The sequence below is a fragment of the Carcharhinus amblyrhynchos genome, chromosome 7 (assembly GCF_965287045.1).
Source record: "Carcharhinus amblyrhynchos chromosome 7, sCarAmb.v2.hapA, whole genome shotgun sequence".
NCBI classification, from domain to species: Eukaryota; Metazoa; Chordata; class Chondrichthyes; order Carcharhiniformes; family Carcharhinidae; genus Carcharhinus; species Carcharhinus amblyrhynchos.
This window is the reverse complement of record NC_137330.1, coordinates 72,959,164-73,103,342: the sequence shown is the minus strand read 5'-3', so window position 1 is coordinate 73,103,342 and position 144,179 is coordinate 72,959,164.

Below are 144,179 nucleotides of genomic sequence, written 5' to 3'. Positions count from 1 at the left end.
TTTTTTAGTGAAGCTTAGAAATTGTACGTGTCACACACAGAAGCCTGTCGAAAAACACACTGACACTATCAATCCTGCTTCTTTCCATTCCACACCATTGTCTCTTTATTCCACCATTTTCCTGCATGGGAAATCTTGATTGATTTGGTTTTAAAAGCAGAGAGACAAGTAAGTTTGAGGGCCAAGCAAAGTGTTTGGGTCCCTCACATAAACACAGACAGAGATTAATTATTCTTGGGTCAAACTGAATTATTTGACTTTCAGAACTGCACACACCTCCTTCCAGATGAAGAGGGTAGGATGTATTTTTTTTCTGGCCAAAATAACTTGGATGATGCTGAGTCATTCTGTTTCATTTCTGCAGTCCAACACAAGTGCCATCCTTGAATGGGTGAAGAAACAATGAAGCTACTTCTGCTTGAAGGCACGTACAATCTTTGCCCGGCTTGACGAGTGACAGACTCGACTTACCAATTTTGAGTTACTTTTACTCACCCTCTGCTTTTTCGCTCACCAAAAGGCTCACAGTGAATCAGAAGGAAAGGCAGGCTAGTAACTGCCTAATTTTGGCTTGTATTTCACCTTCAAGAGGATCATCAGTCAGCAGTGTAATTATAGCTGCGAATCATCAAAATATGACATCTACGTTGACATTGTGATCGTTTTATTACATTCGGCCCAGAGTAAACATTGCAAAATGAAAATACTGATATATCTCCCAGTGACAAAGCCATTGCTAAAATAAATATTAATTTATTATCTGGGACAAAAATCACAGCTTGCACAGAATTTTAGGTAAGGGGGAAAATGTCTGTTCATCAAAGCTGATAGTTATAAGAAGTGCAACAAACACATTTTCCTCGGATGTTTGTGAGTATTGAATCACAGCAACGCCAGGTAGGTATCTATTAATGGTATCGTTGTTCAGGAAACACACTGGAAGCCCAAAGGTTGAAATACAGTGTAACTTGCATCAAAAGAAAATTAACTAAGTAATCAAATTAAAAACATAGAAACTTGCCAAATATGCAGTAACAAAAATATACAAACAAATACAGCAAACAGCAGGGAAATGGTGGATGGGAAATTACAATTATATTCAATTTATAACCACAGTCCCATCATTACAGGCATTATTGAATACAGAGATTTCATGATCTTAGTACTTCATTGAAAACCTGAACCATGGAGTTACATTGGTACCTCTCTGTTCTATATCTAACTGTGTTGAAATTAGCCAAACCTCTGAGTTTCCTTTATTGCTCTGCCTATGGTGGTGCTATGACTAGTTCTGAATATGGATAGATTGCATAACAGATTTTCCAAACTTAGTGCAAATATTAATTCCTTGTTTGTAGAGTTTCAAGATGAGATGCATCCAAGAATATTGAAGGAAGTGAGAGTGGAAATCGCAGAGGCACTGGTCATCATTACTCAGTCTTTCTTAGACTCAGGAGGTGCCAGAGGACTGAACAATTACAAATAATACACCTTTGTTGAAAAGGAGGTTTAAAGGTAAGTCCAGTAACTACCAACCAGCTTAATCTCAATAATTGAGAAGGTTTTAGAAATGATAATTTGGGACATAAGTAGTAATCATTTAGGAAAACTTGGGTTATTTCAGCGCGGATTTGTTCAGGACAAATCATGTTTAGCAACCTGCAAAAAATTTTGGCTGAGGTAACAAAGAAGGTTGATGAGAGTAATGCTATTGATGTGGTGTACATGGACTTCCAGAAGGCATTTGATGGGCTGCTGCACGTGAGACTTGTGATCAAAATTTGAGCTCATGAAATAAACGGATATTGGCAACCTGGATACAACATTGGCTGAGTGATAGTAAACAGAGAATAGAGGTTAATGTATAATGGATTTTTTTGGACTGGAGGAGGGTTTGTGGTGTTCTGTAAGTGTTGGGATCCTCATTATTGCTGATATATATTAATAAACTGGACCTCGGTGTATATGGTGTAATTTCAGAACTTGTGGGTGATATGAAACTTGCAAGCATTGTGCACTGTGACTGCAGAATTTCTAAAGGACATAGACAGGTTAGTGGATTTGCTGGACAAGCAGCAGATGGAATTTAATGCAGAGAATAGTGAAATGATTTATTCTAGTCAGGAGAATACAGAGAGACAATATAAAGTGAAGGGTACAATTCTAAAGGGGATTCAGGAGCAGAGGACCAGGCTTTATATGTGCATAAATCATTGAAGGTGTCAGGACAGGTTGAGAACTCAGCTAATAAAGCAGACAGAATCCTAGGATTTATTAATAGGATGATATAGCCTAAAAGCATGGAAATTATGTTAAATTTGTATAGAACACTTGTTCAGCCTCATAGGAGTATTGTGACCAGTACTGTGCACTACACTAGAGGAAAGATATGAAGGTGGAATTTTCTGGTCTTGCACGCTGCACTGCCGTGCTAGTCAAGTCTCCATTCATAGCAGCAGGACCAGATAATCCTGGTCACGTGTGACGTCAAAGAATTCTGGCCATGGTAATTGGCAAAAGAAGCATTGGCAACATGAGGAAACTCTTTCTCAAGCAGTGTATGGTTAGGAATGCACTACCTGAAAGTGGTGGATGCGGTATCAGTTGAGACATTCAAGAGGGAATTGGAAGGAAGAATAGAAAAGACAGCAGCATCAGGTCAATTGCTCTGCCATGCAGCCCATCGCATCTGACATAGATGTGATGGGTTGCATAGCCTCCTGCACTTTGCAGATTCTGCGACTTTCTTTTGCTGCTTGTTAACTGGGGAGTTTGACTCCTATGTGGTGGGAAGTCCATTAATGGGAGCCATTGATTGGACATATAGGCTACACAGCATTATTGTACTGACATTCGGTGCATTCATACCAAATTCTTCTCTCTACTTTCATTAGTAAAATGATAAATCCATTTGTTTAAAACAATAGATTGGGGATATGTCTTTTTATCCTATGTAATTAAAGTTATTGATATGTTGTGATTGAAAGTCTAATTGAGTGTTATTGCAGCATATTGAAGTATTTTCATGAATTGCATGAGTTTGTGCACAATTGCACAAATAGAGGTGATTTTAACCCACACGGCTAGTAAAGTCTGGGGAGCCATGCAATTAAAATCACTGTTGAAAATCTTCCATTCCTTCTTTCCCATCACTATTTTAACTGAACTCAATTCCAAGTTGGCTGAGGGCCCATATGACTCAGTTGAGAGCCTCATTAATAAATGAAAATCAAAGTCCTATAATGTCATTAGGATCCCAATTATATTCTCACCACTACCATGGTCACACCATTCATTAAAAAATTTCAGAGAGAAGTGGAGGCCAAGAAGACTTATTAGTATTTGTGGACTTCCCAAGTTCATGGTTAAAGCAAAGCATGGTTAGTCCTGCAACAATAATCACCATTTAATTCGGGCTTGAGTGAATTTAAATAATAAGCTTTGATATACATAGTCTTACAGTATTGTTTTTGCACAATTGTTTATAGTATTGCATTTAATGGAGAGTAATTATCACAACTTTTTCCTTCATGAGGTCCCATTTAAATTAATTCAAGTCATGACATCGTGTGTAGTTGCGACAATGGTGAACTATCCCTCCTTACACATCTTGACATGTCTTTGCCTATTAACCACTCCAAGCTCATACAAAGCCTTTCCATTATTCTCCAGCAAGATGGAACTACAAGTTCCATTCATTTCCATCTAAATATTCAAAGCCAGAGGATCACTTGAAATGGCATCTCCTCCTGCCACACAGTTTCCTCTGGTGTTGCCAAAGGATCTACCCTTGTGCCCTATCCTAATTCTAATATTGGTAACATCATCCAAAAAACAGCAGCAGTTTTCACATATATCAGATTGCTTGCCTAATATCCAGTTTGGGAAGAACAAACATTTCCTCCAACTAAATATTGACAAGATACATAAAACAAATTCTGTTCACTAGCTGCTGACTCAGTCCCATTCCCTTGCAATGGTCTGATGCTGAATTAGACCGCTTGCAACTTTGTTATCATAGTTGACCATAAGATGAGCTTGTAAGCATATGCCACACTGTCCCTAAGATCTCCACCTCTGTAAAATTGTCTGTTTCCACCTTACCTCAGCTTATCTGCTGCTGAAACCCTCATCCATGCTTTTATTTTCTGTAAATGGGAGACTTCCAGTATTGCAGCCATTAAGGGGAGGCAGTGGCAGAATAGTATTGTCATTGGACTAATAATCCAGAAGCTGGGTTACACTTAGTGGACCTGAGTTTGAATTGCACTGTGACAGATCATGGAATTTACAGTCAATAAAAATCTGGGATTAACGTCTAATGATGACCATGAAACCATTGTCAATTGTCATAAAAACTTGTTGCAATGTCCTTTAGGGAAGGAAATCTGTAATCTTTAACTGGTCTGACCTACTCGTGACTCCAGACCCACAGCAATATTGTTGACTCCTAATTGCTCTCTGAAATGGCTAAGCAAATCATTCAGTTGTAGAAAACCACAACCAAATCTGTAAGAAATGAAACTAGATGGACCATTCAGCATTAACCTATACACCAGAATCTGCCTTGTATGATTCTACAATCCACTATCCACATTTCTTGGCTGTTTGGCAACCAATTAGTTGCCACTGGGGCTTTTATTTCTTTAAAGGACAGCATAGTACAAGCCCTTCGGCCCTCAATGTTGTGCCAAGCTTTGTCCGAAACCAAGATCAAGCTTTCCCATTCCCTATCATTCTGGTGTACTCCATGTGCCTATCCAATAACCACTTGAAAGTTCCTAAAGTGTCCAAATCTGAACAGGAGCTGCTGGCCGATTGGAGGGTTGGCAGCAGCCAGCTGGGACTGCACCTGGCTGAGACTTGGCATGGAAGCAGGCCTCACTTCCAGCCAGACAAACATGGTTCAATGCACCAGGACCAGTCAAATAAGCATTAGCAAGGAAGTTGCTTCTTGGTTAGTAGAGGAAGGGGGCAGTCACAGGAGTGGCCTTTACTATTGAGGTGGCGGACAGTGGGGGGAGGTGCTGGTGGAAGGGGATGCGGGGGCCTCCATGTACCACAGAGTGCCTGAGTTGAAGGACTACCATTCTACACTGAGTCTGAAGGTAGTTCACCAGGTAAAAGATCAGCAGTGGCAGAAAGAAGTTCTTAATTGTCTACTTAAATGGTTCAGTTGTCTTGAATGGTCCTCCAATTTTCTGAGGCTGGTAAAATGCTGCAGTGGTGGGAATATAAAGAGTACTCTACTTCCAGCTTTCCTTCTCAATTTTACTATCTGAACATCTCTCAAACCATCCATAGGTGGTAAAATCCAGCTCCTTATAACCCCCCTCCTCCCATTCCCTACTCTGTGTCAATGTAAGGTCATTCAAAACTCTACTGCTTGCATCCTTAATGCCTGTTCTCACTGACTTAGAATTGCCCCCGGTAAACAGCATCTCAATTTTAAAATCCTCATCTTTGTATTCAAGTCTTTTAATACCCTTGCTCCCTGCGCTTTCACACCTGCTCCCAATCTCTGCATTCTCCTCCACCCCAAAACCATCCAAGGTATTAACGTTCTTTTAATTCTGTCCACTTGAATGCCTCTGACTTAAGTTGCTCCACATTTGGTGGCCAAGTTCTGAAATTCCCTTCCTAAATCTCTCTGCCTCTTCTCTTCCCCTTTTAAGATACTCCTTGGCCAAGCTTTAGGTCATTTGCCCTTAAGGTCGTTGTGTGGTTCAGTGTCAAATTTTATTTGGTAATGCTCTTGTGAAGTGGCTTGGAATATTTTATGATGTGAAAGGTGGTATAAGTGTAAGCTTTGCTGTCATTATTGATCAGTCTTTCCTGAGCCACCATAAGGATAAATCAACTTCTGACTGTTCAAAAAGCACTTGAACTTTCTGGTAGGAACAGGTTCCATTCTCATACTGTTTGGCTATATTCCATTATGCATAAGTTCATGACTGCTGAGGCTATCTATTGAAGTGTTTACTCCATTCATTAATCTTCTGGCCTTCATCTCTGCTTTAACATGTTACGTGGTGTTTAAGGACAGTTAGCTTCAGCAGTTCTTCAGTGCTATCTTTTACTGTTTGAGATGCACACTTAGCAACTGCCCACATATTTCAATGATTGATTTTCATGGTTCAGCTCAGTTTGTTTATATAGAAAAGAAACACGAACCATTTCTATGCTAAAACAAAGCTTGCTAGGATATTTGGTCCATTTTGAAGGACTTTAAAATATTCCACTAATATGTTTTGAACTTGTGTTCTTGGGACAACAAGAACAGAACTCTGGACCTCTCTTTTCAATCCTTCCTTCTCTCTACATATATTATTTGCACCTTACATGGGAGCTGTGCTTCTGGTGCATTATGCCAGTCAATTGATGGTTCTGAATCTGGCAAGGTCAGTGGTGGATGGGAGTTTCAACTCACTAGTGTTAGTCTTGCAAATGATACTTCAAGTGCTTGGGTCCCACAAGTCTAGCCTGTATTTAATTTCTTGTAGTTCAGACACTAAGAAAAAACTTGAAAAAAACTGTTTGAATGCAAATTCACACATACAACTTGCATTTAGGTGGTCGACAGCGACAGTAATGGCTGTCTGCGTGGAGGTCCACACATTCAACATTTGACCTGCTGTCTTAAAAAGAGGAAAGGTACTTAAGTTTTGGTATAATTAAGAACTTGCTCCCTGTTGGAGACAGACTAGATCAACGCTGAAAACTTGCCTCATCTGGCAGCTCTTAAGATGGATGTCCTATCATTGCGGAAAAAGAAAATGATGTGGGACAGTCTCAAACAAGGGGGATTGGAGTCTTGCCAGCTCTGCTGAAGACATGAAAGATGTGTCTGCAATTCCCAGGCTGCTATTGTCTGTGCACATACAGAACAGAGTGAGAGTCTTGCCTTTTCTTAGCAGTTTGTTATTCAAATAATTTCCAGGCAAGATGGTTTATGAATTTTAGAACTCCTCTCAGTAAGCTTAACAGTGTGGGATATCTTTTGGTTAAATCTGAAAACATGATTGTTCCTAGGAAATTCTATTTAGGTATTGGTGCAAACATTTAGTTGTGGGGATAGGATAATACTAACACCAGACCTTTCAACTACTCTGGGAATGTAAAGTTTGATACCTTGCTGGCATTCTGCCTGTCCTCAATTCAAAATAGGGGTGGATTCCCATCAAAAGGCTCAGCCAAGTCACTTAACAGTACATAAAGCAAGTCTACACACTGGGCTAACTCAACCTCATCATTGTAAAATTTGAGCAGTTGACTTTGTTTTTAATTTGAGACACTTCTCTAAGCTGAAAGATCAATCAGTTCAGGATTGTTCTGAAATAAATAAGTAAGCAGGGGGCTGGAAACTTATAGATAAATGAAATACGACAAAATCAGCCAAAGGATCATTTATTTGGACAGTACCAGCCTCTGAAAAGATAATGTATCAACTGGGCTAGAAGAGCCAGGGGATCTTATTAGAAGCTGAAAAAGCAATTTAGAACAAAGGAAATGTCTGCAACAAAAAAACTATTTCATAATCCTTGATAAATTCCTGTTTTAATATGTTAATGTCAGAATTAAATGGAATAATAAACAGATTTGTTAAATCTGTGGATTCAAAGTTTTGAATTAAACAACTTATAAATGAAGTAAGAAAGCATTCCAATTGACAGCTGTTATAAAAATCTCTCTTTTCTCATAGAATCCCGACAGTATAGAAGGAGGCCATCCGGCCCATTGAGCCTGTACCAACTGCAATCCCATCCATGCCGTATTCCCACAACACCACACATTTACCCTCCAAGTTCCCCTGACACTGAGGTCAATTTAGCATGGCCAATCAATCTGACCTGCATATCTTAGGACTGTGGGAGAAAACCAGAGCATCCAGAGGAAACCCACACAGACACGGGGAGAATGTGCAAACTCCACATTGACAGTGACCCAAGGCTGGAATTGAACCTGGGTCTCTGGTGCTGTGAGGCGGAAGTGCCAACCACTGTGCCACTGTGCCTTTATATCAAAAAAAATTTGGGGCAGAATTTTCTGCCCCCACTAGCGGTGGGAATCATAGCTGGCACAGGCAGAAAATACAGAATGATGACAAAGTTCTGTTTCCTGCTGGTGGGAAACCAATTTGCAATTTTGTTCCTGATTTTGATAGGATGTTAAAGGCAGGTTAACTCTTCTGTCAGGAACAACATTTGCATTCACTTGCATCTCATGAATGCTCTTTGAAAGGCCACCTCGCTGGAATTACGTTTTCCCTCAAAATTAAATGTCCCGCTAGTAGATAATTAAAATGATCTCTTTCCCAACTGTATATAAATGGTGTGCACTTGGCGGGCTTCACTTCATCAACAACTTTGAGGTATAGAGACACTGCAATGGCACTGCCAGATTGCAGGGCTTCACAGAAGCTGCGTCAAGGCTGGTGCCCTTGAGGCAATGGAAGACAAGAAGGAAGGGGGAAGATGGGGGTATGACTGAGGGTGAGGTAGTGGAACAGGAAGGAAAGGGGAGGATGGAGATATCGTGGAAGGGGGTGGTCCAGGAATCACAGTCCTTTGAACCCTGGAGTGAAAATTCGCTGGCCACGGCAGCTTTCCAGAGGCATAAACGTTACTGAACACATTAAAGCCCTCATATTAGTGTGACAGGAGCTCAGCTATGTGGCTCCAGTAGGGCGGCCCTGAATGAATGTCTGTGTGGCTGCTGTTTAAATATAGTGCCAAGAACTTTGTCCTCCATGAGGTAATGGCGGTGGCCCAATCATTGCCTGCCCTGCCACAAGATTTGATGAACTCTTGGCTGAAACATAATTATTCAGCTGAAAAATAAGAGATCTGGTGTGAGAATAAGAATGTAAGAACTAGCAGCAGGAGTAGACCATCTGGCCCCTTGTGTCTGCTGCGCCATTTGATAAGATCATGGCTGATCTTTTTGTGGACTCAGCTCCATTTACCCACCCACTCACCATAAACCTTAATTCCTTTACTGTTCAAAAATATCATCTACCCTTGCCTTAAAAACATTCAATGAGGTAGCCTCAACTGCTTCACTGGGCAGGGAATTCTACAGATTCACAACCCTTTGTGTGAAGAAGTTCCTCCTCAATTCAGTCCTAAATCTGCTTCCCCTTATTTTGAGGCTATGCTCCCTAGTTCAAATTTCACCTACCAGTGGAAACAATTTCCCTGTTTCTATCTTATCTATTCCCTTCATAATCTTACATACTTCTATAAGACCTACCATCATTCCGAATTCTAATGGAATTAGACCAGTCTACTCAGTCTCTCCTCATAAGTAAACCCTCTCAACTCCAGAATCAACCTATTGAATCTCCTCTGCAACCCCTCCAGTGCCAGTATATCCTTTCTTAAGTAAGGAGACCAAAACTGTACAGAGTACTCCAGGTGTAGCCTCACCAACAACTTATACAGCTGCAACATAACCTCACTTTTTAACCTCCATCCCTCTAGCAATGAAAGACAAAATTCCATTTGCCTTCTTAATTACCTGCTGCACCTGCAAACCAACTCCTTGTGATTCTCGCACAAGGATACTCAGGTCCCTCTGCACAGCAGCAAGCTGCAACTTTTTACCATGTGAATAATAGTTCATTTTGCTGTTATTCCTTTTAAAATGGATGATCTCACATTTACTGACATCGTACTCCACCTGCCAGACCCTTGCCCACACACTTAGACTATCTATATCCCTTTGCAGACTTTTAGCATTCTCTGCACACTTTGCTCTGCCACACATCTTAGTGTCAATTGTGAATTTTGACACACTACACTTGGTCCCCAAATCCAAATCATCTGTGTAAATTGTACACAATTGCAGTCGCAGCACTGAATCCATCTTGTTGCCCAGCAGGATTCACACCAATGTCCCATTCACTATCACACTTAGTCACCAGAACTGAAAACATTACTCTTTGCTTATTGAAGGGGATGAAGCCACAGAATAAGTTTGAAAAAAACTGAAGTGAGTCTCAAAATGGCTAAATAGCTGCTTGTGCCAATTTATAAAACGGAGATGGGCTGTCTGGATCACAGCTCACCAAAGACAGTGGGGAGGTGACGTTACTGAAAAAATTCCAAGTCCTGAATGAGCATGAAAATGGGAGAGAATTGCACTGATTTTTTGGGTGAGCTCCACCACAATCATAAACACTTAGAAAAAGAAGCCATTAGGGGGCAGGGCAAAGCCTAATCTTGCTGATGAAGGAGGCTACTGAGCTCTAGAGGCACCATTGCACCTAGGTATCCCAATGCACTCAATGCACACAATGTACACAGTATACTGAGAGATCTCCTGTCAGTGCCCCCCACTTCCCTGGATATCTCCACCACCCGCACCCCGCCCCCCCCCAACCATGATTTCCATCCCATCTAATCAATCCCTTCCCGATCACCACCCTGGCCGAAGCCCATCCCCCGATTGCAGAGTTCCTCCCTTCCTTCCCCTACGAATCTCCCCACTGTCCTCTTCAGGCCACGACTCTTGGGCCCTATCCCCTAAACTCCCACCCTAGTGGGCAGTTCCAGGATACCAGGCTGGCACTGCACAAGGGGCTCTGTCCAGTCCTGCCCCCATCTACCCAAAGGGCTTCAATGGCCTCCGGTCCCACTGGCGAGACCATCATGTCATGGTGCCCACCAATGGGGACCATGCGTGATCATCACTGGTGAGGACCTTGAAGCAGGTAAGGGCAATTGAGTCCAGATAATAGTGTCCAGAACTTGCTAGTTATATTTAAATGAAGTTAAGAGCGTTGCAATTGGTTTTGCACCCTTTATAGGCACAAATCCAATTTCATCAACAAAACAGGGCCAGAACATCACGAAAGACGAAAAACCAGGTACCCATCAGATTTTTCGTCTCTCATCCAACATTACTGGCTCACCGTGCTAATTGATCAATGGGACAAACTGATAAGATCGCCCCCCGTAACACTGTGAGTGTAAATTTCCATTTCCTGAACTATTCAGACATAGGGCGGGATTTTTTGGCTGCGCTTGCCCCCAAAATCGGAAAATCCTGCCCAAGGACAATGGAGCTTTGCATGGTCCAACCCCAATCCCCGCCCTTGCTACAATTCCTATAGTGAATGGGATTGGAAAATTCCCCCCACAATCTAATAATTCAGATGGATGAGGACCAAGCTGTTAATCTCTATCACTTTTATATGCCTCTGCTGGGTATACATATAGCATGAGATACGTAAGTTAGAGTGGGTACCCCATTCCATCACGGTATAGTGTAGTGGGCAAGCACTGAAATTGGCAACTTGCATGCTATATTCAAATGGCTAACCAGGGATCAATTCAGCTTGTAAACAAGCAACTTGACCCAAATAGTACATAGCTACAGCTTAATGCAGTTGGCATGGGCAGGTAGGTGGGAGTGAGCAGACATTTCTGAAAATAAATTATTACAAAGGACAGAAAGGAAGGGGGATTACAATATTCAGAGGTGCTCTTTACACATTGGGGTGTAGTACTCCTAAAATAGTAGCTCCTCCTTTCCTCCTCCCTATTTGTGCTTTAGTATAATACCTGGGACTTAACTGGCTCTAGGATCCAGGGACTGTTTCTTGCTCATGCTTGCTGTCCTGGCAGTGCACTTGGTGCTGTCAGGAGTGCTGGAGCACTGGCCAATCCAATTGGCAGGACCTTCTCTCCAGTGGTGGTTGGAAATGATATTTACATATCAAAATAATATTTGCATATCAGTTGTTAAGTACAGTTAATAGCTGAAGTATTTCATTTTACTTTACAACTGACAAGAAAGCCTGTCTGTGTGTGTCTTTTACAGTCATAGTGTTTAAACTGTTAAACACTCACTGAATTGGCAAACAGGTTCTCTTTTACACACTTGCTGTAGTCAACTGAGATGTGGAAAGGGAGGGAGCCATTCTGCCACTAACACTCATCTGGCTGTAACACAGTATTTAGAGAGCTGATCAAACAGATAAATAAGCTCACACCTGGCTGTACCATCAACTGAAGAAACATGTGAAGAAATATATTAACCACCTGAAGAGGAATCCAGCTGAGTAATTGTATGTTTAAAAGCTTTATTTTAATTTTTTCCATTTAAATGTAACCAGAAGGTAGATTTTCGCTTTAGGTGGTGGTGGAGAATGGACAAGTGTGGGTCGATTGCCCCTTTTATTGTCTGTCTGGCTTTCCTTTCATTGGACTTTTATCTCTCACAGCAGAAGTCCTGAAGTAGAAGTGTCTCCAGATACATCAATGGGATGAGTAGAAACTGGAGTCTGAGCAGAACATCAGGACAGCTGCAAGGGACATTTAACAAGCTCTCAGGAAATTCTGGTCACTGGCATAATAATCCTGGTCTGCACATCTCTGTCTACCCCACAAATATAATCACACTTGCAATGTCTTTAATCTTCTAGACAGAAAACAAGTAGCTCATTCCTGTCATCTTAAGAAAAATGCTTCCAAAGCTTTGCATGAACATTTTCTATACACAGCTTCAGTGTAACACATTCCAAATTTGTTTGTGAATGGTCAATAATTGTTTCCACAGCAATCACCCTTGGTGACAGCTGGCAAGCTTTTCTGATGTTGTGGAAAGTGGAAACTTGGGTGAGGATCTGTAACGTCTGATCGCCATCCACTTTTTCATCTGGCCAATCTCCTAATGTAATGTCTGGTCATTGCCAGAAGCACCTGCAACAGGACAGATGGGCATGTTTAAACGAGGCAATAATGGCACACTAATCTTCGCACAGCAGAGTAGTTCAGATGGAAAAAGAACAGTTTATATTACTTGTAAAGTATATTATCTAAAGCCTTGTTTTTCATTTGCAGTTTGTAATGTGCATTTCCAAATAACATTAGGCATGATGGGACAATTATTGTAGTTTTATCTAGGGAGAGTGTTGCTGTTAGTTTTACTCTTGGCAGGACCGTGCACTAGTTTAAAATTGGGACAAAGCATTTAATGGAGAGAGTTAATAATGGTGAAAACTGCAGTTTTGACATTGGCTCAGAATTACGTCTTTGGAGAAGGAGCTCATTGGAAACCCAGGAGAGACAGAGGAAGCAGCCATTCTTTTTCTTATTTTCAATATTCTGTTCTTTTCTTGTTTATTACCTGCAGATTTGTCACGTGCCTCTTTTCAAGTCTCATATTCATTCATCTACTTATCCAAAGGATTCTTTTTTGCTATCATTACGTTTTGTGGTAATATTTCTGTCTGTACTTTAATCATTGCTTACTGACAAATTTGCCAAAATTTAATTGAGCTAACTTTCTTGAGCTAATCTTATTGAAACAGTTGTTTTTTAATCTTTAATCATTCCCTTACATTTTATCAAACGTATTGATATTATTGCTGTCACTTTCCCTATTGTTACATCCCATACTTTCCCTTCTTTGCTATTTAGAACTAGATCTGGTATTACTTCTTCACCTGAACAGTTTGTAGAAACGATAATTCCTATGCGCTTTTCATAATATGCTTAGATAATTTGTCACCCATTATTAATATTCTGTTATTTCAACATTTTTATCTAATTTGTCTCGATATCTGTTCCTTTACGTCCTGGCACTCTGTAATATGCTACGATAAGAAAGACAGTTCCCCCTCCTATTCCAATGATTTTGGCCTTTGTGAAATCCCTATATCGTTCACCATAATGAATCTTGGACTAATGCTGCCAACGCTTCTCCCTAGTTGGTCTAACCCCATGAATATTTGGAACCAGGAATATTCAGCTTTCAGTTCTGCTTTAGCCTAATTCATGTTCTGTTAATATGATTGAATTGTACCGTGGCATAGAAATATTTGGTTCCAATTTTATTCACGACAGGATTAATTTTCACTTTGAGCGTTGGCAGAAAACAGACAGCAGGAGATTAACCACTTATGATATATCCTATCTGATCTTCCTTTTCAACTAAGTTATTGGAAATAGCATGAGATGAAGCATATAATGGATTGCTGATCAACTGCCACCAGCTTTCTGCTGACCACAAAACAAATGTTAGCCAGTGGAGTTTCAATATTGTAGATTGAGGATTAATGGTTGGTTTTAGGAATGAATTTTCTTTTAAGTTTATACATTAATGTTACAAGTAGGCTTATATTAATACTGCAATGAAGTTACTGTGAAAATCCCATAGTCGTTACCCTCCAGCACCTGTTCAGGTACATTAAGGGAGAATTTAGCCAGCTAATGCACCTAACTAGCACGTTTTTCAGTCTGTGGGAGGAAACCAGACCACCCGTAGACAACCCATGTAGACATGAGGAGAACGTGCAGACTCTACACAGACAGTGACCCAAGTCAGGAATCGAATCTGGGTCCCTGGTGCAGTGAGGCAGCAGTGCTCGCCACTATGCCTCCCTGAGATATTTTAGTGATGGCTGAGGACAAATGATAGAACATTTATAAACTAAGAGGTTGGGATTGAGTCACAGGAAGGTAGGTAGAGAAGAATGGAATAGAGGAAGGAATCAAATAGCAGAGCAGATAGTTCTAATCTTGAACGACAACACAGAAAACAAATATTCCAAGAGGAAAAATGTATGAGCTATGCAGAAGATTAGAGGCTCTAAAACACAGGATTTATATAATAAAAGCAAATTACTGTGGATGCTGCAGTCTGAAACCAAAAGAGAAAATGCTGGAAAATCTCAGCAGGTCTGACAGCATCTGTAAGGAGGGAAAAGAGCTGATGTTTCAAGTCCAGATGACCCTTTGACATCTGGGCTTGAAACGTCAGCTCTTTCCCACAGCGATTTCTCTTTTGGTATCAGATGATGACAAAATTTGAATTTCAAAATATAAATAAGGCTCAGTCAATTTAAAGAGAAACATGATAAAATTTGGACTGTATAGAAAAAATGGTGCTTGACTTTGATGCTTGACGAGTTAGCTACATGATCTTAAATCTTTCTGGAAATATTTGAATTCAATCTGATGTGTTGAAATATTATTGTCTGGTTGCTAACAATGATTAGTAATAGTAAGGGCATCTTTCATTTGACATAAGGTTATTAAGTTCCACCAGATTCATAAAATGTACAATCAGTAAAAATCTCGTAAGGGTATTCTCTGGAGGTTTAAGCAATTTTCACAACCCAATGAAGGAAACAAAATTCTCATCCCTTTAAAGATTAGACTGTGGGTTATCTAGATATAAGAAAGGTACCTAGATAAACTTGAAGTGGGAAGACTATCTGCCATACACAGTTCACTTTCTGGGATTCAATGTGCACGGTTATTGGGGCAACCACTTGATTTCAGAAACACAAAATTTTTCAACCCTGAAATTATTAGACCTGATAAAGATGGATTATAGCTGTTGTGCACATTTAGAAAAGAGAGATTAAAACTCTGGGTACTTTTGGTGAAGAGGGATTATAAGGGTGAACACTGCTGAAACTGCTAGATATTATTTGATCTGCAAATAAATAGTCTAAAAGCCATTTGGATAGGTATAATTGACCCTTTTTACAACTCGTTAGACTATTGAAATTCCTGAAAAATAGCAGTCGGAAAGAATCTGGAAGCAAAATGGGAGTGACCACAGGCTGTGATCCGAGCACTTAACAGCAAGATTGTGGCTTCCATACTCCCCAGCAAAGATCCTCCGGAGAAATGCAAGAATCTGGAGAAAATATCCAATTAGCACGAGGTCAGTGAGGGTCAGTGTCACTACAGGTGCATAACGCTTGTTTTAAACTGACAGCTTAGAAAGGCTTCTACCTACCTTTACATGCAAACATTTGCAGCTAGTCCCAATAAGTTCCATGAGCCAAAATAAATGAGGGCATTGAGTAGATAGATAATTAAGCAGCATGTCGTGGTATCTTGTTATTGGTTCTGTTAGAATTGCTGGACTTAGGATAAGGGCCCAAAATAGCTTTGGTGGGTGCTTCTATAGCAACTTCCCCCACCAATTCTCATTTTAACTTCTCTACCCCCAATACTGATATTTGGGAAAATTTGCTTTGTACCCAAAGAACTGGATCTCATAGTCCAATGCCATCAGATGGAACATCGAGAGGGTGGGATATTGAGTGGATAGATAATTAAGCAGCATGTGTATGATTGCTGTTAGTAATGGAGTGTATTGATAGTGTGAAATTAGTGTACCTTTAAGAAAGGATTTTTTTAACATGATTTCTGCAGTTCATTGCTTCAATGGTTTTGTAGCTCACAGCTTCAGTGATGTCATTGTTGCCGGGTTGGCTGGAAATGTTCTTTTATTGCTACTTAAGTGAGTTAATTGGATTGTTTGTGTTTACGCTGGGATTAGTTTTATGATCCTGCATTGTTAGGAGGTCAGTCATGTGTTTTTGGACAGTTTTTTTCATTTTCAGTTTGGAGCTGCAGGTTTGAGTTTTTAGTTTCAGAAGGGACAGCGGGCTAAAAAGAAGTGTTTTCCCTCTCTTCCTGTTGTTTTGGAGTCTCCAGTGGTGAACTGAAGGCAGGATTTTGTTTTCCTGAGGGTGAAAATCTGCAGGTGTTGGGGGCTGGACCAGGGTCTCTCTGATGTTTTGGGAAGCTGTCTCATCTTCAAACTGTTTGGCGTGAGTTCAAAGACTGATTAGAGGCAGTCAGCATGGCTTTGTAAGTGGAAATTCATGTCTCACAAATTTGATTGAGTTTTTTTAAGAGGTAACCAAGAAGGTAGATGCAGTTGATGTTGGCCACATGGACTTTAACAAGGCCTTTGACAAGGTACCATGTGGTAAGTTGTTGCATAAGGTTAAATCTCACGGGGTCTAGGGTGAGGTAGCCAAATGGATACAAAATTAGCTTGATGACAGAAGCCAGAGGGTAGTTGTAGAGGGTTGTTTTTCAAGTTGGAGAACTGTGACCAGCGGTGTGTCTCAGGGATCAGTGCTGGGTCCACTGTTATTTGTCATTTATATTAATGAATTGAATGAGAATATAGGAGGCATGGTTAGTAAGTTTGCAGATGACACCAAGATTGGTGGCATAGTGGGCAGTGAAGAAAGTTATCTCGGATTGCAACAAGATCTTGATCAATTGGGCCAGTGGACTGATGAATGGCAGATGGGGATAAATTTATATAAATGCGAGGTGATGAATTTTGGTGAATTGATTCAGGGCAGGACTTACTGAGTTAATGGTAGGCATTGGGGAGAGTCACAGAACAAAGAGATCTAGGGGTACATGTTCATAGCTCCTTGAAAGTGGAGTCACAGGTGGACAGAGTGATGAAAAAGGCATTCAAAATGTTTGGTTTCATCGGTCAGAACATTGAATACAGGAGTTAGGATGTCTTGTTGAAGTTGTACAAGACATTGATAAGGCCAAGCTTGGAATATTATGTACAGTTCTGGTCACCCTATTATAGAAAGGATATTATTAAATTAGAAAGAGTGCAGAAAAGATTTACTAGGATGCTATCAGGACTTGATGGTTTGAGTTATAAGGAGAGGTTGGATAGACTAGGACTTTTTTCTCCGGAGGGTAGAAGGCTGAGGGGTAATCTTACAGAGGTCTATAAAATAATGAGGGGCATAGATCAATTCGATAGTCAATATCTTTTTCCAAAAGTAGGGGAGTCTAAAACTAGAGGGCATAGGTTTAAGGTGAAAGGGGAGAGATACAGAACAGTCCAGAGGGATAATTTTTTCACACAGAGAGTGGTGAGTGTCTGGAACAAGCTGCCAGAAGTAGTTGTAGAGGCAAGTACAATTTTGTCTTTTAAGAAGCATTTAGACAGTTACATAGATAAGATGTGTATAGAGGGATATGGGCGAAATGTGGGCAATTGGGATTAGCTTAGAGGTTTAAAAACAAAGGCGGCATGGACAAGTTGGGCTGAAGGGCCTGTTTACATGCTGTAAACCTCTAAGACTCTATGACTATTCATGCCAATGCACTCTATAGTGCACAGAGTGTGGAGATTCATTTTGAAAATACTGCTGAAAAACAAAACAGGATTTATTCCAGCTTTTACGCAAGTTTGACTTTTGGGAGAATCCTGATTTATTAAGGAAAGCCAGCAAGGATTTGTTAAGGGAAAATTGTGCTGAAGTAACTTTTGCTGGAGTTATTGATGAGCTAACAGAAAGGGTTGATGTGGGCAATGTTGTTCATGTGGACAATATTGTTGATGTGGTGAACATAGATATCCAAAACACATTTAAGAACATAAGAACATAAGAAATAGGAGCAGGAGTAGGCCATCTAGCCCTTCGAGCCTGCCCCGCCATTCAATAAGATCATGGCTGATCTGTCGTGGCTCAGTTCCACTTTCCCGCCCTCTCCCTATAACCCTTAATTCCCTTGCCTATCAAAAACCTATCAACCCACATCTTAAATATATTTAGCGAGGCAGCCTCCACCACTTCAACGGGCAGAGAACTCCAGAGATTCACCACCCTTTGAGTGAAGAAGTTCTTCCTCAACTCCGTTCTAAACTGCCCCCCCTTTATCTTGAGACTGTGCCCTCTAGTCCTACTGTCCTTTCTGATAATGGGCTGAACTGACTTGTGATCAAAGTTAGAATTCATGCAACAAAAGGGACAGGAGAAATATAGATACATAAATAGAGTGACAGGAAACAGAGGAGTGATTATTGAATATTTTTTGGGCTGGAGGAAGGTTAGTAGTGGAGTCCCCCAAGGGTCAGTGCTGGACCCCTGCTCTTCCTGATATTTTTATGATACATATACCTTGGTGTATAGGCACAATTTCAAAATTATTGGGTGATAAAGCTTGGAAGTATTGCGAACTGTAAGAAGGATGGGATAGAACTTCAAAAGGACATAGGTTGGTGAAATGTAGGACAAGTGCCGGATGAAATTTAATGCAGAGAAGTGTGAAGTCATTAAATTTGATGGAAAGAGCATAGAAACAATATAAATTAAAAGTTGCAAATCTATAGGGCATGCAGGAGCAGAGGGACCTGGATGTTTCCGTGCATAAATTGTTGAAGATGACGAGACAGGTTGAGAAAGCAGTTAATAAATCATACAGCATCGGCTTTACTAATAGGGACATAGAGACCGGTATTTTAGCGCCCTGTCTGCCACAGGCATTAGAATGGGCGAGGACCGTACAATGGGAAGGGATTTACCACTTCAGGATGAGCAAGGCCGTAAAATTGCACCCAGAGTATTAAAACAAGGAAGTTATTTTTAACTTGTATAAAACACTGCTTCAATCTCTACTGGAGTATTGCAACCATTTCTGGCCACCACAATTTAGCCAGGATGTGCAGAAAATATTCACAAAATTGTTAGGTAGATTGTTTGGAGAAGTTTGGATACGTTTTCCATGGAGAAAGAAGTTTGAGTGGAAACTTGATTGTGGTTCAAAATCATGAGAGGTCTGGAGAGGATAAACTGGAAGAAATTGTTCCCATTAGTGGAAGAATCAAGAACAAAAGGTTAAAGTCATTGACAAAATAAGCAGTTACAAAATGAGGAAAAACCTTTTCAAGTATTGAGTGTTTAGGATCTGGAATGAACTGCTTGTGAGTGCGGTTCAATCGAGTCACTAAATACAGAATTGGATTATTATCTGAAAATGAAGATTATGTCAGAATATTGGCAGAAGTCAGGGAAATAGTGGTAGATGCATAGATCCCTCTGAGAGACAGCACAGAAATAATGGACCAAAAGGTCTCCTTCCGTGCTGTTACAATTCCTTGTAAATTATTGCCAATTGTTATTTTGGTAGATAAACCTCATTTCGATTTTCTCTATGTTAATTACTGACTTAGACATTCATGCACAATTAAAAGATTTTTGTTTTGATTTAAAAAAAATACAATTTAAAACAATAATGTTTCCATCATAACAAGCTCAAAGAATGAATAGGCTTTGTTCAATTTGGCATTACATTTAGATTTTTCTTGACATGTTTGCAACATCCATTGCTATCTGGCGAGCATTGATCTGGTCCTTGTTTGGAAATAAGCCACAAAAAATGTCAACCACTTGATTCATTTTTAACAAGGTTCTTTGGTGCAACACAGAAGTGACTCATGGAGCTAAAATTAATATGTCAGTTATTCTTTCCTCACATTTTAACACAATAAAGTTAATTATTATTCTGCATTTGACAGCATAACTACATTATTTCTGATGCTTACAAATGACTGCAATTATATTGTCACACAAAATAATTCTGCTAACTTTAATAAGAATAGGAATATGATCAGCTTTTGAACACCCAACAATATTTGGCAAAATTGTCACAACACTGTATCAATAATACCATGCTTATATAAGGGTTTTATGCATAGTTTCAGTGAGCAGTATCTTAGTACAAGGGTTTGTAGTGACAGTGCCTTTTGAGTGTCTGTATACAGGCCGTAAACTAGCACAACGTTCTACTGGTCTCCCGCTGTAATTTAAAAGGCGAATTAGTGGAAAGAAAAGAAATGGGGAAGACCTTGCTACATCAGATCTTTGTCATGTTTCAGAGTTTCATGATTGTTAGGGACGCATCGTCTGTCTCCATCTTTTCAAGGTGAATGGTGACCAGTGGCAAAGTTAGGGGATTTTCACTGTAAATTCATCGCAGTGTTAATGTAAGCCTACTTGTGACATTAATAAATAAATTTTTAAAAAATTAAGTTAGGGTAACATCTAAGGGGAGTAACTCCCTGAGACAGCATTCTAATGCCTGAGACTCAGCTTGGACTGGCAGATTATTGGCAGCAAGAAGTGACTTAGAGTACAGGAAGGTTTAAAAAAAATCCTTTAAATCCTGGAGTAGAACCTCATAGACGTCTGTTGGCATTGGTCAGGCAGGTGCCAAAGAAACGTTCCATGCAGCATTTCAAGTAGAACAGTTGTGATTTCAATGGCAGCCCATATTTTTAATTGATCCCAGCAGAGCATTGTGAACAGTTCCTTTGTTTTAAAATTGAAAATCCAAAGCAGTTCACAATCGTCTTTTAGCTCGATCTAAACCTGTAAGAAGGGAAACAGCTGTAATATTTCTGTGCTTCTTTGGGATTTTATAACCTCTCGGAGTTAACATTAACAACAATCAGGGAGGGTGACATACTATAGCATGGTGTGAGCATTGACTTATCTGGTCTTTTCTTACCCAACATCTCATACGTCCATAAATTGGAAACAAGTACTGCATAATACTGCAATTTCCAAAAGCAACTTTATCCCCGGGTGCAATGCTGAATGCTAGGTGAGAAATGGGGAATTTTCAATGGCATCTTATGTAAGAGTCAAAAGGGAAGTGCACAGTAGCTTCTCATGCTCGTTTGAAAGAAAAGTCCCATGGGATTAGATTGCACCATTTTTAATGAAGCCGCCTTGAGTTACAGTTGCTACTTTGCAAATGTTTTTTATGCTAACTAGCATTCTAGGATTGAATTAAAATTTAACAGTTGGGACTTTAATTAATATCCAAGAACAAATGCCAGTCATTAAAACTTTTCAGCCAAGTTTCTATTGCAGGAGGGTTGATTAGAAACCCCTGTAGCCTCGCTTATTAAACTTTCTCGGAAGAATTTACAATTGTACAGTATTTAAATGAATCATGATATTATGCAAATGAGTCATTTTAGGAATATACTGGTGCAGTTATCCATCAGTGCTAAATGATTTCCAATTCACATTGAAGAAAAAGTCACATACGGCCTGAAATTTTCCTCTGCTCTCTTGTCTGAAAATAGAAGCAGAAAATGAGACACATCTATGGACTAAGGCGTATTCCAACTCCCCCACAATGGATTCCTCTTCTTCTACTCTTGCTGGGACTGCAGTTGCCAACTCTTCTTCTCTGACCAATACCAACAGGAGGCAGAACTTTGAGTCCTGTCAGATTATCTTGCCAGCTATCCACATTCCTGCCATTCAAGAGTGCCTAGTGAAAAGTAATAGTGGCAGGAAGGTTGCTTGTACTTTGAGTGGAGAGAGAGGGCAGAGGACAAACCCCTTTGCTATCTAAATCAGACTTTGCTTTCTCCCAAGGCTCCTCTGTGTCTGGCACAGAAAAGATAGAATCTCTTCGAAGTATGAGAATCTGGCTCATATAGGCTGGTGAACCTGCAGCAGGGCCAGTGAGCCATTGAAATCTCTATTCACATTGGCAGGACTGAAAAATCCCTCAGGTGTGAAGGGCTTGAAAGTTCCAGCCATGGGGTTAATGTGGAACTCTGTACCATATCGGCCACATAGTGGTATAAAAGACCACACAATTTAATATTGGACATAGTTGTGTATATCAGCAAGCTTGTAGTCAGCTTTGAGTTTGTACTTTTTTGAGTGGAAAAGTGGCACAGTGGTTAGCACTGCTGCTCACAGTGCCAGGACCTGGGTTCATTTCCGGCCTTGGGTGTATGGAGTTTGCACGTTCTCCTTATGTCTTTGTGAGTTTCCTCCGGGTGCTCTGGTTTCCTCCCACACTTGAAATATGTGCAAGTTAGGTCAATTGGCTATGCTGAATTGCTCCTCAGTAACCCAACATGGGTAGGTTAGGGGATTATGGTAAATGGATGGGGTTATGGGGTTAGGGCAGAAATGTGGGTATGGGTAAGATACTTTTTTGGAGGGTAAGTCAGATTTGATGGGCTGAATGGCATCCTTCTGCACTGAAGGTATTCTATGATTCTATGGTTTACTGTGGTTTTATTAAGAGTCAATAAAGACTTACAATTACTTTATGTCTCACTATGAAGCCTTTGCCAGACCTACTGAACTGTAATCAATGCTCTTGACAGTGAAAATCCAATTGGTGACTTGCCCTGACCTAGGAGAATGGATGGGGATCACTGCAGGATTGGACAACTAGGCAAAATCTTTCTCAGTCACTATTTTGCCACTCAGCTAGTTCATGGCTGATCTTCTACCTTAAGGCCATTTTCCCAAACTCTCTATATCCCTTAATATCTTTAATATCCCAGAATTTTCCTATCTCTGTCTTGAGTATGAGCCCTCTGGGATAGAGAATTTCAAAGATTTAACATCCTGTGAGTGAAGAAATTCCTCCTAATCTCAATTCTAATTAGTCTACCTCTTATTCTAGGACCCTCCCCCTGATTCTAGAACCACACCCCAACCCAGCCAGGTGAAAGATCTTTCCTGCATCTACCCAGTTGAACCCTATAAGATGTTTTTATGCTTCAATTAAATCACCTCTCATTCTCCTAAACTTTGGAGACTGCAGGCCCACTATCCTCAATCTCTACTCAGAGGACTATCCTGCAACCCCAGGAGTCAATCTGCTGAAACTTTGCTCCACCCCCTCTATAGGAAGAATATCCTATCTTACGTAAGGAGACCAAAACTATACACAATGCTCCATATTTGGTTTCACCAACCTCTATACAATTGCAGCAAGTCTTTGTTACTCCTGCACTCAAATCCCCTCAGCTACATACCATTTTCCTTCCTAATTGCTTGATGTACATGCATGTTAGCTTTCAGTGACTCATGAACCAGGACATCCAAGTTCCTTTGGACATCAACACCATTTAATAAATATTCTGCATTTCTGTTTTTCCTCATCAAAGTGAATAACTTCGCATTTTTCCATATATTCCACCTGGTTACTCACTCAGCCTGTCTAAATGCCCTTGAAGAGTCTTTGTGCTCTTCTTGCAACTCACTTTCCCACCTCGTTTTGTGTCATCAGCAAACATACAACTCATTGACATATATTGTGAACAGCTGACAGAATTAGATCTTGCAGTGACCAATAATAACAACCTGCCAACACGAGAATTATAGAACCATAGAATCCTGCAGTGCAGAAGGAGGCCATTTGGCCCCTTGAGTCTGCACTGACCACAATTTTATCCAGGCCCTATTCCCAAATCCCCATGCATTTATCCTAGCTTGTCCCCCTGACACTAAGGGACAATTTTGTATGGCTAATCTACCCAAACTGCACATTTTTACCCCTCTATCCCCACCCTCCTATTAACCAATCCTCAATTCATGTGTTCTTTTTGCTTACTGCCATTTGGCTTACTAACCTCCTGTGACCTAACTGCAAGGCTTTGAAAATCCAAATACACACACTCACCATTTCTCTCCTACCAATTCTACTAGTCATCTACTCAAAACCTTCAACAGATTTGTCAAACCTGATTTCCCTTTCATAAATCCATGTTGAAGCTGCCCAATCTTACCATTATTTTTGAAATGTTCAGTTTTACATCCTTCATAATAGAATCCCTCCAGTGCAGAAGTGGCCATTCAGCCCATCAAGTCTGTGCCAACTCTCAGGGCATCTCCACCCTATCCTGTAAGCCCACACATTTACCATGGCCAATCCACCAAACCTGCACATCTTTTGACAGTGGGAGAAAACTGGAGTACCCAGAAGAAATGCACACAGATATGGGGAGAACATGCAGACTCCGCACAGACAGTCCCCCAAGTCAAAATTGAACCCGGGTCCCTGGCACTGTGAGACACCAGTGTTAACCACTGTGCCACCGTGCCACGAATAGATTCTAGCATTTTCTCTCCTATTTTTGCCAGGCTAACAGGTCTGCAGTTTCCCATTTTCTCTCTGCCTCCTTTCTTAAAGAGTGGGTTTACATGTGCTACATTACAATCCACAGGAATTTTTCCAGAATCTATAGAATCTTGGAAGATGACCACTAATGTATTCATTGGGCTGGATAGAATATAGGGTATAATTCCAGTCTGATATTAATGTAGGTTTAAAAAGTTTTCTGCGGGCTGTTATCTAACCGCGGGTGGCATGGTGGCACAATGATTAGCACTGCAACCTCAAGCGTCAGGGACTCGGGTTTGATTCCTGGTTTGAGTGCTGTCTGTGCAGAGTGTCCCTGTGACTGCCTGGGTTTCCTTCGGGTGCTTTGGTTTCCTCCCACAGTCTGAAAGATGTGCTGATTAGCTGCATTGACTATGCGGAACTCTCCCTATGTGTACCCGAACAGGTGCTGGAGTGTGGCAACTAGGGGATTTTTAAAATAACTTCATTACAGTGTTAATGTAAGCCTACTTGTGGCTAATAAATAAACTTTAACTTAAGCAGAGCTTTAACAATACTTTGAAAGTACATGTATTCCTGTCCACAACATCAAAACATTGCAGTCAAGAAGTGAAGTTTTATATGTGCAAATATGCTTGCATTCATAATGCAGAACCAGAATTCCTGCCAGAGAGTACAAATCAGATGTTGCCGTATGTGGATTGATTTTGTAGCAATTGGGTTCAGATAGTAGCTCATTTTATCTGAAATTGCAGCTGAATGTTTGCCATTATCTGTTTTTACCAAACCAACTACTTCTTTGATAATATATGCAACTGTACTTCCATTGTTTCTGCAGACTTCTGACATAAATTGGATATGTTACTTGAAAAAAAGAGATGACACAATTCCCTAAATTGCATCTAGTGGAGCCTGTCTTCAGAGGGATCTCGACACTGGTGTCCTGTTGCACTGATCTTGCTGGATTACACAGACTCAGTAGGAGGACCATGATTTCCCTGAGGTTGGCAGGTGCAACTATGCGAAATTCTTAGGCAAAAGCTTTTGAATCTGTTGGAAACTCCTCTACAAAAACAATGTATTGCAGATATGAGATACCTGGAAAAAAACAGACACAACATGTACACACATATATATAAAATATATAAGTATGAATGCTGGAAATATTTGGTAGGTTTGGCAACATGTATGGAGCAAGACATGTCACCAACACTCCCCTACTCTTCCTTGATTTCTCTAGCTTCATTTCTGTGGATAGATTATTAATTGATTTTGTTATGCCCACATGAAGAGGGGTAAAAATACCACTCCATGTATGACACGGTTTTTTGCAAATTTAGGTTGAAATATGTATTCTTATCCATTTATCTGCTGATTGCAAACAAAAAACAAGTTTTCTTGAATTTAAAACGCAAAGTTAGATCCAGAAACCAGCACAGATAAAGATACAGGGGCAGTGCCAGAGGAGGGTTGTTCTGTTGGGGGTAGAGTTTCAGTTTTATTCTTTTAATTGAGGCACCCTTTAAATCTTTTTAAAATCTCAGTTGCTGGCATGGCGGGCTCTTCCAGCATTACATTTTGCGACCTGCCCCATACATGCCTTTTGTCCATCAGTTTAAAAATATAATGGGAAAACTGGCCAATGCCACCAGCAGGCTACATCCTGCTTTTCCCATCTGAGATAACAATTTGACAAAAAGTGGCAAAGGTTTGCCCAAAGAGTTCACTGGTGCCCATGGCTGAAGTGTAATTTTCCCATGGTGGTCTTGAAATTTCAGTGGGGTTAGGCCCAGGTAAACTGCAATTTCGGGAGACAGTGGGCACCATTTTACCAACAATTTGCGCCTATTTTCAGGTGCAAAATCATGGTAAAGTCAGGTGTGAGGCTTTTATTGCGATTGGCACCCGAGTCCGCGCAGATCGCTGCTTTACTGAGACCCGCGAATGGCAGGGATCCGTTCTGCGCCTAAATCGGGCGCAACAATGGTTTAGATTCATTTGCATGCATTGAAATTGAATTAATGAACTGCCCGCCAAACTCTATCAGTGTTTCCCCCTTTACCACTGTGTTTACCAATCCAGAACTGCGCTTTTAGGTACCCGCTGAATAAAAGTCTGAGTCAGCTACTCCAGCCTCTGAAGAGAGCATTCAGTGTTTCCAACGGCTCTCTGACTCAGATCAGCGGCGGGGTGGGGGTAAAGGTGGGCCAGATCATTCTCTAGTTGGAGGGGGGAGGAGGGGAGTGAGGTCAGATCATTGTCTGGTTGGGGTGGGGAGGAGGGGGAGGCAGGTCAGTTGTATCTCTGGCGGGGGTGGTGGTCTGATTGTTGTCTGGTGGAGGGGGAGAGGGCTGATTGTTGTCTGGTGGTGTGGGGGGGAGGAGGCGGGTCAGATGTTCATCTGGAGGGGAGAGGGAATGAGGCCAGACCATTCTCTTTTCGGGGGGGGAGGAGGGAGTTTGGTTAGATGGATCTCTGGTGGGGGGGGGGCATGTATGTGTCCCCCTTATCTACCCCTCCCATTACCCGCACACATCACTGCCTCCTGTATCCACACCCCCACTACCCAGACCGATCGCCACCCCTGCTGCCTCCCCAACCCTCTCCCCCCTCACTGATCACCCGCAGAGTGGCAGTGGACCACCCTGTTCCCCCCACCAGAGAGATCCATCTGCCCACTCCCCCATGATACATCTTACCCTCCTCCCACATTCAACACCCACCACCACCACCCCCTCCCCACCCCCCGCAAGATACATCCTTGCTCCTGCTTTTCACTCCCGGGCCACTTTCTGCAGCTTGGGAGCAATCTGACATGGGTGCACTTTTTACAATTTTTTTCTAACTGCACATGCACAGTTCAGAGCTCTGATCGTTCCGGCAGTGCTAAGCTCCCCCCCACAGTGCGAATCGGACTGGAGATGCCTGAGAGCATATGGGGGTGCCTGGAAGCGGATTTCTAAGTTGGATTTGTACTACGCCCAGAATTGGCACTTAGAAAAATGGTAAAATCAGGCCCTGTGTCTCTTTTTAAACATAATCCGGGTGCGATCTTACAAAAAAATTTCTAAGAGTTGAACAAGCAAGAAAATGGGGGAGTTTCAGACCAGTATTTTGGGCAAGTTTGAAAATGCAATCTTATGGCCCTCTGTGCAAAAAAAAGCCAGGATGCGATTTATGGTGGTGGTGGTGGGGTGGGGATGGAGGTGTGGGGGAGGCGGGGGGGGAGTGGTGGGGGGAGTGGCGGGGGGGGAGTGGGGGGGCGGGTGGGGGAGGGTGGAATGCAGGGTGGGGTGGAGGGTGACACTTGAGCTTGCTGGGAAAACCAGCTGCCGAGCTCTAGGGACATCATTGTGCAAGTGCCCCAATCTCTCAGTGTACCTGGAGGTCTCCAGCCACAATCTCATCCCCCACCCCACAGACATCACCAAACTGGCACAGGTGATATGGTGGGGTGACACAGTGGCACAGTGGTTAACACTGCTGCCTCATAGCGCCAGGGACCTGATTTCGATTCCAGGCTTGAGTCACTGTCTGTGGAGTCTCCATGTTCTTCCCGTGGATTTCCTTTGGCTGTTCCGGTTTCCTCCCACAGTCTGAACAATGTGCCGGTGACGTGGATTGACCAAGCTAAATTCTCACTCAGTGTACCTGAGCAGGTGCCAGAATGTGACAACTAGGGGATTTTCATAGTAATTTCATTGCAGTGTTAATATAAGCTTGCCTGTGACACTAGTAAATAAATTTACTAGTGTGGAGGCTGCCTCGCTAAATATATTTAAGACGCGGGTAGATAGGTTTTTGATAGGCAAGGGGGTTATGGGGAGAAGGTGGGAAAGTGGAACTGAGACACGACAGATCAGCCACGATCATATTGAATGGTGGGGCAGGCTCGAAGGGCTAGATGGCCTACTCCTGCTCCTATTTCTTATGTTCTTATGTTCTTAAACCTGATCAACCCCACTGGCGCGGTTCTGTTCCTTCCACCCTGATTGCTACCCTTTCTGCAGAGTTCCCTTCCCTCCCTCCCACCCCAATCACCACTCCTGCAGATTTCCTCATGGCCTTCTTCTGTGTTGCATATCTTATGGAATCTTATGTACCGCTTCACCATGTTGTGGCTCAGTGAGTATTATTCCTGCATCTGAGCCAGAAACTCTGGGTTCAAGTCCCGGTACTTGTTGGCTGCAGAACGAGTTTTCATGAAATGGTTCAAATGGGTCGACAATCAACCTACTAATCCTTCCAATTTGCCCAAAGGGGAATAACTGAGTGAAGTTATGAAACAAATCAAAAATTTCCAATTCCTCATTGTTGTTTCCAAAATGGCTTCCTATCTTTCCAAATATCTAAATCCCTATATGGCAATGGATGTTCTCTCCTCTTCTTGCTCTGTTCTGCTTTCCATCCACCCTTTGCTCAGATTCATTTTGCTGCCAGATCCTTCATTCATCCTGCTCCCTTACCCCGGAACATTTATTTTAAAATGCTGCATAAGTGCAAGTTATTGCACTATTGATTCATGGGAAATGCCAAGAAAGACAGTTACAAGCAGAAATCCATTTAATTTAAGCTAGGCAACAAATACTGATGTTACTTGGCCTTTCTCTTACCTGGCCTTTAATAGTCATAATTGGATGATTGTTGAATACTTTGCTGGACTGAAGTTGATTTGTTTTGTGGTGACAGAGAAAGATATCATTACAATGGTATTTAGATATGTCTTGGCAGAGCATAGGGCAAAATGCAGTGACAGTTGCAAAAGCCAGGGTCAGTATTTATCTCTTGTTAAAGGGTACACTAATCCTGCTTCAATTATGTCGGTGTGCCAGAGGAATAGGCATTATTGTTGACATCTGATTTGAATGAATCCTCAAGCGTTCCAATTTGGGGAGGCGCTGGCCTAGTGGTATTATTGCTAGACTATTAATCCGGAAACTCAACGAATGTTTTGGGGACCCAGGTTCGAATTCCACCATACCAGAATGTGGAATTTGAATTCAATAAAAATAACCTGGAATTAAGAATCTAATGATGACCATGAAACCATTGCCAATTGTGGGAAAACCAACCTGGTTCACTAATATCCTTTAGGGAAGGAAATCTGCCAGCCTGGCAGATGGTCTGGCCTACATGTGACTCCAGAGGCACAGCAACGTGGTTGACTCTCAACTGCCCTCCAAGGGCAATTGGGATGGGCAATAAATGCTGGCCAGCCAGCAATGCCCAGGTCCCACAAATGAATAAAACAAATTTTGCTTCTTGTGGCTATAAAATGGTCACATCATTTTCTGAATCATGGGCTTGTTTTGGGTATTGGGGCTGGTTTAGGAGATCACGTCAATTTACATTCGGCACTGATCGATTGACTCTGCTGGAAGTTGCCAGGTTTGTTTATTGCTCTCGCAATGCAGTTTAATACCTAAGAACACAGCAAAAAATTTAGGGCTGATTTTTTGGTGGCATTTGGTCTACCACCAAAAATAGGACAAGCTTTGTGTGTAAGTAGAGTTTTTCCAGCTCAATTTTCCTTTCTATGTTCTGCTCAAATGCAATTATTTACATTCAAATGCGAAAAGATAAAATCTTCATGCATTTACAACCTTTGATTATAAAATTCATTGCAAATCCATTTGCAAAATTCACATGAGTACTTTCAATCATCTAAAGTTTGTTTTTTTTAGTCACAAGTAGGTTTACATTAACACTGCAATGAAGTTACTGTGAAAATCCCCAGTCACCACACTCCAGTGCCTGTTCGGGTACAGTGAGGAAGAATTTAGCATGACCAATGCACCTAACCAGCACGTCTTCTGTGGGAGGAAACCAGAGCACCCGGAGGAAACCCACACAGACACGGGGACAATGTGCAAACTCCACACAGACAGTGACCCAAGCCAGGAATCGAACCTGGGTCCCTAGTGCTGTGAGGCAGCAGTGCTATCCACTGTGCTGTTCACAACTTTGGTAAAAGATCAATAGTACCCACAGAGAAATGGTGCAAACAAAATGACTGTAAACAATCAGAAGAAGTCCAGCCATAATTTATTTAACCACTAACTGGGATTGAAAGTCTATGCTGGGATGGGCATGATCTTAACTGCCATTCATACCATACTGCCACTGCAGCAAAGTCAGAGAATTTGACTGGCAGCCAAATCTCCATTCACCGTCGTTGGTGGAAAAATCCCACCTGTGTCAATGGTGGTAAGATTACTCCAAAATTCATCAGATATGAAAATGTTCACAATGACTTTGATTGAAAGTGTAATAACTCTTGAAATGTGAGGTAATTTTCAGAACGTGTTAGATATATGCATTACTCTCCATGTGAACTTCTCTATACTTCAACCTCAAGGTCAAATGTCCAAATATTCCAAGAACTGTTTTGCTCTAATCCTCCTCTTGTACAATGCAGACTCGGCTACAAAATGAAGAGATAAGAGTCAGGTTGAATAAATATAAGCTTAATGGATGATTAAGGATCATAGAACCCCTACAGTGCAGAAGGAGGCCATTTGGTCCATCAAGTCTGCAGTGACCACAATTCCAACCAGGCCCTATTCCCATTTATTTATCCTGTTAATCCCCTGACATTGAAGAGCAATTCAGCATGGCCAATCAACCAAAGCAGCACATCTTTGGACTGTGGGAGAAGACTGGAGGAAACACACACAGACATGGGGAGAATATGCAGACTCCATCCATACTGTCAGTAACCCGAGGCCAGAATTGAACTGGGGTCCCTGCCATTGTAAGGCAGCTGTGCTAACCAATGTGTCATTGTGCCGCCCCAGGGATGTCCGGTAGTTTTGAGCTTGCTGACTTGTTTCAGGCTTTAGTTCTTGAGAGTGGTTAAAGTGTTTTCAGATTGAAAAAGACCGTACTGATGTGTAAGTGACTGTCTTTGAAGGAGACTCTTTGAATTATAAATCCTGGAACCAAATCAAACAAACAGCTTCTTGGATTCAACAGACCACTCCAGTCTGGTTGAATTCCTCAGAGGTTGCATTTTTGGTTCAATTGCTAAATAAATAATACCACAAATTGCTTCCTTTATGTTAGCAAGGGTATTGTTTTAAAGCAACTCCATTCTACGCATATATATGAACTATCAGCATCCTGAAGCTTACCATTGACCAGAAACTAAACTGGACTAGCCATATAAATAATGTGGCTAGAGCAGGTCAGCAGATGGGATATTTGTAGACAATAACTCACCTCTTGATTTCCCAAAGCCTGTCAACCATCTATACAGCATAAGTCAGGAATGTGATGAATAACTCTCCATTTGATTGGAGGAGTGCAGCTCCAAAAACACTCAAGAAGCTTGATACCATCCAGAACAAAGCAGCCTGCTTAGCTGGCTCCACCACTAATGCACCATGGCAGGTGGGCATACCATCTATTAAATTTGCTATAGTAATTCATCAAGGCATGATGGCACAGTGGTCAGCACTGCTGCCACACAGTGCTAGGGATTCAGGTTCAATTCCTGGCTTGGATCACTGTCTATGTAGAGTCTGCACGTTCTGCTTGCGTCTGCGTGAGTTTCCAGCTTCCTCCCATAATCTGAAAGATGTGTTGGTTAGGTGGATTGGCCATGCTAAATTCTCCCTCAGAGTACCCAAAAGGTGCTGGAGTGTGGTGACTAGGGAATTTTCACAGTAACTAACTATACAACATGGACTGCAGCTGTTCAGGAAGGCAGCCCACCACCACTTCTCAAGGGCAATGAAGGATGAACAATAAATGCTGTCCTAGCCAGCAAAGCCTATGAAAAATAGAAAGAAAACTGTACTAATATCATCACGATGTAATACACTAATGTGTATATAGAATTTAAATGCTAATGCTGAATTTTACCTGGTCCTGGAATATGATGGGGTTGATTTTAATTAAACTGAATTGATAGGCATGCCCTATTATACTTGCTTCACTGCTCACAGTGCTGAAGTACAGAGATTTTTCAAGAGGTTTTGGAGATATCCTGTTCAGCATAAACATGCTGACACAGCCACAAAGGAAGAGGAGAATGTCTTGTTATCTCATTCTGCTCTTTGGTATGGCTGCCACAATCTTTCTGCACTGGTGCAAGAATTCAAGCTCCCACCTGAGTCAGGTCTTTTATAATGAGAATAGGGCTCTTATGAAGCATCTCCATTTTTTATGAGCATGGGAGGAACAGTGTTTCACGAGCTCCACAAACCCAGCCTGGGCCACTGTGCTCCTCCGCTGGTAAGATGAAATTACCCCCATCCCTCAGTGACATATATTCATAGCTTGGAGGACAGCAGGCTAGACTCCTCAGTAACAGGGTAGTCCTGAGCTGTGGACTCCTACACTCGAATTCCCAATATGCATGTCTGACGTTTACATTTATATATTTGTAGCTGACTAATTACATATTTATACATTTGTTAAATCAATGTTACTTATATTCAATAAAAGGACCACAATTGTTAGCACTCTTGCTCTAGCATTGTTTTATTTATGCATTCTCAATGTGAATGTTGGCTTTTAAAATACTGATCTATAATATTATGAAAGCCATTTCTTGTTGACTTTTTCTATTGTTTGGCTGGTAGCTCCTTTGGTGCAGCAGCTGCAACTGTGCTACAAATATATATCTGGACAGTCTCACAATTCCGAAGTGGACATGTGTTCTCAATGCAAAATGAGTCACACCCATTACTAATTAGGCCTACATTGCCAATTTTACTCGGAAGAATTGCAAAACTGGTTAATGTAGGGAATAGAAAACTAGCACCGTGCAGTAGAGCAGTGAATTATTTTCTTCCCATTTAACTCATATTCTACCTTACCTAAGAGTGTTTGATACTGACACTGGAGGGATCATTTTCTCAATGACAATTAGGGATGAGCAATAAATGCTGGCCTTGCTCGTGACACATACATCTCCATGTCCAAATTTTAGAAACCTGATTTTGATTGGAAGATTTTACAGAGTGTGTGTCAGTATTTCTGTTGTTTGCTCTCAGTGGACAAGATCCTGAAAGGGGAATAGGCAATCACAAAATTATCCATCAACCAAGACAAAGAAATGGAAGAACATTTTATTCCCTAGTATTGATGTGGACAGGCTTTTTAGCAGTGGAGGTGGCTTATCATTGGCCACCAGCTGGATTGTCCAGTCCCCCAGAGTCAGTGGCCATTTGTTTTGTTTGCCGGCTGTGCCACTGGGGAACCTGCTGTGGGAGGGACTGGAAAATTCAACCCATGCAGCTGATCATTTAGGACTAAAGTTGGGAAATACTTCTTCTCTCAAAGTGTTGTGAATCTTTGGAATTCTCTGTCCTAGGGTGCTGTGAATATTCAATGTTTAAGTGTGAATATTCAGTGTTCAGTGTTCAAGAGGGTAAATTCAAAGGGTGATAGATTTTTGGATATTAAGAGAATTAATGGATATGGGAGACATAGTGCAGGAAGGTGGAGCTGAGATAGACAATTAGCCATGATCTTATTGAATAGTGGAAAAAGCTCAAAGGACCAAATTGGAATCTGGTTCCGATTCCTTTTGCTTTGATGTTCATCTATTATTGTATATTAAAACAACAAAACAATGCAAGGATTATCCATTGTCGATTTAACCCTGTATGTTTAATCAGAGACAAATCTGTCCGACTGAACCACGACTTGCAAAATATTTATTTTGTTGCCACAGTGTAATGTCTTTTGAAATTCCATGTGATACAAAAGGAGATTAGTACGAGTAAGCGGAGTTGAGGGGATTGAGCTATGAGGAGAGGCTGAATAAACTAGGCTTGTACTCGTTAGAGTTTAGAAGAATGAGGGGAGATCTCATTGAGACGTATAAGATGATGAATGGGATGGATAGGATAGAGGTGGAGAGACTCTTCCCGCTCAAAAAAGACAGTAGGACTAGGGGGCACAGCCTCAAGATAAAGGGGAGGCGGTTTAGAACGGAGTTGAGGAGGAACTTCTTCACTCAAAAGGTGGTGAATCTCTGGAATTCTCTGCCCGTTGAAGTGGTGGAGGCTGCCTCGCTAAACATTTTTAAGAAGCGGGTTGATGGGTTCTTGATAAGAGAGGGGATTAAGGGTTATGGGGAGAGGGCGGGAAAGTGGAACTGAGCCACGACAGATCAGCCATGATCTTATTGAATGGCGGGGCAGGCTCGAAGGGCTAGATGGCCTACTCCTGCTCCTATTTCTTATGTTCTTATGTTCTTAAGCTGAATATTAGTCCTTTATTCAACACACACACAGATTAGCAGGAAGTACTTCCAGTAGGATTCAAGAAATTTAAGTGTCTTAATAAATGTAGTATAGGATGACATTCAAGTTGAAGCCAATTTTGTTTCAGGCAATTTATGATTAGTCTGTGAGAAGACAGCTGGAGTTTCAGAATTGAATGAATTTAATCCAACTGTGGACAATGTTGATTTCCCCATGTGTTAAATCCACTTATTACATTGAAGCTATTGATTTGTTCGGCTTATAAGCGATATAAATGCATTTGAGGCAGTTCAGAGAAGGTTCACTCGATTGATACCTGGGATAGCAGGAGGGTAATCTTAAGATCAAACGTTGGACAGGTTGGGCCTTTATCATTGGATTTTAGACGAATGAGAGATGATCATATTGAAAAAGAAAAGATTCTGAGGTACTTCACAGGGTGAGTGCTGAAAGGGTATTTCCCTTTGTGGGAAAGACCAGAAACAAGTGGACATAGTTTAAAAATAAGGAGCCTCCTTATTTTTTAAGATGGAGTTGAGGAGAAAGTTTTCTTTCTCTCAAAGGATTGTGAGTCTTTGGAACTGTCTTTCCCCAGAGGATGGTGGAGACAGGGCTATTGAATATCTTTAATGCACAGGTAGACACATTCTTGACTAACAGGTCAGTCAAAGGGTATTTGGGGTAGCTGGGAATTAATCAGATCAGTCATGATTTTTTAAATGGTGGAGAAGGCTCAACGGGCTGAATGGCCTACTCATGCTCCTAATTTATTCATTCATACATAGTTATACTCTTTTAAGTTGCATGAGACATTTCTGTAAGTGTGAGTAGGTTGATTATCACTAGCGATCATGACACCTCAGATATCTTTGATCTTTTGTATCAATGATCCATTGTTCTTGATTTATTCATAGTTTGTGAATGTGCTAGAAAGGCCGACATTTATTGCCTGTCCCAAGCTGCCCTTGAGTAGGATAGTGGGCCATCTTCAATTGTGGCAGTCCAATTTCTTGTAGCGTTTTCATCCAACTGACTGGTTTATTTGGTCAATCCACGGAGCAGTTAAAATACACCAAATTGGTCAAGACTGAGTCTAGACCACATTTAGAATCCTGTGAATAGTTTTGGTCCCCTTGTCTAAGGAAAGATGTATTGGCATTGGAGGCAGTTCAGAAAATGTTCACTGGGTTAATCCTGAGTGTGGATGGATTTTCTTATGAGGAGAGGTTAAGTAGGTTGGGCCTGTACTTATTAGAGTTTAGAAGAATGAGAGGTGACCATATTGAGACAAACAGGGGCTTGAAAAAATAGATATTGAGAGGTTGTATCCCCTGATGGAAAAGTCCAGGACTAGAGGGCATAAAATCAGAATAAGGGGTCATCCATTTAAAACAGAGATGAGGAAGGATTTATTCTCTCAGAGGGTAGTGAATCTGTAGAATTCTTTACCGCAGACGGATTGTAGAAGGTGGGTCATTCAATATGTTAAAGGCTGAAATAGACTGATTTTTATCAGTAAGGGAATCAAGGTTATAGGAATAAGGCAGGAAAGTGGAGTTGAGGATTATCACATCAGATCAGTCATGACCCCATTGAATGGCGGAGCAGATCTGATGGGCCAATGGCTTCCTTCTGTCCTTGTGTCTTGTGGTCTTATGGTATACAGGCTGAAATGATAAAGACAACAGTTTTCTTTCCAAAGGGATATTAGTGCACCACTTTGATTTTTATGATAATCCAACAAGCTCACAGTCACTTTTTTACTGATACCAGTTTATTATTTCCAGTGTTTTCAGGGAAGTGTCTGAATTGCCACGTTGACAGTCAGAAACTAATGCTGCTCCTGATTCTGTTTCTTATTACCTGGCCATTCTTACTTCTCCTTTTGCTCCAGCTGTCTTGTGCAAGAAACATTACTTGTGAAACCCAGAGTTCCTCTTCCATTGTAATGGCATTCAATCTCTTGAAGCAACGTAGAAGTTTGGGGTTGAAAAGGAACTGATGAAGGAGGCAAGGGAGAAAGATTGATGTATTTATAAAGATTGATTTAAAAGACAATTTTCTTTTTAAAAAATTATTTAGATGTTACATGTTTAAGATGGGTATAGAGAGATATGGGCCCAATGTAAGCAATTAGAACTAGCTTAGTGGTGTAAAAACAGGGCGGCATGGACAAGTTGGGCCGAAGGGCCATGCTGTAAATCTCTATGATTCTAAGTGATGCTGAGGATGTGGAAGAAACTGGGGAGATAATTACAAGTGCAAATGGGGAAGGAGTGCCACAGGCATGAACTGAGGAGCATGGGGTGAAGAACGGAAGTTTGAAATAAGAAGGAAAGAGGAGAAAGCAACAAAATTGAACTGAAGTAGAACAAAGAAAAATATCTTCCCTTGAACTGAGGATGAGGAGCAAAGTTGGGGATGTTGGTGGAGTGTGCAAGCATTAACTGAAGACAGGAAGAAAGTTTCATGTTAATCTGAGGTGAAGAACAACCCCAACTTGCATGGAGTTGGGGGAAACAAAACTATTTGCTTCAATATGGGAAATGAGAGAAGAAGAGGGTAAATGAGATGGAAGAAGTATCATCATAAAGTGGTGGGATAAGAAAACTTTGATGTGATCTGGATGCTGGGATTGAAATATGATACAGTGCCTGTCAGAAATAGAAGGTTGAAGAGGGAAATAAATACCTTTATTAACTGAAAGGCTCAAGGACAGATAGTCTGACTCAAATCATCTTGGTAGTTAGTAAGAAATGGATTCAAACCCCCAATTTGTAGTTTCATTTCAAAAAAAGCAATTTACTAAAGCAATGTCTCCCAGGAGTAACTTACTTATTGAGAAAAATTATTAACTATAGCCAGTGGCACGGTGGGGTTTGCTTGGGGGGCAGGTGAGGATGGCACTTGCAGGTAGAATGAAATGATTTTCCTAGCTACTTCAGGCACTGAAGGGCATACAAGATAACCAAGATGGGATCTTAAACTGAAAAGTTGGTTTCACCCTGTTTATTGTAAGATGCCACCTTGAAAGAGAAGTTGAAGTTGGTGCAAGGATTGACCATTCGGAAGATTGTTAAGCAGTTGATTGCCATTTAAATACTTAAATTGTCTACTAGCTTCCCCTAACGTGGCTGAATGGTACTGTTCTCGTTAATACTTGAGCTAACACCCTCTCCGAACAGAAGAGTAACCTGGATGTTGCAGAGTAATTTGACTCTGCTTCACTGTACATTGCAACTGGATGTTTGAAGAGGAGATTTGAAACCCACCATGAAACTTTCTGGGGATGATGAAGGAATTCACCTACATTCTAGCAATGCTTATTTGCAAAATTCTTTGAGTACTTCACTTAAAAAGAGTAAGTGCTGTGTTACTGTACTTTATTCAACACCTTGCAGGAGACAACAGGTAAAACAGACTGCTTAATCATTGACATCTTGTGAAAGGAATGAGAGGAGGAAATGAGCCTAGGCATAACAATAGAACCTGCAGCAGAAGAGATGGACAAGAGGGCGCGGTGATGTCCTTTAGATGATGTTCTAATGAAAGGCCATCGACCTTAAACATTAACTCTATTTCACTCCACAAATGCTGCCTGGCCTATTGGATATTTACAACATTTTTTGTTTTATTTCAGATTTTCAAAATCTACAGTATTTTGCATCAATATCCTTCCCCTTTAATGTTACTGGACATCCCTGCTCTGGACTTCATCCAGTGTGACCCCTGAGAAGCTTTCCCTCGGTTCCTGAGCCATTTATAATGTGGCATTCTGTTCCAGTCAGCAGATACTGTTCCATGAAAATTTCATCTAATCAGAATTTGAGTACTAAGCCTGTAGGTACCTGGTTTAGCACCTGCCGGCATGTTCAAATTATAACAAACTGCAATTAGGACCAAAATTGTGTGTGGGTATGGTGTGATTTGTGTTGTTGTTTGACCTGTGCCATTACTTGACTGTGTACTTCGGCATATTTACAGCAGGGAAATCTAGGTCTTGCAAACCAAAAGGACAGCAAAAGACATAGCATTTAAAACACTGCTGACTTCTAACTTCATATGATGAGAGGAAAGAATTGTCACCGAGATTCAGTCATTCATGGGACATGAAGTAATTGAGTCAAATTGGACTGGCAAGATGCCACACAATCATAATGATGCCTAGACAAAATAATCAGATGAGGGGAAGGAGAGGTCAGGAGACAGTCAGGAAACAAGGTCATACTCAAGTTATTTCACAAGAAAACTGCAGGGATGTAATTCATTTTTCAGATGTGTTTATTTTTGTTTCATTAATTATCGAAATTAAAAAGAAATGCCTTTAAAAAGTGGAACTACTTGGTTTGCATTTGGTATATCTATTATTCCAAGAGATGTGGAAAAGAACAGCAAGCATTCTTAAAACGAGATGACTTAATAAAACTGACAATTTGAAGCAAACATTGTCAGTGCTGCAATTAAACTGGAATTGCTTTACAGTATCATGCTGTACTGGACCTAAATGGCACTGGTAGGTGATCATCAGCAAACTATGACATGACAGGCATCACAATGATTTTTACTTTAAGACTCTGAATGCAGATCTAGGGAATCACTCACTATAAATAGCTATAAGACTGAGGTAGCACAGGTGAGCTGATCACCCAGTGCATGGCCTGTAGCCAGGCCTGCATGCCTATAAAAATGAAGTTTTTAAATTTAAAAGGTGCTTTCATGGTACATCTGCTGGTAAAACTTCAGCAAAGAATTCACACAACTGGAATGCCAAATGGGTTTGCATGTGCAAGTTAGGTTGATTTCCATGCTAAATTGACACTTAGTATCAGGGGAATTAGCACAGTAAATACATGGAGTTACGGGGATAGAGCCTGGGTGGGATTGTTGTTATAGAATCATAGAAACCCTATAGCACGGACAGAGGCCCATTGAGTCTGCACCGACTACAATCCCACCCAGGTCCTACCCCATGTCCCTACATATTTACATGCTAATCCCGCTAACCTACACATCTCAGGACTCTAAGGGGCAATTTTTAGCATGGCCAATCAACCTAACCTGCACATCTTTGGACTGTAAGAGGAAATCAGAGCATCCAGAGGAAACCCACGGAGACACGAGGAGAATGTGCAAACTCCAACAGACTGTGACCCAAGCCTTGAATTGGACCCGGGTTCCTGGAGCTGTGAAACAGCAGAGCTCAGCACTGTGCTACCGTGCTGCATATCTTGTGAGAGGGTTGAGAGGAGAACATGAACCTCTGCAGAACAATAGAATCTGCAGAAGAAGAGATGGAAAAGAGGGCAAGGATATATCCTTTAGATGATGGTCCAATAAAAGGCCATTGACCTTAAACATTAACTCTATTTCTCTCCACAGATGCTGCCTGGTGGGCAGGCTCAATGGGTCAAATGGCCTTCTTCTGCACTGTAGAGTTTCTATGATTCTATGATCAATACCAAAGCATTCGTCAATCAGTGACTTTCACAACAAAAGATTCAGATTTTGGTCTAATGCAAGACAACACATTGGATTTCATGTCAGGTCTTACTGACAGCCCTGAGGAAAACCTATATGATTTGAGATTTGATTGTCTTAACCAGACTCAGGACAGAATCTACTGCACAGAATTCCACTTCCAATTCTGGCATTTCAGTTTTGTTCAGGTCCAAGACTGAAGAATATAACATATTTTGTAAAAAAAAGTTGTTCTATTTTTCATTCTAAAGGAAAGATTGAGCAGAGAAAAATATTTTCTTCATCTATGAATGGGTGACATTATTACTTGCGATTAATTGATTATGTGTTCTTTTCACATTCAAAGGTTGTTTTTGTATGATTTGCTTACTGAGAGTGTGGATCTTTGTTCAATGTAAGTGAGGATTGTTCAACCCAGTGCAAAGGTTAGCATGACTGATTCGCAACACTTCTCATTTTCCAGTGGCCAAAATGGGAATATTTTAGAGCAATGTAGTTCTCTTTCTCTCCTTGTGCTACCCAGTGAAATAAAATGGGTATGTTCTGACTTTTTGCCCTAGGATTTTACAGCCCACCACAGCATGTTTCCCACCCACCCGGTGGATGTGGTGAGCCATTTAAACCTCTATTCAGTTCTGCAGGACTGTAATATCCTATTAGGTGGGAGGGGCCATAAAATCCTAACTCTACTTAAAAAATGTCTTAAAACTGTGTTGTAAATTTATTCATTTTCTTTTGCTTTTTGGATGCCTTTCTCTTGCACTTATTATATTTTGCCTCCTATAAATAAGATACTGAACTGGTGAATTATCAGCTTTGTCAGGTAGATATATTTGTTCATGGGATGTTGGCATCACTAATAAGGCCAGCATTTGTTGCCCATCCTTCATTGCCATTCAATGAGTGCCTTGCCACACCATTTCAGAGGGCAGTGAAGAATCAACTACATTGCTATAGCTGTGGTGTCGCATGTAAGCCAGATCAGTAATAAGTATGGAGATTTCCTTCCTGATCGGGCATTAGTGAACCAGTTGGGCTTTTACAACAATCAACAATGGTTCCATGGTTATCAATACTGAGACAAGCTACAGGAACACAAAAACAAGAATAGCCACTCAGCCCATCAAGCCTGTTTTGCCATTTAATATGATCGTGGCTGTTCAGATACTTCAATGCCTTTTATAGCCTCGATCCATATAACCCTTTGCGTTATTATTAGTGAGAAATCAATCTTTGCTTTAAACACACTCAATGTCTGAGCTTCCACAGTCCCCCATGGTCGAGAATTCCAAAGATTCACAACCTTCTGTGTAAAGAACTTACTCTTCATTTCAGTCCTAAATGGCAACATCTGCACTGCACCCCCCCCCACCCCCCCAATTCATTTTGAAATTGTGCCCTTGGTTCTGGACTCCCCAAACAAGGGAAGCATCTTACCCATATCTATCCTGTCTTTTCCTTTCAGTATTTTGTAGGTTTCAATAAGATCACCTCTCATTCTTCGAATCTCGAGAGAACATAGACTTACTTTCCCAATCTATCTTTATAAGACAGTTCTGTACTTCGTGGAACAAGTCCAGTAAACTTTCATTGTATTCCCTCAGTGGCAGTGATATCTTTTTTGTGGTAAGAGAACCAAAACAGTGCTCCATGTTATCAATTCCAGATCATGAATTGAGTTAAAATTCCACAGCAGCTGTGGTGGGATTTTAACCTGTGTCCCCAGAAAATTAACTTGAACCTCTGGATTATCAGTGCAGTGACAGTAACACTATGCATTGCTCCCACCCTCTGTCGCCAACCCCCAGCTCCGCACAACCCCCCCCCCCCCCCCACTCCACCCCCACCCCCACTCCACTCCCCAACCACCCTCTGCAATATGGATATAAATGATGAAAAGCAGAGGAGTTCTCCCCAACATCCTGGTCAATACTTACTGCTTAACCAACATCACAAAAAACAGACTCTCCAGTCTCTACCACACTCCTGTGTGCGGGTTGTGCTTTGTACAAATGAGCTGCTTAATGTTACATTCCTTATATTAAAGTAGGATGTGTAAAGTGCTGTCTTGGAGCCATGAAAGACACTAGATAAAGACAAGTCCTTTCAGTATTTTTGCATCAGTTACTGCTGCTGATTAGGGGTAATTATTTGCAATTGCTTTTCACATAGCAGTCATATTGTCAGCTGCTATTTAACTTGCAGCAGCCAAGTAACTCAGCATGGGAATTTCCACCTTCCATCTGCTGTAACTCTAATATGGCTCTGTTTAAACAGAAGCTCACAGTTGCATTCAGGTCATGTGCTGCCACTTTATGTCCCTAATAATAACCTGTATATGTTCATCTCATGCTTGGCACTCTGATGTTTCCCTTAATGATAGTGTATGGGGAATACCTTTGGATTTCTAATTCTGTGCTCTTTCTAGGTGCTGTCACAGTACCATAGAACCATGAATCATCGAATCCCTACAGTATGAAGAGACAATTCGGCCCATCTAATCTTCACTGACTCTCTGACACTATCTTTCCCAGGCCTTCTCCCCTGCCCTATCCCTGTAACCCTACACACATTTTCCATGGCTAATCCATTCAATCTACACATCTTTGGAATGTGGGAGGAAACTGGAGTACCCAGACGAAACCAACACAGACACAGGGAGAATGTGTAAACTCCACACTGATAGTCACCCAAGGCCGGAATTGAACCCGTGTCCCTGGAGCTGTGAGGCAGCAATGCTAACCCCTGTGCCACTGTGCTGTCCTGGTAGAAGAAATAGATGGGGAAGGGATGGATTCTCCAGGCCCACTAGCTCCGATTTAAATTTAAATATAGCTAGTGGGCTTGCAGCCCGAGACAAATGGCTCTCGCTATTCAGCAACCTCCCTAACAGGATCTGCTGTGGGTGGACTTTTGTGCAAGTGAGGACCTAGTGTGTTGGACTTCTAGGATTGAGGAAGCGCCGCTTACTCCTCATACCCTACGGGGAAGGGATGCCTCTCAATGCTGAGGGGTAGGCAGGCATGAGGTTTATCTGACCCAACACCTCCACTCATGCCTCCTCCCCCCTCAGACACTCATGAGCCCCCTTCCCACTCTGATCCCCCACACAACCCCCCTTCTCTCCCAGACATCTTACTCAGCCTCCCTACTCCTTAGATCACTCAGTCCCCTTTCTCCATCAGATCCCCCAGTTAGACTCCTTTCTTTAACGGTTCCCCACTCAAGCTCCGTGGCATGGTAATTTTTAGGCAGACCCTGAGATCAATATTTGCATTCCACTCCGTGGAAACCGCAGGCTGTCAATCAGGATTACACTCTGTCTACATTGTGGCCAGGATCAATGGGGTACTTGATGTATAGCCAACCATGAAAGGAAATCAAAATAAACCCAGGTGGCTGGAGGATAATAGAATTCCATTCATCTGACAGCTGAATCTTTTACAAGGAACTGCACCTTGAACTTGTTACACATTAAAGGCTTCAACAGCAATGGAGAGGGTTTCAACAATTTCAGCTTGCTGGGAAGCCTCAGCAACTTCAGATCAATGCTGTGGGCATACATTGAGGCTGAGTGCCTGGCAGCAGCAGAGAGACAAATGGACACTGGACCTATCTTCTTGAGCCACCATGGAACCCAATGTGCCAGGCAAGATTGTCAGTGTCACAGTGTTGGGGGCAGTGCACTGTTGGCACTGTCAAGATGCATGGCCTGAAGGAAGGATGAATGGTGGTTTGAAAGGAGAGGGTGCTGAATGAGGGGTCCATGGCAGAGAGGGGGCCTGAGTGGGGGATCTGTGGGGTTAGGAGAGTTGAGCTGGATGGGGGTGAGTTTGAGTCACCTGCAAGCCTGTGTGGTGTTGGGGGTCAGGTTTACCCATTATTTGTGGGTGGGGTAAGGATGCCCCTGTTTGGTGAGGGTTTGTTGTGCTCCCCCGGTCAGGGTGAGGGCCATCATTTATGTTTTTTCAGGAGAGGGCTGTGTACGAGCACCGAGATTGAGTTGCCGTTTAAAAATGGCAGCCTGGTCTTGGGGCAATGGAGCTGGCCAGTGGGCTGTTCTTTCCCTCACCTAGTGGATGCTGCTAAAGCCAGTGGGAAGCCCTCCCACTGCATGGGCACTTAATCCCAATTTGGGAGAATCGTAGCCTAGATAGTGGAGTATATAAACGTATGAGGTGGGGTGAGGGGGTGGGGGGAAGGCTGGGAGATATAAGTGGGGCTGGATTAGCACAATCTGTGCTGGGCACTCGGCCCTGAGCACCTCTCCCAGCGCTGGATTTCTGACACTGTCAGCTCAGCACCGGAGATCAGCATGGAGAGCTTCCCACTGGCATTAGCAGCGTCCATCAAGTGGGGGAGAGAACAACCCGCTGGTAAAATTCTAGCTAATATCTCTCACTTCCTTTGCCTTTTAGCTTTAACAAAGGTTCATCTGGACTTGAAATGTCAGCTTTTTTCCCTCCTTATGGATGCTGCCAGACTTGCTGAGGTTTTCCCACATTTCCTTTTTTGGTTTCAGACTTCTTAGGACTTCAATTGCAGGAACTCTCCAGCCATTAAGTTGTCAGGCAACCTATGGAGCTGTGTAGGTCTTCGAAATTCCTTTTCTTCCAGCATGAATGCCAACCTGCACGTTTAAACATCACTGAACACTCCTTGCAAGGTGCTGTGCATGCTTGTAAAGAACTGGAAAAGTTCTGCTGATAAGGAACTCTAGATTACAGGTAGGCCCCATGAAGTAGCCACTTCTATATCCTACAACAGGAACCTGCAGGATTGGTCCAGCGGCAGTTGTTGCTGATTGTACAACTGTTAAATCCACTTTCTCCTTCTCCTGTGGTTTGTGCATCACACTACAAAGGCAAAAGTTATGAGCTTGCACTCATAGCATGGAATTTCACAAGAACCAACTAATTAGTTACATTTCCTTACACCTTCACAATCAACTCTTCCTGTCTGTTTGCATCTTATGCTAGATTGCAGTTATAATTAAACACAAATAAGTAGAATAATTCCCAAGTCAAAAAGTGGAAACTTATTCCCTCCATTATGTAAAGTGTGGATTTTGCCAGCTTTAGTTGACATGGCGCAAGCCATTGGAACTCATGTTTTGTTTCAAATAAGTGACAGCTAACCTTGTCACTCCTTTGATTTCATTTGAGTGCTGTAACTTGTTGCAGTGTTGCACCAGCAGTGTGCTAGGAGCCTGGTGTCCCTACATCAACTTGGCCTGTGTTGGGAATCAGCCCATCCCATGGTTACTGACTGTTGCTCATGGCCTTCAGTCAGTTGTTCGATGCTGTAGCAACTGCTTCTGGGAAGGGGTCTAATCATCAGCTCAGTAGATTGTCCACCTCCACTTTCTGAGTCTTTGCACCTGCTAAATTGGCATTCCTTCATCTGTAATGTTTAATTCAGCAGAATGAAAATCTACCTTTGACTCTCTTGAACAATTTTAGGTGTTTGGCAGAATTCCAGTAGGAACTCACAGCTGATCATTGATCCCTACACTGCAGAAGGAGGCCATTTGGTCCATTGAACTTGCACTGACAACATTTCCACGCAGGCCTTATCCTTGTAACCACACATATTTACCCTACTAATCCCCCTGACATCATGGGTCAATTTAGCATGGTCTATCAACCCAATCTGCACATCTTTTGACTGTGGGAGGAAACTGGAATAGCCAGAGGAAATCCATGCTGATACAGGAAGAACATGCAAAATCCGTGCAGACTATGACCCAAGACTGGAATTGAACACAGATCCCTGGCACTGTGAGGCAGCAGTGTTAACCATTGTGCCACCATGTTGCCCACAATGAAGATGATCAGTGCTTTTCTTTCTCATTGATTGAAGATACGCATGGTCAGCATACTGCAGATTTCAGCCCACAAACTGAAAATAGAAAAATTAAAGTTCATTTATTAGTCACAAGTAGACTCTTATATTCATAGATTCATAGAGTCACAGAGGTTTACAGCATGGAAACAGGCCTTTTGGCCCAACTTGTCCATGCCACCCTTTTTTAAAAACCTTTAAGTTCTGGTCGCCGTACTACCGGAAGGATGTGGAGACCCTGGAGAGATTGCAGAGGAGGTTTACCAGGATGCTGCCTGATATGGAAGGACTTAGCTATGAGGAGAGATTGGGCAAATTGGGGCTGTTCTCCTTAGAAAGACGGAGAATGAGGGGAGATCTAATAGAGGTGTATAAGATTATGAAGTGTATAGATAGAGTGAACAGTGGTAAGCTGTTAAAAATCATGAGGGGCCACAGGCTTAGGGTGAGAGGGGCGAGGTATAATTCAGATGTTAGAGGGAGGTTTTTCACACAGAGGGTTGTGGGGGCCTGGAATGCACTGCCAAGTAGGGTAGTGGAGGCAGGCATGCTGGTGTTGTTTAAGGCTTACCTAGATAGGCACATGAACTAGAGATGGAGGGATACAAAAGATTGTTCTAAATAAGGATCAAAAGCCTCAGGCTGTTCCTGGGAATCAATAGATTCCTATGGGCTGTCCAACATATTTTATGGCTCACCTGTCTTACGTTTGAGCTTCTGGGGATTCCGTGAATGTCTGTATAAGTTTTGTATGTTGATTGATTTTTTTTTACATCCACAGGTTATTCGGTCCGCCTTGTTGTCCAACAAGGGGCATACACGCGGTGGGTCGTGCGAGGGCTGCTCTTGGATGTTGCTTCAAGAATTGCCTAGTGCTTCACGTCGTTAGTGTACGCTTAAACTGGACCAGCTGATGGGCAACATGACAGCTCAATGACTATCACTGTTTGCTGTGCAGATGCATGGATGTGGGCCAGTGTCTGTGGGAGTTTGCACATTCTCCCCGTGATTGTGTGGGTTTTCTCCAGGTGCTCCGGTTTCCTCCCATACCCCAAAAACGTGCTCTTAGGCTGATTGGTGTTAACAAAGTGTCCCTAAATTAGGTGTCCCTCAATCTGGTTATAATTCTCTAAATTTGCACACCTTTATTGTGGGGTCCAATAGGCGTAGACAAAGGTCATAGGTAGAAGAGGGCACTCACAATGTTAAAATGGTGGCGCGGGCTTGTTGGGCCGAGGGGCTTGTTTCCTGTGCTGTGTTGTTCTTTGTAAATCCCAGTTGCCTGCAGTTGACCCATTTCTCTCTATACCTATTGTACTCATGTAACTAGCTTAATGCTTTTTAAATATTGTAATGAAAGTACTATGAAAATCTCCTAGTTGCCGGCACTTCTGGCGCCTGTTTGGATTCACTGAGGGGAAATTTAGCAAGGCCAATTCACAGACATGGGGAGAATGTGCAAACTCCACCCAGACAGTGACCCAAACCAGGAATAGAACCCGGGTCCCTGGCGTTGTGAGGCAGCAGTGCTAACCACTGTGTGTAATTATGCGTAATCATTTGTAACACACAAAATTGACAGGCAGGAAAAATCCAGCTGGTTCACCAAGCCTGCCAAAACTTTGAGTAATTCAGAGTTAATCCTTAAATAGGCTAAAATGTGCACTGTAATTAGCCCAATAAAGGTTTGAATGTGGAACACAATATGAAGCATGTGTTTTTCTGATGTATGTCATCCCCAATTCATGGTGAGGCTAATAAGTGTATGAAATGAAACTTCTGTTTTTAATTAAGCCGAGGAAAGGGAAAGCGAGAACAAATAATGAAATTGTTTCACAATCATCATCATCAAATACAATTTTACAAGAAAAATATAAAGAAGCAACTGATGGAGATGTGTAATGGAAGGCAAGGAGAAATTCCTGCTGGGAATGTAGACCAGTTTCCAAAACTAATAATAAACAAGTAAGCAAAAGCAAAATAATGCAGATACTGGGAATCCAAAGTGAAAACTTAGGGAGAGAAAGAGTTAACTTTTTAGCTTGAAATGACCTTTCAACAGAATATTAATGATTAATTATTATTAATTATTTTTAAGTGTTGCTATGGCCATAATATCCTTGATTGTGGTGCGTCTAGCATGCAGATTCATTCCAAGAATAGACTAGAACTGTTTGCCTTGCAGAACTACAATTCTCTAAGGATAAGATCAAACTCCAAAAGGTTAATCACATTTTGACAAATACAACTGCAATGGAAGACTTTGATAATAATTGTTTCAATGCATGAGGCCATTGTCTAATGGTGGAACATGCAATGATATCTTCGCATATATCCTGCTTATTTATGGGGTAAGGGTAGCATGGTGGTTAGCACTGCTACCTCACAGCGCCAGGCACCTGGGTCAATCCCAGCCTGGGTCACTGTCAGTGTGGAATTTGCATGTTCTCTCCGTGTCTGCATGTGTTTCCTCCGGGTTCTCTGTTTCTTCTCATAGTCCAAAGATGTGCCAATTAGGTGGATTGGGCATGCTAAGTTGACCCTTAGTGTCCCGAGATGTGTAAGTTAGATGGATTAGCTATGGGAAATATGTGGTGTTACAGGGTCAGGGTGGGTAAAGGACCTGTGTAAGATTATCAGTCAGAGAGTTGGTGCAGACATGATGGGGGAGTGGCCACTTCTGCACTGCAGGATTCTATTCTAGATAACAGGTTGGTCGTTTTTGTATATGCTCCTCTGGTTTGTCTAAAAAAGAATGTGTTGAAAAATCTGTGCCTGAAGAATGTTGATGGATTAGAGATGACAAGAACGGCTATTAAGTTTAGTTGCAAAGTTGTAAGCTTTCTTTTCAAGGTTTTGAGTGGCTTGTTTGTCAGGTGAAAGCATAAAGGGCTATACTTCTGCCCAGTAATTTTAAGAAGGTAAAGTAAAATCCAGGCATTAGATTTTAAAAAGGAATTATTCTTTAAGTAGCGCTAAGTGCCAATGTTTATGAGTATTTGAATGTCAACATTAGTACTAAAAGTAGGATAGGCTTTTGAGGTTTTGCATAGACCTTGCAGCACTCAAGGAATTAAACTGGTTTTCCTTAATCTGCAATGTCCAATCCTCCTGACTGAATATCTGCTTTTGTCTTTTCAGTGCTATTTTAGGTCTTGTCTGGCTGTCTTGCATTGGCAGGCAGGAAAAGACCATCTGGTCCATAGCTCACAACCTAAATTGTCCAAAATGTGCACCATAATTAGCTCATTACAAAGGGGATAGTGATAAAGTTGCAGGTAGAGACCAATCAGTTTAATGTTGGTGAAAGGAAATCTTTTGGAGACAATAAATCCAGGCTAAGCTTAATTGTATTTGGAAAAGTATGCGCCAATTAATGCAAGTTCAAGAAAAATAAATAAATGAAAGTCAGCACAGTCTTATTCAATGTAATTTATATTAGGAGAACTTGACCAAGTTTTTTGATGAAGTAACGGAGAAGGTTAATGAATGTTGTGCTGTTGCTTCTGACTATCCAATCTGTCCATGCCTCTCATAATCTTATAGACCTCTATCAGGTCGCCCCTCAACCTCTGTCATTCCAGTGAGAACAAATCATGTTTCTCCAACTTCTCCTTATAGGTAATGCCCTCCATACCAGGCAACGTCCTGGTAAATCTTTTCTGTACCCTCTCCAAAGCCTCCGCAACATTCTGGTAGTGTGGCGACCAGAATTGAACACTACATTCCAAGTGTGGCCTAACTAAGGTTCTATAAAACTACAACATGACTTGCCAATTTTTAAACTCAATGCCACGGTCAATGAAAGCAAACATGCCTTATGCCTTCTTGACTACCTTCTCAACCTGCATTGTTGCTTTCTGTGTATCTGTACATCTAGAGCCTCTGCCTGTCAATACTCATAAGGGGGTTCTGCCATTTACTGTGTATTTCCTTCCAAAATACATTACCACACATTTGTCCAAATTAAACCCTATCTGCCATCTCTCCGCCCAAGTCTCCAAACGATCTATATCCTGCTGTATTCTCTGATGGTCGTCAGTGCTATCCACATATCCACCAACCTTTGTGTCCTCTGCAAACTTACTAATCAAACCAGTTACATTTTCCTCCAAATCATTTATATATATTACAAACATCAAAGGTCCCAGCACTGTTCCCTGGGGAACTTAGTCAAAGCCCTCCATTCAGAAATTCATCTTTCCACTGCTACCCCCTGTCTTCTTTGACTGAGCCAGTTCTATATCCACCTTGCCAGCTCACCTCTGATCCCAAGCGACTTCACCTTCTGTATCAGTCTGCTATGAGGGACCTTGTCAAAGACCTTACTGAAATCCATGCAGACAACATCCACTGCCCTACTCTCACCAATCATCTTCATCACTTCCTCGAAAAACTCCATGAAGTTAGTGAGATATGACCTCCCCTTTGCAAAACCATGTTGCCTCTTGCTAATATGTCCACTTATTTTCAAGTGGGAATAAATCTGGTCTTGAAGAATCCTCTCCAATAATTTCCCTACCACTGACATAAGGCTCACCAGCCTGTAATTACCTGGATTATCTTTGCTACCCTTCTTAAACAAAGGTGAAACTTTGGCTATTCTCCAATCCTCCGGGACCTCCCCTGTAGTAAGAAGTCTCACAACAGGTTTGTTTGATAGTAAACACCACAAGCTTTTGGAATGCTGTTCCTTCCTCAGGTGAGACTTCTTACTGTGTTTGTCTCAGTCCAATGCCAGCATCTCCACATCACGACCTCCCTGAAGCCAGTGAGGATGCAAAGATTTCTCTTAAGGCACCAGCAATTTCCTCCCTTGCCTCTCTCAGTATTCTGGGAGTACACCCCATCAGCCCCTGGGGACTTGTCTACCTTAAAGTTTCTCAAGAACCCCAATACCTCCTCCTTTTTGATCTCAACATGACTCAAATTATTTACACACCCTTTCCCAGATTCATCATCTGAGTCTGAAATCTGCAGTCTGAGTTTGCATAACATTCAGGTGGGGTGAAGGCTACAGGGGAAATTGTGGCCATGGTATTTAAAAGTTCCCACAGTTTGAAAGTAAACATAATCTTCAGACAACGAATCTACCAGCACAAAAATGCTGTAGAGGCATCACGAATCAAAAACGTAGTTCAGCTTGGTGGCACCAGAGCAACACTGCACTGTGGCACATCAATGCTAGTGTACATGTTCTCTCTGTAACATTGACACTGCAAAATAGTAATGCTTCCACATCTTGTTATATATTAAATACCTAAATTTGGCTCACTTGAACTCCAAATCATGCTAATATTGACAACCATTAAGGTACCTGTAAACTACTGGGTGAATAATTTTTCTTCAGTCTTCCATCTAAAATGCAGGACCAGAATTTCACTTCTGTGGTGGGTAGCTTGAGAAATAGTGGAAAAAGCATCGGATGATACAATTTTTGCTCCAGGTGATGGGGATAGAGATGTGTTGGGGGTGGGGCCACACACTTTGTTTATGAACATAAAGACGCTCTAAAGCTGCCAACAACACCACAACTATAGCCCAGAATATTTTTAAAAATGTACCTTCAATGTTTGTAACTGTAGATGCAACATGCTCAAAGAAACATTCTCTAAAACTACGTGCTTAAATGACGAATGAATTGTGACATCAGTGACAGATGTCGTCTGATTCCACCTTCAAGATGTTGTGATTCTCTCATTAACATTATTATTAAAATCTAAATATTAAAAAATCAAAGTAGATCACTCTTGTTACCTCAGTAGTGGTGACCCTCCTGCCCATTAAAGTTTGATTTGTATGATCCAAATGACAGATTCATCATCATGCCTTTCAATCCACCCTGAACCAGTGACTGGAGCTAGGAGACAGACGTGATTGGATTAGGAAGGATAACTTGCTCAGAATTATAAGACATAAGATATAAAAAGTAGAAGCCATCCTGTTCAAATTGAAGCTTCTTGTAAATTAGAGTAGGATAAATCATAGAAGTTAGATAAGCTTGATTCTTGTGCCTGAAGAGTGAGATAAAGTACATTTTTAAAAATAGGTAAATGTTAATTTTATATTAGTGAGTAGAGTCACAAGATGTGATGGCAGCAATGAATGGGAAGGTCTGCATCTGAGAATGTGAATGATATCTTTGGCCTTTACTTCACAGTCAAATTGATTGATTGCTAAACAATAACATCCTCATTATTCTTCCAATAATGAAGCTTGCTCCAACTTGCAATCAGTGTGCTACAAGCTTGCAAATCCAATTTTGTTGACATGTAAACGTGAGGTGCCAAAATGTTTATGTGGAAATATGATTTAAGAAAACTGTGACCAACTTTGAGCAAAATGTTTCTGTTTGGCTTTTACTACAGTAAACATTTATAAAAGAACATAGGCAATTTGCGTGTGGAACCCAAAATACAGTCTACAGAGCTGATTTTCAGTGGACTCATTGCACCCAGTGAAGTCACGTTTTATAATGCGTGGATCATATGCCCAAGAGTATTGAAAAATCTATTAAAAGATTTCTGAACAAAGCAACTTCTTGATTGCAAAAAGTTTTTAAAAAGTGACTATTTGTCACTATACATTAAAAACAAATTGATCCTATGGCAGTTCCACGTAATGCATTTTCAAATGCTGTTCTACAAAATTCATTGCGTTGCTCTTTGTAACATTCTTAATGGCTTCTTGATATATCTTCAAGTATGGCGAAACGTCCAAAGTGAATGTTGTGACTTAATGCACTTTAAGAGTTTCTGGAGCATGAACACAGTAACAGGCTCTGAAAGCTCTCAATGTCACTTTGCTGTAGCTGGTTCTCCTTTTCCTGTTTAATGTTTTAGTAGTGTCACTTCCAGCACAATATTAAATACATCTCTATGACAGTGAATAGCTGTCATCCACACTGCTTAATACAGCCACTGTTGCAGAAATGATTTATTTTTTTGTGCGCACTTCAATTCAAAGTTAAAACATTTTTGAAAGCATTTCTTAAAAAAATTGAGCACCTATCTTTATTGTGACACTCTAATACATCATTGACTTATAGGATCATAGAATGGTTACGGCACAGAAGGAGACCATTCAGCCTATCATATCTGTGCTGGCTCTTTGAAGGACCAATTCACTTAGCGTCACTCCCTTGCCTTCTCCCCCATGGCATTTTTTTCCTTTTTAGATAATGATCCAATTCCTTTTTGGATTTCTCGATTAGACCTGCCTCTACCACAATCTCAGGCATGCATTCCTGATCATAACTACTCACAGCGTCAAAAAGAAATTCCTCCAGTAACCATTTGCCAATTACTTTAAATCTGTGCCCCTGGTTCTCAAACTTGCCACCAATGAGAGCAATTTCTGCTTAAGAAATCTGTTCAGCTCCTTCATCATTTTGAATACTTCTATCAAATCTCCTCTCGACCTTCCCTTCTCCAAGGAGAATATTCACAATTTCTTCAATCTTTCCTCGTAACTAAAGTCCCTTATTCCTGGAACAATTCTTATGATTTTTCCTGGATCCTCTCTAATGCCTTCACATCTTTACTAAAGTAAGGTGCTCAGAACTGGATGTAGTCCTCCAGTTGAGGTTGTACCAGTGTGGTGTACAGCTTTAACATAACTAACTTATTTTTGTATTCTGTGCCTCTATTGATAAGGTACATGATGCCATATACTTTATTAACCAGTCTCTCAAACTGTCTTGTCACTTTCAAAGAATCTTAGACATTTTGTTTTATTCATTCAAAGGATGTGGGTTTCACTGGCAAGGCCAGCTTTCACTGTCCATTGTTAATTGTGCTTGAGAAGGTGGTGGGGAGCTGCTATCTTGAACCTTTGCAGTCCATGTCGTGTAGGTACACCCACAGTGCTGCTTGGACTCAAGTCCCTCTGCTCCTGCACTCTCTATAGAATTGTACCCTTTATGTTATATTTTCTCTCTGTGTTCTTTCTACCACACTGAATCACTTCACACTATTCTGAATTAAATTTCACCTGCCATTTGTTTGTCCATATCACTGACCTAGGTTCTTTTGAAGTTCTGTATTATTCTCATCATGATTCACAATACTTTGTATAATTTACAAAGTTTGAAATTGTGCTCTGTGCACCAAGGTCTAAGTTATCAGGAAGAGCCGGAGTCCTAATATTAATCTCTGGGAATAAATCTTGCTCCAATCCAAAAATATAACCATTCACCACTGCTCTTTGTTTCATGTCACTCAGCCAATTTCATATCCATGTTGCTCTGGGCTTATCTTTACATCCTTTTTAAATCTTTTGAAATTCATAGCCGGTGCCTCGATAACTTCCAATCTCATTTCCTTCATTGTCTTTGGATGCAGCTCATCTGGTCCTAGTTTTTTTTATCTGTCGATTAAATACCACCACCTCCTTTTCAATTTTAAACTACCTCCTTTTTTACCATGAGTTGGCAACATCTTTTTCATTGGTAAAGAGCAATGTATTTAATTAACACCTCAGGCTGCCTCCACGTGTAAGTTTTCATTTTGGACCCTCATCAGCTTCACTGCTCCTTTAACAACCTTTGATAGTAGACTTTTTGATTTCCTATTATGTTAGCTGCCAATGCTTTCTCACGCTGTCTCTTGGTTTATTTTAATTGCATTTTCAATTCCCTTCTGAACTTACTACTTCTAGGCTCTCCCCAGTAGTATTAGCAAATTGCCTTACAGGAGATGGTCCCAGCTCTGTTTGGGCTTCATCCATCCGGCCTGCAACTGTCCCCTTTCCTCCTGAATTTGTCCCAATGTGCCTACACCATCTCTCCAGGCATGCTATTATCTGTTCCATCCTATTTCTATACTCACTTGTGCACAATACGTTGAGTAATCCAGAGTTTATTGTTTTTATATTCTTGCTAATTTCCTATCTAGCCTACTAAATTCTGACTGGAGGACCACATCCCACTTTTACCTCTGTTATTAGTATGATGTGGACCATGTACACAGACTGTTCACTCTCCCCACTCAGGGTGCTCTGCAGCTGTTCAATGATATTCCTGATTCTGGCATTCTCGATTCACTTCCATACAAAAACCTGGAACCAGCACAGGAAAAGGATAAACAATGGCCTACACTCTGCCAAGTCACTGCAAAGTGGCATCCATAAGGGCATCAAGCAATGTAAATGCACAAATAGAGAGGGATACCAGACAGGAGATTGGGTTGCAGATGGAACACATAGACTGGAGCGGCACGGTAGCACAGTGGTTAGCACTGCTGCTTCACAGTTCCAGAGACCTGGGTTCGATTCCTGGCTTGGGTCACTGTCTGTGTGGAGTTTGCACATTCTCCTTGTGTCTGTGTGGGTTTCCTCTGGGTGCTCCAGTTTCCTCCCACAGTCCAAAGATGTGCGGGTTAGGTCAGCTGGCCATGCTAAGAAATTGCCCCTTAGTGTCCAGGGATGCGTAGGTTAGAGGGATTAGTGGATATAATATGTAGGGATAGTGGGGTAGTTCCTGGGTGGGATTGTGGTTGGTGCAGACTTGATGGGCCGAATGGCCTCTCTCTGTACTGTAGAGATTCTATGATTCTATGGCTGAAGTGTGGGAGACACTTCATATTCTGAAAGTTGCACCAATTGCAGGACAGAGTGTGTGGAACATTGACTAGTGAGTACACAGGATTTGTCGTAGGCGCGGATGCTCATAAAGCTGTCACGCACCCATTGGGATGCTTCTCAATCTTTCTTTCTACCTGCAAAACAAAAAGATTTTCTAACCACAGGGAGTGCTCTTAGACTGGTGGAGGTTTCCCTGATATTTGCATATTGATCCCCACTGAAGAGACATATGAGAACTGGCTGGGGAGTATCAGGAGCGATTGTGTATTAGGGAGTACTGGAAATTCAAGTTATTTGAGTGAAGATGCTTCCAGTCTGGTGTAAACAACTAAACATACAGGGGGTAATGTCTGAAACATTGACCAGAAAAGCGATTGTGCATGAACTAATTCTTTGTGTTCTGCACTGCAGGTCTTCACAGCAAAACCAATAGGAAAAGGCAACCACGGAGCACGGAGCACGGAGCACAGCAGCACTACAGCACAAACAGGCCCTTTGGCCCACGAGTTGTGCCAATCACATCCATACCTACCAAGCCATAGAACTATCTGTAACCCCCAATCCTAATAAATCCCATATACTCATCTAGAAGTCTTTTAAAAGACCCCAGCGAGTTTGCCTCTACCACCACCGATGGCAGCCGATTCCACTCACTCACCATCCTCTGAGTGAAAAACTTATCCCTAACATCTCCTCTGTACTTGCTTCCCAGCACCTTAAATCTGTGTCCTCTCGTAGCGACCATTTCAGCCCTGAGAAATAGCCTCCGAGAATCCACCCTATCTATTCCTCTCAACATTTTATAAACCTCTATCAGGTCGCCACTCAACTTTCGTCTCTCCAGGGAGAAGAGACCTAGCTCCCTCAACCTATCCTCATAAGGCATGCCTCCCAATCCAGGCAACATCCTTGTAAATCTCCTCTGCACCCTTTCAATAGCTTCCACATCCTTCCTGTAGTGAGCTGACCAGAACTGCGTACAGTACTCCAAGTGGGGTCTGACAAGGGTCTTATAAAAACCTTTTGCAAGCTTCACCTCTGAGGATTCAAAATTCAGGGAATAAACCATTATGTCATTCTCCTGCACCCTCCACCAGAGTAAGAGATCTCTAGAGACCTCTTTCTGGCTGGAATCTGGTTACAATGAGGGTCTCATTAGCTTGTCTGGCATGTCGATCCATTCCCTGCTATCTGCAGCTGAAAGGACACCATCCTTCCCACGTGAACATCAGCTTCTTTTCCTTCCTCCTTGTCTGAAGAGGCATCCATCCCACCACCTGCTCCATGCCATTCCACACTATGGGGAGAATTTTACCCGTCTCGCTGCCAAGGGAATTGGAGCGGGCGAGGGATGGAATATGGGAAGTCCATGGACTCTGGGAAGGCTTTTCTGATTTTGGGGCAAGCGAGGCTGGAAAATCCCATTCTATGTTTTCAAATATTACAGATTAATACCGAGTTATTGGAAAGCCTGCTAACACTTGGGTCTAGGAATTATGCAAATAAGTATTTAAGATGTATGAAATGTTTCCCTGGTTATTTTAGAGGTGATGGTTCATTGGAGGGAAAATAAATGGATTCACATTTCTGTGAAAGTATCTGTTGCAGACCTGTAAAGTTGTAAGACATAATTATTGGTGATCTGTCAGTTTTGTTTTTAGTGATGAGTAAACCTCAGTTGTGACTTTGGAATACTGATGTAAGAGACTAGCACAATGTAAGCTGTACCACATCGATCCTTTCACTGTGTAAAAGTCAGACCTCTGTCTGAAAGCTCTGAGACTTTGAACAACAGCTGCATGTTAGTTATGAGGACATTGCTCATCAGTATAAGGCTCTGCTTCCCTAACAGCACCGTGGCTGTACCTATATGGTACACCTTCTCGAAGGCAATTAAGGATAAATGCTGGCCCTGTGAGCTATTTCCACATCCCATGAATAAGCAAAAAAATTAATTCAGGGCTCAATTTGTTTCGTTATTATGTTACAAGGAAGTCAGATGCTGCTGTTAATTTTCTACACCCCTACCTGGTGTGCACTCACATTGCATCATGGAGGAGGGTGACAATGCACTCCATCATTCTCTCAGTTGCTTACTATGTTGCTGTTGTAGAGTTCGTACCTTTTGTCCACCTGACAGAGTTCAGAAAATGCTCAATCATCAAGATGTGACGATCCTCTTCAAGCAAGATGGACTGGCTCCAGGATGGCAAAACCAACAATGAACGGTTAGAATGGAGTCAAACACTGGTGTCACTGAACCTTAGATTTTGCGACTCAGGCAAGGGTCTGGTGATAGTTTTCTGGACATGTATGGGCAATGACTTCCCAATAGCATTGGTTGGAAAGCAATGGCCTACTTCAACTGCAATACTTAAAAGTGCACTAACTGCACTTGACAATAGCGCTGATGCCTCAGATGGCCAGAGCTGCTTGAAGCCTGTATTGCTGTTAAGGACAAAACTTAAAGGGTCCAGTGAAATTGAAATTTCGGTGGTCAGAAGAGTAGGAGTTTGCTGGTGAGGAGTTGGAATCAGGTAAGGGATCAGGTGTCTGGGTGGGTTGTGGGGTTCAGAGGTTGGGTGACCCAGAGATCAGTGGATGAGGGTGTCGTAGTATCAGAGCTCAGAGATGGCTGAGGGTTTTGGACATCTGGGATGGTGAACGGTGTCAGATATCAGGGCGATTCAGGCATGGAGAGGGTTTTGGACTTCAAAGGGGTGAGGGAGTCAAACATTGTCAGAAAGGTGAGAAGGATCTGACATCAGGGAGTTGAAGGGTTGAGAGGGGACTACGGGGGGTGATTGGACATCAAGGAAGTGGTCAGTTACAGGGTGGTTGGGGGAATAGGGTCTGTCAGGGCCAGCCAGCCCAGGCAGGTTGGGGAGTCAGGGCACAGCCGTGTTGAGAGTTATGTGCCCATGTCTGGGGGGGTGGCAGGGGCGGTGTGGGGTATGGAGAGGGGATGGGGAGGTTGTGATGGGAGTTCTGTATGGGTCGGGGGTCAGGGAATGGGAATTATCTTGGGGTGAGTGGTTCCATCTTGCAGGGAAGAGAGTCCACCAAGTGGTCAGGGTGAGTCCAATGCTGGGATGGATCTGGGTATTTGAAGTGGTTATACAGAAGTTGGAAGAGATTTTATTTTATCTAACCCTTTCTGAGTAACGTTTAGTGCAACCCTGGCACAACCATCCAAAGTTAGTGATTTAGATTGCTTTGTTGGATTGTTCTTAGTGTAGCATAGTTATCCAAAGGAAGTTAGCACTTCTGGACAATTGTAATGCAAATGCTTACCTGCAAAGATCTGGCAGGCATTCCCTGGCGCAATTACAGGGAACCCTCCAAATCCAAAGCTGGGAAACCTGGAGTTTATGGTCCTGAGTACTTCAGAATGACAAAATCAAACTTAGTCTAATTTAGATAGAGAGATAGTTTTTTTTTAATTCATTCATGTGTTATTAGCATTGTTGGCTGAGCCAGCATTTATTGCCCATGTCTAATTGTCCTTGAGGGGTCAGTTAAGGTTCAACCACATTGCTATGGACCTGGAGTTATATAGACCAGACCAAGTCCAACACCAATGCTTCTACTTTCTCAGAAGACTAAGGAAATTTGGCATGTCTGCTACAGATGAACAATATAAAGCATTCTTTCTGGTTGTATCACAGTTTGCTGTGGCTCCTGCACTGCCCAAGACCACAAAGAACTACAAAATGTCATGAATATAGCCCAATCCATCATGCCTCCCATCCATTGACCTTGTCTACATTTCCTACTGCCTTGGCAAAGGAATCAGCATAATTAAGGACCCCACGCACCCGGACATTCTCTCTTCCACCTTCTTCCTTCAGGATAAAGATACAAAAGTCTGAGGTCACGTACCAATCAACTCAAGAACAGCTTCTTCCCTGCTGTTGTCAGACTTCCGAATGGACTTACCTTGCATTAAGTTGATCTTTCTCTACGCTGTACCTCTCTTGTTTCCTTCTCTATGAATGGTATGTTTTGTCTGTATAGCATGCAAGAAACAATATGTTAATACATGTGACAATAATAAATCAAATCAAATCAAATCCAAAGTAAGGTAAAGAACATTAGTGAACCAGATGAGTATTTACAACAATTGACAATGATTTCATGGTCATCATTAGACTTTTAATTCCAGATTTTTATTGAATTCAAATTTCACCATCTCCAGAGCATTATAAGAACATAAGAACATAAGAAATAGGAGCAGGAGTAGGCCATCTAGCCCTTCGAGCCTGCCCCGCCATTCAATAAGATCATGGCTGATCTGTCGTGGCTCAGTTCCACTTTCCCGCCCTCTCCCCATAACCCTTAATCCCTTCTCTTATCAAGAACCCATCAACCCGCTTCTTAAAAATATTTAGCGAGGCAGCCTCCACCACTTCAACGGGCAGAGAATTCCAGAGATTCACCACCCTTTGAGTGAAGAAGTTCCTCCTCAACTCCGTTCTAAACCGCCTGGGTATTAGACCATAATGCCCCCATCTACATAATAGATATAAATTATATATATATTTATAGGGCGAGAGAGAGAGGGAGAGTGATGTTGCTGTCATTAAATTTAAGACATTAATTATGTCAGATTTTGGTACAATTTTGAAACAAATGGCCTTTTCAGCTGATTTTAATCTAAATTTCTGACTGGATGGGAAAGCGGTGCTCTTGTCACCCGCATTTTTAAATCCTTTAAAATAAATGGTGGCACCTTTACAATGATTATTTTCAGGTCAGTACACACTGTGAAGTCTGCTGCAAAGCAATAACAAAGGGTTCAGTTCATATTATTCAGGAGAGCAAAGCGCAAGTGATTTCTCAATGTTGTCTCAAGCTAGAAACATCTTTGGGGTAATTTCCCAAGTTGACACTGCTGACGTAAAATCTCACTAGTCAGCAGCTCATATCAGTAAATCATAAGCAGCTCATTCATTTTATTGCACATCAAGGACAGGATGCGCACAGATTCCTGAGATGCACAGACACTAGCAGTGTAAACTCCTGAGATCAGCCCTATGCTATGGCTTGGAATATATTCTGCTATGTGTATATGTCAGTTGCAAAGATTAAGTTTTCTTCCATTTTTCAATCTGATTGGTTAAGAAGACATGTTATTGCTTATCCTATTTATACAGGCCCTGGCTGCTCTGTGGAAGGTGCTATGCTGGTTTGACTCTCCAGCCACTGCAAGTTGCAGTGTAAAGTGCCCCTGAACATCTGTGGGCTGAGCACAAATGCAATGAGCAGTGAGTGTCTTTTTTCCACCACTGACCACAAAATCCAGGCCACAATTTATTGAATTCAACTATACAGCCTCGATTTGCAAGATTGCAAATGGCCAGTGAAGAAGCTTAGGAATATTCGGCGTTGGCAAAAAGTATTGATGTTTTTATATTAGTCCTCAAATTTCATTTTGAGAATTTTTACAACCAAAATCCTCAAAACTGAAGCTTGACTGAATCAGAACATTGATTAAAAAGATCAAGATTCATCTAATTTGCCTTCCATCATCCTGGTGGCCGCATGATACAATGATAGTGGAGTTTTTGATTATTCATAACAATCAGTCTTTTTCAATTGGTCTGTAACAGACCCAGAAATCAAATGAGGAAAACCCCAGTGGTGGAAGGTTTTGGGCAGTAAAGTCCCAAAGTCACTTTTTTTTCCTTCCATCTGTGCTGCGCTTACTGCATATAATGTCTCATATTGTTCACACGCTTTATTCCAAAATATTAATTTAGCATTTCAGAGAACATTCGCCTTGAAGGTGAGTTAGAACAGTTGCAAGCTACAGACTGGATGAGTTGACTGCTTTAAAGTTTTTATCATTCTAAGCAGTAAAATTATATTCAATATTTTTCAGGCAGACTCAATACTTGCAATGCTCAAATCAGTTTTTTTTTAAAAATTCAAAATAAATGTTTAATATACATTTTCTGCTACAAATACCCACTTGAAGTGGAAAGGCTGTTATTTGTAATGGATTGACAGACTGCCAAATACCAAATTTCACGTCTTCTTAAAGGCAATTTTCATCTAATTTGTAAATAGCATTAATGCACAAGAAGCCAGCCACAAATCAATTACAATACAATTGCGCCTTGGTCACAAATACATTTCTACTGACAGCCGTACCACAATCAAGACGTTCTGTTCATTTGGTTGCAGCATTGATTTCTTTGCTTACAAATGAATTTGATTAACAGTTTGTTCTTCAGCTTTAAACCCAGTGCACGTAACTTTGTGAAATGGGGTATTAGAGAGTTGAACTGAATGAATCATGAGAACTGTGGTTTCAAAATATTCTGTCAAATAAAATTTGCAGTAGTGTTGTAAACATTTCATCACCACTCTCAAACATTAAGTATTAAAACTTATAATAAAAACTTAGGTTTTCTGCATTACAGTCAAGTATTGATCCTATTCTATAGTAGTGTCAAAGTGACATATTGGAGTTTCATGGTGACAGTGTTCTCATTGATAGAGCTAAGTCTAATGTAGCCAATGCTCCTTTGTATCAGGTCTATTCTGCTATAGTATCTAAGCTATCAATTTACATACAACAACTTTTGAGTCTGCATAGAAGGTGAGGGTACCAATTAATAGTGAATGTTGGTTGGAAAACTCTTTCAGTGGAACTCTACATAATGAGCAGAGCACAAAACTACTTGGCTTGTTTTCTCAATCACCCTAACGTGCTCTTGCATTACTTGTGTGAAAACTCCACTTGAATCTGATAATACATTTGAAAAAGATGCTAACGATCCCTCACTGAGTTTGCACCGGATCTGAATAACACTACAAAGTTCACTATGGCTATCCATTTGATGTGAACTGAATTATAATTTCACCCAATAGGGATTGGGTAGAAACTTTTTAAATTTGTTTCTGTTATTTCAGATAACTTTTCAACACATTTTGTTCTTTTAGGTTTTGTTTAATAAAGAGGAATGTCATTTTTGTCATGACCATGTAAAGAGAATGTTTATATAGAAACAAAAAGTAAAATTGTTTTTGCAACCACCAGAAAACTAACTTTAAATGAACTTACAAGAGTTAAGCAGAACACATAGCTGATCATAAAAGACAAGCATGACTATGGGTACTTCATTGTAAATTTTCTGTGTAATTTCATGAATTGAGGCACCTTATACATTGGCAGAAAGAAGCAGAGAGTTATAGACAGTCCTTATATTCACAAAACCTGAGAATGTAACCTTGCTTTATAGTTCAGGAAGAGCTATGCAGCATATTTATGCTGTGAAAATATAACTTGCTGATTGGCACACAATTTTGCCCCTGTACACTTTATTAAACCAGGGTTAATCCACTGGTTTGGGAGGGGATATGCTGAGCCATGAATTTACAGATTGTGGTTAGGTACAATTCTGCTGCTGCTGATGGGCCAGAATGCCTCATGGATGCTCAGTCTTGAATTGCTAGGTCGATTTGAAGTCTATCCCATTTAGCACAGGGTAGTGCCACACAACCCTATGGAATGTATCCTCAGTATGAAGATGGGACTTCATCCCCACAAGGATTGTAGAGTGGTTATTCTTACTGATATTGGCATGGACAGATACAGCAGCGGCAAGCAGGTTGGTGAGGATGAGGTTAAGCATCTTTTTCACTCTTGTTGATTCCCCCACTACATACCGCAGTCCCAGTCGAGCAGCTATGCCCTTTAGAACCAAGTCAGCTCGTTCGGTGGTGCTACTACCAAGCCATTTTTGATGATGGACATTGATGTCCTCAACCAAGGGTGCATGCTGTGTCCTTATCACTTTCAGTGCTTCCTCCAAATAATGTTCAATGTGGAGGAGTGCTAATTCATCAGCTGAGGGTAATTGGCAGGAGGTTTCCTTGCTAATGTTTGATCTGGTGTTTTGAGACTTTGTCCAGAGTCAACGTTGAAGGCTCCCAGGCCAACTTGTTACTGACTATATACCATTGTGCTGCTACTTCTGCTGGGTGTGTCTTGCTGATGGGACATTATCTATAAAGGTATGATTCCGTGAGTACGACTATGTCAGGGAAACAGCTCTCCTAATATTGGCATCAGCCCTCAGATATTTGTAAGGAGGACTTTGCAATGTCAACAGAGTTCACCATTATCATTTTTGGTGCTGTTACATATTTAAATGGTTGCATGATTGCTTTTAGAGCTAGTCACATGATTTGATAGTGATTTCATTAGGGTGTTGCACAGGCTGCTGTTTTAATTTCAGTTTCTCCCAATACAGTCAAAAGCTCCTAGAATAATTGGTTGTTGTTAGTTTGAATCTATGGCTGGAATTTTACCATCCCACCTGCCAGGGGCATCAAAGCAGGTTAGAGGCAGACAATTGGAAGGTCCGGTGACCTCCGACAGGATTTTATGGCTTCGGAAGAGCGAGGCTGTAAAATCCTGCCCTATGTGTGCGAACCTCATCTTTTTGTTTAAAAGCCACAAGCCCTAATAAGATTAGGACATTGTAAGTGCCTAAGACAATGCCAGATTGTCTGTCTGGTCTCATTTCTTTTTGTTCCATTTTTAGTAGTTGAAGATAACTGAGTGGCTTGATAGGCCATTTCAGAAGACTATGAATAATCAAGCACTTTGCTGACGGTCTAGATTCATAGGTCTGCCAGACCAGGTATGGACAGCAGATTTCCTTCCCTAAAGGACATGAGTAAACCAGATGGGCTTTTACAACAATTGACAATAGTTTCATGGTCATCATTAGACTTTTAATTCCAGATATTCTACCAAATTGATGTGATCTCTTTCTTTTCCTCTTAATTACTTGTGCAGCTAATTCCTGTCTTATTTGAACTAACAATGCCAAAACAATTCAAAGTGAATACATGCAACCAGGTTCTTTATGGAATGAACGTTCAAGCAAACTAATGTGCCTAAACAATGAAATATCATGAATGTAAGAAACAGAAATGCCCTTGCGAAAGGCAATCCTAACACTTAGTGTGAGGTAGGTCCATTCAAAAGTCTGATGGCAGTAAGGAAGAAACTATTCTTGGTTGGTTGGTATGGGTCCTCAGACCTTTGATCTATTTCCCAAAGGAAGAAGATGGAAGAGAGTATGCCCAGGGTGCGTGGGGTCCTTGATTATGCTGGCTGCTTTTCCAAGGCAGTGGAAAGAGTAGACAATGTCAGTGGGTGGGAGGCTGGTTTGTGTACTGAATTGGGCTACATTCATGCCCTTTTGTAGTTCCTTGCGGTTTTGGGCAGAGCAGGAGCCATACCAAGCTGTGGTACAACCAGAAAGAATGCTTTCTATGGTGCCTCTGTAAAAGTTGGTGAGAATCGTAGTGGACATGCCAAATTTCCTTAGTTTTCTGAGAAAGTAAAGGCATTGGTGGATTTTCGTAACTAATGTCTTCTCTGCTATTGAGTTTTTGTTGGGGTCCTTTATTCTCCTCAGCTCAATAGCGATGCTGTGTTCCTGAAGCAACTTGTCTCCTATCAGGTAGGAAAACCCAGGGGCTGCATCAGTCTGTCTGACAGCTTGGGAACAATCTAATGGACGAAATCCAATGTAAACTGGTTAAAGTGTCAAAGGACTGAGTGTATGATTATGAAATTTACTGATGATACAAAGATAGGAAGGAAAGCAAGTTGTAAAGAGGATATAAAGGGCACACAAAGGGATTTGGATAGGGCATAGCAGTGGGGAGAATAGTGAACTTGTCCAACACAAAAACAGAAAATGCTGGAAATCTCAGCAGCTCTGACAATACCTCGATGACCAGACTCGAAATGTTGGCTCTATTCTCTCTCCACAGATACTGTCAGACCTGCTGAGATTTTCCAGCATTTTCTGTTTTTATTTCAGATTCCAGAATCCGCAGTAATTATCCGCTTTTATCTTAGTGAACATGTCCACTTCGGCTGGAAGAATTAAAAAGCAGCATATTATTTAAATGGAGAGTAATTACAGAATGCTGTGGTACAGAGACATTTAAGTGCCCTAGTACAGAAATCACAAGTAAGTAGTATGCAGGTACAGTAAGCAATTCAGAAGGCAAATTAAATGTTGATGTTTATTGCAAAGGGAATCAAGTATGAAAGTAGGAAAGTTTTGCTATGGCTGTCCAAGTCTTACAGAGGCCACATCTGAAGTGCAATGTACAGTTTTGGCCTACTAACTTAAGAACAGATATAAATGCATTAGGAGCAGTTTAGAGAAGATTCACTCAGCTGATTTCTGGGATGAAGAACTTATTTTATGAAGAAAGGTTAAGTAACCTGGGCTGATACACATTGGGATTTAAAAGATTGAGAGTTGATCTTATTGAAATATATAAGATCCTCAGGGTGGATGCTGAGAGGATGTTTCTCTTGTGGAGGAGCCTAGGACGAGGGTACACAGATTGAAACTTAGTGTTCTTCCATTTAGGACTGAAATTGGCCCATGAATATCTTTTTCTCCAGAAAACAGTGGAGGCTGGATTATTTAATATATTCAAGACTGTGTTAGATACATTTTTGAGGTCTTGCTGCAGCTGTGTAGGGCATTGGTGAGGCCGCAGCTGGAGTACTGTGTGCAGTTTTGGGCGCCGCACTTACGCAAGGATATTTTGGCCCTGGAGGGAGTGCAGAGGAGGTTTACTAGGCTGATGCCAGAGTTGAGGGGGTTGAGCTATGAGGAGAGGCTGAATAAATTAGGCTTGTACTCGTTCGAGTTTAGAAGAATGAGGGGAGATCTCATTGAGACGTATAAGATGATGAATGGGATGGATAGGATAGAGGTGGAGAGACTCTTCCCGCTCAGAAAGGACAGTAGGACTAGGGGGCACAGCCTCAAGATAAAGGGGGGGGGGTGGTTTAGAACGGAGTTGAGGAGGAACTTTTTCACTCAAAGGGTGGTGAATCTCTGGAATTCTCTGCCTGTTGAAGTGGTGGAGGCTGCCTCGCTAAATATTTTTAAGACGCGAGTTGATGGGTTTTTGATAAGCGAGGGGATTAAGGGTTATGGGGAGAGGGGGGGAATGTGGAACTGAGCCACGACAGATCAGCCATGATCTTATTGAATGGCGGGGCAGGCTCGAAGGGCTAGATGGCCTACTCCTGCTCCTATTTCTTATGTTCTTATGTTCTTATGATCAACAAGAGAGTCAAGAGTTATGAGTGGGCAGATAAGACAGTGGAATTAAGCCACAATCAGATCAGTCATGGTCTTATCGAAAGGCGGATGGTTGTGATCTGATTCATGCCTGACGCATCAGTGCAGTTCGCACAGGTTTTTTTGCCACCTGTCAGATTTTGGGAAAATTTTGCTCTCAGGAAGGTTATATAATAACGAGATTCAAAAGGATGCAAACTTACCGACATATTATTGTAAATTGAATTGTTGTCGTTGAACTAATTCAACATTTGAAGCTGGCAAGTGTAGTTTTGAGCATTGACATCTTTAAAATAAGTCATTGGAACCCTTTCTCAGGAAGCTGGGAAAGTAACAATCCCAAACTTAATGACCTCCACAAGATGGGGAAGCAAAAGAGTGATAAGAAGCATCGACTTTGGCCTTCAGTGAGTTAAATTACAGCTACAGCCTGTATAATGCTGCTTATTAGGATTTATGATGTGAAGGTGATAACCAAAAGATATAAATATTTTGCACAGCCTTGGTCCCAGGCAGGTAATCTGTAGGAGCAGTGCTATATCTCCCAAGCATTATTTCTGAATATAGTCTCAGTTACAGCAATTTATAAACTTGAGTGGTTACAATCTTTTGCCACAATTAAATAGTTAAACTCTTCTATAATGAAGGGACCTATTGTTTGTGTGAGTTTTTTTGCAATCATCCTGCTATGCATTTATATTTACTCTTGTTATCTGTACTGTTATTTCTGCAAAAAATGGGAATGTTGAGATATTACTCCAAGAGAGTATAGAACCAATGTACGTGTCATTGTGGAATCAGGAGATGAAGCAGCATGTGACCAGCAAACTAAGTTGCTATTGCTGTTACTGGTGGTAGTTGTGATGTTGAATCCCCAGAGTTGGCATTTGTACTAAACTCTCCTGTAGCGGATATATTAATTCTAGCCTTCAAATAAACGTAACTTAATTTACCAATCCTTTATGTATGATTGTTGAACTTGCATAAAGAGGCCAGAAACACAACAGGTAGAGGATGGCGACATGGTGTGGACCAACATGCAAGGTGCCCTGAGACTGAATTCATCGCAGAATAATAATAGTCTTATGGCAGAGGACAGTTTTAAAGGCTGATTAGGCACATCTCACATCACAACAGAGCATGGTTCACATTGTCAATTGTGAGGAAATTCTTCAGGACTGCTACTGCCAAAGTAAAGGTCAGTCACCAGCAACGTGTAAAAGCAACGATCTATCAGCCTGGTGAGCAGATTGGGAAGAACGTTTGACTGGGACCCTGAGTCTCTTAGCTTTGGAAATGTATGTCATCTTGCCGCCTCTGTGTCCCTGAATTAATGAAGCGGGTTTGTCTTGGATATCTTCCCCAGGTGAAATCATCAACAAGGAAGAGGACATCTTTGATTAGAGGCATGAAAACATTCTGATGCTTCCAACACATCATTCATTCAGGTTGGCGCATAATCGGGATCTCAATATCAGCGGTGTTTAGGTGAAAACTCAGAGCTTTAATGCAATTATGAAACTGAGCAGTAGAATAAGCAATTCAAAATGGATGTGCCCACATGAGCAGGGAGGACTCCCCCTCCCTTTGGTGAGCTTTCTGCAAAAAGTCCAATCCACGCTAAGTGTTGACCATGAAGAAAGGCCAAAGTTAGAAGGTTCAGAAGAATTGGCCATTTCTAATTCATGAAGGTACTCCTGGAACTGGTTATCCAACCAAAGCACTGAGATTGATTTGTCACTGCTCCATCGTCACAAGCTGCCAGGACACAAGTGTGCAGTGAGCCTCAAGGAAACTAATGCATGAAGTTGGTAATTTGAGGTCAGGCATTAACTTACGTGATAGCAGATGTGTTTATACGGATCACTGACTAAACCTAGTTGACATTCTTGTAAAAGCAATGAAGAAGCATTTTGCTTGGGGATCAGTGAGGAAACTTGTGCAGATTCTGCAGATGAAATAAGAAAATAGTAAAAAGAACTGATTGACAAAATGGTGTTCGTTACCTGTTGGGCACATGCAATCACAGTAACTATTAATGCAACTATGAATTGACATTGTTATACAAATTATTTAGATTTATCTAATGACTAGAGTTGTAGCTGTGTCTAGCTGAAGGTCTTCCAGAAACTATAACCTAAAGTTGCATTGCAAGTGATGAACCAGGGAAGTTACTATAGACTGAAACTGTCAGGATATTTTTTGTCTCTTCCAATTGAATGGAGTTACTATGGACCTTAGTTGTCAAACTGCAGGATCTCAGTTGGTTTTCACTGCCTTGTATAAAGATTCATTGGAATGGAAAAATTACAGCCTGGTATTCGAGAATAGAATAGTTAGATTGAAGAAATGTCAGTGTGCAGATTACTCTGTGGAAGAGATGAACAATAATTTTCAAATTATAATTTGAACTCTTAATAACACTATTTAATCTGATAATCTATAAAACTGGTAATTAATTTAACCCTTTGCATTATAGTTGGCAATTATAAATTCTGCATTCTACAGAGCAGGTGGTCAAAGAGGACTTCACTGAGGTATAAAAATTGCAAACTGCATAGTTAAATTTAGAATATCACTTCAAAGTGAAATGAGAGGAAATACAATTAAATTGGTAAGAACAGCAGCATTATGATTATGTTCCTGGACTAATAATCCAGAAGCCTGTACCAATGATCAGAGAAATTAGTTCAAATGCCATCACTGCAAAAGTTAATTCCTTTCAATTTAATGAATATGGAATAGAATTGTAGAATCCCTACTAGAATCAATGCAGAAGAAGGCTATTTGGCCCATCGAGTCTGGACTGAGTCTCTGGCGGAGTATCTTATCCAAACCCTTTCCCCCACCCTACCCCCATAAACCAACACATTTACCATGGCTAATCCATCTAACCTACAAATCTTATGGGGCAATTTTACCATGGCCAAGCCATCTGAGCTGTACATCTTTGGACTGTTGGCAGAAACTGTAGCACCCAGAAGAAATCCATGGAGACATGGGGAGAATGTGCAAATTCCACACAGACAGTCACCCAAGGTGGAATAAAAAGAATTACTCACAGTAATGATGACCACAAAACTGCCAGTTTGCTGTAAAAGCCCAACTGGTTCCGTAATATCCTTTAGGTAAGAACATCTGCCAGTCTTACACAATCTGATCTACCTGTGATTCCAGAGCTATATTCAAGATGGTTGACTTTAACTGGCTATCTGTTGCACCAAAGTGCTGTGACAAAACTAAAATCAGATGGGCCAACCAGCACTGAATGATCTATCAGTTGAGGGACAACAAATTCAGACATAACTCAGTCGACATTGCAAAATGCTCCTTGCTAATGCCTGGCGACTGGTGCCAGAACTGGGAGATCTGTCTTACAGAATAATTAAACAACAGTCTGGCAATATCCCAGGCTGTCATGGTGAACAGCTTCTTTATTGTGGGAGAAATCCTGGAAATGGCCAAATTTCCTAAACACCACTCCTGAATCTTGTATTTCCCACCTTTGTGGAGTTGGGACTGGAGTTTTTAAAATTTATTTATTTATTAGTGTCACAAGTAGGTTTCCATTAACCCTGCAATGAACTTACTGAGAAAATCCCCTAGTTGCCACACTCCGGCACCTGTTCTGGTACACTGAGGGAACATTTAGCATGGCCAATGCACCTAACCAGCATGTTTTTCAGACTGTGGGAGGAAACTGGAGCACACGGAGAAAGCCCATGCAGACAAAGGGAGAATGTGCAGACCCCACAAACACAGTGATCCAAGCCGGGAATTGAACCCAGGTCCCTGGCGCTATGAGGCAGCAGTGCTGACCACTGTTCTACCATGCTGCCTGGAATTGGGTCGGTGCTTGTGATGCATGATTAACAGAGGCAGCTGCCTCCATTGATGTGAGGTGTTTGGAAGAACAAAATTGTGGAATGTGGAGTGTGCAGATTTGAACTCATTTCCCAGCTCATTAAGACAGGCTTTATCAGTCTAGGAACACAACCATGAATGGTTATGGAAAACTAGGATACCCCTTTGGAGAATTAAGTTACCTCTTTGGATATAGTTCTGGAACACCTTTGTAGTGGTACAGTACACCTTCAGAAAGGTCGGTCACGCTTTGCGAAGCACCCTTTGAGATTGTTAAATGTGAACATGAAACATGATTATGCACTTTTTACAGAGACTCATTGGAACTGTCAAGCTGGAAAAGAGGCCCAGGAACTACCCAGCTGTGAAGGAACTGTCCACTAGTCAAGGAAATGTTATAGTGCTGTCTAGCCACTATAGGCATACATGTCCAGTTGAGGACAGCGGCTTTCCAGAGGAGTGTCTGCTGTAAGATTGATGGGGTCCATTTTTGTGGTGGGGCAGAAATTGAGCCCTTGGCTGAGAACTTCGACTTCATCTGTAGTCCAACAAGTTGACAATAGACTTCCCTGCGGTAGTACTGTTATCTACTGCGGTGCCAGGGGAGGCTTGGTTGTTGCTGGTGGTGATGCCGAGTTTTTCTAGTTTCCTGTTCTTGGTGTGTATGTAGATGGTGTAGTTTCTTTGTCTTGTCTGCTTGGCAGAGTTCACAGCTGGTCTGCGTCCTGAGCGCAAGTTGAGAATATGGATTCTATCTTGGTTTTCAGGATGCGGCGTTTGCTATAGAGCTGGTGTACGAGGTGGTTGAGGAGTGAGAGAGAGGTGCGACGGCAAAGTCTGTCAGCGTAGTTTGTGTTAAAGGGTTGACCTGAGTGGTTTCGTGATCTGTAGTCCTTTTAGTATCTTGTCTGCTTTCTTGCATCTTCGTAAAAAGCAGTTGAACCAAGGGCACTCCTTGTCACAATGGATGTCTCGACGCTCTACACCAGCATCCTCCACGATGATGGCATTGCTACAACCGCCTCAGTACTCAACGTCGACAACTGCCAGTTTCCAGATGCAATTTTACAATTCATCCGCTTCATCCGGGACCACAATGTCTTCACCTTCAACAACCAGTTCTTCATCCAGACACACGGAACAGCCATGGGAATCAAATTTGCACCTCAATATGCCAACAACTTCATGCACAGGCTCGAACAAGACCTCTTCACTGCACAGGACCTTCAACTGATGCTATACACTAGATACATCAATGACATTTTCTTCCTTTGGACTCATGGTGAACAATCACTGAAATAACTATATGATGACATCAACAAGTTTCATCCCACCATCAGACTCATCATGGACTATTCTCCGGAATTGGTTGCATTCTTGGACACATGCATCTTCATCAAGGATGGTCACCTCAGCACCTCCCTGCACTGGACACCCGCAGATAACCTCACGATGCTCCACTTCTCCAGGTTCCACCCGAAACACATTAAAGAAGCCATCCCCTACAGACAAGCCCTTCGTATACACAGGATCTGCTCAGATGAGGAGGATTGCAACAGATACCTCCAAATGTTGAAAGATGCGCTCATAAGAACAGGATATGGCGCTCAACTCATCGATCGAAAAACCACACAACCTCCTCAGAAGACAAACACAGGACATGTTGGACAGAGTACCTTTCATCACCCAGTACTTCCCTGGAGCGGAGAAGCTACGACATCTTCTTCGGAGTCTTCAACATGTCATTGATGAAGACGACCATCTTGCCAAGACCATCCCTTCACCCCCACTTCTTGCCTTCAAACAACTGCACAACTTCAAACAGACCATAGCCCACAGCAAACTATCCAGCCTTCAGGAGAACAGTGACCACAACACTATATAACCCTACAAGATATGCTGAATCTCACGTGAGAACGCCATCCACCAGGCACACGGCATACTCTTGCAACTCGGCCAGCATTGTCTACCTGATTTGCTGCAGGAAGGGATGTCCCGAGGCATGGTACTTTGGGGAGACCATGCAGATGCTACGACAATGGATGAATGAGTACCGCTTGACAATCACCAGGCAAGACTGTTCCCTTCCTGTTGGCAACCACTTCAGTGGTCACGAGCATTTGGCCTCTGATCTTCAGGTAAATGTTCTCCAAGGCAGCCTTCACGACATATGACGGTGTAGAGTCGCTGAGCAGAAACTGATAGCCAAGTTCCGCACACATGAGAATGGCCTCAACCGGGATCTTGGGGTCATGTCACACTATCTGTAACCCCCATGACTTGCCTGGGTTTGCAACATCTCACTTACTATCCTGTCTGGAGACAATACACATCTCTTTAACCTATGCTTAATGCTATCTCCACTCACATTGTCTACCTTTAAGAATCGATTAGCTGTAAAGACTCGCATTCTAATCGGTATTCTGTAAATTGTGTGCCTTCATATGCTCTGTTTGTGACCAGAACTCTCCACTCACCTGATGAAGGGGCAAACCCTGAAAGCTGGTGTGTTTACTATCAAATAAACTTGTTGGACTTTAACCTAGTGTTGTGAGACTTCTTACGGTCTCTCCACAAGACAGGGGCCCATCTTTACACCTGAAAAATGCCAGCAGAGGAAAGAAGTTGCTGCTAATGGGCCACTTGACTGAAATAGTTGGCCGCCCAAACTTTAGTTGGCAGGCAGCCAGCCATAACACTGTTGCTTCTGCCTTTGGAAATATCCAAAAGGTTTATAAAATGTTGAGAGGAATAGATAGGGTGGATTCTCAGAGGCTATTTCCCAGGGCTGAACTGGTCGCTACGAGAGGACACAGGTTTAAGGTTCTGGAGCAAGTACAGAGGAGATGTTAGGGCTAAGTTTTTCACTCAGAGGGTGGTGAGTGACTGGAATCAGCTGCCGTCAGTGGTGGTAGAGGCGAACTCTCTGGGGTCTTTTAAAAGACTTCTGGATGAGTCCATGGGATTTAATGGGATTGGGAGTTATAGATAGTTCTATGGCCTGGTAGGTATGGATATGATCGACGCAACTTGTGGGCCGAAGGGCTTGTTTGTGCTGTCGTGTTCTATGTTTTATGTTCTATATCCAGTGGATGCGTGAAAACATTGGGCTTTCTTTCTGATGCTGTTTTATGAGCCCTTCATCCTCCCAGCCTGTTTGCCAGAGGGCTGGTAAAATTCTGGATGAGAGAAGAGGAGAAAATTGGTCAGAAATCAAGTGAAAGAATGGATTAAAAACAGTTGTTGAAGTTAATTGCGGATTACTGAAAGGTTTTGAGAGTAACAAAGCTGGATACACCTACGTGATTTTGTCTGCGAATAAAAGCTCAAGTACCAAGGGACACACATAATGGAAACTCAGGCTGCCAACATTCATACACTAGACAATGACAAAAATAAATGCATTACATTTGATTAGAATATTGTGCTGAGTATTTAGTTGTCATTGCTGTTAATCCAAAGGCATTTTCATCATGTTTCCTATGGCTTTGTTATGCTGGTAAACAACTTGTATTCTAAGGTTTTATCAGGATAAAGCAAAGCAGCAGGTAGCAGCTGACTATTATTCTGTAAACCTTGAACAGCATTGTATTGTAAGGCTGTTGTTGCTTGGCCCAGCACTGATCATGTGGGACAATAATTCAGCTTTGTAACATGAATGTTGTTGTCTCTGTGTTTTTCTTTTCTCTGGGTTTGCTGCATGGCCAAGGGAAAAATGGTTACACAGCCTCTGAGTCAGCTGCAGAACGAGTGGCTGCATCCAAATTCAGGTTTCAGGTCACACTCGGGTCAAGGGAGACAAACGTGCTTCTTATTTTCAACAGGCTTCGACAATCACTTCACAGGCTGCTGGAGTTCCAGAAAAATTGAATGGAGCATGTTTGGCTCCTGGCAATGGACTAGTGACCTGTTCTAGGAATAAATAGCTATGGAAACAGATGATAGCCTGCCTTAGCGTGCCACTAGGAGTGGCAAGAGAATTGGAATTGCAATGTTTGGCTCAGATTTTTCCCACTTTGACATCAGAGTCCTAAAACATAGTGTAGATAAAGTGCTGTCTACCTGTTTTAAGCAGGCACCTAGGTATTTGGCAATTATCAGCTGCCAATTTGGCAGCAGACACAGCTTGTGGCAGTTGAACAAGAATAATACTGTCTAAAATTGTTCCCCTAATCTTGATCTTTTTTCCAGAAATCAGGTGCCATGTATACCAAATTCTACCCCCATTGCTGTCTCGGTTTTGTGCACATGCCAAAAACATTTCACTGCCAGAACCACTTGGTACAACATGTATTGACCAACAAAGTGAAATATAAAGATAGGAAGAGAAAAAGTGATTTGGACAATGGTGTCTCAAATGGTGTCTAAAAATCTTTTCCTTTCCATAAATAACACCAACTTGCTGCTCAGAACATATTGGCAGGTAGGCGAGAATGTAAATGCTGGAAGTTTGCTTAGATGTAAAAATTACAATTTCCAGAGGTCATTTTAATAAAATTTTGGAGGGTGCAGTAGCTGTCAGTATACAACTCAACTAGAAAATTGGATGAGACCTGAAATGGGTGGAAACATTTTTCTAGTCCTTGACTTTTCCAACAGTTCCATGCCCATTAATCAGATACCAATGAGGGAGGCAGTGCTGTAGTGGTAATATCACTGGTAATACCCAGGTTAATGCTCTGGGGATATGGGTTGAATTCCACCAAGGCAGCTGGTGGACTTTAAATTGAGTTGAATGCCAATCAATGGATCAGATTAAAGTTCTGCAGTCCTGCCACATCCAGTCAAGAATGATGGTAGACAATTAAACAACTAACTGGAGGAAGGAAAGGCTCCACAAATAACCCGATCCTCAGTGATGGAAAAGCCCAACACATCAGTGCTAAAGGCAAGGTTGAGGCGTTAGTAACAATATTCAGCCAGAAGTGCTGGGTGGATGATCCATCTCGGCCTCCTCTTGAGAATACCACCATCACAGATGTCACTTCTGAGCCAACTCAATTCACTCCTCATGATATCAAAAAACAGCTGAAGGCACTGGATACTGCAAAAGTAATGGGCCCTGACAATATTCCAGCAATGGCACCAAACATTTGTGCTCCAGGACTAGTTGCTGCCTTAACCAAACTGTTCCAGTACAGCAACAGCTCTGGCAGCTACCCCGAAATATGGAAAACTGCCAAATGTCTTGTCCACCAAAAGCAGAATAAGTCCAACCCAGCCAATTACCACCCCATTAATCTGCTCTCGGACATCAGCAAAGAGATGGAAGGTGCTGTTGACAGGGCTATTAAGCAGCACTCACTCAGAAATAACCTGTTCACTCACCCTCAGTTTGGGTTCTGTCAGGGCCATTCAGCTCTTGCCTTTATCCCAGTGCAAACATTAGCAAATAAGCTGAATGCAAGAGGTAAGTTTGATTGCCCATCAAGAGTGCATTTGATGAGTATAGATTAAGGAGCACTAACAAAAGATGAATCAATGGGAAATGGGAGTAAACTCTTCTGTTTGGATTCATACCTAGCAAAAAGAAACATGCCTGTGGTGGTGGAAGTCAATCACCTCAGTCTACGGGCATCACTGGACAATCCCTCAGGGTAGTATCCTAGCCTAACCATCTTCAGTTGCTTCATCAATGACCTTCCTTCCATCATAATGTCAGAAGTGAGGATGTAATTACACAATGTTGAACACCATTCATGACCCCTCAGATACTGAAGCATTCATGGTCCATATGGACAATATTCAAGCTTGGGTTGACATGTGGAAAGTATTGTACAAACCACACAAGTGCCAGTCAATGACTGTCTCCAATAAAATAGAATCCAATCATCTCCCCATGATACTTAATGGCATTATAATTGCTGAATCTCCCACTATCAACATCCTGGGGGTTCCTCCTGACTAGAAAATCCACTAGGCCAGTCATATAAATACCATGATTACAAGAGCAAATCAGAGCTTGGATATACATTGATGGTTAACTCAGCTCTTGACTCCACAAAGACTATTCACTGCCTTCAAGGTACAAGTCAGGAGTGTGATGGAATACTCTCCATGTGCCTAGATAAGTGCAGCTCCAACAAACTCAGGAAGGTTGGCAGGTAAGTGGCGGTGAAGTGTTAATATCTGTGGATGGGAAATCCAGATGTTCAGACTAATGCTCTGGAAACATGGGTTCAAATACTACCACAGCAGCATGTGGAATTTAAATAAATAAAATTTGGAACTGAAAACCAGTAACATTAATCATGAAACCAATTGTCACTAATGTCTTTCAGGAAAGGAAATCTGCTGGCTTGCAAACAAGACTGAGGGCTCATATAATAGTTGATTTTTTAACTGCTCTCTGAAGTAGTTGAGTCAAGCAACTCAGTTCAATTATAGATGGGCAAAAAGTGCTACTTTGCTAGTGATGCAGACATTCCATGAAAGAATTTTACAAAACATTATCCAGGACAAAGCAGCCTATCCAATCCACCACCTTCAACATTCACTCCATCTACCATCAATGCGCAATGGCATCAGTGTGCGCCCTTCACAAGATGCACCGCAGCAACAGAACCATCCAAACCCACGACCTCTACCTCCAATAAGGACAGAGGAAGTGGATGCATAGGAACACCCCACCATTTCTAAGTTCCCCTCCAAGCCATCACACTGTAATGGCTTTGAACTACATCGTTGTGGGATCGAAATCCTAGAACTCACTCTGAGGGTGTACCTGCACAATGTGGGCTTCAGCGGTTCATGAAGGCAGCTTATTATCACCTTCTTAAGGGTAATTAGAGATGGGCAATAGAAATGCTAGGCTAACCAGTGATGCCCAAGTTCTGTGGAGGAATTTTTAAGAATTGGAAAACCTACCCTTTCCTGTTTTCCAACAGAATAGTATCACTTGTTCCCTGGCAGGTATCTTGTGGCTTCTGCATGACAAGTCCTTCAATATGCGACAGACTTACTTCATCATTTCCCACTGGGTCCCAGGAAGGGTCATCAGGGCAACATGCTAAACTTTCCTTGACGGCATAATTTCCAGATCTTTGTCCACATGATGGATGTCTACAGCCTAGTTTATATTCTCGAGGCCAAACTGGAGAGCATGTAATTATGTTGAGTATTTGATGTTGTTATAGATGTTATCTGATCAGTTGACATTCCACTCTTAAAAAATGAAGTTCAAGAAAACAGCCAGCGCAGAATGTCATTTTGGAAATATGATGTTTTAAGAGGCATATAAAAGTTTAAAAGACATAGAAAAGTTTAAAAAGGCAAAATTTAATGATTTTAGACAAAAGTTATTTGATAAGATCATATTTCCTGGCATGTTTGCATTCTAATCACAACTGATACAAAGCATTAGGAGTTTCTGATAGGTTACACTGTTTTCTGTCTGTGAAAATCACCCAAATCAGTCAAACTAACTCAAGACATTGCAGGATTCTAGGCACGTATTGCGCTCCAGACAAGTTGAGTTTCTGTTATATTTTGTTCTAGTTTAAAACTATTGTGCGAGAGTCTGCCTCCACCCACAAAACAGGCCAGTCCAACAGATCACATTAATCACTGCTGGAAATTTCTGTTAACTTTGTCTGCTTGCGGACCTTTGAGGAGAGTCTTGAAATTCAACTTTTTTAGCTGCAAAACAAAAGCACCTTATGCGACAGGAGAATGGTGGGGGAGAGGAGGCAGCTCAACATGCTGGAGAGGAGCTCCGAGCAGTGACATGGCAGAGGCAAAGTGGTGGGAGGAGGTGGATGGGCAATGATCCAGGCAGGCCTCCAGGCCTTTCCTGCCTGCTTGCATCTGGGAGCAACCAAAGACTGCCAGATACGGGGGTGCTGAAGCGCCCTCTCAATCATTTTGATTCAATGCAGCCAACTGCTTTCTTGAAGCTGGAAGGCTTTGATTGACCCTCCAGCTTTAAGAGCCAGGCTACCACTAATATGCCAATTACCAGAAGGGAAAGTAGTATAACTTGGAAAATGATTGCTATTTGGTTGAACTAGTCTTGTATACCTTAAAATGGAACTCAATTTCGGACAGTACTGTTATTGTTTGAACTTTTTTGGGGCTGGCACCTCCATTGAAAATTCTTTGTAAATTTGAGGCCATCCAAAACACTGCTGTCTGTTTCTTGACTCTCACCAAGTCTAGTTTACCTATCACTCATGCGCTCATTGAGTTCTTGATCAAACAAGGTCTTGATTTTCAATTCTCATTCTTGTATTTAAATCCCTCCATGGCCTTGTCCCTTCTTCCAGCTCTACAACCCTGTATGTTATCTGGTCTCTTGGGCATCCCCAAGTATAATCTTTCCACCACTGGTGGTGATGCCTACAACTGCCTCAACCCTAAACTTTGGAATTCCCTCTCTACCTTGCTTTCCAAGTGGGAGCCTTATTGCATATGGTCATGAGCAACTGCTGGGAAGGCAAATGCTAACCATGCATTAGAAGAACGGAAATACGCAAAAATTGGTTGAGGTTTCTGTGCAATGGGGGAGATATTCATCATTGCTACCTCTCTTTCTTTGAGTGTAAAGCCAACATTGGGTGAACCAATTTTGGGTTGCAGCCTCCCAGATGTGATTTAATTATAGTGGGGTCCTCTTCAGCCGTAGCACCAGAGCTAAACATGCAATGGGTTGCACAGTAAATCTCGACCATTGTCAGTCCATCACAATAGTAATAGGAATGATCATCACAACACCCATGGATGTTTGGTAGAAGTATGAGGATTCATCTCTGTTCATGCTGTTATAATCCCAGCTGATGTTAATACTGGACAAGTCATATCCCAGGATGAAACCTGGCTTGATAGATGCCAACTTTTTTTTCTAGAGAAAAATTATTGAACAAATTCAAGGGAGTTTAGTGATGAATTTCCAACACAAAAAATAAAATATTTATTAAACAAGAAAAATGAATAACGTTACACCAGATAAAAAAAGATTGGAAAGATTTCAATACAAATACAGGAAGATTTATCCCAAGGATACCCTTACAGCCACACAAGCCAGTGATTAATTTGACATACAAAGACTTCATTGGGATTGGCACAGTTTTCTTGCAGTCGATTACTGAACATTCACTCAATGCTTTTCACCCATCTCATATCTCTCTCTGAAACACTCCACAACAGTACTCTAAACCCAATCTTTCAGTAGCATCTCTGTCAAACTGATCATTTCACTGAGTTCTATACCTGATAACTTAATTAACTACTGTCCCTAATACCTTTGTAATTTTGTTTAAATTTTGAGGTGAAAATTCATGTCCTCTCTCTCTGACACACACTGAACTCTGTCCTGTCCCTTTTTGTGTATCTGGAGTAGGCACCACTACGCAACTCTACAGTTTCTTTTTCCAAAAACACTAAAAAATTAACCCATCTTTTTACTTCCTGAATTGTAAAATCTCATTGAAAATGCATAGATACAAAAAAAAACACACAAAAGACCTGATCAGGTGGCTATCCAGACTTCCTGACACCAAGAATCACAAACAAAACTTAACTAAAACTGGAACCCTTTTTACTTGGCTTGTCACATGAATATATACATATTGTATTCAACTTAAAAATTATACATTTTTCCTAATAATACATCTCAGGACTGGATGTGTCAGGAATGCAGAGCTTAGATCTGATGCATTGGTTGTGGTACTGCTTTGCTCTGTCTATTGCTGGCTGCTTTTGCTATTTGGCATGCATGTAATCCTGTGATATAGCTTCAACAGGTTGACACTTCATTTTTCAGTATGCCTGGTGCTGCTTCTGACATGATGGTAATGATAGAGTACGGGATATGCTGGGCCATGAAGTTAAAAATTGTGGTTGTGTACAATTCTGCAGCTGTAGAAGGCCCAGTTTTGAATTGCTGGATCGGTTCAAAATCTTACCAATTTACCTTTGCCTCTACAAGGACTGTGCAGTGGTTACTCCTACTACTACTATAATGGACAGATATATCTATGAGAGATAAATTGGTGAGGATGAGGTAAAGCAAGTTTTCCCCGCCCGCTGGTTGCAGACCCAATAAAGCAACTGTGACTTTTAGGATTTGGCCAGCTGAGTCACTGTTGGTGAAAGGACATTGAAGTTGTCCATCCAGAGCACATTCTGTGCCCTGTCCAATCTCATTGCTTCCTCCAAGTGCTGCTCAATATGGAGGTGCACTGATTCATCATCAGCTGACAGGGGGCAGAGAGTACGGTAAGTGGTAATCAGTGCTTTTCCCTGTCTATGTTTGACCTGATGTGCTGAGACTTCATGGAGTCCAGAGTCAATGTCGAGAACTCCCTCCTGACTGTATACCATGTGCTGTGTGTATTTGGCTGGGTCTATCCTACCAGTAGAATGGGGTATACCCAGAGATGGTGATGGTGGTACCTGAGACAGTGTCTGTCAGGTATAATTCTGTGAATAATACTTTGTCCGGCTATTGCTTGACCGATCGGCATGACAGCTTTTCCAATTTTGAGAGGAGTTCGCAGATCTAACTAGTTGGGTGCCACAGGGTTCGGTCCTCAGGCCCCAGATAATTACAATCAATATTAGTGACTTAGATGCAGAGATAGTAGGTATCATTGCCAAATTTTCAGATGACACTAAAATAGGTGGGATAGTAAGTTGTGAATATGAAATAAGTTTACAAATGGATGTGGAAAAGTTAAGTGAATAGGGCAAAATTTGGCAGATGGAGTCTAACATGGATAAGTGTGATGTTATTCATTTTGGTAGGAAAAATTCAAAGACAAATTATTACCTAAATGGAGGGAAACTTCAGAGCGCTTTGTTGCAGAGGGGTCTGGGTGCCTTCATGCATGAATCACAGAAAACTAGTGTGCAGGTAAAGCAGGTAATAAGGAAGGCAAATGGAATTTTGACATTTATTGCTAAAGGAATAGGATATAAAAGTAGGGAATTGTTGCTGCTGCTGTGAAAAGCATTAGTGAGACCACATGTAGAATATTGTGTACAATTTTGGTCCCCTAACTTGAGGAGAGATGTAGTTGCATTGGAGGCGATTCAGAGGAGGTTCACTAGATGATTCCAAAGATGAGGGGTTTGACTTATGAAGAGAGGTTGGCAGTTTAGATTTATACTCCGTGGAGTTTAGAAGAATCAGGGGAGATCTAATTGAGGTGTACAAGATGATGAAGGGAATCGACAGAAAAGGTGAAGAGCATGTTGCTTATTGTAGGGCAATCTAGAACAAGAAGTCATAGTTTTCAGATAAAAGATATAAAACAGAGATGAGGAGAAATTGTTCTCTCAAAGGGCCGTGAGTCTGTGGGATTCACTACCTCAGACCGCAATGGGACTTTGAGTAAATTTAAAGAAGATGTGGACAGATTTTTAATTAATAAGGGTTTGAAAGGCTATGCCGAATAGGCAAGAAAATGGAGCTGTGGCCAAGATGAGTCACTGTTGGTGAAAGGACATTGAAGTTGTCCATCCTGTGCCCTGTCCAATCTCATTGCTTCCTCCAAGTGCTGCTCAATATGGAGGTGCACTGATTCATCATCAGCTGACAGGGGGCAGAGAGTACGGTAAGTGGTAATCAGTGTTTTTCCCTGCCAATGTTTGACCGGATGTGCTGAGACTTCATGGGGTCCAGAGTCAATGTCGAGAACTCCCTCCTGACTCTATACCATGTGCTGTGTGTATTTGGCTGGGTCTATCCTACCAGTAGAATGGGGTATACCCAGAGATGGTGATGGTGGTATTAAATGATGGAGCAGGCCCAAGGTGCTAAGTTGCCAACTGCTGTTCCTATTTCTGATGATTCTTAAGTTAGTAATCCTTTGCAGGGTTGACAGGACATTGTTATTTACGATGCCTAGGTTGATGCTGGGTCTCCATTCTTTTTTGTAAGATTTGTGGCAGTTTGATGCAACTGAATGGCTTGCATGGCCATTTCAGAGGGCATTTAAAATTCAACCACATTGCTGTGGGTGTGAATCTGGAGTCGCCTGTGTATGAGGCCAGGTAAAGAAAGCAGATTTCTTCTTGTGAAGACCAATAGTCAACTAGATGGGTTTTAATGACAATCAACAATGGTTTCATGGTCACTATTACTAAGACTAGATTTTTAATTGCAGATTTTTGAGTCAATGTTGTGAGATATGAACATACATCCCCAGAGCGTTATCCTGGGCCTCTGTATTACCAGTCTGGTGATATTACCATTGCCCCACTGCCTCCCCACTCTCAGAAGGATAAAGGCAGATTTGACAGAGATGTTGAAAATCATGAAGGGTTGTGGTGGTACAACGAGAAACTGTTGCAGTAACAAAAGAATCAGACACCAGAAGGTCCAGCTTTCGGATATTTGGCATTAAAACACAGCTAACAGGAAAATATAGTTTTTTATGCAGCAAGTTTTTTATTTATTCATGAAATGTGTGCATCACTGGCTATGCCAGCACTTTTTGCCCATACCTAACTGACCTTCAGAAGGTGGTGCTGAGCTGGCTTTTTGAACTTTTTGTGGATACACCCACAATTCCGATAGGGAAGGAGTTCCAGGATTTTGATCCAGCAACAGTGAAAGAATGGTAATATATTCCCATGCCAGAATGGGAAGTGGTTTGGATGGGAATTTCTAGGTGGTGGTGTTCCTATCTGTCTGCTACCCATTTCCTTCTTGATGGTAGTTGTCATGGGTTTGGAAGGTGCTGGTTCAGGACTTTTGTTGATTTCTGCAGTGCATCTTGTTGATGACACACAATGCTACGATTATGCATCAGTAGTGAAGAGATTGAATGTTTGTGGGTTTATTGAGTGTTTTTTGGGTTGCACTCAAAGTTTATTTATTAGCCACAAGTAAAGCTTACATTAACACTGCAATGAAGTTACTGTGAAATTTCCCTAGACACCACAGTCCAGTGCCTGTTCAGGTCAATGCACCTAACCAGCACATCATTCAGAATGTGGGAGGAAACCGGAGCAGCTGGAGGAAACCCACACAGACACAGGGAGAACATGCAAACTCCACACAGATAGTGACCCAAACTGGGAATCGAACCCAGGTCCCTGGCTGTGAAGCAGCAGTGCTAACAACTGTGCTACTGTGCCATCAGGCAATTGGGGAATATTCCACCACACTCCTGATTTGTGCTTCGTAGATGGTTGACAGGCTTTGGAAGTTAGTAGGTGAGTTACTTGTCATAGGATTCCTAGTCTCTGGCTAGGTCTTGTAGACATGCAACCTCTGCAAGACATGCTGGATCATCGACACGGATGCCATCATCTCACATGAGAACACCATCCACCAGGTACACAGTACATACTCTTGCAACTCGGCCAGTGTTGTCTACCTGAAACACTGCAGGAAAGGATGTCCTGGTACATTGGGGAGACCACGCAGACGCTATGATAACGGATGAATGAACACCGCTCGACAATCACCAGCCAAGACTGTTCTCTTCCTGTTGGCGAACACTTCAGTGGTCACGGGCATTCGGCCTCTGACCTTCGGGTAAGCGTTCTCCAAGGTGGCCTTCACGACACACAACAATGCAGAATCGCTGAGCAGAGACTGATAGCCAAGTTCCACACACATGAGGATGGCCTCAACCAGGACCTTGGGTTCATGTCACACTATCTGTAACCCCCATGACTTGCCTGGGCTTGCAAGATCTCACATACTGTCCTGAATGGAGACAATACACATCTCTTTAACCTATGCTTAATGCTATCTCCACTCACATTGTCTGCACCTTTAAGACTTGATTAGCTGTAAAAACTTGCATTCTAATCAGTATTCTGTAAACTGAGAGCATGTCTGTACATCCCCTGTTTGTGATCAGAACTCTCCACTCACCTGACAAAGGACCTGAAAACGAGTGGCTTTTGTTACCAAATAAACCTGTTGGACTTTAACCAGGTGTTGTGAGGCTTCTTACTAGCCCCTTGTAGATACAGTATTTAAATGACTAATCCAGTTTAGTTTCTGGTCAATAGTAAGCCCAGGAACGAACCCCCATGGTGTCAAGCATTCATTGCTTGAAACAGGGGTGGAATCAAATTCAATAGTAATTTTCAAAATGACATTTGATAAAGTTGTAGAAATAGTAATGTTTGCAAAGCTATGGGGGAAGGATTAGGAGCAGGACTAATTGGACAAATTTTGCAGAGTCTGCACAGAGATATTAGCTAAATGGCCTTCTTTGTGCTGTATTATTCTCTTGTTCAGTGACTCTATTAATTCAGGGGCCTTTCATCACTCTTCTGCCCTACTTACAACAAAGGCTAGAAGTCTTGCAGAAATTTGGATCTAATATACCTTGCAAAGTATTTACATGGTGCCTGTTAGGAAAAAAACTTTCTGCTTTACTGCTCATGAACAAAATGTCAAATCGAGAAACTAGAAATGGATATTGTACTTACTTTATACAATATAATATGTATTTATTTATATTAGTGATGTCTATTTCCCATCTTGCAAATTGCAAGGGCCTTACCCTCAAAGTTTAGCTGTTTTGCATTTAAAGTGGTAGAAGCCTTCAAAAAGATGTCATCTTCCCTTTATCCTACAAGACATCCTACTAGTGCTCTCAAATGTTAAACCTTCAACCTTTTTATCATGTTAAAATAATTTTAAAAATTTCTTAACACTTTCTAATCATAATTTAGTAACTGCCACTTGGGAAATAGTGAGGATATATTGCTGGTCTTGTCATGCTCTAGGAAAGCCTTGACTTGCTGAACCCACTAAATCTCTTACATCTTTACATCCGCCTGCAGTTTTCTTTGAGAAACACATATATTTATCAAACTAGCTCACAGTCACCTTTATGTATTCAGTGAGCACAGGGCCATGACACACAGAGAGCAAACTGCAAGAAATGAGATAAGAAACAGAAAGTGGATTACAGTAGCTGGGTTGGGGTGAAATGTTCAAGATCTTCACAAGGGATAAACATTTTCTTGTTTTTTGCTGTAAATGTCCCTGCGGTTATTATGCTGTAAATATTTAAGTTTGGCCTTTTCAATTATATTTTTTCCAAACTGTCATTCCCAGGTGGAAAATTACACATTGACTGTGTTGTGGATATATAACAACATTACCCATTTTACACAATCAGTTTCTGACCTGGATTTTCCTTTCCTCACCTTGCAGGACATTGCCCACTGCTCCGACCTCGCCATGACCAAATCCAGTTTTGGGAGTTGAGGGATCTAATGTATTGATGGCAAGTTACTGGTGAGATTCCTAACAGCTAGTGGGATCTCGAGAAGATGCAGGGACTTCTGCCAACCAAACACCATTACAACACCAAACAAGGTGGGAAGGAATTTTAAAGGGCCTCCAAGACCAGAAGAGTATTCCATTGAAGGCTTCAGCAGGGACAGGAACCCTCTGTCGATAATACATGGGGGGCAAAGTGAAAGGGCTGCAGATTTTTACTATGTTTGCTTCCTCCACCTTCAACATTCGTCCACTAAGATGACCAAAAATGATGACCAAACATGACAGGAAAAGGCCTTTAACTGGTCATTTGTGACTCAACTGGATAGGCCACCTGCCACCTTTCTCACCATTAACAAAATGACATTGTGGCATAATAACAATAGGCACACCACCTACTGTCTTCTTATGTTGATTTGACAGATTTCCAGCCCATCCTCAAAGTAATGGTAAAATTGAGTTCTTTATGTATTTGCACTCTGACTTTTGTAGCCACCAGTTTACATGTTAAAACTGTGCATATTTTAAAGGATAGCTTAGAGATGACATCTGCACAGGGCATCAGTGAGTTACAGGTAGGCCATGGGGAAAGAGTAGCATTAGCTCCAGCTCCCTACAGGGTGAGGTTGAACATAAGATTTATTCTAGAGGGGCCAGATGAACAGTTCAAAGGGGCAGTTTTCAGAAAACAGCAGGCCTGTCAGGAACGCTCAGTCAATGTCAAGGAACATGGAGGAATCTGGCAACAACAGGCACACAGCTTTGTGCAAAGGGTGGAGTCCAATTTCATTAGCACACTCATGGATTCGCTTATGATGCAACATCTGACGGCCAATTTGTTTGGCTCATGTTGCAGCACTAACAGAAATCTCCAAAATCTCAGTGCTGCAGGGGTAAACATAGCTTTCTACCACGTAGACTCAGGCTGCTGTCATCATGACTGTGCATACCAGGGCTAAAAGGGGTTTTTTAGGAAATCACCGCATTCCAGCAATCATACAAGCATAAATGTGCCACTCCTGCTACAATGGCTGTCTGGTAGGATGCTGCTATCCTCCCTTCTCCCACTGTTGTCACTCTGGCATTTATTCATTTTGGTACTTTGGGTCCAGAATCTTACACCGGCGGGATTTTCCCATCTTGCTGCAGTGAACGGAGATTTAACTGGGTGCCAAATTCTTTGACCTCGCTGCCGCGGGAGCGTAATGTGAACAGATCACGCTCCTTTAACCATCCCAATGAAGTGTTGTTTAGTCCTGCCTACATGACACTAATGGGTTTTCTGAAGCCCACAGGAGGTGTTAGTTTTAAATTGCTGCCATGTTCTCATGGAGGGAACCTCATTTATAGATTAGAATGACAGACTCCCCTCTCCAGAGTGGACTACACAGAATAATCAACACCCAGCTCAGATGAAAACAGGCACAGACATGATTTTTTAGTTCGATTTAATTACACTCCACCCCAACCTGTTTCCAGCCAGCTTTAATATTGACCCACATGAGTCCAAGAAGAGTACCTTTGCCCCTACTCAGGAGGAAGCAGCTTGCATGATCCAGTAATGGAACAGAGCAAAACTGAAAACTCCATGGGTAATGGGGGACCAGAACAACAAGTGGGAGAAGTGTGCTAGAGGCGAAAGCAGCTTCCAGGTGAAGGGCAGGTCAGAAGGCTGGAAAATGTGGCAGAGCTGGCAGTTTTAAGTCATAACACAGAGTCACAGCTCGGAGCAGCCCACATGGTCATGCGGGAACAGAATGCAAATAAAAAGGAAACAGGGTGGAGGATGGAAAATGTCTGGTATCCCAACAGGCTGCAAGTTTCCTATCAGATACAGTAATGGGAAGGGACATGTTCCACTTGGCTGTCTCCAAACATTAGCATTAAATTGACAAGCAAGTAAAATTGTGCACATGAAGAAAACGTATAATTATTCTTGAGAGTGCAATAAATATTTCCAGCAAAATATTGCATGGCGGGAGCACTGTAATTAAAAATAAATGTCCTGTTGTATCTGAAAATCTGCACCATGTTTCAAAATTTACCATATACTGCTTGCCAAACTTCGGGAGACAACAGCATCTGATTAATACCCCAGAGGTTCACATTCTGAATAAAATGAGGATCAGCCACAGAGAACCTGGATATTGCACCCACAACTTCCATCGACTGGTTTTCAGAGCTCTGAACGATGCCAGCTGTGAGTAGGAGAGTTGCTGAATTTTGACAAGTGTGATGAGCAAATTAAAGTCAAAGCCAACTTTGCGCTGGCGCATGTACACAGCCAAATTGTAGTTTGTGATCCAATATTGTAGTGCTATTTTGCATCTGGATGAAATTAGGTAGCAGTTTCATGGGTATTTTAAATGCTGTAATATGTTTGGAACATGCTTCCACTGTGACTGATGAATTCCTGCCTCGGCATTTCTTGATTGTCTGATTTGCATGGTCTTTTTCAGAGATACTCCCCAAGCAGATGCTGCAGCAAGGATGAAATCACATAGGTCAACAGTACAGCATATGAACTGAACTCAAGGCTGTTTACTTTCAGGCAACCTGATATGCTGCACTTTGCCAGATATTTTGTTGCCACGTTCTTGGAGAGTGAGGTCTTGGATTAAGGTTGTGAATATGAAATCATCATCTTTTCAAAAAATGAAAAATATTTTTCTGAATTGGCTTTGGTCTGTCCTGGAACATCAATTTCTTTGCAGAAATTATATTAAATATTATCAGCAAGATTATTGTAAATGATTAAAGTAGCTGCAATGATGTATTTTAAAATTGGAAATATCATTTGCCATATCTGCAGATTAAGAATGGCAAAGTTATATCTGTTGCCTAGAATGGGATCTTTGGCAGTATTGATTTCTGCCCTTGTTACCTTTTTTGAGAATCAATCTTTTTTTAAAAAAAATCAATGCCCTATTGCTATTATGCACATTTTATACCTAATAATATTTTTCTATCTGTTGATATTTTTTGTAACATCAGATTTCAGAAGCGTAGTTGATTTTCTGTGCCCTTTAGTTTTTATTGTTATAAATAATCACTCTTCCATCCACATTGTATACAAGTTTGATATTTTACTTGAAGTCTGTGACTCTCTTCCAGGTCTAAATCTGCCTGGACTGAATATTTCAGCTACTGGAATGACCTTGGGCGTGGCTTAGCAACTGCAAGAATCTGTGCCCAGTTTTGGAGATGAAAATCCAGAGTACAATAGAGGATTGCCATCCTGAAGGTTTCAGGGTCCCATTGTAAATAGAGCTATCTCCCTTTTTCGATCACCTTCATATTTGTTATACATTGTTGTATTATCTCTAAAGATCTAGGAACTAATTGTTATGTGCAAGCATTCTAGATTTCATGGCTGCACCAGAGATTTGTGATGTACAACAGAACTAGTTCAAACCAGCCCTGTTTTATGTACAAAGCAGCATGGCAAATATTTTGATTTTGATTTGATTTATTACTGTTACATATATTAATATACAGTGAAAAGTATTGTTTCTTGCGTGCTATTTATATAGATGATCTGGAGAAGGGGGCTGAGTGTAGGGTGACAAAATTTGCTGATGACACAAAGATGAGTAGAAAAGCAAATTGCGTAGAGGGTGTGGAAAGTCTGCAGAGAGATCTGGATAGGCTAAGCCAGTGGGCGAGGACCTGGCAGATGGAGTATAACGTTAGCAAGTGTGAGGTTATCCAGTTTGGTAGAAATAATAGCAGGAGGGATTATTATTTAAAAGGTGAAAAGCTGCAACATGCTACGGTGCAGAGGGACCTGGGGGTCCTTGTGCACGAGTCGCAAAAACCCAGTCTGCAGGTGCAGCAGGTGATCAAGAAAGTGAATGGAATGTTGGCCTTTATAGCGAGGGGGATAGAATATAAAAGCAGGGAGGTCTTGCTGCAACTGTACGGGGTACTGGTAAGGCCGCAGCTGGAGTACTGTGTGCAGTTTTGGTCGGCGCACTTGAGGAAGGATATATTGGCCTTGGAGGGAGTGCAGAGGAGGTTCACTAGGCTGATACCGGAGATGAGGGGGTTGGCCTATGAAGAGAGACTAAATAGACTGGGTCTGTACTCGTTGGAGTTCAGAAGGATGAGGGGGGATCTTATAGAGACGTATAAGATAATGAAGGGGATGGATAGGGTAGAGGTAGAGAGATTCTTCTCGCTTAGAAAGGATAGCAGGACTAGAGGACACAGCCTTAAGATAAGGCGGGGGGGGGGGCGCAGTTTAGATCGGAGTTGAGGAGGAACTTCTTCACTCAAAGGGTGGTGAATCTCTGGAATTCTCTGCCTGTTGAAGTGGTGGAGGCTACCTTGCTAAATATATTTAAGTCACGGTTAGATAGGCTTCTGGTAGACAAGGGAATTAAGGGTTATGGGGGGAAAGCGGGAAAGTGGAACTGATCCACTTCAGATCAGCCATGATCTTATTGAATGCCGGGGCAGGCTCGAAGGGCTAGATGGCCTACTCCTGCTCCTATTTCTTATGTTCTTATGCAGACAAAGCATATTGTTCGTGGAGAAGGAAATGAGAGGGTGCAGAATGTAGTGTCACAGTCATAGCTAGTCTGACAGCAGCAGGGAAGAAGATGTTTTTGAGTCAGTTGGTATGTAACCTCAGACTTTTGTATCTTTTTCCTCATGGAAGAAGGGGGAAAAGAGAAAGTCCGGGATATGCTGGATCCTTTATTATGGTGGCTGCTTTGCTGAGGCAGCGGGAAATGTAGACAGAGTCGCTGGTTGGGAGGCTGGTTTGTGTGATGGATTGGGCTACATTCACAAACTTTTGTAGTTCTTTACAGTCTTGGGCAGACAGGAGCCATACCAAGCTGTGATACAACGACAAAGAATGCTTTCTATGGTGCATCTGAAAAAGTTGGTTGGAGTCGTTTCTGACATGCCAAATTTCCTTTGTCTTCTGAGAAAGTAGAGGCGTTAGTGGGCTTTCTTAATGATAGTATCGACATGGTTGGGGGGGGACCAGGACAGGTTGTTGGTGATCTGGACACCTAAAAACTCGAAGTTCTTGACCCTTTCTACTTTGTTCCCGTTGATATAGATAGGGGCATATTCTCCTTTACACTTCCTGAAGTCAATGACAATCTCCTTCATTTTGTTGACATTGAGGGAGAGGTTATTGTAATCACACCAGTTCACCAGATTCTCTATCTCATTCTTGTACTCTGTCTCATTATTGTTTGAGATCTGACCCACTAGGGGTGGTGTCATCAGCAAACTTGAAAAGCAAATTACTGGGGAATTTGGCCACACAGTCATAGGTGTACAAGAATATAGTAGGAGGCTGAGAACACAGCCTTGTGGGGCATTGGTGTTGAGGATGATTGTGGAGGAGGTGTTGTTGCCTATCCTTACTGACTGTGTCTGTGAGTTAGGAAGTTCAGGATCCAGTCACAGAGGGAGGTGCCGAAGCCCAGGCCATGGAGTTTGGAGATGAGTTTTGTGGGAATAATGCTGTTGAAGGCTGAGCTGTAGTCAATAAGTAGTGATCTGACATAGGTGTCCTTGTTATCTGGGTGTTCCAGGGTTGAGTGCAGGGCTAGGGAGATGGCGTCTGCTGTGGACCTGTTGCAGCGATAGGCAAACTGGAGTCGACCCAGGTAGTCCGGAAGGCTAGAATTGATTTGTGCCATAACTAGCCTTTCGAAGCACTTCATAATGATGGACGTCAGAGTCACTGGCCGATAGTCATTGAGGCACGCTGTTTGGTTTTTCTTAGGTACTGGATGATAGTTGCCTTCTTGAAGTAGATAGGGACCTCAGATTGATGTAAAGAGAGGTCGAAGCTGTCTGTGATTATCCACGCCAGCTGATCCATGGAGGATCTGAGTGCTTGTCCAGGTACCCCAACCGGGCCAGTCGCTTTCTGTGGATTGGCTTTTGAGAAAGCTGCTCTGATATCTGCAATAGTGACCCCAGGTACAGGTTCATCTAGGGGATTCCAAGGCGGAAGCACACTCTTGCTGACCTCTTGCTCAAAATGGGCACAGAATGCATTGAGCTCATCAGGGTGTAGTGTGTTGGAGCCAGCAATCTTACATACCTTCATCTTGTAGCCTGTTAGATTTTGCCATAGTTGGCGGGGGTCTGTGTGGCTAGCCTAGAGACTTCTCATCTTTCCAAGCTAAAAGTATGATTATTACGAAATCAGGGATCCTAAAGCCAAGAAAAATACCCAAAATGGTGGCAGTAAGTGTCTATGATTAAATCAAATGCATATTAAATTAATTGGGTGCTAGTTTGGAAAATCAACCCACATTAGTGCCATAAGAAAAACTGAGTGAATCATGTGAAAACGAAATATGAATTGTTTGATTTGATTTGATTTATCATTGTCACGCAGAACAAAGGACTAAGAACAAAGAAAATTACAGCACAGGAACAGGCCCTTCGGCCCTCCAAGCCTGCACCGACCATGCTGCCCGACTTAAAATTCCTAACTCTTCCGGGGACCATATCCCTCTACTCATGTACTTGTCAAGACACCCCTTGAAAGTCACTACTGTATCCGCTTCCACTACCTCCCCTGGCAACGAGTTCTAAGCACCCACTACTCTCTGTGTAAAAAATCTGCCTCGTACATCTCCTTTAAACCTTGCCCCTCGCACCTAAAACCTATGCCTCTTAGTAATTGATTTCCACTCTGGGAAAAAGCTTCTGACTTTCCATTCTGTTCATGCCTCTCATAATCTTGTAGACTTCTATCAGTTCGCCCCTCAATCTCTGTTGTTCCAGTGAGAACAAACCAACTTTCTCCAACCTCTCCTTATAGCTAATGCCCTCCATACCAGGCAACATCCTGGTAAATCTTTTCTGTACACTCTCCAAAGTCTCCATATCCTTCTGGTAGTGTGGCAACCAGAATTGAACACTATATTCTAAATGCAGCCTAACTGAGGTTCTATAAAGCTGCAACATGACTTGCCAATTTTTAAACTCAAAACGCCGGCCAATGAAGGCAAGCATGCTGTACTCCTTCTTGACTACCTTCTCCATCTGCATTGCCACTTTCAGTGACCTGTATACCTGTACACCCAGATCCCTTTGCCTGTCAATATTCTAAAGGGTTCTGCCATTTACTGTATATTACCTATCTGTATTGGACTTTCCAAAATGCATTATCTTACATTTGTCCAGATTAAACTCCATCTGCCATTCCTCCTCCCAAGTGTCCAACTGATCTATATCCTGCTGTATGCTCTGATGGTCCTCATCGCTATCCGCAAAACCATCAATCTTTGTGTCGTCTGCAAACTTACTAATCAATCCAGTTACTTTTTCCTCCAAATCATTTATATATATTACAAACAGCAAAGGTCCCAGCACTGATCCCTGAGGAACACCATAGCCCTCCATTCAGAAATGCACCCTTCCACTGCTACCCTCTGTCTTCTTTGGCCAAGCTAATTTTGTACCCATCTTGCTAGCTCTCCTCTGATCCCATGCTACTTCACCTTCTGCACCGATCTGCCATGAGGGACCTTGTCAAAGGCCTTACATGTATTAACATACAGTGAAAAGTTTTGTTTCTTGTGCACTGTACAGGCAAAGCATACCATTCATAGAGAAGGAAACGAGAGAGTGCAGAATGAGGTGTTATAGTCATGGTTAGGGTGCAGAGAAAAATCAACTTAATGTAAAGTAAGTCCATTCAAAAGTCTGACAGTAGCAGGGAAGAAGCTGTTCTTGAATCGCTTGGTACGTAACATCAGACTTTTGTATCTTTTTCCCAAAGGAAGAAGATGGAAGAGAGAATGTCCAGGGTGCAGCGATTCCTTCATTATGCTAGCTGCTTTGCCAAGACAGTGGAAAGTTTAGACAGAGTCACAGGGTGGGAGGCTGCTTTGCGCAATGGATTGGGCTACATTCACTACCTTTTGTAGTTCGTCTTGAGTGAGCAGGAGCCATACCAAGCTGTGATACAATGAGAAAGAATGCCTTCTATGGTACATCTGTAAAAGTTGATGGGAGTTATAGCTGACATGCCAAATTTTCTTTGTTTTTCGTGAAAGTAGAAGCATTGGTGTGCTTTCTTAACTATATTGTTGGCATGGGGGGACCAAGACAGCTTGTTGGTGATCTGGACACCTAAAAACTAGAAGCTCCCAATCCTTTCTACTTCATTCCCGTTGATGTAGACAGGGGTATGTTCTCCTTTACACTTCCTGAAGTCGATGACAGTCTTTTTTGTTTTGTTGACATTGAGGGAGAGATTATTGTTGCCGCACCGGTTCACCAGATTCTCTATTTCATTCCTGTACTCTGTCTCATCATTGTTTGAAATCTGACCCATTACAGTGGTGTTGTCAGCAAACTTGAATGTTGAACGGAGGGGAATTTGGCCACACAGTCAGGTGTATAAGGAATTTGGTAGGGGGCTGACAACACAGCTTTGTTGTGGGGGATGATGTTAAGGATGATTGTGGAGGAGGTGTTATTGCCTATCCTTACTGATTGTGGTCTGTGAGTTAGGAAGTTCAGGATCCAGTCGCTGAGGTTTTTTGATTGGCTTAGCGGTGAATGAACAGCTACAGCTCATAACGACTTGGGAAGTTCTTGGTGCTGTTGGGGGATCAGCAAAATTTAAACACAAGTGCAGACTGACATTCAATAGTTTCCTTGAACAATGAAGCAGATGTCAGCCATATCCTACTGAGGGCAGGATTGAATTTATTTAACAGCTGGAAGCTTACTGAAGAGGACAGCAAAAATCCAAACATTTGTGTGGAGTTTGCATATTCTAAGAACATAAGAAATAGGAGCAGGAGTAGGCCATCTAGCCCTTCAAGCCTGCCCCGGCATTCAATAAGATCATGGCTGATCTGAAGTGGCTCAGTTCCACTTTCCCGCTTTCTCCCCATAACCCTTAATCCCCTGCCTACCAAAAACCTATCTACCCGCGTCTTAAATATATGTAGCGAGGTAGCCTCCACCACTTCAACGGGCAGAGAATTCCAGAGATTCACCACCCTTTGAGTGAAGAAGTTCCTCCTCAACTCTGTTCTAAACTGCCCTCCCTTATCTTGAGGCTGTGCCCTCTAGTCCTGCTGTCCTTTCTGAGCGGGAAGAACCCCTCCACCTATCTATCCCTTTCATCATCTTATATGTCTCAATGAGATCCCCCCTCATCCTTCTTATCTCTAATGAGCACAAGCCCAGTCTATTCAGCCTCTCCTCACAGCTCAACCCCCTCAACTCCGGTATCAGCCTAGTGAACCTCCTCTGCACTCCCTCCAAGGCCAAAATATCATTGCGCAAGTGCAGCAACCAAAACTGCACACAGTACTCCAGCTGCGGCCTCACCAATGCCCTGTACAGCTGCAGCAACACCTCCCTACTTTTATATTCAATCCCCCTCACTATGAAGGCCAGCATCCCATTCTCCTTGTGTCTGCGTTGGTTTCCTCCCACAGTCCAAAGATGTGCGGGTTAGGTTGATTGGTCATGCTAAAATTGCCCTTAGTGTCCTAAAATGCTGAGATTAGAGGCTTTAGTGGGTAATAATATGTAGGGATATGGGGTAGGGCTTGGGTGGAATTGTGGTCAGTGCAGATTCGATGGGCTGAAGGGCCTCTTTCTGCACTGTAGAGTTCTATGATTCTATAAACATAAATTATAAAGATTTTGCATCCATCTCCAGTCAAAATTAAATCATTGCATCTATCGGCCTCTGGCAGGAACTAGTGAGCCTAGTGATAACTTTGCAATAGATGCAGCTCGGGAATGTAAATTTAAGGACACACCCAAAAGATCAACTAATTTGAGGTTCTGCACACCCTGAAATATATAAAAGTGCTAATCGGGAAGGACAAACTCACAATGTTTTTGGGTGTAGACACTAACAGAGCACACACAGCTACTAATAGCCAGTGGACACTCAGGTAATCCAAGAGAAAAGCAGTAGGATTAATGCAGTGCAACAGCAATGAAAGAATGTGTTAAAGAGAAAGGTGTGCTAAAGAGACAGCTGTGGACATTAATTCACAGCCAGCAGGAAATGGGTTCTGCATTTGATTTAATCTTCCAAGCTTGTGGAAAGACCAGTTATCGGCACAAGGTGCGCAGAACCAAGGTAGACAAGGCTCGAGAGCCGCACCAACTGGACGAATGGACAATAAAAAGCAACAAACCATCCATACCCTGGAAGATGATGGTGAATTTCAGAACATGTCTGATATAGGATCTATTCTATTGCATGAAATGACTTGATGTGACAATTTCAGGGAAAAGAGATTCACATGACCATTCAGATCAGGAAGTGTTTCAGAGAAAAGCCAACGATAATAAATCTGAAGGCAGAGATTGATATCAGGGCACAGAGTAACATTGTACCACTCAGGTCATACCAGAAGATCTTTCCTGCAAATTTGGGAGAAAATGACTCTCCAAAGAAAGGTATTCTGAAACCGAACAATGGGTGGGATTTTACGACCTTGCTCAGGTGAAACCGGAAAATCCCACCTGAAGCCAATGGAGATTTCCGTTCTGCAAGCCTCACCCACCCTGGAATTGGCAGTAAAATTCCAGCCAATGTCATGTCAACAGCATACAGGGGAAGTGAGATTCAGCAACAAGACAAACTCAAATCAGAGGGACACATGAAGGAAAAGATGTTAACAGTACATTCTACGTCACTGGAACGAATGGGGTTGTGTAGTCATGGAAGAGCTGTAGATTCTCTCAGGAAACATGAGATGAGGAAGGAGATAGTGAGGGTTGGAGAAGGTACACTCATTGAAAAGTGCCCTCTGATCAAATGCAAAGACATGCTAATGTTTTAATGGGACAGTTGGGTACTTTGAAGATTTTGAGTATCACATCACTATTGACTCACCGATTAAACCAGTCATTTAACACCATGTTAAGTACCAAGAGAAAACTAAAAGGAAGTTTTTAGAAAAACTCTAATAAATGGAAGGAAAGAAGAGTCACAGAGCCTGCAGATTGAATAAATTCCATCAGGGTGAGAGAGAAGCCAAATGGATGGCTAAGAATTTGCCTGCATCCTAAAGATTTTTATCAAGCCATTGAGAGGGATCAATATCCCACTCAGTGCTGAAAGAGATTACACCAACCATGACTGGAGCAGAAGGTTTCAGTGGAACGTGAAACTAGATGCAAAATCTTTGCTTTTAATAAAGTTTTCATGGTGGAGGACATTTGAACCATCTCAACAATAACAGGCAATGCAGAAGTTATTGAAAAGGTAATCTAAAACAGTTGCCATCAATGGGGAAAAAGTACTGAGTAAGTTATTGGAATTAAAGGTAGAAAAGTCCCTTGGGATTGGTGGCCTACATCCTATGATCTTAAAGGAAGTGGCAGCATAGATAGTGGAGGCAATGGTGATATTCTTACAAAGTTCCCTGGGTCCTGGAATGGTTTCAATTGATTGGAAAAACACTAATGTAATTCCCCCATGCAAAAAGAGAGAAAAGAGGAATCATAGAATCCCTACAGTGCAGGAGAAGGCCATTCGACCCAGAAATTATGTACTGACCACAATTCATAAAAACATAAGAACATAAGAAATAGGAGCAGGAGTAGGCCATCTAGCCCTTCGAGCCTGCCCCGCCATTCAATAAGGTCATGGCTGATCTGAAGTGGCTCAGTTCCACTTTCCCGCTTTTTCCCCATAACCCTTAATTCCCTAGTCTGTCAAAAACCTATCTACCCGTGTCTTAAATATACTTAGCGAGGTAGCCTCCACCACTTCAACGGACAGAGAATTCCAGAGATTCACCACCCTTTGAGTGAAGAAGTTCCTCCTCAACTCTGTTCTAAACTGTCCCCCCCTTATCTTGAGGTTGTGCCCTCTAGTCCTGCTGTCCTTTCTGAGCGGGAAGAATCTCTCTACCCTTACACTATCCATCCCTTTCATTATCTTATATGTCTCTATAAGATCCCCCCTCATCCTTCTAAACGCCAACGATTACAGACCCAGTATATTTAGTCTCTCTTCATAATCTAACCCCCTCATCTCCGGTATCAACCTAGTGACCCTCCTTTGCACTCCCTCCAAGGCCAAAGTATCCTTGCGCAAGTGCGGCGACCAAAACTGCACACAGTACTCCAGCTGCGGCCTCACCAGTGCCCTGTACAGTTGCAGCAAGACTTCCCTGCTTTTATATTCTATCCCCCTCGCTATAAAGGCCAGCATCCATTCCACCCAGGTCCTACCCCTTAACCCCATGTATTTACCCTGCTATTCCCTCAACAATATGGGGCAATTTACCACAGCCAGTCCAGCTAACCTGCCCATCTTTGGACTTTGGGAAGAAACTGGAGCACCCAGAAGAAACCCTCACAGACACGAGGAGAACATGCAAATTCCACCCAGTCACCTGAGGCCAGAATTGAACCCAGATCCCTGGTACCGTGAGACAGCAGTGCTAACCACTGTACCACCGTGCCAGTCAAGATGATTTTTCTCCCTAAATATCATCAGTGAATCAGATGACTTTTATGAGAAATCAACAATTTGTTTCATGGACATTGAACTTTTAATTCCAGATTTTTAAAATATTGGATTAAAATTTCACCATCTGCTGGGGTTGGATTCAAACCCAGGTCTCCAGGCCGTTACTCTGGATTGCCAGTGAAAATACCACTAGCTACTGCCATAGCCCCACACTACAGACCAGTTGGTTTAACGTTTGTCATTGGGAAATCATTGGAATCCATCATGAAGGAATTTGTAACAGGACATTTGGAAAGTCAAAATGCAATCCATTAGAGTCAGCAAGGTTTATTGAAGGATAATTTGTGTTTGACTAATTTGCTAGAGTTCGTCAAAGATGCAACAAGCAAAGTGGATAAGAGGAGTTCTGTAGGTGTAGTGTATCTGGATTTCCAAAAGGCATTTGATAAGGTGCTGTAACAAAAGGTTAATATACAAGAGAAGATTCCAGGGTGATGGGGGTAATATATTAACTTAAACAGAGAATTGGCTAACCAACAAAAAACATAGTAAGTATTTTACTGGTTGGCAAGACATAACTAATGGTGTGGCACAGGGTTCGATCATCCAGCCCCAACTATTTACAGTTTATATTAACAGCTTGGATTCAGTCAAATTTACAGACAACACTAAAATAGGTGAGAGAGCAAATTGCAATGAGGAAATAAAAAATTTATAAATGGATATGGATAGGTTAGGTGAATGGGCCAAAATTTGGCAGATGGAATTTAACATGGATAAGTGTGAGGTTATCCATTCTGGTAGGAAAAATAAAAATTTATGACCTAAATGGAGAGAACGTTAAAATGCTTTGGTGCAGAGGGAGCTAGTTATCCTTGTGCACAAATTGCAGAAAGTTAGTATGCTGGTACAGGTGGTAATAAGTAAAGCACATGGAATTTTGACATTCATTGCTTTTGGAATAGATTAAAAGTAGGGAAGTGCTGTTGCAAATGTTTAGGGAATTAGTGAGACTGGATCTGGAGTACTAGCTTGATTCCAGGGATGAAGGACTTGTCTTATGAAGAGAACATAAGAACATAAGAAATAGGAGCAGGAGTAGGCCATCTAGCCCTTCGAGCCTGCCCCGCCATTCAATAAGATCATGGCTGATCTGAGATTGAGCAGTTCAAGTCTATACACATTGGAGTTTAGAAGAATAAGAGATCTTATTGGGGTGCATAAGATTCTCAAGGGGTTAAAGGTTGAGGTAGAGCAGGGTCCTTGTTGGACATTCTAGAATGGGAGGCCATACTTTTAGGCTTAATGGATGGCAGATTTAAAACAAAAATGAGGAGAATTATTTCATTCAAAGGGTTTTGAATCTGTGGACTTCTCTACCTCAGTAGACACTGGAACACTAAATAAATTTAAGGAGCAGATAGATAGGTTTTTAATTATTAGAGGATGAAGGGTTATGAGGAGTGGGCAGGAAAGTGGAGATGAGGCTAAAATGAGATCCACCATGATTGTATAAAATGGCTGATAAAGATCATCAACTACCTTCCACATGAAGCCATAGAGATAATCAGAAAACTGGAATATGTTAAATACTTTTAAGTGCATTATGAAAATAACAGAATGTCAGTTCTTCAGAATGGTGCACACACCTGATGGAATCAAGCTGAGCTCTGAAGGAATTATGGCTATTTCAACCCCAAGAGATGACAGAAAGTTGAGTAATTTCCTTGGCTTGATCCAATAAATGAGCTTCTCCGTATCACATATGTCACAGCACACAGCAAACCTGATGAAAGAAGATACAGTGTACCAGTGAGGTAATACACTAGGAGACAAGAGTGTCATATTACAATAGAGAGAAGCCTAACACTCTGAAAGTTAACACTTCTAAAGTTGCCTCAGTCAAAGAGGGAAAACCAATAGCATTCACATCCAAAGCTTCAAGCTTGACTGGGTCCAGATATGCCAAAAGAAAGAGAGTTTTGGCAGTTGTACAAGGATGTGAGAAATTCCATGCATATCTCTATGGGAGAAGCTTCACAGTGGAGACTGATCGTCATCTACTGTAGCAAATCTGCAAGAAAAATCAGTGTAAAACACCAGCAAGACTGCAAAGGTTATTCCTGAGGCTACAAATTTCACCCTTAAGTACAAACCAGATTTAGAAATTATGCTGGCAGATACTGTACCTTAATTCCACCACAGGAGAAACATGAGATAGACGATAGAGATATACAGATTCATCAGCTACTGAATGTAACACCACTGAAACTGAGTGAAATTAGAGATAAGACCAGTAAAGAAGAAGAGTTACAGATCTCTCTCGACTGGTGAGCCTGATAATACACAGCAAGCATCGCCAGCAGTAAGCAGTATTTGTCCAGTAGAGAAGACGGGCACAATTTTCCCATTTTGAGGCTAAGTGCCCATACCTGCAGGAAATTGGGAATGTTTCCTATTGGCTTTGGCAGCATTTTCAGGTATGATTCATCCAACTGAGGGATGCTAATAAGCTCATTTCAAGCCCCACTACTTGAGACTGGGCTGCCATTTTTAAATGGCTTTCCAATCTCTGGGCCTGGAGACAGGCCCCCCCTCCATGCAAAAAATGAAATGGTGCCCCTTATACTGACCAGGGGAGAACCACAAACCTCTCACTTAGGAGGGCATCCTCCCCACCCCTCTCCCCCAACAATAATGGGTTAAATCCCCTGCACGCCACACAAGCATGAGAGTGAACCTGCCCACCTCTCCCTCCACTCAGACCCCCTTCCTCCTCAGACCCCCCACACAGCCCCCTTCCCCCTTAGAACCCTTCGTTCTCAGACTACCCACTCAGATCCCCTTCCTCCTCAGAACACCTAATCAGATCCCCTTCGTCCTCTAACACCCCCCCCCGCCCAACACACAGTCCCGTTCCCTCTCAGAACCCCCACACAGCCCACTTCCCTCACAGACCCCCCACCCAGCCTTGGCAGTGCCACCAGGGAACTGCTCCCAGAACCCTGGCACTGACATCCTGGCCTGGTGCTTGTAGCCCCAAGGGGGCTCGAGGAGGTACGTCCAGTGGCCATTTGCACCTTTGCTGTTTCCAGGCTGCAGAGAGTGGCTCCCTCAAGGATCCTGGGGGTTGGATGGGCTCAGGCTGCAGGAAAGGATTAATTTTTCCACTCTAAACGAGGATGGAGATGTTGTAGCTGAACTGCCCCTCCTAGCCCTGGCAAATCTGAAGATCAACTCAAACATGGTCATTTCAAGCAGCCCTGTGATCAATATCTGTATTGCTGCCTGTCAGTTGTGCAAATTCAGAATTGGCGGGAACTTTAATCTCTGTGCCCCCCCCGCCCCACACCCCGTCACCTGACTGGCTTTTAAATCATTGCAGCATCCATTCTGTAGATTTGCCTCTCTTCTTCCAAAAGCAGCAGATGAAAGCAAGGCCCCTTTGAAGTCCTTGACAGTGAGGAGATATCAATTTCATTTGGAAGATGTCAGGGTTGCCGGGGGGGGGGCTTCAGTCTCCCCACCTATGCACTCAACCCCAATATATGCACACAGCTTTGATTAGAAGATGTTGTGGCTTCCCACCAAGCAGGAATTGTTGAAACCCTCTTCATTGCACTGAAACCTTTGATCAATAATAAATTCAAGTTCAGCACCTCGTAAAAGATGCAGCTGTCAGATCAATGGATGTCTATCATTTTCCAACCACTGTGTTTGTTTTGATTCAAGGTTGATTGCACCTTAAGTACCTCATTGATCTTGACCGCAATATAAACAGAGGCCAATCCTGGTTGACAACCTGTGGTTTCACTTCCTCTTGCAAACCACAGATTGGCATTGGGATTCCCACCAGCCATCTGAAGGAGTCGATGAATTGCCCCTGACATCTCAGCAGAAGATGGTGTTGTGCAAGCCAGGTCTATGCTAATCTTATCCAAATCAATGCAGGAAGAACTTCTCCAAAAGATACACAAAGGCCACATGAGAGTAGAGAATGGTAAGTTCAAAAATGCGTACAGGATAGGTATAAGCCTAGATGCAACATATGCCAGATGTACGGAAACACACAGCAGAAAGAAGAGATGATAGCTAGAGAAGTACCATCCAGTCCAAGGCATATTGTGGGAATCAATTTATTTACAACAAATGTTATCTCATAGTCACAGACTACTATTTAAAGTTTCCTTTCATCCAGAAGATAGAAGACTGAAGAGCCACATCAATCATCTCAGGAATATGGCTTCTGTTTGCTAAGCAAGGGGTTCCTGAAAGATTAATATGCGACAATGGCACCCAGTTCATTTCCAAGGAAGTATGGGTTCAACTTTATCACTTCATCACCATACTACCCTTAAGGACACAGGTTTCTTGAAAGACAAATTCAGACAGTCAAAATAATCCTTGTGAAATGCTGAGAGAGAAAGGGAGATCCAAACATTGCCTTATTGTCACTCCAATCCACACTTTTCAAAGCTGGCATGAAATCACCTGCAGTGTTGTTGAATGGAAGAAAACATCACAATATGCTGCCAAGCAAAATACATCCTCCAAATGATCTGGAGGAAGTGAGAAAACAACTCATTGAAACACAGGAAAGAGGAGGGCAGCAGTTCAACAAATATCAAATATGCTGAATCCCTACCTGAGCCGTTGAAAGGACAAAGTGCACGTGTAGAGGGTGTATCAGTCGAGAAAACCCAGAGTCCAGCAAAAGTTGTTTCTGAAGCCAAGGCACAAAGGTGATGCATAATTAATACCAAAACCAGTAAGCAAATGGAAAGAAACAGAATCCATATTCGGCCTAGACCAGAGCTGGTAAAACAGAAAAGACCATCAGCAACACCAGAAACATAATACCCAAGGAGACAACATCAACAACATTAGCAGCAAATAACAACATTGGCAACAGCGAGCACACCCCCATAACACCAGGAACAACACACATCATCTGTGCAGCGTGCCAACTCACCACCAAGAGCAATGAATGCCAAATCTACAAGATGAAGCTACAATATTTAATCACCTAAGCAGTACCTGAATAACATTTGTAGAAAAAGTACAGTTTATAGAAGGCGCTCAGAAGTCTAGGAGGGGTTCAGTTTATTTCCAAAGTTTATCTGTAATCTTTTTTAGTTTAGAAAAATTCATGACGAGAATAGCGACATTGATTGGGGCATTAAATTTTAAAGAGGGATGCTTCAAGTTTTTCAGTGTCCAGATCACCAACAACCTGTTCTGGTCCCCCCCATGTGGAGACTATAATTAAGAAAGCCCACCAATGCCTCTACTTTCTCAGAAGACTAAGGAAATTTGGCATGTCAGTTACAACTCTAACCAACTTTTACAGATACACCATAGAAAGCATTCTTTCTGGTTGTATCATAGCTTAGTATGTCTCCTGCTCTGCCCAAGACCACAAGGAACTACAAAAGGTCGTGAATGTAGCTCAACCCACCACTTAAACCAGCATCCTATCCATTGATTCTGTCTACACGCCTCGCTGCCTAGGCAATGCAACCAGCATACTAAGGACTCCATGAACCCTGGGCGTTCTCTCTTTCACCTTCTTCCATTGGGAAAAGGATACAAAAGTCTGAGGTCACATACCAACCGACTCAAGAACAGCTTCTCCCCTGCTGCTGTCAGACTTTTGAATGGACTTATCTTGCATTAAGTTGATCTTTCTCTACGCCCTAACTATAACTGTAACACTTCATTCCGCACTCTCTTATTTCCTCCTCCATGAACAGTATATTTTGACTATTATAGCGCGGAAGAAACAACACTTTTCACTGTATGCTAATACATGTGACAATAATAAATCAAGTCAAATCAAATGTTATGTATTGTATTATCTGTAAATATTTATAAAGAGCTTGGAATTAACTGGGAACGAATCATTATGTATAAGTGTTTCAGGGCTACATTTCACAGTTGCACTAAAAACTCATTAACAGGAGCCTCATAAACAGAAAGAGCTCAAACCAACCCTTTTTCGTATTAATAGTTTTAAATATTAAACACAAAGAGCTTTTATGTTTCCAAGCTTAAAGTATGATTATTACTAGCATCAGGGATCCAAGAACACATGGATTCTCTGGCCTCACTGCAGTGTGTTTCTCGCGGCAGAAGGCAGCGCAAATTGGTCAGGGGTGGAATTTTCTGATCCTGGCACTGTCAATCGGATGGCGGGGATGCCAATCGGTTGGACCAGAATATCTCACTGGCATGAACAGCCGGTAGCTATTACGCAAACTTGATAGCTACTCTTCTGATCAGGAGATGAATGAGGGTGTTAATGTTTTGTTTGGTTCCTTGGCATATAATTGTCAAGATTTCAAAGCAAAGCATTTTTCAATCTCGAACTAGGTGCTAACTCTTCACTTCTGGAACACCTGAGGCAATGCTAAAGGGGTGGAGACCTGGCACGCTGGGTCTCTGCCCAACTTTTTATCTTTAAAGCTGGGAAGTGATGCACATTGGAAATTTGGGGTTTGAAATATTTGGGTTAATTATTTATTTTGGTAATATAAAGAAATCTAAACTTTTGGCAAAATTTGGAAATTGATTCACCAGTTGTGCTGTGTTAATATGGTGAGCAGAGCCCTGGAAATAGAGGTGCAAGAATTATGTTTAATTTGGCCGTGATGCACTGTGCACACTGTTTCATATCTAGATAAGGTTGTTCACTAAGAGTACACTCACAAAAAATTTTTGAAGGAATCAAATTGTGTTAAAATATTTAAATTCACTGAAAGTGCAATATCACCCTTTCTTGCGAATTAACATTTGACTGCACCTAACCCATGTTGCATCTGTGATGAAGCTTTTAAAGGTATACACGGTGTCATATGCAATTGAACAACATATTAGAACTCTTATGATTAATTTTTTGGGTATTTTTATTAATGCTGTGTGGCTTTCATTTTCTCTTGCTGTGCAGCGCTGTTGGAATCAGCTGTTCCACAACCAAAAATAAGAAATAAAAAGAAAAGTGGTTTTATGAATATAGATCTGTTTTACCATAGCTTACATTCTATAAATCTGTGCCTTTGTTCCTTCGAGAAAATACATAGAGCACTGGCTCTAACCTTTGGGATTACCCACCAATCAAAGAATGAAATTGTAGAATCCTGTATTGTGAATCAATTTCTGAAGATGTGAGATAGCTCTGAATCACAACATCGTGGAACTGTGAGTTGCTGGTTTTGTTTCATTGCTGTGGGCAGACTGGCTGGAAAACCAATCAGTTCTGCTAGCGATTCCAAATCAAATTTCATAATCATGCACAATGCTGTCAAGCCACAATGTGCCAGAGCATTACCAATGTGATCACTGCCATGGACATTTCCAATGCTGATAAAATAATAAATGCCTTGCTTCAGTGGGCTCTGGAATGTTAGTCAGGATGCTGAAAGCCGATTAGGTTTCTTGCATGTTGCCATCTGATCTGATTTTCTAGCTTAATTGGTGTACCTGTGAACATGGCTTGCAGGAAATCTGGCAACAGATGCAATTCTTCCCAGTGCTCAGCTTTTGTTTAAAAGTTGCTCCCTGAGACTTGTGCCTTTGTTGTTGGATGCAGATCATTCCCCTCAGCCAAAGAACTGATTTTAATTTGAGGCAGTGGTGGAACCCTTGTGTTATAGGCCTGGCTTGCACACCTGATTGTTCTGTCTAATTTTGTTGAAGATTTTTCATTTATTCATTGAGTGTGGCCAGCTCCTATCGGCCAACATTTATTACTCATCCCTACTTTCCTTTAAGAAGGTGCTGTTGAACTACCTTAATGAATCAGACTCAATAGCTTGCCAGGTTATTTTAGAAGCCAGTTAAGATTTAAAACACATTGATGTGGTTCTGGACTTTTATGTATGCCAGACTGATTTCCTTCCCTAAATAATTTAGTTTACCAGATGGAGTTCTACAGCAATCCCCAGGGGTCAATGTTGAGCCCCTTGGTTTTCCTGATATATATTAATGACTGGAACCTTGGTATGCAGGGCACAATTTCAAAATTGCACATGATACGAAACTTGGAGGCACTGTTAACTATGTAGAGGATCGCAAAGAATTTCAAAGGGATACAGATAAGTTGGTGGAATGGATGAACAGTTGGCAAGTGAAGTTCAATGTGCATACATGTAAGTTGATGAATTTTGGTAGGAAGAACATGGAGAGACAATATTAAATAAAGAATATAGTTCTAAAAAGGGGACAGGAATGGGAGGATCTGGATATATTTGTGCATAAGTTATTAAAGGTGTTAGAACCAGCTGAGACAGTAGTGAAAGCATCCAATATCCTAGGTTTTATTAACAGGACCATTGCATATAAAAGCAAGGTTGTAAAGTTTAAATTGTTTTCGATCTTAGTTTAGCCTTAGCTGGAGTATTGCATCCAGTTCTGGAAACCACACTTTAGGAAGGATGTAAAGTCATGTAGCAACTGCAGAAGATGTTCATGAGAATGTTTCCAGGGCAGAGGAACTTCATTTATGAAGATAGACTGGAGAAGTTAGGACTGTTTTCCTTGAAGAGGAAAAGGCTGAGAGGGGATCTCATAGAGGTAATCAAAATCATGAGGGATCTGAACAGTTGATAGGGGAAAACTGTTCTCACAAGTGAAAGGATTGTGAATGAGAGGGTACAAATTTAAAGTAATTGGCAAAAGGTACAAAAATGAGATGAGAAAGATATTTTTCATGCAGTGGGTGATTGGGCTCTTGAATACTCTGCCTGGTGCAGTCAGCTTCAATAGAGACATTCAAAAAAGAACTAGACTGCCACTTGGAAAGGAAGAATGTACAGGGAGAAGGCTGGAGAGTAGCAGTGGAATAGCTCATTTGGAGAGCCAGATCAGACACAATGGGCTAAATGGTCTCCTTCTCCTCTGTAACAATTCTGTAGTTCTATGATTCTGTAATATAGTTCAACCAAAAATATGGTATGATAACTATAACTGGTCTCAGCATTCTTGGTTTGTGGGGGAGGGGATGGGAGTGAGATTGGGCTGAGTTGCCATTCTTAATCACTGGCCAGAATTCTCTGGCCATTCACATCTCACTGCCAATCCCAGTGAGAATGAACAATTTAGAGAATTTAGGCTGCAGACGAGGTTAGAAAACCCGACTCACTATCCATTGTCATGTGAGGGAAGTGGAGTTAACTGAAGTCAAAATTAGTTTTGCTTATGATTCCCCAGATATCATCTAGGTTGTTGGTGTTCACCAACCTCACTCATGACTGCATTTATACATATTTATTAGCTAGACGAAAAAAACCACAAATGCTAGATTTCTTTTTTATAAGCTTCACACTGCCAATTTGGCTTTCTCAGTGAAGAATCATTATCGTATTTTGAATCTCAATTAATGCTCAATCTTTTATGTAACAATGTGCCTGAAAATCTGATTCAATGTCAAATTTTAAATTGCCGTTTGAAGTGTAGTTCTGAAGTGACTAAACCTCAAAAAAAACAATACAAATGCAATAATCAGAGATTTCACAAAGAAAGTAATTTTTTTTGTAATAATAGTCAGCCCCTGACAATAGATATATACACTGGCCATTTAATATTCAGAAGAAAATAAAGTTATTACAGTGAAAGCTGAACTTGCTTCATTTTTTCTTTTTGGTTTAGCATTTGTTCTTGACATCAGTTTTTTCACTATCTTTTAATATATGACTCCTTTCTAAACTTCTTAGCTACAGTTAATGCTGCAAACTAGATATATGGATGAGATAGTTGCAGATAATCAGAATACTTTCAGAATATTGTATAACTAAACTATTGAAATTAATCAAATTTTATACTTAATCTTAGATTTAAGCATATTATAATTCCATTGCAATAAATTACATTAATAAAACAACAGATCCCAAAATTTGTATCTTAAAAAGATCTTAAAATTACACCAAATTCTTTCCTCCACTTTTTAACAGAGACCTTAACTTAGTTTAACACCTCTGTTAAAATAGTGAAGGGAAGCAATTTCACATGAAATATGTTAAATGACAATGAGCAAATGTGTGTAATTTCAATATCTTTGATGTATTCAATATTAGCAAAATGTTTATTTTAATGATAACTTTTGTATGAAACATTGTGAAATATCAGACAACTGCATGAAGTCTTGTTATATATTGCAGCTCACATCAATATAAAACAGGTTACACTTTGTATCAAAGCAGTTGGTTAGTAAAATTGAGGTGTGACATTACCCAAAAGCAATTTAGCTTGTTGAGGCAGGACTGCTGCATAGATTTTCTTTTTGAAAATCGTGTTACTGTTAACAGAGATGGAATCACCAGCACACTTTTAACATAAAGTTTTGCAACATTTGAATGTAGTTGAATAAAATTTTAGCATATGCATGCAAACATGCATGGACAGAGATCAGTTTTTCTTCAATAGCAGCTGGCAATGTAATGCAGCTCTGCTGAACTTGCAACACAACGTGCTGATGCTTAACTCAAACCTGTGTCTGTACTTTAAAGCTGCCCATAATGATAAAACATATCTCCTGATATTTTGTTCTCCTAATGTACTAGAATACTAGATCAGTCAAATGTCCTGTTTCTTAAACACTTTAAAAATACCATGATCCTGCATTTAATTCCTGAGGCAAATATTAAGTTATGATCAAGAAACAGAAAGAAATTGGTGCAGCATTTGTGGTCAGTGGTGAAGGAACACTGTGTGCCATTCGCTATACTTATTGCTGCCCAAGGACCTTTTGTGGGTTTTTGGTTTCAGGTGTTTGATTCAGTGTGCTGCCCTCTGCAGGGGATCTATGAAATGTGTGAGAAGATCAAGCAACAGCATGGCCCTTTAATTCAATGGAAGAATCCTCACTCAACTCACCAGTATCTGAACCAGGAGCTATGAAACTAGAAATATAAATTGGAATACTTAATTCATTGCAAAATCATGTACATACATCAAAATAATAAATAGACGGAACAAAAAATAGGATTAAAAAAACATAAAAGATATAGAAACATAAAAGTTAAAAAAATTACATTTTTGAAAATATTTTTCGAGGTCTCCAACAAGAACTGAATTTTGAAATAAAAAAAATTCACTTGCACTGAATGCACCAACTTTTTTTTGTTCTGGCACATTTAGTTTGTAACTCATGGATAAGAACAACAACCTTATGCCTTTGCATGGATTTAAAATGGCAAGTCTTCTGATGAGATAGCGTGCGGCTTGTGGAGGACTATGGAGAGTTAGCTGAAACCTCCAAATTTCCCTGTTTAATTTTGCAAATGCAGTGCCTGGAAATGGCTGCCCAATCTACTCCATAATAATGGTGGATACAGATAACTTCTTAACTCAAAATCCTGGCCATCATTTAGCAGATGGCTGTTATCGTAATTTATATTACAGGTGGGGTGACATTTTTTCTTTCAATAGAGGAATCATTTGAAACTTGTAAAACGGCGCATCAGAATTAATACCACACTACTGATAGAAACAAGTGGTCAATGTCATTATTTTAATTATTTAAATTATTCACTCCAGATATAATTTAAGGCTGCTTTGTAGGGGTTGCACCGTTGTAAATGCAATGACAAGGTTGGCTAGCTCAATGGGCTGGAGTATGTGACAGGAAAATGCCAATGGCAAGGGTTCAACCCCTGTACTATCTATGGTAGTTCGACTCTTGCTCCCAGACTTTGTCCCAGACTTGCAGAGTGGTACCCCACAGGTTATCACTAACCAACTACCCAGTGGTGATGGTGACATGCCTCAGTCCTTTGTGGACGATGGCTAAATAATTTACCATATTTGTGAGTGCAAGAGAAGCAAACGATATTGCAAAAAAGTCAGCAGTTGGACATCTGTGTAAGAAAGTAATGGCTTTTACTTGTAGGAATACATTTGTAAAATGGTTCATTGATTATTAATTTACCTAATTTAAAGTTGACTGCAGGTCTAATTGAGTATTGATTGAGCTTTATGAAGAAATCATTTTGACTAATTCGTATAATATCATGAATGACAAATCATTTAAAAACCGTTCAGCATTTGGCTAGTACTGTACCCATGTTCGAAACATATAAAATATGATTTGGCGAATTTGTTGCTAAAGCTATCCACAGACACAAAAAATACCACATTGGCATGTCTGTGTAAAGAAGTCATCATTGGCAGTCCTGCACTTGATAGGTGCTGTGTCATCAACTGGAAACTGATCTTCAGACAAACTCCACTGCGGTGAAGATGTTGCCAATGGTTATAAGGGTGAGCTCATGGAGCTCTGATTTTCTTATACTGATGTATTTTTCCAACCTTGCCTAGGGGCGCCAGCAATATCTTTGTTTCACGTATGTATTTTTTTGCTGTGTTGAATAATTTTGTTATGGCAACAATAAACAACCAGCAGAATGAGGAGTCACTTTTTTTTCCATTTTGTATTTTGCATTTTATTTTTAATCCCTCAAAGTGTAAGGCATCATTGAGATCCTGCAGTGACTTGACCACAAAGGGGGCAGCATAGCAGCACAGTGGTTAGCACTGCTGCCTCACAGCTCCAGGGACCTGGGTTCGATTCCCAGCGTGGGTCACTGTCTATGTGGAGTTTGCACCTTCTCCCTGTGTCTGCATGGGTTTCCTCCGGGTGCTCTGTTTTTCTCCCACAGTCCAAAAAATATGCTAATTAGGTGCATTGGCCATGCTAAATTCTTCCTCAGTGTACCCAAACAGGCACTAGAGTGTGGCAGCTAGGGGATTTTTACAATAACTTCATTGTAGTGTGAATGTAAGCCTATTTGTGACATTGATAAATAAACTTAAAACTTTAAACACAATTTTCTGGCCATGTGAGTTTGCACTCGCTCCAGCAAGGTGCAGCTCATTCCTAATCACAAAATTAGATCCTACATGTGAACTGCTCCTTTTGGTTAGCAGGCATAGTGTTTTAACTACATGACATGCTGCAACTCCAGGATCATTCCAGTCACAAAGTTGAATGCTCTTGCTACCATTTAGTCATGAACAGCAGCAGAGCATAGACAAAGAGGCGCCCAGGTTAATTTTAACTCTAGCTCCCATGAGGGAGCTATGATGAATGTAGCAGGATGTGGATTGGGGATCAAAGGAGGTCATTGAAGCTCAATTTTTTTCACTTTTGTTTTTTGGCAGGACGGGGCAAAAGTGCCTCTCCCAGACCCATGAGGAAAGATTAGACCTGTGCTGTATTTTGGCTCCTTTCCTTTCAGGAGACACTTCTAAAATTACCTATTCGTGAGTTAGAACATAAGACTTCACCTTGCTAGTTGTGTACATTTCATATATTTATAATCTTGTGCTTCTTTTGCACGTCCTGCCCAATGGCTGGAATTTGAGATGGTTGGAACCTGGCTCTCATCAAATCAGAGTTGTTCCTTCCATCATGCATGTTTGCTTTTTTTTAAAATCACAACATTTAGAAGATTGCTATGATTTGGGATTGTCTGTTTAACTTAAAGTAAAATGGAGAAATTGAAAAGTCATGAGACCTGCTCTGAAGTCTCCCCAACAACAAGGCTGGATGGCTTGGTTGCTAATGGAGCAAATGGGACCCAAATAAACAGACAGGTTGATAGATATCAGATGTTTGCATTGGTAGACAATGGCCAGAGCATCTGTGCTGACTTTGGGTGAAGTAGTACAAAGAATAAAGAACAAAGAAAATTACAGTACAGTTTCAGGCCCTTTGGCCCTCCAAGTCTGCATTGACTATGCTGCCTAACTGAACTAAAACCCCCTACCCTTCCAGGGACCATATCCCTCTATTCCCATCCTATTCATGTGGTTGTTAAGACACCCCTTAAAAGTCACTACTGTTTCCACTTCACTACCCCCCTTGGCAATGTGTTCCACATACTCACAACTCTCTATGTAAAAAATCTGCCTCGTACATCTCCTTTAAACCTTGCCCCTTGCACCTTAAACCTGTGCCTCCTAGTAATTGACTCTTCAATCCTGGGAAAAAGCTTCTGACTATCCAACCTGTCCATGACTTTCATAATCTTGTAGACTTCTATCAGGTCACCCCTCAACCTCTGTCATTTCAGTGAAAACAAACCAAGTTTCTCCAACCTCTCCTCATAGCTAATGCCCTCTATACCAGGCAACATCCTGGTAAATCTTTTCTATTCCCTCTCCAAAACCTCCACATCCTTCTGGTAGTGTGGTGACCAGAATTGAACACTATATTCCAAATGTGGCCTAAGGTTCTATAAAACTGCAACATGACTTGCCAATTTTTAAACTCAGTGCCCCGGCCGATGAAGGCAAGCATGCCATATGTCTTCTTGACTACTTTCTCCACCTGCATTGTCACTTTCAGTGACCTGTGTACCTGTACAGCCAGATCCCTTTGCTGATCAAGACTCCCCAGGGTTCTGCCATGTACTGTATATTTCCTATCTGTATTAGACCTTCCAAAATGCATTACCTCAGACTTGTCCGGTTTAAACTCCATCTGCCACCTCTCCGCCCAAGTCTCCAACTGATCTATACCCTGCTGTATCCTCTGATTGTTCTTATCGCTATCTGTAAATCCATCAATCTTTGTATGGTCTGCAAATTTACTAATCAATCCATTTGCATTTTCCTCCGAATCATTTGTATATAGCACAAACAGCAAAATCCCAGCACTGATCCCTGAGGAATGCCACTTGTCACAGCCCTCCATTCAGAACACACCCTTCCACTGCTACCCTCTGTCTTCTTTGACCGAGTAAGAAGTCTCACAAACCAGGTTAAAGTCCATCAGTTCTTCACTCACCTGACGAAGGGTCAGAGGCCCGAAGGCTAGTGGCTTTTGCTACCAAATAAACGTGTTGGACTTTAACCTGGTGTTGTGAGACTTCTTACTGTGTTTCCCCCAGCCTAATGCTGACATCTCCACATCATGACTTCTTTGACCGAAGTAGTTTTGTATTTACCTTGTCAGCTCACCTCTGATCCCACGCGACTTCACGTTCTGCACCAGTCTGCCATGAGGGACCTTGTCAAAGGCCTTACTGAAGTCCATGTAGACAACATCCACTGCCCTACCCTCATCAATCATCTCCATGTCACACAGGGCAGTGCAATGAATACCATATTTTGTTAACAATTATACTTTAAAATGTTTATTTATTTTCAAGTTAGAATGGAAATGGGGATCCAGAGTGTAGAAAAGTACATTGAAAATGAAAGCAGGATTAGGCCATTCAGCCCTTTGAGCATGCTCCACCAGTCATTATTACATTGGCTCATCATCAAGTTCATTTGGCCCTTTGAGCGTGCTCCAACAGTCATTATTACATTGCCTGATTCTGCTCCCCCCTCCCCTCCCCATATCCCTTGATCTCTTTAGCCCCAAGAACTATATCTAATTGCTTCTTGAAATCACACAATGTTTTTGCCTCAACTACTTTTTGTTGTAGTGAATTCTACAGATTCACCACTCTCTGGGTGAAGAGATTTCTCCTCACCTCAATCCTAAAAGATTTATCCTTTATCCTCAAACTATGACCTCTAGATCTGGACTCCTGCATCACTGGAAACAATCTTTCTGAATCCATCCTGCCTAATCCTGTTAGAATTTCATAAGTTCCTATGAAATCCCTCTCACTCTTCTAAACTCCAGTGAATATAATCTTAACCAACATCATATGACAGTCCTGTCATCCCAGGAATCAGCTTCATAAACTTTCACTGCATTGCCTCTGTAGCAACATCCTTCCTCAGATACCAAATTTGCACCCAATACTCCAGCTGTGGCCTCACCAATGCTCTATACAATTGTAATAAAACATCACTAATCCTATCCTCAAATCCCCTCGCTAGAAAGGTGAACAAACTGTTTGCCTTCTTTACTGCCTGCTGTACCTGCACATTGACTTTCACCGGCTGATGCACAAGGACAGCAAGGCCCCACTGAGTATTCATCTCTCAATTTATACCCATTCAAATAATAATCTGCCTTTCCATTTTTGCTAACAAAGTGGATAACCTCACATTTATCCATATAATATTGCATCTACCATGCAGATACCTACTCTCTCTGTCTGTCCAAATAGCGCTGATGCATTTTTGCATCTCCTCACAGCTCACCTCCCACCCAACTTTGTATCATCTGTAAATTTGGAGAAAATTCATTTTGTTCCCTCTTCCAAATCATTAATATATAATGTGAACAGATGTGCTTCTAGCAGAGATCACTATGGTAACCCACAAGTCACTACCTGCCAATTGGAAAAGGTTCATTTATTCCAATTCTTTGCTTCCATTCTGCTAACCAGCTTTCAACCCATCTCAAGACGCTATCCACCAACCCATGCTCTTTAAATTGACATATTAATCTGGATTACATAGTAAACATAGTTAATACAGTAAAATTTACATGGTAAATAATAGTATAGTCAATTAGTATCTGATTCACATTGTCATCGAGGTGGTCTTTGGGAAGGAAAGAGTTCATACCAAGCCATTGTAGTATCTGATCACAGCGTTACTTAAGATATCACAAAACCTCACATTCCCAAATGAGTCTGCAGGAACCTGAGAGAGAAAGTGAAACAGGAGGTAGAGGCAGTCCTACACCCAAAGCAGAGATAACATTGACTCTATTTTTCGCCATGCAGATATATTTTGCACGCAGATTGAGTTTGTGAAGATATGTGAGGTTGAAAGATTTGCCTAACTTAGGTGGAAGGCGTCTCCAGTGTGACCCTCACAGTGAAAGTCTGTTTAGGAATTAGAAGTTAGCCAGCTGGAATGGGAAATGGAAGCAGACCATCAGGAACACTGAGGGACATCGTAAAGTATAACCATAGCAGGGGATTTTTGCTCACTTAAAAAGTTAAAGGGGGATATGTTTCTATAGCTTATAGTATGATTTGCCTTTGAAATTAGCCTTTAACCAATATTGCTTTTAGCTTGTTTCTTTGTGTAAAAAATTTCAAATGTGAAATCTTCTTGTATGATTATTTAATCTGGTCACTGGACTCCAAATATCTTTTCAAATGTTATCAATCTTTACAGAGGTTTTAATGTCATACAATAGCTGCCTAGTCATGCCCATTTTGTACCTCACCTATAATCATTTTGGAGTTCAAAATTCAGTTAATGTGCAACACTGCTTCCTGTTCAGTTGCCAGTGGAATGCTAGCACTGAGTGTCAAACAGAGTCACCCTCTTTTGCACTTCCAAGCAGCAGCACCTCTCTGAACCACTTTCATGATTATTCAGAAGTGTTTGTCTCTGAAAATAATTGTCCTACCACTGTAGGCCCTTAAATCCCAGAATCCTACCAGGAATGTGTTCAGCTATTTCTTCATTTAAATATTACAATCTATTTTTTGTGGGGCAAGAAAGATTTAACCTGACACTCACAATTCCCATTAAAATCTAAAATGAAAACAGAGAACATTGGAAAATCTCAGCAGGCCTGGCAGCATTTATATAAATCTGTTCAAATTAAATAAATGTGTTCACATTTGTGACATCAACAGCTTTGGCTGATCAATAAACAGCACCATTTGGAGCTGTATTCAAATAGTTTGAACTACCTAGTGCTATCTCCACTTTGAAAAGGAGATTAAAATGCTCACAGGTCTTTGTGGCTATATTTGTCCTTGGTTCCTGTTCACATGCACACACAGTGACTTAAAGCGGAAAGAGTAAAGTTCTGTCGCTGACATACTTATATGTAAAAATATTATTGAACAATTATATTCATTGTGTGAGCTACAAGACCTGATCGCCGTTTAGTCCAAAATTAAAGGGTGTTAGCTTGCTTCTGAAATACAGGCTCTACATTTGTCAGCTACTCCCACAGAACAATGTTGCCTTATCTCCCTTGGAAAGAAGAAGGTTTAAATGATGGTATCAAAAATAATTATTCTATGAAATGGCAACTGGGTTTTAAATTGCCCTTTCAAAGTGTTATTTCAGAGATCCACTGAAGTAGCCACATGGTCTATCAGTACCATCATAATCTGTCTGAAACATTCAGTGATAAAGAATCTAAAGCATTTTGTATGATGAGGTGTTTGACATTTTCATTGCCTACAAGCCAAAGGCAAGATGAGAGTTAACACTTCCACAAAATGATACTGAGTGATCTGGACCAGCATGTGATCATCCGGAATTCATTTGCACAAATACCTGTGTAATGAAAATAAACAAAGTATTGTGATCAGTTTTAGCATTTTCCTTCAATTTCTGCCTTGAAATAGTTGTGTAAAGATGGTGACTGTTCATCTTATCATCAAACCAAATTGTCTGAAAAGAGGTCATTGTTTCTGAATGAGCTATGCTTCCTTAGCAATTCTTCTAAATGTAGGGATCGTGCTTATTTTGATTCTAATTAGAATTAAAGCCATAGCTGCTGTTAATGAGATGAAAAGCATCATGTGATCCCATATCAAATTGGGCTTACTAATTGATAATTACAATATTGATGTTAATTATAAGTGTTTTCAATGAGTTGAACCAGCTAATTGTTTATCCATTTTGAAGTGACATCCTTTGTGACTACGACAAAGTAAATGTTTCCTCCTTGTCCATCTCAACCTGTATGCTGTCTTTAACATGTTTGATAACACTACCTTCCTTCAATGCCTTGCCATTGTTGTCTGGCTGGGTGGAATTGTTCCATTCATATCTATATAATCATAGCCAGACAACAACTTCAATGGCTTTGCTTTATACTCCGGGAACGTTAACTCTGGTGTCCCTCAAAGTGTCCTTATCCTTCTCCCCCATCCTGCACAACCCCACACTTCCCCCTGCTGCTACTCCCATTTCTCACCTACAATCTGCTCCTCAGCAACATATTCGAAAGTACAGTTTTAAGTTTTCTCATGTACACTGATGATGCCCAGCTCTACATCATTGCCAGCTCTCTCATCTTCTCCACTATTGCTAAGTTATCAGATTACTTACCCAACATCCAGTACTGCATAAGCAGTAGTTTACCCCAATGAAATATTTGGAAAATGGAAGCCACAATATTTGGTTTGCACCCAAAACTCCATTCCCTAGCTATCTACTTTATCAGTCACCCGGGCAACAGTCTGAGATTAAGCCAATCTGTTCACAACCTTGGTGTCACATCTGATCTTCAGATGAGCTTCCAACCTCGCAGTCATGACATCACAAAGTTCATCTATTTCCATCTTCACTAAATTGCCTAACTTCACCCGTGCCCATCTGTTTCTGAAATCCTCATTCATGTCTTTATTACTTCAAGACTCAACTATTTTAGTGCAACTCCTGGCTGGTCTCCTACATTTTACTCATTGTAAATTTGGAATCATTCAAAACTCTGCTGCCAGTGCTTTAACTCCTGTAAGTTCCATTCCTCTATCAACCCTACATCGTCTCTTGGTCAAACAACATTTGAATTTAAAATTCTCATTTCTGTTTATGAATTGCCTATTAGTTTTGTCCCTCCATATCTCTATAATCTCCTTCAACCCCACAACCCTCAGGGATATAGGCACTCCTCTAATTCTGGCCTTTTGCATTCATCCCCAATTACACCTACTCCTCCATGAAGGCCATGCCTTCAGCTCCCTGGGCCTCAAGTTCTGGAATTCCCACCCTACACCTTCCAGCTTCTCTACCTCACTTTCTTGCTTTAAGTTATTCCTTATAACTTATACACTTTTAGTCATCTGACCTCATGCTTTCTATGTGGCTGGATTATATACTTAGTTCATTCCACTAAAGGTGCTATATAAATGTAAGTTGTTATTGCTGTTGTAAGTTGTTATTGAGGTGGCACTGTAGCACAATGGTTAGCACTGTTACCTCATAGCGCAAGAGATCTGAGTTCAATTCCTGGCTTGGGTCACTGTCTGAGTGGAATCTGCACGATCTCCCCGCGTCTGCATGGGTTTTTTCTAGGCACTCGAGTTTTCTCCCACATCTAATGATGTGCTGGTTAGATGCATTGGCCATGCTAAATTCTCCCTCAGTGTACCTAAACAGGCCCCAGAGTGTGGTGACTAGGTGATTTTCACAGTAACTTCATTGTAGTGTTAATGTAAGCCTATTTGTGACTAATAAATAAACCATATTATCGTAGGAGCAATCTTATGAATTGATTGACTTTTTCAAGACCAACATGGATGTTCCTGCTTCTGTGGTTTCACTTAATGGTATGATGTTAATAGTACATTCGAAATGACCTGTCATTTCCAGGAACATCAGTTTTTGTGACAACTGTTGTGAGTTAGAATGCAGTGAGCCCCAAACTCTTAACAGTGGATTAACATCAAAACTTACAAAAAAACTAACTGGACTATCCCGCAAATAGTGGAAAATCAGAAACAGCATAGCCAATGTTTCAGTGGATGTGTGTTCACAATCTTTCAGGGTGACTTGCTCAAAGTTTGATCTTTGTTCATTCAATTCTCGTGTTGTTTATTTATTTTTACTCTCAGTTACAGAATGTGAGCTTATTAAATTTGAGAAAATGCCCTGGAAAATGAATTGGATTACATCAAATAAGATGATCGTTATCAGTCCGGGTCACATAAAGGCAGGTTATTGAAAATGTATAAAATTGAGATCATGGGAAATAAGCTTGTTACTGGGGGTTAATGCAGAAATGATGAGAGAAAACAATTCGACTAAGTATCTGAAATTATAGAAATATTTCTTGTGATTTTACGGTAATATTGACAGATCACTGCTGCTCAACTCTCTGAAAGTTAATTTTAGTACTTGGATTTACAGGTATAGTGATGCTCATTGAAGCAAACCATTCGAGCTTGTGACATTTTGATTTCATTAAGCAGAAATAGCAGTAATGAATAATTTACATTTCAGATGAGGTGGCTGAAATGTTCCTCGCTGGTGACAACACAATGTCACCCTTGATCTCAGGAACTGAGAGCCGCCACAACGCTACGGTGGTGAAGGAGCTTGTGGACAGCATGAAGCTTCTTTTGAATATTAACTGTCACATTCATTTTGCATTTTATAACATGAGGACATGTGGGTATGGTGCTGACACTGTTAAAGGGCAATACAAGATGTTGTTGTTTATATGTGTACAGATGCATTCTCATTTATATTGGTTAACCCCATGAAGTTATCAAATCTTTTCTAGCACTGTGTAGTCACACACAAAATGTGGAAGTGATACTGTCAATTTTACCCTCAATTGTTTTTATTCTTTTAATTCATTAATGGGACATGGACATCACATTTATTGCCCATCCCTACATGTCCTGAGAGAGCAGTTGAGAGTCAACCACCTTGTTGTGGCTCTGGAGTCACATGTGGGTCAGAGCAGGTAAGGAAGGCAGATTTCCTTCCCTAAAGGACATTATTGAACCAGATGTGTTTTTCTGACAATTGACAATGGTTTCATGGTCATTAGTAGATTCTTACTTCCAGATGTGAACCCCCTGCTATAGTTCTGTTGTCTCCTGTCGCAAGGAGATGTTCTCTTCTTGCCTCTATACTTCTGCCAAAAGGATGCCAGTGGAGGCATGGGAGAATCACAAGGCAATTCCAAAAAATGGACTCCTGGACTCTGTGCGCCCATATTTTTAAATGATTTGTCATGTCAAGCCGCAACAGTATTTTATCCATTGCAGCGGCGTAGAGTCATCTCACCTTTCTGATGAAATTAGCCAGTCAAGATTGAGAATACTGTTACAAGCACAATGTGCGTAAAATTCTCTACCTGTCTCTGAAAAAAATGAAACCATATTCTGGAAGTGTCACATGGTTACATGATCTGCCCTGTGGCTTTGCCAGGAAGAAAAAAAGCAGACCTTTTTTAAGAGAATTTCCCACAAATTGTTCATTTACGAATCTATTTTGTTTGATGTTATCATTTACTTTTTCAAGTCTTATTAGTTGAATTATTTTTCTTTGCATTGCTGGTATGGATACTTCTTGTCCTCTAATAGACAGTCCAGATGGTGAAGGTTTGTTCAGTGTGTTTCGACACTGCCCGCTTGACTGGTACTTGGGAACGATGGCAAAGATAACCAGTCAAACAGGTCAGAGAAAACAAAGGTGATGCACTTATCATGGTTAGTCTACCACTCAGGCCCCTGGAGACTGCTGCAGGGTTCGTACTGTACCAGATGGAGGTGAAGACAAGGCTCTTAGTGTAAGCTCTCAATATGAAAACTATCATTGAATCCCTACAGTGCAGAAGGAAGCCATTCAGCCCATTGAATCTGCACAAACAACAATCCCATCCTGGCCCTAACCTCATGTATTATCACGCTAAGGGGCAATTTAGCATGGCCAATTCATTTAATCTGCACAGTTCTGCAGTCTGTGAGGAAACCGGACCACCCAGAGGAAGCCCATGCAAACATGGGGAGAATGTACAAACTTGACACATAAAGCCACATGAGGCCAGAATTGAACCCAGGTCCCTGTTTCTGTGAGGCAGCAGTGTTAACCACTGTGCCACTGTGTCACTCACAATATGTTGAAATATTTGTGGACAGCATGGTGGCACCGTGGTTAGCACTGCTGCCTCACAGCATCAGGGACCTGGTTTCGATTCCTGGCTTGGGTTACTGTCTGTGCGGAGTCTGCACCATACTTCCGGGTGCTCAGTTTTCATCCCACAGTCCAAAAGACATGCTGGTTAGGTGCATCGGCCATGCTAAATTCTCCCTCAGCATACCCGAACAGGCGCCACAATATGATGATGAGGGGGGTTTCACATTAACTTCATTGCAGTGTTAATGTAAGCCTGCTTGTGTCACTAATAAATAAATAAAATCCTGGAGTATTCTTTGCAATCATGTGGAATTTGAGACTTGACATGGGGTTATATTTTATGTGTGGGCAATCGGCCAGGAGTGGACAGGCCAATTTTAGTTAAAAGATTTCAAAGGGCAGGAAGGAAATGGAGGAGGATGGGTACTATCTTTAGGTGGGGCTATTTGTCCTTTGGTGGGCAGATTCCCTATGGTTGTACCCTCCCTTCCTGCCTACCTGCCTGCTCCCCAAACCCACATACAAACTTTCTCATCCTCCTCCCTAAGCTGGCTAAAGTCTCTTACCCCAGACCTACTTTACTCCAGGATCCATTGGTCCTTCTTGTTAAGACCAGTTGTAGTCTTGGCAATGCCCACTAATGAGATCTTGTTACTGTCAGGAGTTACTAGCCGATCGGACAGGATGACAGTTTCTGAGGGCAGGACGTCCTTCTCAATGAGCAGTAGAAGTCTCGCTGTCAGGCAACTTAGCCCAACCACAGATGTTATGGCTGTGAGGTGGGCTGACATGGAGAGAGTTTTTGCTCTGGGTGTTGAGACATTGTTGCCCCCTCCCTCCCCCAAACTCCATTACATATGGACCATGGAGTCAATTACGGTTTGTTTCAAACCACAAGAAGAGGTGGTGGCATAGTGGTGTGGTCACTAGACTAGTAATCCAGAGGCTCAGAGTAATGCTCTGTGGGCATGAGGTCAAATCCCATCATGGCAGGTGTACGTCTTCAGAAATAGGCTCAATAAATTTGGATAATGAACCTTGCTTTCAATTCACCTTAAGCAAATATTTAATTGTCTGAACAAAAGTTCTGCCAGCCCATTTGTAACAGGATGATAAGTAGCAGATCAGATGTGTTAAATCCCATTCTTCTATAAATAGTTTGGGAATTATTGCAAAATGAACTGTGGCCCGTTGTCACTCACAAGTTATTCAAGACAATTGAATCTTCCAAAAATCTCACTCAGTGTTTCTATTGTTCTTTCCAAGGACGTTGTCTTCATAACGGGTCTCTTGAGTGTGCGTCGACCACAAAGAGAAATATAGCCTCTTTGAATGTTTGGCATGATCTATATGAACACTTTGCCATGGTCCTTCTAGCTATTCCCATGTCTTCTCCTTGATTTTGGAATCAAGCCCTGGTCACCAAACGTGGCTTCTGGCTATGTCCTTCTTTCTTACTATACCACAGAGGCCTTCATGTAGTTTAGTGAATGGTTCCTTCATAAGAGCGGAATGATGACCCTCGTTCCCCAGAGGACACAACTAGTTTGGACAGTTTGAGGTTTCGGGTGACATATGGCTTCAACTCCCATGGTCTTGCTACAAAGTACCATATTCATAAGTTCTGATAGTTGTGGATCATTTCTGGCATACTTCATAACTTGTCGTGTGGTTACAGTGTTACTTGCTCGAAGCAGAAAATGTTTCCATTCAAACTGTTTATTGATGACTTACTGGGTAAAGTTAATTGGGAGAGTCCATCAGTGCTCGAAGGAGATTTGATGACAGGATTTTATTGTATACGTGTGTGCTGACAACAGCAATGCCCATCGCTGCATCCAGTTCCCTGCGAGAAATGGAATCTCAGTATGAGGCCCAAAGAGGTGGCACGGTGACATAGTGGTTAGCATTGCTGCCTCACGGCTCTCGGGACTTGGGTTCAATTCTGGCCTCGGGTGACTGTCAGTGTGGAGTTTGTATATTCTCCCTGTGTCTGCGTGGGTTTCCTCTGAATGATTTGGTTTCTTCCCACAGTCCAAAGGTGTGCAGGTTAGGTGAATTGGTCATGCTAAATTGCACCTTAGTGTCAGGGGGACTAGCGGGGTAAATACTTGGGATTACGGGGATAAGACCTAGGTGGGATTGTTGTTGGTGCAGGCCCGATGAGCCAAGAGGCCTCCGTCTGTACTGTAGGGATTCTATGATCATTGTTAGTGGTTGATGATCTGTCAATAAAGTAAATGTCCTTCCAAAAAGGTATTGGTAGAAACATTTGATGCTGAAAATGATCCTTAGAACTTTTTCTCGATCTGTACATAATTAATTTCTGCTTTGTTCAAGGGTCTCAGTGCAAAAGCTATCAGCTTCTCTTAATCATTAAGCATTTTATGAGAATCCACTGCTCCCATCCCATGAGGCAGTGAACTGCAAAGGTAGATTCCGATCAAAGTGCGTCAGGATTTCTGACTTCAGGAGCGCCTCTTTAACTTTCTTGCATTGATCCACTCATTTCCATTTCCCGTTTTGATACAGTAACTTGTGTAAAGGCTTAAGGATAGTTGCTAGATTAGGGAAAACACCTTCCATAATAGCTTAATAAGCCCAAAAATAATGAAGTTGATTGATGTTTTCAGGTACAGTTGCATTAGTAACGGCTGTTGCTTTTGAAGATCTTCAGGTCTGTCAGGGCTAGAAGGTGAAGTCCAGCTATGGAACACCCATCCCAAGGGACAGTGCTGAGATCAATCCTTTACCCCCAACAAGAGCCCAGCCAACCCCCAGGATCCTTGGGGGACCCTCCTTCAGCAGCCTGTCAGTAGCAAGGGGGCAAATGCCCACTGGACCTATTTCCTTGACCTCCCACTTTGGTGTCCAGCATGGCAGGTCCACACTAGTCATTACCAGCACCAAAACCCTCCCAGTGTATTATAATTCACCAGTTTGCATAATTTTCACCAATCAGGCTGGAGGGGTGGTTCAGGTGAATCCCAAATCACCGAGCCCTCCAGGCTCAATGGGAATCTGATCTTTGCCTGATGCCCCATTCAGTGTAGCATCAGGATTCCCATGGGCTGAGTGACAGAGCTGTCAAACATGAAGATACAAACAAACAAGATCTTAATTGGAAAGATTTTTGCTCTACAGGTTGTTAGGATAGACTATCTGTTTGCCCACGCAAACAGCCAAAGGTGTTATGTGATATCCCTTAAAGTGCTCTTGTTCCAACTGGGAGCAACATGAATACACAACATCCTTGGATCTAATATATTGTAATTTCTCTTGTAAGCCATGGTTTGGCCACCTTACCCATTTTACTTCTAAGCCAGTCAGGAATAAATAATTGTTGCAATTCAGCCATGCTCTCTTTGAATGTTTGCCATTGCCTATCTAACAAGGAACACTCCCTAATCCATCATCATCAACTCGTGCTTCATTCCATTGTAGTTTTCTTTATTTAGATTCAGGACCCTAGTTTCAGAATCAACTATGTCACTTTCCACCTTGATGCAGGATTCTATCATATTATGGTTGCTTATTCCCAAGGGACCTTGCAAAACTAGATTGCCAATTTAACATGCGAGGTATAACACCAGGCATACCCAGAAATGAGGTGTCAATCTAGTGAAGCTACAGCTCAGGACTATTTGCATGTCAAACAGTACACACAGCAAGTGATCCTACAACCAGCAGGTCAGTTCTAAGTTCTGTAGTCCAATCCTAAGCAGTTGTGGATGGTGGCAGACAATTATACAACTCACTGGAAGAGGAAGCTCCACAAACATCCCTATCCTCAGTGATGGAGGAGTCCAGCACATCAGCGCAAGGCTGAAGCATTTGTTACAATTATCAACTAGATGTGCCAACATATGATCAATCTCAACCTCCTCTGGAGATGCCCAGCATCACAGATATTACCCTTTAGCCAATTGGAACCACTCCATGTGATATCATGAAATGGAATAAGGCACTGGATACTATAGAGGCAATAGGCTCTGACTCTCTTCCAGCAATAGTACTGAAGACATGTTCTCTGGCGCTTGCTGCCTCCCTGGAACAAGCTAAGCTGTTCCAGTACAGCTACAACACTAGCATCTAGCCAGCAATATGGAAAATTCCCAGGTATGTACTGTGCACAAAATGCAGGGCAAATCTCACCTGACCAATTATTGCCGCATTAGTATATTCTCGATCATCAGTAAAGTGATGGATGGGGTCATCAAGAATGAGATCAAGCAGCACTTTCTCAGCAATAACTTGCTTACTGTTGCTTATTTTGAGGTCCTCCAGGGTCACTCAGCCTTGGTTCATGCATGGACAAAAGAGTTGAACTCCAGAAACGATGTGAGAGCAACTGACCTTGACATCAAGGCCCAATTTCACCAAGTATGGCATCAAAGAACCCTGGCAAAATTAAAGTCAATGGAAATCAAGGGGAAATCTCAGCACTAGTTGGAGTTAGACGTAGTACAACGGTTGTGATTGATGGATGTCAGTCATCTCAGTAGCAGGACATCACTGCAGGAATTCCTCAACATAGAGTCAAGGCCTAATCACATTTAGCTGCTTCATCAATGATCTTCCTTCCATCATTAGATCAGAAGTGGGGATTGTCACTGATGCACAACGTTCAGCACTTTTCACAATTCGTCCATCAATGAAGCAGTCCATGTTTAACTGCAACAAGACTTGGACAATATCCAGACTTGGGCTGACAAATGGCAAGTAACATTCCTGCCACACAAGTGCCAAGCAATGACCATCTTGAAAAAGAGAGAATCTAACCATCGCCCATTGACATTCAATTGCTAAATTCCCCACTATCAACATCCTGGGTAGTACCATTGACCATTGAACTGGAATAGTCATATAAATATCGTGGCTACACAAGCAGGTCAGAGACTAGGAATCCTGCAGTGGATGTCTCACCTCCTGACTCCCCAAAGGCTGTTCAAAATCTGCAAGGCACAAGTAACGAATGTGATGGAATATTTTCCCCTTACCTGGATGAGTGCAATTCCAACAACACTCAAGAAATTTGATACCATCCAGAATAAAGCAGCCTGCTTGATTGGCATATCTTGCACAAAAATCCACTCACTCCACCACCGTTGCTCAGTAGCAGCAGTCTGTATCATCTGCAAGATGATGCACTGTAACAACTCCCTAAGGCTCCATGAACAGTACTTTTCAACCATACTACCTAGAAGGGCAAAGGCAGCAGATGCATGGGAACACCACCACCTGCAACTTCCCCTCCAAGCTACTTAACGTCTTGACTTGGAATTGTATCGGCACTCCAGCATTGTCACTGGGTCGAAATTGTGGAACTCCCTCCCCACTATGGGTTTTCCTACAGCAAGTGGATTGCAAAGGTTCTATAAGGTAGCTCACCATCACGTTCTCTAAGGCAATTTGGGATGGACAATAAAAGCTGCCATAGCCAGTGATGTGCAACATGAACAAGTATTTTAAAAACCTCCATGGGCTAAGATTGAGATTTGTTTTTCTCATTCTTTACCATTCAACGTAAGAAGATTTAAAAAAAAAGAAAGCTGATCATGACAGAGCTAATTCATAACCTGATCATTCGATACAAATAATGCCCAATTGCTAGCTGAAAGTTCACTCTGTTTTTGAGATCCTTTGCAGAATGTACCAAGGGAGTCTGCCCCTTAGTATGGAACATAGATCGCACCAAGAGCTGCTTTCCATTGTCCTGTAGCCTCTAAAATGTTATTACAGAGTCAAAAGTGTTATTTGCACTTGCCTACGTAAACCACACGGTGATGTTTTCTGATGGTGATCAGGAACAATTTTCTCCTAAGTTTCAGGAGCTCTTGAATTTTATTCCTATGCTTTTATATTATTTTGTGATGCTGATATTGCTTTTGATTTCTTCCGTGTGAAATTGCTGTTGCTAAGGAGTGTGACTGCTTGATGCATTTTAGTCATTCACTTGGATATTTTCATGAATTCTAATAATATTATTCTTCTGTGCTCTTTCAGTTCAACCGTGTGCACAAGGGATATGTGTACACTAACTTCTAATGTGGGGATCTGTTGAAACAATCTGGTGGAAAGAAAGGAAAAGGTTATTAGAATTCATGAAAATATCCAAATGAATGGCTGTAATATGTGAGACAATCATGGTGAATGGCGACAAAGGATCAAGATGCACTGAGTATGTAGAAAATATCATTGTCTGAGAGGTTACTCTGAACTCATCAAAGGATATCCGAACTTGAGATGTTATTGCAAAATGATTCATTTTCAACCAGAGGAGGCAAAGGGATGGTAAAAGTATTTCTCAGTTTATGACTGAATTGAGGAAACATTTGACTTTGTTTTTATTTTTGACAATGCAACAAGGCTTATCTATAAGAAAAACAGAGAACGCTGGAAAAACTCAGCAGGGATGGCAGCTTCTGTAGGCGTAGAAAACAAAATTAATGTTTCAAGTCGATTTGACATCTATAGTTTGAATGAACGGTTGTTAGAGAGCGATTGGCAGAAGGTAGATTCACATGTGTTTCAGCTCTGGAAAGAGTGCTTGGATGGAGACTGCTGAGAGACTGCTGAGAGGTATATTAGGGAATTGTAGGCCACAATGTCCACTATCTTTGAGTGATCAGAGTTATTCAAACATATTGGAGACTTGATAAAAATAATCATTATGCTGACAGGAGTTTTCATAAGAAGGCTAATTACCATAATTGCATTCGGGTGGCACAGTAGCACAGTGGTTAACCACACAGCATGAGGAGCCTGGTTCAATTCTGGCCTTGAGTGACTATGTGAAGTATGTACATTCTCCGTGTGTCTGAGTAGATTTCCTCCAGCTGCTCTGGTTTCGTCCCACAGTGCAAAGATGCGCGGGTTAGGTTGATTGGCCATGCTAAATTGACACTAGTATTACTCAGTGTTACTAAGGGATTTGCAAGTTAAATATGTGGGGTTACGTGGAAAGGTCCTGGGTGGGATTGTTCGATGGGCTGAATGCCTTCCTTCTGCACTGCAGAAGGAATTATGTTATTCTATGAATTGGGCCATTTAACTAGGTGTTGGCAGAAGCCAGTCAGTGCTGCAGGAAGGGAGAAGAAAAGGAAGCCTCAAGTCATATCATAATGTCAAGAGAAATCAAGAATGGTAAGAGTGTGAATTATGGGTGGCACGGTGGCACATGGTTAACACTGCTACCTCACAGCGCCAGGGACCAAGGTTCCACTCTGGCCTTGGGTCACTGTCTGTGTGGAATTTGCATATTCTTCCTGTGTCATCTGTGTCCTTTGGATGCTCCAGTTTCTTTCCACAGTCCAAAGATGTACAGGTTATGTTGATTGTCCATGCAAAATAGACCCTACTGGCAGGGGGATTAGCAGGATAAATATGTGGGGTTATGGGAATAGGGTCTGGATGAGATTGAGGTCCGTGCAGACTTAATGGGCTGAATGGCCTCCTCCTGTACTGTAGGAATGCTACAGTATACAATATACAATGCAATAGCTCATCAACAGCACTTTCCAAACCCGCAACCCCAACCACATTGAACGACAAGGGCAGCAGATGCATTGGAACACAAGCCTCTGTACATTCCCCTCAGATGCCATGCCGAGTTGGAACTATATTACTGTTCCTTCACTGTCACTGGGTCAAAATCCTGGAATTTCATTCCAAACAGTATGGGTGTAACTACACCACATGTACTGCAGAGGTGCAAGAAAGCACCTTCACTTTCTCAAGGACAATTAGGACAAATTCTTCCTTGCCATTGTCACTGACATCCCATGGACAAATATAAATAACAAAAATCTAACGTTCACCAGGTTGATTCCTTTGTTGAGCGAGATGAAGAAATCATTCCAAAAGGTAAAACCAATGAAGAGGATTCCACAACAGAAAAGAGCCAACAGAATTGTGGTTCATGTCTGGATCAAAAGTATTAAATATGGATTTGAAATGGATATGGGAACTGTAATAATGATAATGTCATTAAAAGTACATGAAGAAAGGTTCAGAAAATTATCTCACAAGAAATAGATGACATTTTATTAAAAGGTTTCTCTGGGCACCCCAGTCATTGAGAAATAAATGTCAAAAAAGCCCCAACAATCTCACAAAATAATTACCTTTAATAGTAATTGAAAGAAAAGTTTCCTGACTAAGGGGTGCTGATTGGTTCTGTAGGCTGAAGTTAAGTATGACCTGCATTTAAAAGATCACCATTTGAAAATCTATGGACGTATTCCTGAAAGAACACAAGCCCTTGTTAAGTCCGAGATTTGGTACAGCCACAAGAATCCAGCCATATCTTCATACAGTAAAAGTAAATATAAGCCTATATTTTATCAGGAATATCAGCAAATTGAGATTTCATGAATGTGAAGGCATAGTTAGAAAATGGACCATAGCAACTGAGCAACCTCAATCATGCCTCTGGTAAAAGCTGATAGTGACTGTCAAATAGGTGCAGGTCGCAAACTGGCAATCAGCATAGCTGACCTTTACAGCTTCATTGCAGATGTGGGCACATCAGTGCCTCACAATTTTGATGGTATTGGGCCAGCTGCTGTGTGAAGTGATTCACACCAGCTCAAAAGTTGTGAACCATGGTGGATGATCCAGAGTCTGGAGTAGGAAACTTTTTAATAGTGAATTAAAAAGGTGGTGACAGTATCTTGTGTCATAATGTAATGTTTTTTGATAAGTGACAGACATTTTTTGATAAAGTGATTGATGATATAGCTTTGTTCTTATTAGGTAAGTGACCATTAAATTGTCTAAGATGGCATGTGGGATATGGAGGGGATATGGGTGACATGGGAACATGGGATGGGGGGTGGCATGGAGTGTTTCGGAGACATTGAGGTGAAATGAGGGCCTGTGGGTGTGGGGGGTGGGGAGAGGAGGGAGGCAGATGAGGGTTGGGAGCCTTGTTCCCATCTACCCAAATTGGGGCAATATCCCAGTGGATGGATACGGATGTAGTAATCTGCCCACCTTTGTGTCCATCTACCTCTGTCTCTGCCTCCATCCTGCTTTGGAGGCAGCAACTTCATGCACAGTTTCCTCAATTCTGTGTGGTGAAAATACTTGTGGGCAAGCACAGTTACTCAGGAGGTGGAACTGTGTCACCAAGAAATGGCCAACTCTCAATTCCAGCCTCAAAGGGAAAAACTTGGCCCAATGACTTTCATGTGAATATGAAAAGCCGAGGGCGGGGTTTACCGGCCGCACTCGCCCCAAAACTGAAAAATCCGGCCCGAGGTCAATGTAGCCCACCACCCACTCCTCCCCCAAACCCCATGCTCGCCACCACTTGCTATGATTCCTGCAGCAGGCAGGATGAGAAAAATCCTCCCAAGTGTTGGTGTATTTGAACTGAAGATTAGGCTGTTACAGTGTTATTTTCAATGAATATTTTATTCTGGAAGGATCATATGGATAAATCATGAGACTTGCAGCCAATTCCTAAGGAAGTAGCAGTTACAGTTCCTCAGACATCTTTAACTGTTTTACCTATTTCCATCTGGATAAACCAAGCACCTCCCATGACATTGTCCATGTTTTTGACTCTGAGACAATATCTTCTGGAAAGATTGCAAAGAAGGCTACAAGGTGTTAAAAACAAATCAAAAATCATATTGTTGCCTTCTGTTATTAGTCCGGGTTTACTTATTATCAACTCGAGTCAAAGAAAACCTCCAAATCATTTGAATTTATCAATTATTATGAATTTAATTGTTGTCATTCTTGTTCTACTTGTTGACATAACTTATTTTTCGTGGGTAGCACCTAGCGAGAGCTATGGTTATTTTACCACATTATTGTAGGATGTAGTTGTTGAACTTTTTAAGCTATTAACCAGCTGATTCTTGGAGACGATTATTTTCACCTTTCTGAAGGGGAACTATAATATGTATTACATATACATATTGTTAACAAAACACAGGATAGTCCCTTGATGGTAGTATGTCTCACAATTACATCCTAAATTCTCTCTTGTATTATTTATTGTTAGTCTTTAATGGGATATTCTAGAGGGCTGGGAAATAACAGCAACTGGGATTACAACATCAATTCAAGTGTTTATTCAAGTGTAATACCTGGCCAATTTGAGGTAATTATGTATTTTTGATTTATCGTTTCACTTAGAAGATGAATGAACTGCTCACTTGAATGACAGTGTTACTTTTTATTTTGTTCATTCTTGGAATATAAGCATCATTGGCTAGGTAGGAATTTATTGCCCATCTCTAATTTCCTTTGAAAAGATGATGGTGAGCTGCCTTCTTGAACCGCTGCATGTAGTGTAAGTGCACCCACAATACTGTTAGGGAGGCAATTTTCAGGATTTTGACTTAGCAATAGTGAAGGAACTGTAGCGGATGCAGTTGTGATGAGGGTATCTTTTTGTTCCTAGCTGCTTATGGGAGCTCATGGATTCAGAATCAGAAAGTATAAAGTGAGAAACAATTTAAACCCATCCTGCTGTTTTTGATCTAGTTCTGCTTTTGGCCTGCGTGTGGACCAGATGTCATGAGCCATGAGGAGGAATTATGGCACAACTCCCAGCATCTTGTACATCTATCAGGAACAGGGAAATGTGGTTTGCAATTCCCCATTCTGATTGAGATGGACATGCTCCCTCTAACACATTTGCTTTATATTTCATGCTGTCCTAATTTGGCGCAGGAAGTGGTGAATATTGATGCTGTCAGATGTCCTGACATGATGGAACATGTGTTCTTTTCGATTGAAGTGCCTGTCAAGGTCAGTCACCATGTTTTTTGGCAGTGTCACTAAGGCAAGAAATGTTTATGCTTCTCTTTTTCACTTGCTGTCAGCCTCTCTATATGTCCTATCATTTGGAAGCGATGTTATATGGCTGCTTTGTTTTAGTGCTGCTGCTGCAAAATCTATTTTAACAAGTATCACATGAACATTATAGTAAATCTGAATTTTAAATTCAGTTACTTCTGAAACACAAGCATCATAAATGGTTTTCGGTAGAGTTTTCAGTTAGAATCTTTTACTAACACCAAAGTCAGATAAAATCAGGAGCAATATGATTCTCCAATTTTGTACTCCATGTCAAAGCAGCAACATTTCACAACTCGGGGAAATTGCCCTTAAGAGTTTTAACTCAACAATATTTTTGCAAACTATCATAGTCATTATATGATGTTATATTCAATTAGCTTAGGACATCAGAACAGCGGCTGGATGCTGCAACCCACCAATTTCACACCACAACCCAGTCATTAAAACAAACCATACAATTTTCTCCTGCCCATCATTCTGTTTATTATATTTCTATACATTTACTTACACAGGAATTTCATGCAGAAGCAAGTGTAACAAACCTGTCAGCCACTGTTATCCTGGGCAATAGGTTATAGCCTGGCAATTCCAGCCCTGTGGAGACAGAATGCTGCTGAGATTTTTATGATGCAACCGTTCATCCATCTTCGCCTGAAAGTTCTGTCAAGGGAATGCGGGGTAATTCAAAATTGTACAGAAAATCATTTATAATGAGTCAAAAGTAACTATATTTAGGATTCAAAACCTACCACAATGATCAATTTTTACTGAAATTGATTTAATTGCTGCATCACCCTACAAAGCAGCTTCATAACATGCTTTACATCTTTGTGGGACATGTTTGGATGCAACCCCAGGGTCACCTGGACACTTTAACACTCCCAAAATATAGGAACAATACCGTGTTAAAATTCAACAGGTTTATTTGGAGTCACAAGCTTTTGGAGCACTGCTCCGTCCTCAGGTGAGACTTCTTACTGTGTCTACTCCAGTTCAACACTGGCATCTCCACCTCATAGCTCCTAAAATATATCAGTTTTCAAATCATTGGCCAGGAATTGGTGAAGTCTGCTTGGAGTGGGTCATGCAAGTATCAGTCTAAATTAACATCCTTTGCTGATGGCTTTTTTTGTTGCTCCCCTGTACATCTTCAAACACTAAAATGTTGGGAACCTCCTTAAGAGATTTTTGTAACCTCAGCAGCAGATCATCGGGGCCAGGTGTTCCACTTCAAGGTGTGAATCGTGAGTTGGTGCTGCAATCCTGCCTCCTGTGTTGTAGTGCCCAATAATGTATTTTTACAGTGGTTGGTGGGACAGGATGGAGTCAGGGCCACCACCTCAGAAATCAGCCTAAGGTGGAAACAGAGATGAGTGGATGCTGAATAACGCCTGTCTCGCTTCCATGGTGCATCAACCCAGTTCAGCAGGCGAGTGTGAAATCTCTAACCCCCATCTTTCTCCCGCCTCATTTGACCACCTACCCCCACATGCACAATCCAGAAACCCCTCTTGCCCCTCCATATCCCCAAACACCCCATTCAGCTGAATCCACTATGTGCAGATTTCATGAGCTCTATTATAACTTCGGGAAGTCTTTGAGATGCCAATTGAACTCTCAAGATAAACAGTCATTAAGCCATGGGCTGGATTTAATGTAGCTCATCATGCTGGGAAACATGACAGCCAGATCTACATAATTGTGGGAAAGGCCCTGTGTCTGTTTCCTGGCGGCATTAAAGCCTGATTTCTGGCTGGCAATGGTGACATATTTAATAGACTCATTAATGAAAGGTATGCCTCACCATCAGGTACTCTGTGTCTCATGAGGAACCCAGCTGACATTGGACTGTGGGCTGACCACTGGAATACGCCTCCTGCCCTTATCTCTGAATGCCACACCCTCCCCCCCACAATTATTCCAGCTCTATGAACCCCATCCCTCCTTCACTCACATTTATCCTGGGACTCTACAATTACCCTGGGTCTTAATTGCATTGCTGCCAGCTGCCACTGCTTTCATTGGTATAGGTAGCATGAGGAGTTGTTGGACTGTGATTGGTCTATAGCTCTGTGCAGAAGAAAATTCTGCCAGCAGGGAACTCTGTCATGGAAAAGGCTTGATAGTGGCCATTTAAGTGTTTGAAAGGCACTTAATGTTGCCTCCATTGCAGAACTGATAGGGATTCCCCTTCAGTTCTCCAACTGGTGGACGAGACTTCCTTCAGACCAATACAATCCTAGCCTGTTATCTTACTAGAAGCCCATAAAATTGTCAAAATAACCAAGAATAGGGATGTTTTGTTGCAATTGTATAGGGCGTTGGTGAAACTACACCTAGAATACTATGTGTAGTTTTGGTGTCCTCATCTGAGAAAGGATGTCCTTGCTATAGAGAGAGTACAGTAAAGGTTTACCAGGTGGATTCTTGGGATGATAGATCTGTCAAATGAGGAAAAATTAAGTCGGTTAGGATTATATTCACTGGAGTTTAGAAGAGTGAGCGGGGATCTCATAAAAAACATATAAAAATTTAACTGGGGTAAATAAGGCAGATTTAAAAAGAATGTTCCCAATGATGAGGGAGTCCAGAACCTGGGGTCATAGTTTGAGGATAAGGGGTTAACCTTTTAGAACTGGGATGATGAGAAATTTCTTCGCCCAGAGGGTGGTGAATGTTTGAAATTTACGACCACAAAATGTCTCATTTTAAGAAGAATTCAGATATAGCTCAAGGGCTAAAGGAATCAAGAGATATGGGGGGAGGGGGGATCAGGATATTGAATTTGATGATCATCCATGATCAGAATGAATGATGGAGCAGGCTCAAAAGGCCAAATGGACTACACCTGCTTCTGGTTTCTATGTTTCTATGTTAACTCTGCCCAATCTTACCATTATTTTCTGAGTGTGCTGTCATTCCATTCTTTCTAATAGATTCCACTTTTTCCCTACCACTGATGTCAGATTAACAAATCTGTAGTTCTCTATTTTCCCTTTCCCTCCTCACTGCTGTGAAATCTAAATACAGTGATTGTTACGAGAGGGGGATTGAAAAATGTTCTTAGTGGAACAACACAATCTGCAGAGGTATTTTAGAATTTAACTAACTTTGATCTTAGTAAGAACATTAAATATTGGTTTGGGTTTGGTTACTCCTATTTCTCTCTTCATCATTTACATTTCAAATAAAGTTAAAGATATTTATGATGAGCTCAATGAATATTTGCAGTTTGAGCATTATGAATAAAAAAGCAAGTGATGAAGAGTAGAAATTAGGATCTTAGGCTATACAGCAAAAAAATCCAAGGTCTTTTGTAGAGACCCAGTTACATGCACAGGAGATTTGATTTGACTACCTTCATGAAATTATGAAGACTGAAATTCATAGAATCATCGTAGAATATTAGAATCTTTACAATGTAGAAGGAGGCCATTCAGCCCAATGAGTCTCCACTGACCACAATCCCACCCAGGCCCTACTTCCGTAACCCTGGATATTTATCTTGATAATCCCTTATCACTAGGGTCAATTTAGCATGGTCAATCAACCTAACACACTTATTCGGACTATGGGGGGGAAACCAGAGCATCAGGAGAAACAGGGAGAATATGCAAACTTCACACAGGCAGTGACCCAAGGCCAGAATTGAACCCGGGTCCCTGGTGCAGTGAGGCAGCAGTGCTAATCACTAAATTTGTGCCACCCTTCTGCTCAGAAGCCCTAAAAGATTTGTGCAGTATCCAATACAGTCCAATAATTTTGCCAAACCATGTCCCCTGAGGAAATTGCTTACAGTGGTCTGACAATCACTATTGCAATTCAGTTCAGGGCCATTGATTATTCTAAGGGCCAACAGGCTGATTCAACAAGATCATTTGGTTTGTTATCCATTCTTGCATTCTATTGCCAGTATAGTGCAGTTTAATATACTTGGCACATGAGGAGAACAATGTAATGAATAGTCTATTAAGCATCATGGCAGTTCTGAGTTTCTAATTTTGCTTGCAGCTAGCCACCGCCGTCCCGTAATCTCACACTGGTAACCAAACACCATTATGTCAATTTGAAAAGATTTTAACGCCTTAGGCCTGAGTTTTCATGTTGGGGAAAAGCTCTCTGTCTGTGCAAAAATGCTGGCAGAGTCATGAATCTGCAAATCCTGCTCTAAACATGGCCTCTGCCATTTTCAGGGTGGTTTACAAATAGTGCATTCCTAGAGGTAATGGCGAAGGTCTGATCCTTGTGGATTCATTTGGACAATCAGGGTACCATTTTGGTGAGGTAAGATACCCTTTAGGTATGGTCTCAGGACAACTTTGGAAGAGATAAGACATTCTTTGGGAGAGGTAAGGCAGCATTTAGAACAGATCAACTGTCCTTTGGAGTTGTTAAAAGTGGATATGATTGTGTGTAAAAGTACATAACCTTGGAACTATCCAAGTTGTCAAAGAACTGTCCAAGTTGTTCAAGAACTCTCAATTGTCAAAGAACTGACATTGTCAAATAACTGTACAAGTTGTCAATGGTCTCTCACACTATCAAAGAACTGTCAAACTTATCAAAAAACTGTGAAAACTCACTGAACCTGTCGATACTCATTAGAACGATAAACACTGTCAAGGGACTTAACTCTGCTGGGCTTTTCTTTAAGTGTTGAGTTTTTAAAAAATTAGTACTTCATGTTTCATTCTGTCTGTCACATAAGCCTGAAGGTTTCAATGTAGGATTTGTGTTGGATGATAGATTTTGCAACCTAACATTTTCGCAACAGGATGTCTGTTGAATGACCAATTTGATTGACAGCTCCAAGCAGTTACGGAATAATTTGTTTTTTATCCTGCTCAAAATGAAAATCAGATTTTCTGACCCTCTTTTCCCAGGTCAGGTTGGCGGAGCTGGGAATTGCCTTATCTCTGCTCTCTTGACCTGAGAGCGAAAACACAGGCCTTAATGTTCAAATATTTTGCATATCAATGCTTCTGGTACAGAGTTCAGTGTTTCTGCATTCTTTTGGAATGAATGGGAGACTCTGCTTAGCTTCTTGGAGGTAATGAGAATTTACTATCACAGTGGATTTTTTGTACACCACTGGGAAGAACCATAATAAAGCAGAAGAATACTAAAATGAAGCTCATGTCTAAACTGAAACTGAATAGGCCACTGATGGGAAGATTCGTCTGCCTACATAGGACTGGAACATCCCACTGTTATTTTTAGTATTATTTTGTGAATCAAGGCATTCTTTGTCCTACAGAAAGACTCAAAAATTACAATTACTGCAAAGAAGACTGAATATTAAGCTAATCCTATTAGATAACTAATTTGGATATGCAGATGCTTCAAAAATACTTCATTCTGCCTCAGATCCAACAATGCAAATTGGCTGTGATGACTTGTTATCAGGTCTCTGTGTTCTATTAAATAAATCAGAGGTTCTGGCAGCTGCCAATTTACTCTCAGTTACTTTGCATTATTGAGATGTGCCCACAGAAGATAGCTTGTTCTCTGCTCCACATTGTGGAGAGGCATTTTGATACCCCCATAGGCACTTCATGCTCAGTTGGCAGTTTTTGTTGCAGGCTTTCTGAGATTGGTGCCTAAATGCTCTTTAATCAGGAGCTGGCAGTTCAGAAACCTCTCTTAAGTGCTACATTCAATGCTTCATCTTCTGACTTTCTGAGTTGTGAATCATCTTGAGTACCTATATCAGCCAGGTGAATCGCTGGGCTTGTGTATGTAAACATGAGGGTAAATGATTAAATGGATGGATTTCTGTTGGTAGTACCTGATGTTTAAGGTCCTAGCAGTATTTCCTGTCTCTCACTCTGAAAACTCTTTCTTGTTTCTGTGGGGATAAAATAAGTGGGAAAAGCTTCCTGCTTAAGCTCATGTTGCCCCAGAATATGAGCCTCAAAACAGAGAAAGCATTGCTGATATTTGATCATTCGATTGCGATCAGAAAAGACATTGGTGGGTGCAGGCCCCACCACATCTCCATCCCCTAAAGCATTAGCTGAGTCAGTTCACAGGGTTTCCACTGCCTCTTCTTCCTGTGACATTAGGGCACAGATGCCTGTTGTGTCTCTTCTTGTAACCCATCATTCTCGGGAATTGTGCGCGATCTTTACCTGCACTAGAAAAGAGTTCTTATTACTGTCAGCCACAGACTGTTTCATTTGATGACTATTTGCTAATTCTCCTCATGGAATTGCTGCAGAGATAGCAAGGCTTCAAATATGTGCATGCAAGCGCAGCTGAGTTCTATGGCCTTTTAATTAAATCTTTCCTATGCAGGTTTCACTACAGTTCATTTGGTGCTGAGGATAAAGCCCTTGGATTTGTGAATGTACTTTTTAGGATCTATATTAGTTTGCTTCTGAAATGCTGCAACTTACATTAATGGCAGCTGGCAGCCACAACAGCTTTTCTGACACTGTGAGATAACGAAACGTCTTCCTGTGTTGGAGAAAGATTCTTCAGGTTAAAGAGTTGGTTCCTTTAACTTCTATTTTGGTTTCTTTTGCTTCCACAGTGGCTGGCACCGCTACTTCACAGTGCCAGGCACCTAGTCTCAGATCACTACCTGTGTGGAATTTGTATGTTCTCCCTGTATCTGTGTCAGTTGATTGGTCATAGTAAATTGCCCTTTAGTGTCAGGGAGATTAGCTTGGTAAATACCTGGCGTTATGGGGATAGGGCCTGGGTAGAGTTATATCAATGCAGGCTTGATGGGCCGAACGGTCTCTTTCTACACCGTAGGGATTCTGTGTTGATTTATGTTGTTGATCATTGTCTGATGCCATTTTCTCTTCTTTCCTGCAGCATTCACTCTAATGGCAATTCAGCTTTAAATATTGAAGTTAAGAGGCTTTACTAGCCTCCCTGGTGTAAGTAATCAAGACCTGGGCTTTTTGGATGTTGAGGGCTTGACTCCTGTTACCCGGAGAGTAGGCAGGGAGCTGGCAATAAGGTAACACATACCAACCAACTCTGACAGCCCTGTTGCCATTTTATGCTCAAATTGGCATTGATAGGGAGTAGGTGGACGAGATCGGGTGTTTTCAGACTAGTATGGCCGTAGGCATTGACTAGGCTGCTTTCTGGCCAATTCAAGCCTGATAGCTCTCCCACTTATTCTTTGTGGCTCTTTTGAATTCTTTTCCTTCTCTCCTCGTTCTCTTTATTGCGCTCTTTCCCTCTTCCTGCTTTTCATGGGACTACTGTCTGCACCTGGACCGAGGTCCCATCTTGGAGAGCTGCAGGCCATCCAGGCTGCCATGGCCAGCAGTGGGATTGCAGTGCTGTGCTTGCACGAAGTTCAGGACATTGGTGAGAAGGTAAGTGGCAGGAGTCCAGGGAAGGAGATTTTAAGGGATGCCGGGGGTGGGAAGTGGGGGGGAGGGGAACGTGTTGGCAAGGGATGCAATTGGGTCATCAGCAGATAGGCCGAAAGAGGTGAGGGAGGTCTGGAGTATCTGGTCCTTGAGGCAAAGGCACCCTCAATCAGAAGGGGGCTTCTGATGGTGGCTGCCCACCACCTTCCACCTGAGACTAAGGATGGTGAATTTTTCTATTTCCCACTCTGAGTTATCTGGCACCCACAAGACTGAAAATAGAGGCAGGATGAGAAAAGGCCCTTCATGGCCACTTAAGAGCCTTAACTGGAGCAAGGCAGCTTCACGTCAACAAAGTTTTCATTTTATTCATTTATGAGACATGGGCATTACTGGCTGACCAGCATTTATTGCCCACCCCTAGTTGCCCTTGAAGGGCAGTTGAGAGTCAACCACATTGCTGTGATTCTGGAGTCACATGTAGGCCAGACCAGCTAAGGACAGTCTATTTCCTTCCCTAAAGGACAATAGGGAACCAGGATTTTTCAGACCATCAACGATGGTTTCATTGTGTTCTGTAGATTCTTAATTCCAGATTTTTTTACTGAATTCAAATTCCATCACCTGCCATGGTGGGATTTGAACCCAGGTCCCCAGAACATTAGCTGAGTTCCTGGATTAACTATCTAGCGATAACACCATTAGGCCATCATCTCCCCTAATTACATACCGTTTGGGGCTTATGGGATCCCAGAGGGAAAGCTGTCCATGTAATTTTTTGCTTCCCCTTTACCCCTCAACCAGAATGTTGAGAGCATGAAATCAGGTCCAGTAGTTTTGGGATTTAGGCTTTTGTCCTGCTTACTAATAGTAAAATGAGTTGACCCTAAATCAGGGTTTGGGGGCCACAGGGTGAGTTGAAGTCCTGCCCATTATACTTCCGCTTATCATGTGATTCAGAATTTTGGTGCTAGAGCCTGGAACACTTTACATGTTCGGCCAATTGTATGACTGGAGTTTGGGGATCTGGCTTCATGGACCTGAGCTAGAAGTTGAGCCTTAAAGGATGAGAGGTAAATGGGTTGGGTTTATATTTAACAGTGGATAAGGTAGTGTGAAAGATGGACAGATTTTTGTGGAGACATGAGGAGCCTTCATCTTGCTTACCATTTCTTTACCTGAGCAGCTTTTAGTGATCACCTTCATGTTCATTCTACATCAAGTAACAACTTTGATACCTAAAGGCAATAGCAGCGAGCCTTCTATACCAGAGGACCTTGATTTACATTCCAAAACAAGGCATTAAACAGGTAGGTGATATTGGTCGATCAGCAGTGGAAATTGATCAAATGTAATGCACTCTCATTTGATCTGTGTTACCGCCCCAGTCCAATCTTCGAATGAGGCAGAGATTCCATTACTATATGTGAATTGCAGTGTGTAATTTGCTTAAATGTCATATTCACAAAATAGCAATAAATTGTGAATGAAATATTTGAACCAATTCATTGGCATGTCGGCATCAATCATAAAGTTAAAAAAATTACAAATCCATAAGGGGCAGTCAGCAACAACTAACAATAAAAAAGAGAAATAAATCAATTTCCTCAATGTAATTTCTTTGGTGTCTCCCTCCATTTTCTTTGATGCCTTGAATGCACTCAATTACAAATTTCACATGAGATAATGTAAAAAATCTGAGAAAGATGAAAATTTTGATCCATAAATTTGAGTATTTTTTTAGAAATGGTAATGAGCCGTTACTCCAGGTGGCCTAATCTGGGGCTGGATTCTCCGACCTCGTCTGCAGCTGGGATTCTCCGGTCCCGCTGCAGTGAACGGATATTTGGCTAACCGCCAAATTCTCTGTTCTTCTTAGCAGCAGTGGCAGGGTACCAATGGCGGAAGATTTCCGGTGCTTATCTCTGGAGTCTAGTGGTTTTACGTTTACACATTTCATCAGCAAGAATTAATGGGAAGCCAGAGGATTGGGAAGACTTTAAAAGCAAGCAGAGGACAACTAAAAAAGCAATGGGGGGGGGTGTTGTGGGGGAGAAGATGAAATATGAGTGTAAGCAAGCTAGTGATATAAAAGAAGACAGGAAGAGTTTTCTCTTATTAAAGGTAAGAGAAAGTCTAAAGTAGCGATTGGACCACTGGAAAGTGAGACTGGAGAAGTAATAACAGGAAACAAAGCAATGGCAGAGGAACTGAATAGTTACTTTTCATCAGACATCAGAGTGAAAGACACTGGTGCGATGCCAGAGCTCCAAGAAAGACTTGGACAGGCTAGGAGAGATGGCAAAGAAGTTGCAGATGGAATACAATGTGGAAAAATGTGAGATTACGCACTTTAGAAGGAGGAATGGAGACATAGACTATTTTCTAAATGGGAAAATGCTTAGGAAATCAGAAGCATAAAGGGACGTGGGAGTCATTGTTCAAGATTCTCTTAAGGTTAACGTGCAGGTTCAGTCGGCAGTAGGAAGGCAAATGCAATGTTAGCATTCATATCGAGAGGGCTAGAATGCAAGAGCAGGGATGTGTTTCTGAGGCTGTATAAGGCTCTGGTCAGACCCCATTTGGAGTATTGTGAGCAGCTTTGGGCCCCATATCTAAGGAAGGATGTGCTGGCCTAGAAAGGGTCCAGAAGAGATTCACAAGAATGATGCCTGGAATAAAGAACTTGTCATATGAGGAACGGTTGAGGACTCTGGGTTTGTACTCATTGGAGTTTAGGATGAGGGTGAAACTCATTGAAACTTACAGGGTACTGTGAGGCCTGGATATAGTGGACATAGGATGTTTCCACTATTAGGAAAAATTAGAACCAGAGGACACAACCTCAGGCTAAAGTGATGATCCTTTAAAACAGTAATGAGGAGGATTTTTTTCAGCCAGAGAGCAGTGAACCTGTGGAGCTCTTTGCTGCGTAAGGCTGTGGAGGCCAGGTCATTGAATGTCTTTAAGACAGACATAGGCTCTTGATTAATAAGGGGATCAGGGGTTATGGGGAAAAGTCAGGAGAATGGAGATGAGAAAAATATCAGCCATGATTGAATGATGGAGCAGACTTGATGGGCCAAATGGCCTAATTCTGCTCCTATGTCTTATGGTCTCATAGTATTTAAGTGTTTGAATTCGTAACTGTGGTGGACACATTCAGTAAGAAGGTAGAAGTTCCATTAACCCATAGCAATAGTTCTAGAAATTCAATCCTGTCTATTTTTGTTGAGATTGGGTTTAGCATAGTTGGTAATGGGGAGGGGAAGTAGCGGGGACAATTTGGGAAGGAAAGCACAGTAGCTGATAGTAACTGGTGTTCTATGAATATGGAATAGGAGCAGAAAATTAAGATGGCAGCCCATCTGTACCATTAATGGCAGCAATTAGCCCATTGGGACGTTCTCAAGGGCTGGTTGTCCAAAGGGCCTCCATCTTCAAGCAATATGCTCCTTTTAAATATGTAAATTGAGATCACAGTATGAATATAACATTGGCGTTTTAGGATTCAACTGATTGGAGTTTTAGCCAAAGAGGATCTCTATTTGAAGCTATTTTTTGCAGGGCCTAGGTAAGTGGATGTGCTTATAGAAAGTCATGCTTATACTCAAGTGCAGTCACCCTATTACAAATGATGTTGACATGCCATAGGAGAAGAGGGACTAAGCCACACAAGATGTTGACTTTTTGTCAATAGAGGGCCACTCATTCACTAAGGGAAAAGTGACAAAAATATTAACCCTTTTTTGTCTTTGCTGTGTCATCTGTTGGTTTCTTATTTACTGGTTACTGTACACACACAGTTGATATTGGTTATTGCTAGCTGATGTAAGCTACCTGTATTTTGTTTGCAATACGGTCTAGCCAATATTTGCACTTCAGAGCAAGGCAGAGACTTGCATATTTTTGGAAGTCCTTGAAATGCATGGTCTGATGGTTCACTTAATACTTGTCCAGCAAGTAATTCAAAGTATTTGGCACCAAGTAATGAATCAGTCCATCCGGTACAAATACCCTTGGTGATAGACATCTTGGTGTACTGATTTTGACTGACAGCATGTGAAGGGCAAGACATGAATCAGACCTGCGTTAGAGAATGAGCAATGATTCTCTGCAGTTTCTTTAATGGGCAGCCTGTGGTTAATGGCTTGCAAGTATAGTAAGTATCTCAACATTTAATTTTGTCAATCTGCTATATGACCCCAAACATGCTCCAATTTTAGACCAAAATTCTGCTGCCTGAATCTTGCACCATATTGTACACCTGTTACTTTTTGTCTTTGTCAACCTGCCCAAACACACAATGCAACCTTTTTGCCCTTTCAAGATTCTGTCGCATCTTAGCGCAGTGTAGTAATTCCTGTTCACCAGTCCGATAAATAACAACTGCAACCTTTATTTACATGTAACTATAATAATGATACTTGCAGCCTCACGGCAGCAGTCAGCTCCAGGATTGAACTGATTCCGGAGCTCACACTCATTAAGGTGATCCCTGGTTACCCAGGTTGTGTGACCCTATCAGCAGAGCGCACTCTTAAAGGGAACAAACACCACGCTCAGTTAAAGGCAAATTACTATGGATGTTGGAATCTGACAAAAAAAGGAAAATACCGCAAAATCTCAGCAGGCCTGATAGCATCTGTGGAGAGAGAACAGAGTTAACGTTTTGAGTCTGAATGAGCTGAAGACAATAGAAAATGGGATGAGATTTATACTTTGTGGTGAGGAGGCAGAAAGCTGTGGAGCTGGATAGCAGTTGGTGAAGACAGATGAGATTGACAAAGACGTCATAGATAAAAAGGTGAAGGGAATGTAAATGGGGGTGATCATGGCTCACACACAGCTAATTCTTTTGGCTATGGGTGCCAGTCTTCAACTTCTTCAGGTGGCTTCATATGCACCTGTACCTCCTGCCATGCCTATCATAGCAGAGTCTTCTCTTTTCTTAGCTCTAACAAAGAACAAAGAAAATTACAGCTCAGGCCCTTCGGCCCTTCAAGTCTGCACCGACCATGCTGCCTGACTGAACTAAAATTCCCGAAACTTCTGGGGACCATATCCCTCTATTCCCACCCTATTCATGTATTTGTCAAGACGCCCCTTAAAAATCACTACCTTATCCGCTTGTATCACCTTTCCTGACAACAAATGTAAAAATTTCTGTGTAAAAAATCTGCCTCATACATCTCCTTTAAACCTTGCCCCTCACACCTTAAACCTATCAATTAGTAATTGATCCACCCTGGGAAAAAACTTCTGACTATCCACTCTGTCCATGCCC